Here is a 134,924-nt window from a genome sequence, read left to right on the forward strand (position 1 = left end):
GCTGTCATATTATCAGCCGAAAGCCAAATCTCTTCAGTGTGATGCGTTTTCACCTGTATAAAATTAGACCATTCCTAGTGAAGCTCGGGCCATGAATTTCTAATGGGTTAAAGCTCAGGTTGAGAATAGAAAATGAATCGGAGAGACGTACGTTTGAATCTGTCTACTTGGACTGGATTTTAAGGGATGTCTCATGATTCGAGTCTCTCTTTCAATGTATTTTTAGAATGGTAAAATCACACTTCTTAATAAACCACACGATTTGAGGTTCATTTATATCAAATGTCTTTATAAAAGCATTTCATTGGTAACTCGCTTAACATCAAACTGTCAGTTTCTTTCTGCATTGTTCTATAATATTTATAATTGTTCATTTGTAGTTTCTTCTAAGGTGCCTATGTAGACATCAAAGAGCAAGACGTCTTCCCACTCTGAAGTAGGTCACTTATCTGAATTGTCACGGTCCTGCATTCTTGGTTCTGTATTTCTAGTCATGTGGCAGGATCGGGACGGAGCCCTTAGGTTCTATGTGAGAAAGCCATGAGTTGTTTACGTTCTTACTTCTCATGTGCTTTCTCGTGTCTCGTCATTGGCCCTGCCCCTCTCGTTTCATGTATTGCTTCCCTGCCGTGTCTAATGTTTCCCACCTGCCCTGTGTCATTATCCCTCGTTTGTCTCTCCTATTAATGCCCTCATGTTTCATTGTCTTGTTGCTCGGTCATTGCGTTTGGTGTGTTTGTAATGTTCCCGTCCCGTGCCTTGTCAATGGACTGTGAGTTTTATGTTATACCCTGCCATGTTTTATTGTAAGACGTTTGGTTGTGTTTTTAGTTTAGTTTTGCTGTTCTTGTTTTTTCGTTTTGCCCCCACGTGGGAAGTATTTTGGTTTCTGTTTTTTAGTATTAGTCCTGTCTTCGTTACCCCCTCGTGGGTGTTTTGTTTTTGTCAATTGTTTAAATAAAATCTCTGTTAACCGCTTCAACCCTGCCTGCCTGCTATTGGGTTCTCTCCCTTGTCAAACCCTGACACTGAATAGCTTCCCATCACTTTCCCGTGCTGAGCATTAGTTGTGTTTGGCTGGTGGGTATTTTACAGATTTTGTGTCATGCCACATGATTCGTAATCATCGGGAAATGATACATGTTTGATTTATTTGTCATGAATTGATCAATGGTGAAAAATGGCTGCGTATAGAAGAACAGAATCGGATCCGAATGGATTGTGGAGAAACAGCAGCAGGTTCATCCTCCAGATCATTATTTGCTATTATTGCTTTAATCGTTCTAACATAAAGCACCATTAAAGTGCAATTTCCTTTCAACCGGAGATAAAGCAAAGTCATATTTCAGGTGTTTGTAATTAACCACAGCATTTTTTATGGAAATGTTGCTTTAGTTTGTGTTCTTCAGTTTATAGGTTTCTGCTGTGCACGTCCTCCGGAGATCTGCTGAAGGTCTTCTGTACTTCTACAGAAATATATCCTTAAATTACAACAAGCACATTCCCTCTTTAAAAGATACTGCAGACCCAATAAACGTTTATGAAGCTGTAATTGTGAATCCATTTGGAAACATTAAATCATTTCTATAGACAAAGAGAGCTTCAAATGTCGAAGCGATGAAATGAAATGAAAGTGCGTGTGTGTGTGTGTTTCAGTGTGAGAGCGAGGAGAGACAAACAAACACTGTGTTGTTGAACACGTTGAAGTTCAAAGGCTTCGTTCATTTGTATGGTGATGTTGACAGCAGAGAGCAACACAGAGCCGTCTGTCCTCCCTCGTGCACATTCATCTGCCTTTAAAACCTCGGCAAACCTTTCGTCATAAGTCATAAATCAAAAATGCAAAATCTGAGTTCAGTGTTTATTGTACAGTGTGTCTCAAATTGTACATGCAGACACACTTTTTATTAAAAATTCTTGTTTAAATACATTGGTTTTTATTGTGCTAACCAAGCATAAGCACTATAGCGACAACATGGATGCATAATGACTTCATTGATTAAAATTATTAAAACGGTTTTGAATTAAGTGATTAAAACCATTGTACAAGCATTTATCATTCAAAACATTATAGTTAAGCCCATTAACTCAGTCTTTTCTATGATATGTGTGAATAGGCCAAAATTACATAGTGATCAAGTTTAGTCATAAACTGACTATGAGGACATTGCATCTCACTAAAGATGAATCTAAATCATCCAAACCATGGTTTGCTTTAAATGATGTCAACAGGTTTGTGTTTGGGGTTTGGTTTAGAGGCTTAAGAGGCTGTTTTAATGCCATGCATTTGATAACTTTCCTGTTTATATACAAATTTTTATTATTTTATTATTAATTTTGATATGTTTTTACCATTATTAACCATGAGCTGCTTACCAATAAAACCAGTACAAAATGTCATAGTGTACATTGGACCCTATTCCAGTGAGATTTAACAGTGGGTCCCATCCACCAATACCAGTAAAGACCCAAAGAGACCATTATAATTTCCATTAAACCAGTACAATTCTCATTTATAACCGTCAAATCCATTAGAATTTCTGTTATGCTTCTATAGGATTTCTCAGCATGGCCGTGTGTGTGTGGGAGAGAGAGAGAGAGAGAGAGAGAGAGAGAGAGAGAGAGAGGGGGGCGCGTGTTTATGTGTGTATAACTCTTCATACAGATGAGGGGTGGGAGTCACGCTCTCTTTGACGTAGTCTCACACCTGCTCGGTTTCCATAGCGCGCGTTATTGCGCAACACGTTGGTTGATTCGCTCCGTTCGGCCTTGACGCGAACGCACTCGACTCGGTTCGGTTCAATTCGGCTCCGACAAAAGCACCGAAGTCTTCGCTTCTTCCTCCCACACTCGGGAGAGATCACGGACGGACAGGTGCATGCGCATTCCTCGTTCCCGGGCAGTTCGGGATGCTGCTGGTGCTGATGCTGCTGGCGGACGCGCATCACCAGTATCACTGAAAGCGCAACGGACTTCTCGAGCAGAAGCGGCTCCGAACCTCTAGAACACACATCGAATGAACTGCCAGCTTCACGGAGCATCTGATCCCAGATTAGGCGATGACATCTGTTAAAAGACCGTTTTCGTGGGAACCGCGATTAACATGCAGTGAAGCTCATGCGTGATTTGCCATCGGTAATGTGTCCGAATCCGAGCAGCCAGTGAATGGACACAGCTGTCCATCCGGAGCTCTTCATTTTCCGCTCCGTCATCGCCGATCTTTGTAAGGATGCAGTTTTGATACTTAAACTGATGTCTCTTTTTTCTTTAAATTGTGTTATCTATAAGTCTAAAATGTGGTGATGCACATCTTTTTTTCCACATCTTCCCCACCCTGGAAAGAACTCGGACTCTTTAATCTGGATATGTTGAAAGGCAAGTAAGGATGGATGGGATTATTAATATTCTGGGGGTCCTGACGCTCGTTTTCGAGGGCATCTGGTGCCAGGGAGTGTATGGTAAGTGACTGTTTGATAACTCCCATGCATTTATATGCCAGGCGACATTCCATGTGTGGATGTGAACAGGTGCCATTTCACAAACCATTTCAACTGCATGATGTGCCTCAATCTCCCCAAGACACAAAACCGACAAGGGTTTGTGTTCAGTAACAGTAACATTATCATTGCAAACGTATTCATTTTAGCACAGAACACACACCTGTTGGGTTTTGCAATTCTGATTTTTTGATTATAATTTGATTGAATAAATAGAAACTGGGAATCATTTTCAATTCGAGAAATGCTGTCTCGTTTTGCACTTACAGTTTGGGTTAAGGTTAGTCTGTAGTCATCTCATACAAACCATTCTTAACAGCATGAAACAGTTCAGCCCAAGACTGCTTCAAGGTTCAAAGCTAAAGATGTCAGAATGATTATAAATATCACTGCGAACGCTTCAATGACATTTTCATCCAGGCTAAACTCATTTTCACATTGCTGTCTTCTCGTTTGCGTTTGCGAATGTTAATAGCACATCATCTGAAATCTTTGTTTGTAGATAGTGGCACTTTCTCGACTCACCCTCCACCCACCCTTATTTTCTATAATATATTCAACTAGTGGCATTCAGTAATGCAGCGTGTGTTATCCAGATCTCTGCATACCGTGACTCATAATGTGCAAATGTCATTAGAGAAAACATCTGAGCTTTGTTTACGCCGGGCTGCTGTTGCTCGGGGGCGATATATCTGACTGGTGGGTCACGCTTTCAGAGGGTGGGCGTAATATCAGCCTTGCGTTTTTGGAGTCGGTTCACATAGAGAGGAGACGCGGGAGGACGTGCATGTGTCTAATGAGATCATTGAACCTCAGCTAAGCTGGATCCATGTCAGAATCAATGAGTTCAGTCCCGTCGGTGGAATGAGATGATTTTTTGAGATGTCTCATTGAAATGCTATTAATCTACAGTCTGGTTTCTCATAAGTAATCATTATAGAGATGACACTGTCTCTGTACATACTTAGCAGGGATGCATCTGATAAGTTTACTCGACAGAAATCCATCATTTAGAACAGACTGCAAGGCAGACAGACATCGAGCAGACGTCATACAGAGTATGATGATCACACGTAAATAATAAACAATATCAATTACTATAATTGTGTTTTTATATATACTGTACACATGCATATACACAATTATAGTACTTGATATACAGTCGCGGAAAAAATTAGGAGACCATTTCAAAATTATTTTCAGTTTGTACTATTAATAGGTATGCATTTAGGCAAAATGATGATTTTTGTTTCATTCGCTGAGCTACTAACAATATTTCAAATAAAAATATGGTTTCTGTTTGTATTTATTTGCAACAGGTGAAAATAGCAGAAAAGATGCTCTGTATTTTTTCAGACCTCAAATACGGCAAAGAAAACAAGTTCATATTAAGAGTTTATTTCCAAAAAGAGATAACTCAGTTTTAAAAAAATTTCAAAAATCATGTTTTTTTATTGTGCATTCCAATTAATATCAATCAAACTGCAGTTAGTTTGTTTGATTAAAGCCAGAATAACAAAAAAATACAGCTAACTAACACAATAAAACACAATAAAAACATTATAACATAATAAAAATATGATTTAAAAAAATCACTTTTAAGCAATACAACAGTCATATTTTCACATATATTTAGAAAAGTTCAAAAGAAAAATGTATGTGATAACCTGGAGTTTATTTCGGGTTTTGTGTGTCTTGTCATGCTGTCAGTCTTTCACATTGCTGTTGGGTGACTTTATGTCGCTCCTGAGTTTTGATTTTGTTGAAATTCTACAGACACTGGACTGGAATGACATGAAATGAAAATTCAGAATGATTCGGAATAATCTCTTAAATTTGTCTGCGGCTGTTTAAGTAATTGACAGCATTTGTAGAGCATTGCATTAGTAACATAAAAGGTTATGAGTTTGATTCCCGGGGAACACACACACTGATAAAAAAGTTCAGCTAGTGCATCTGCCAATTTTGCATAAATGTAAAAATATAAATGAATCCTTTTACCACAAGGAAACATTTAACAGCTACAGGAAAATCACATTATGATGTTCCCCGAACTGAAGTAATGAAATGTAATTAAGTAAATTGACGTTCCACTAAACTAAAGTCATTCAAAGATCTTACCTGAAGGTACTCCAGCACTGAGAGATTACATCTGAGATGCAAGTTTTACAATTTCACCTTCTTCCAAACAACTAGAATTCAATTTTTGCTGCTGCCCGCAAAATGTTATCATTCTGACCAGGAATCCTGATAATATTGATAACCGTGACGATTTTATTCACTATGATCGTGATTTGAAATTTTCACACCGTTACATCTCTAATTCAGAGATGTGTTTGTGTAGGGTGGTTTTACGTGTAGGGTTCATGGTAATGCAAAGTGTTCGATCACCAGTCATTTAAGTCTCGAATCCCAGTCTGATGAAGAACTGACGTCAGGATACATTCAGTACCGTATTTCTGCTGTAGTAACCTTTCTTACATTTACAGTTCTTCCCCTTTAGCACTAATGACTTGCATATCGTCGCTGCCCTTCTGAAACGTCATACTGGATGTCCAAATTCGCTGTTTTTCATGAAATGGAAAAAACACAGTACTTTTTAAATGATTAGCGACTGTGATGTCAAAGTTAAATAGGACTTTTTAATACTTTATATTGGCTGGATATTTGCTAATCCCAGTGACAAACACAAAAGGTGACCAATAATATTGATTTACAATATTAGGTGTGCAATATTTTATCAGAGTGTGTTCCAATGAGATCAAGCCCATGACCTTGTGATCTGGGAACACTTAAATTGTGATGTGTGTTCATGTGATCAGAATGAAACTGGTTTGTTCTTCTTTGATTCTCTCTTCTTCACATACTGACAAAGACAGGGAGCTTTTGTAGCACTAATGAAAGAAAGTGATGAGTAACACGTGTACGTGAGGTGTGTAATTGGTGTTTTATCAGTGTATTTTCTAGCGTTCTTGTGCCTCCACGGAGAACGATGGGAAAGAGTTCGGTCACATGACGCCATCCGCTCAAAAATCAAATCAAAGATCTTAAATAGCATTAGTTCTTCTCCATCAACAAATCACTCAGTGTGTTCAAATTAAAATGTACAGCGGTGCCAATTAAAACTTAATTATGACCGATACCAATTACCTTCTGCAATGATTCTTTATTTGTCGCTCCCTCAGCTTTGAGAGTTTCTCAATGGATGGATGGCGGTCACGTCTATTCGTCGTTTCAACATTCAGCCATCATCAAAGAATAGCAACTAAATCAATAACAGTCATTGTATGTAAAGAATATGAAATCTTCTTGGGTTGTTTGGGTTTATTTTTGTTTCTCATTGAGGTGAAGGGATGAAGGTTTGCGACAAGTGACGCGCTCCTTGCATAACATCGTTGCATGCTTAAAAAGTGTCGAGATAAAAACAAGACGCTGGTTCTTCATTTCATCTCTTCCTCTGGCCGCTGGTGAAGTCGGGGCAGCTCGCTTCTCTTTTCACATCAGTCTTCAGTCGTAGCCCTTCTAAGCTATGCAAATGCATTCCACCAGTGCAACTAAAGCGCTCTGTGTTGCTCCTCTGAGCTCCTCCTGAGCTCTTTATCAATTCCCTTGGATCAGGACCCGCACATTTCCAACTGTAATGAAAACGGTGAAACTGTGACGCTGGGCCGCTGGCTCGAACCATTTTCACACTTGCTGGATTTATGCTGCTCTCAATCTGGCAAAACTGGGATTCATTTTGTTTGCTAAATTAAACGATTTGATGGAACTGATACACACGTGTTGGCTAACATGGTGCTTTTCCAATGGTTTTGTTTCAGGTCCTAGAACATCAAGTGGCGATCAAACACAGTGCCAATATAGTTTATTAAAAGTAAACAGACGTTTGTTTCATTCAAACGTTGAAAGGTTTTAAAATAACGAGCAGCATAAACCCAACGGTATGAAAAATATGAGCATTATGAAAATTTGCCTCTCAGCAGCCATTAATTCACCATATTGTTTTGTCCTCCGAGTTTGTATTTAATATAGTGTTGTTGTGTTTTCTTTCATCTGGCGTACTTTTGTTCGGTGTTTCTGATGATGTTGGCATCTGTATATAATGGCCGCTTACCAAGTCGAGACAAAATCCCCAAAATAAGTATTTTCGTTAAAACCTAGTTTTCAAAAGAGTCTAATAATGATTAATAAGTTTAGCTGTCAAGTACAATTTCAATGAAAATGTCAGCTTGACCTTAGTAAAAGTTTAAAAGTGGTTGAGTTGATGTAACTTAAAAATAAGTTGTTTTTACAAATTGATGTATGTAAAGACATTGGCAAAATTTAAAATAGTAAGTTAAAAAGACTTTTTGATTGAACTTAAAAATGTAAGGCATGCAGCAAAGAAATTTTATATTGTACAGTATGTAAAGTTCGCTGCAATTTTATGTTTCAAAGAGATGGCGATAAAGTGGCAAACATACAATTAATATCCATATGTGACCCTGCACCACAAAACCAGTCATAAGTGGCACAGGTGCATTATATGGGTCAAAATGAGTGATTTTTATTTTATGCCAAAAATCATTAGGATATTAACTATTATATTAACTATTAATGATCATGTTCCATGAAGATATTCTGTAAATGTCCTACCGTTAATATATCAAAACTTTATTTTCGTGAGTGGATGCAGCAAAATCGCGAACAAAAATGGCTCGAAAAACGCTTACGAACTTCACTCGCTGCTGCCGCTCTTTGAGAATTACCCACTTAAGTTTGGTATCTACTGTATGTTAACTTAGAATTTCAGCTTTTGGGTTCATCTACTCTCCACAGCGTCATTACAGCGGTAAGCCCATTTGATTATTTTCTTCTTGTTTCTTCTTAGCAGTGGCCTGCTTCAGCGCCTTTGATGGACAACCTTAAAGACGATTTCCTCAATATTTTGCACCCTCAGATTCCAGATTTCCAAATTGTTGCATCTCAACCAAATATTCTCCTATCCTAACAAACCATCAATGGCTTATTTATTCAGCTTTCATATGATGTATAAATCTTAATAAAAAAAAAGTCCCTTATGACTGGTTTTGTTGGTCCAGGGTCACATTATGTTTGCACATTGCGTGTTATATTGATGATAGCATTATTTGAGTTTAATGGAAATTGATTTATTAACCTTACCTCTGAGTCACAATGTAACATTACTTAATTACATATTGTTTTTGTTTGGTATGTTAGTTTAGTTGACTGTATATTAGTAACTTAGTCAAAATGTTGTATCGTTATCAGTTGTTTTTTGGTCACATACACAGTAGAGAGTATCATCACAGTGTCAAGCATTATATTAACAATCAGCCATGCGTGTTCTTTCTTTACATATCTATATTATCCAAATACATAGTCTGTCATTGCTCAACCTCCAGCGTGCCCCCGCGAGCGAGCGACTGAACGTTTGCTATCAGACTCATTGGCAGTCTCATGATAATCTTTCTGTGTGTATCTTTAGCCACACGCATGCATTTCAAGTGTCGCTCCTGTGTGAAGTGATGTCTGTTGTCATGGTGACAGCATCCGCCGAACACTTCTCGCATCCCGACTGCTCTCGTGCGCCAGAGAGTCAATCTTTGAAACAAATGTGAAGTGATTGCGACCTGCAGACGCGTGCCACCGCCGCATGCGACATAACGTGTATCGCAAATGAGAGAAAAATCACTTCCGTCATTTTATCTCGCAGCCAGTTCATTGTGGCTATTTATCTGTGTTGTGTGTGAGGTGACGGGTTGGGAAGAGGGTGACTGTAAACATGTTGACTTGGAAGCCATCAGTAGTTGTAACGCGTCAGTGCGTGGGCAGAAATATGCAGTTGTGCATGCATGCGCGCGCATGTGTGTGTCATCACTTGAGACTTCTGCTATTTACTGACTCAGTATTGTATCAGCGGTAAATGGATATTCATCGTGATATTCAAACCATGTGTGAGCTGTGTTATTGTTTTGTGTGATGGTGTGAGTGTTGTTCAGAGACACGGTGAGATTCACTGCGCTTGTGCAGTCGAAACAGTGAATACAGAGCAAAAGGTAGACTATATTTCCCCTCCGGAGATTGAGTTTGTCTGTGAATAAAGTGGTGGCAGCGCTAAAGTTGTGCCTGTCAGCGAGAAGATCATAGCGGCAGCAGTTTGCCCTCAGCCAAAACCTTCTCCATTTACAGGCGGCCGATGTCTGACGAACCAGCTCTCTCTCTCCTCACAGCGTGCCTGTAAAGAGCTGCACGTCAGCAGTTGTCAGAAGCTCCACTGTACTCCACCATCACACACACCGGACCTGACAACTCATGGGGAAACGTCGCTGAGATGTGCTTTTGTTGCTGTTCCGGCTGATTTTTCGCTTCTCACACACGTGAACGTTGCAGTCAGTTTGTTCTTGTTGCACATCAATACCTGATGGACAGACTTGATCTCACATTTCAAGATCTTCTGCCAGGCAGGAACTTGTGTTGGTGACGTGAGGTACGCACGTTCTTTTTTTGGTACATATTTAGTCTTTTATATTTAGTCTTGTGTAACAGGTGTTTTATTATTATTTTTGAATAAAAATATACTACAACACAGAATAGATCTCGTCTAAAAACATTAACAATGCATTTCTTGCAGTGTAACGGTGTGGTCAACTGAAAAAGTTGAATTGAAGAATGAAATTGTTGTGTATGCTGTTGTGTGTTTTGAATCATTACTTCAGCACAATGGACATTCTGTATTTTTCTCTCTATTTATACTTGTCTCTCTCTTTCTCATGCAAATTCCTTTGGTTTGTTAAGCAGGGCCGTCAAGTTAATTGGTTTTGTGGCACTGAACAGAATCTCTTCCCGGCTGCAGTGGGCCACTTTTAACATCTCTGTTAAACTGTCATGTATTGAATACAGCTAGCGCCGGTGTGTTTACAAATGTCACATCTGAGATATACTTTTCATTCTGCCTGAAAGAACTCACAAATTTAATATTGATGGTCTACAGGACATACATGGGGTGTTTTTTTTTCAAAATAAGCAACTTTTTACACTCAGTGGTGTTTAGCTGCAGAGCAACCTTCGTATTGCTGATGCGTCAAATTCATCAGATGAAGGAAACTATTTGTAATAAACATTATCACACAACTGTCCCACAAATGCATGCACCGCTCTATTGAACTGTAACTGCACATACCGCATGCACTGCTCTGTTTACGCTTCATATAATGCTCTGTTGTAACTGCATGCAGTGCTGTGTTGTAAGTGCATGTTTTAACTTTATGCAATGCTCTTTTTTAATGTCATGCACTGCTCTGTAGTAAAAGCTTTTACCACATGCACTGCTCTATTATAACTCAACGTACCACACACTGCCTTGTTTTAACTTCATGCACTGCTCTGTTTTAACTTTGTGTACCGCATGAATTGCTCCATTGTAACTGCACGCACCGCATGCATTGCTCGGTTTTAACTTCATGCGTTGGTCTGTTGTAACTGCATGTACCGCGTGCACTCTGTTTTAACTTCATGTACTGCATGAATTGCTCCATTGTAACTGCACGCACCGCATGCATTGCTCAGTTTTAACTTCATGAACTCTTCTGTTGTAACTGCATGTGCTGCTCTATTGCAACTGCACGAACCGCATGCGCTGCTCGGTTTTAACTTCATGCATTGGTCTGTTGTAACTGCATGTACCGCATGCACTGCTCTGTTTTAACTTCATGCACTGCTCTGTATTAACTTCATGTACCGCATGAATTGCTCCATTGTAACTGCACACAGCGCATGCACGGCTCCGTTTTAACTTCATGCACTGTTCTGTTGTAAATGCACGGGTTGCTATATAGTATGGATTTCTGTTGTAACTGCTTCATGCACTGCTTTTTCTGACTTCATGCACAGGCTGCTCTGTTTGCGCTGCTGTTTTATAATTCCATGCACTGCTGTATTGTAACTGCATGCACTGCGGTCTGTTGTTGATGTAGTTAATTGTACTTCTGATTCTAAACCTAATAAGCAGGCACTTAAGCAGCTAGCTTTGCGTGTGCAAATGTGACCACACTGCATTATGGTTTGTAATCCTCTGAAGCGCTTATTCTTTAAAATGACTGATATTAATTATGAATGGACAACGATGAGAAAATGTTTCATTCTGTGCAGATGACGCATTGAATGTGTGTGTGTTATTTTGAGGAGGGTTGCTGTGATCAGAACATGGAGTGATTACTCTTTCCCTGAAATAGCTCGATGAGCCTCAGGAGAGACTCCCCCCCACACGTGTTCGCTCTTCTCACAGGCTGTGACGACTCACGTCACTTTTTCTGCGAAGTAAAGAAAGATAGAAGCAGCCACAGGCTGTGTGTGTGTTGCAGCTGATGCATGGCCTTCTAACACACAAACAACTGTAGAGGCTGTGTGTGTTCATCTGAAGTCGTGATGCCTGGGAGTGTGTGCAGCTCGCAGGTTTAAATTACATTGTCATATTTTGGTCTCTGTGATTTTCCATATTACTGTACTAGTTCCCATCATACGCTGGGGTATGTGGGTGTTTGTGTCCAGCATTTTAATAGTTTTTTTCAGTTTCTTCATAAATACTGTCCTCATACAAACTTTCTTTCCTGTATAAGTTGCAACTAGTCACATTTTGTGAGAATCTACATATATGGATATGCTAAAAGGCAGTATTTTGCTCCTATTCTCAAGATGTTAGTTGACATAATTTATTATTAAAAACATCCTGCGTGTCCCTTCAATTATGCATCAACCCCACTAGCATCAGAGGTTCCTTTTTTTTAAGTTTTTAACTATTCCATAAATCAAATCCTCATAAACAGGACAAGCTGAATGTTCTTCATCATATGTTTTATATTTGTAAACACTGATCATTAAAAGTTTGATATTTAAGAAACATGATCATTGCTCATTGCATTTTCCTTCCAAGACGCATTTAGTAATATCAAAATAATATTTAAAAATGCTAAAGGCTAAATTTTTAAAAACCTGACAATTATTAATTTATTTACTTTGAGATGGTACAGTGCCATCACTTTAACATATTATTAAACATGTTTTTCATATTTTATGTTTCATGAAGTCAGGGGCACAATTCCAGAGGGGGATAGAGGGGACATGTCCCCCTCACTTTAGAAACGTCCCTCATCAATTTAATGCTTAATCTGTGCAAAAAGCCAGCAGAAGCTCTTATACTAGCACTCCCACCAGTATCTGATTTGAATAGTGAAAGAACAAGAACAACATTGACCTAAAATGAGATTTCAGTGGGGTAAAGCGTGTTGTTTCGACACGGTAGACCGGTGTTCGATTCCCCCGAGGTTCGCTCTTTTACATCTTTCCATCACATATCAGATCGTAAAAGTCATTTGTTTTAAATAAAATTTAAAAAATGTTTGAAAATTGGCTAACAAGTGTTTAATCATAAAGTTTAGGTCAGTGAATGAATAGTCAGTCAATTGGCAGACCCGAGCCGCGAGACATGAATCTTTCAAAACATCTGACTATTTCTCTAGTTTAAATTGAGCAGCTCTTCTACATAACCGAGCTGAACACATCACGCGCATCTCAGGGACATTTATGTTGATGATCGTTTGCGCTATATCCTCTAATATCTTTATCTAGCGCCAAACGCGCTGCATTTGAACCCTTTCCGCTCCGCCAGCACTGCTTCTGCCGCCAAAGGCGCGTCGCATAAAGACCTTCAAAAACCAAGAACAGGTAATTAAAGGGACACTTTTATTTTAACGCTGCAGTAAACGAAAATTCACCAGTAATAAAGTATTTTTATCGGTCAGTAAGTTCACTGTTTGCTATAGGCAATTCCAGGTTTGTGACCGATTATAAACCATAGCGTATCTACATTTAGCATTAATGATATTAATAGCATTAATAATCAGCATGTTAAAGCGGTACTTCAACCCTGAATCAAAATTTCCCCGAAATTTTACACGTGGAATTATAACTCCGTGGAATTTAAACGTAGAATTATAACGTGGAATTATAACTCCGACTGCATTATTCTTCGGTTGACACACACTTTTACCTGTTCTCCATCTGAACCCTTCACTCCAGCTGTCGGGCTGCGTTGTGTTTGTGTTACTCTCGCATTAGCCCTGCATGCAGTCGAAGTGAAAGAAGGTGTTAAAGAAAGCTGTAACGCTAGCAAGGTCAGGTTCTTTTCTCCTGTCACAAATATTTGCTTGTACGAGTGAAGCGCTCTGGTTTACGCCGCACGGCCGCGCGCCTCCTGCAGCTAGACGCCCAAAAGCAGACATGCACGAGTCAAACAGCCGGCTCAGTGTTTTATTGCGGTAAGCTGTGAATCACAGCTACACGAAAGCCACTTATCACTGTGTGATATGACGGCATATAATCTCTCGAGGTGGAACATGCGTTGGTGTAACGATTGTCTGAAGTTCTGGCCGATCTACGGCTGGACCTTCCAGAATGGCAGAGACGGCCGTAAAGCTGTTTTATAGTTGGAGCTTTTATAGTATTTTCTGCTCTCTAAAGACCCGTTTCTGTTCTGAGAGCCAAGAGCTGTAAAGTTCCTCCGTGCGGTGAAACGCATTTATTTGCGATCGTCAGACGTGCTGCAGGTCATTTCAGTCACGCTTATAAGACGTTTCTGTTTCAAGCACATAGACATATACAGTATTATTTATACTGTAATACAAAAAATAAGAATGTGCCTAAATAAACATTCAAACAATATATTCTCAGAGGAATTCGTAACTATTTTTAGAGGTGACTCATTCATATGAATTTGTATGCATGAATGAAGTTCCACCCCCAAACTGTACTGTCACTGGTGCGAACATCGAAATGAAATGATCTAGACATCTCCCATCTCTCTTATACATCTCCACTATAGCTGTAAGGTGAAATTCCCAAGCAAATAATCAATAGCGTGTTCTTCGTATCCAGAAGCATTTGCTGTGTGTGAGTCTGTATTTAGTGTTTGCAGTCAGAGCGGAGGAGAAGAAAGATTAAAAGACGTCTCTGTGAAGGTGCTCTGTCGTCTTCGTTGGACTGAGGCCATTATTAATATGCAGCGACACTTGCATACAACCGCAATGATCCGGGATGTCTCGTCATGGACCATAAAATTCCCCAAGGTGCCTTTAGCCCGTCTCATATTGAGAACTTCCTGTACCTGCATTATAAATCATAGCGTTTCCATTATGGAAAAGTCTACAAATTGCATTTGTACATTGAATTGAGGAAAGCTTCCGGCGCGGTCTCTCTGTGTGTGCGTGTGTGTCCCGTTTAAAGGTTACAAGAGAACATGGCCTGATTTCTGTGAATAGATATGTGAGGTGTGATTCCTCGGTGGACAGAGTACTAATAGATTTACAGTGTCATGTACAGTACTCATAATAACTGTTGGAAGAGTTCATGTAAACATTGATGCTGTGTAATATATATTTTCTGTGTCAGTCTTTATTGTTTGTCCTTACCATACAGCTTAGTAATTCATTTTAATTTAATTCATTTTCATTCATAATTTCATTTCATGATTATGACATTTGGCTGACGATTAATTGTCTATTAAATAACTGCGATTATGGCGATTAATTGTCTGTTTTAAGTCTTTGACAATATAACTATTAATGACAATTAATTTATTAAATGAAGAAAATAAATACTTTAGAAATGTGAAAAATGTGTAAACAACTTAGATTATTCACTATAGAGTGATCTTAACAGAGAAGACTGTCTTGAGCACTAAAACTAGATATGAGGGTCTTACTGTGTAGATGCAGCAAGTCTGGAAACAAAACAATTCAACACAACACATACAAAGCTAATTCAACTTAAATGATGGAGAAATGTCATTTGAATGTCACAGTGCGTGCAGATCAAGGACGGTGATGTTAAATGCAGAAGATACTGCAGATCACCCTTGTTTTCTAAGGATTCACAAAAATTGCGTTGACGTCAAATAATTGCGATGAGACAATTCAATTTTTGTGAAAGCCCTATTTGTGACTCAGTGTGTGCTTGTGTTACAAAAGCGTATTGCTTAAACTTTAAGGGTCACTCATTCATTATTCATATTATTCACATATCAAGTAAACTTATCTATCAAATGTAACTTTAGGAATTCGTGACAAATAAAATAAATAAATTAAGACGTTTCCATCTTTTCTGCTATTCTGTTATTGTCCCACGGTTTGTTTTCTGCATTTTTCGGCCCACGTTATTCATTTCAAAAACTAATTTTTGTTTTTTAATGAAGGAAACAAATATGTTTGCTCAATTTAGTTTTTGCATCTGAAACTAATTTCAGACATTTAGGCAAAACAATTTTAAATTAAATTTACATAATTATATATTATAGTATGATTATAGTTTTATTTGTTTATTTATTTAGTTATTTTCTTGTTATCTGCAGTGCTTCATGCATGAGCATTTGGAGTACAGCTGTAATGTGGTCTTTTTTCAAATGTTAAACATTTTTCATATTAATATCCGGCGAGAACTTTAATCCACTGGCAGACGTTTCCCTGGAAAGTATAAATATTATAACCTCCTTTTTATAATATATATATATATATATATATATATATATATATGTTGCCTGTGGTGCAGAATCTACACTCTTTAACTTTTCTTATCAAGTTTTTAACTTTAAATCTTTCACTATACAGTACATTTTTTTTCTTACGTAATGCTGTGATTGATCACGAAGCTGCTTGATTTGGTTTCTGACTTTCTGAGGAATGTGTTTAAAGTCCCTGTTCAGAATATGAATGAGAATATTTGGTTAAAATCATGAATGAGTGACAACGGAGGTTAAGCGTGTCCCTGCACGGCCGTGGCTGTTTAGTCATCGAAATGCGTCGTCATCCCGGATTGATTTTCACATTTTCAAGGCTACGTGTTTTATCACTAAGAGTTGTTTGTGTTCTCAGGGCCAAGGTGTTTAATGCAGTGCGGATGAGATCCCGTGCGAGGTTGAACATTTGTGTTTGAGGTCACGCTGCCTCTGTTTACCTCATTAACTGGTGTAATGAGTGCAGCTGGAGCTCTCAGACCCGACATTGGACTTTACTCTTTAAAGCACATCATTAGGAAAATGAACCATGGTTTTATTATAGTAAAGTGTGGGAACCAAGTTTTGGGGCGTGTTGAATATTTTAAATACAAATACCGTGGTTAAACTATGGCTATTGTTGGGAGACAATCGTCGCTGTGGTTACTATAGTTAAACCGTGGTCAATTTTTCGTAAGGGTGGACGTAGCTGAAACACACATCATGGCGCTGGAGATGAAACGGTTAAACTCCTCATGATTCCCATCGGTGCTGCTCCATCTTTCCAGATGACACAGTTCCAGCAATGATGCAGATGGTTGAGGTGTAAACCGATGTGGCTCTACATCTTTAGCAGGTCAGCATCACAGACGTCGTGCATCACGTAAAATCACAGAAAATCAAGCGTCACCTGATCTGCTGACTGTGGTTAAACGCAGTTGCTTTAACTGGGACTTAAACCTCAAATCTCCATAATGGACTGATTCATACGCGGCCGGCGCTCGTGAAATCCCAGATGCGGTTTAATTTTATACTTCCGGCATCCCAGGACCAAATAACCTTGACAGCAAACCCCCTGTGATGTCATTAGACGATTTTTCTGCTGCCGTTTGCGAGCGAGTTCATTTCTCTGTGGTGCGATGGGTTTATATGATTAAATTACGGCTGTCATCTTTGATCTGGGATTCGCTGGTGTCGTTCGGAGAGCTTCGGAGGGCCAGCGGCTGTACTGTAGCTCCTCCCAGCCGTCCTTGTGTGAGAAAGAGCTCATTGATAAACATGGCATCGCTCGTGTGGCGTCTGTAAACAAAGAGCCTCTCTGAATCCCTCCCGATCTGTCCATCTATTCCGCGCGTGTGCTTTGGTTTTGCTGCCTTTTGGTTGCTAAATGCAGCGCGGACGTGCCTTTTTATGTCAAACTATTGTTGCTTTAAATAGACAGTTCCCAATTTTTTTTAAATCTGTCATCATTTGTTCATCCTTATGATGTTTAAAACCTGTATAACAGTCTTTCTTCAGTTAAACACAAGAGAAGATATTTTGAGAAACGTCTCAGTGGTTTTGTGTCCATACAATGGAAGTCAATGGGTTTGTTTGGTTATCAACATTCTTCAAAATATCTTCTTTTGTGTTCTGCAGAGGAAAGAAAGTCACACAGGTATAGAATGAAACGAGAGTGGTTGAATGTAATTTTTTAGTGATCTAGAAGAGAGAAAATGACATTTTTGCTAATTTTGCAGCTATTAGCCGCTAGTAAGGTCTACTACACTACTTTTGACTATATATATACATTTATTTTTAGAATGTAGTTCAAAGTATAGAATTACTGGGCTGTATGGTAAGGACACACAATAAGTACTGACACAGAAAAGGTTATATTTACCTTATATTTGGGGGATTTTGTGAGTGAGTTAGTAAGGTAGTAAGGTGGCCTAACCTGTCAGCAATGTGCTCATGTGGTAATTTCTGTTTCCATAGAAACTCAGTATAATATCTTAGTTTTGTTATTTGTGCACAGGTTTTTAAGATTATGACAGTCAAGTGACTCTAAACTAGGGTTGCAGAGCGTACTAGTGCTACGGTAGCATCACAACTAAAGCTTCAAAATGCCTGCGATGCCGCTCTAAACGGTAGTATTGTACCGTAAGTAATGTTGCATACTGTATGTGCTAACATTTGAACACTTACCTTTTTGTGGTGTTTCTCTCCTAAATTAATCTGTTTTGAATGACGAGATATTGATTCAGCGAGTCATTTATCAAGTTTTCGTTCTTGAATAAATCAGTCGTTTTGAACGCATTGGTTGAATGATTCACTGACTCAGTAAAAAATTGCCGCCACCTACTGGTCGTTTTATTTTCGCCTTTAAAGTAAGCTTAACATTTCCCTTTGTAAACATTGCTGTATAAATGAAATTTTTCGCATATTTGAATTAGTTTCCACGTAAAAAAGTTCTAGTGTACAACAATATTTACTACAGTAAACGTGACTAAAATTCCTAGACACTAGTGTTTTTGAGTCTTACCATAGTAAATATTACTATAATACTACGATTTTTCCAATTACCATAGTTAATACTACAAATTATTGTAATGTACAGTATAATATAATAAATACTAAATGTTTCATATCGATGTGTGTATTAATAAAATGTGGTTTATTTTGTAGATTTCGATTATGAACGTGCCGCAGCATCGTGATACTACTTGGTATCGTGATACTTCAGCTGGTATTGTATCCCAAGATATGTTTATGGTACCGTGACAACCCTACTCTAAACCTTCGACTAGTAGTGTATTAGAATACACTTAAATGTGTTCTTAAAACAAATATGAAGATGCTCTAACGTAAAAGTGTCAAAGCTGGAAAAAAGGTGCCACAAAGTTCTTCACATTGATGCCATATAAGAACAATTTTTGGTTCCCTAAAGAACCATATACTCTGAGGTTCTTATAAGAACAATTTTTTTCATGCTTTTCTATAGTCTAAAGAACACTTTTTTACAACAAAGGACCTATTGTGAAGCAGAAAGATTCTTAATTGAACCATTTAGTCAAAAATAGTTCTTGTATGGCATCATGAAGCACCTTTATTTTTAAGAGCGTATTATGGTTACTTTACTCTATATTCTGTTGTGATGTTGACACTGAACAACAGCCGTACGACACAAATACAGTACAGTACAGTCTGTTTGGAGGATTTTTTATTGTATTGTATGTCGTTTAATGTGAGGTACACGTTTCCACATAATTCATGTTAATCAACAACAGCACAATTTAAACCTGAGCTCACAATTGCTTTAGATTTTACATTTTCCCTCTACTGCTCTAAGTCTTTCCTTCATCGGTTTTGAATTTTTCCAACGGTTTGTGTAGCGTAAGTTAAACAACGAGACAGCAGTCAGGTGCTTGTGCTGAGCTGTTGGGCGGAAGATTTATGTGCCAATTCAGCATCGCCTCATTTTTGCCTCCTGCATTGTTAAGACGCTCACAGAAAGCGTGTAAGGAGCCTGTAATTACAGCGCCCGCCAAGTGTTTGGCCCTCATTTAACCTTCATCCCGGATGCAACATTCCCTGCGTTCGCCATCACAAAGTGTTACGGTAATTCCTGGCTCGCGTGCATAATTGTTGCTGAACATGTCAAGTCTATAGACGGCGCGACTGTCCCCACAGACAACAAGCACATTGTTAATTGTTCCTGGGAGAGTGTTGGGATTTGTTAGCAGGCGTTTCGTTGGTGTCAGTGCCTATGAATCTCACAATTAAAGCCTCTATTAGGCGGATTGAAGTGTCCTGAAGGTACAGCGGTTTGTTCTTCAGCATCCTGCTCTTATGAGCAGATTCAATTCAATTTTATTTTACTTTTCACAATGTGCATTGTTGCAGCTTTACATGAGAAAAAAACAGAAAAACACAGCAAAGGTATAAACACAGCACATGGTGTTTATAGAACAAGCCAGATCATTCTAATAAATAATATCTAATAAAAGCAGACTCCCGGTGAGCAAGCCAACACGGACCTGTGGCGAGGTGCCCAAACTCCAATGAGAAATAAATGGAGAAAAAAACCTCGGGAGAAACCAGACTCAGCCGGGAGGGCCAGATCTCCTCTGACGCGTCACAACTGCACTCAGTGACTTTGATTAAATGTTAATGAGTAGATGTTTATAAAAAATCTAATTTGGTCTTATTTTGTGATCAATATCAGACAACAGAGGAATGTTATAAGCAGAGAAAATATCATGTCATGGCATAATGTCACTGAGTGCAGCTATAACTTCAAACTGCGGTCATGTGATTTAAGTTTAGCATCAAAACTAAGTATTGTAAATTTAGCATTAATGTGACATGTAGACGGTGTTTGCTCTTGGGTGGTGATGGAATTACCTGAGCTGGAGCTGAGATGGTCAGTCAGTCCGCAGGCTCTCGCAGGAGGATGGCACGGGGTATTCAACTGGAGCTGTCGTAATCTCTAGTTAGGGATGGGCATATGACGTTCATCGCATGGGTATCCCGAGGTGGGGAGGAAGGCAAAAAGAGACTAATTGGCATGCTGTTCATTAATTGTTTTATTTATTTTGCATATTTTGCATTAAGTGAATGCTTGGCTGAAGAGATGTGTCTTTAATCTAGATTTAAATTGGGAGAGTGTGTCTGACCCTGGAATAGTATCGGGAAGGCTACTCCAGAGTTTAGGTGCTACGTATGAGAAAGCTCCGCCCCCTTTGGTGGATTGAGTTATTCTAGGTGTTATCAGAAGTCTGGAGTTTTGAGATCTTAGAGAGCGTGATGGGTTGTAGTGTGGTAGAAGCTCTGTTATGTAGGTAGGGGCTAAACCATTTAAGGCTTTATAAGTGATTAAAAGAACTTTAAAGTCAATACCATACTTAATGGGTAACCAGTGAAGGGATGATAACATTGGGGTTATGTGATGGTATTTTCTGGACCTGGTTAGAACTCTCATGTTGAATATTTACGATTCTTGATTGGGGCGGCTCCGATGTTCTTCCGATCAGGTTCATTCACTCTTAACACACATCACACCACAGGAAGGTCTGGGCCCGTATTCATGAAAAATCTTAGCGCAAAGAGTTGCTCCTATTGACAAAATTCCTAGAAATGTGGGCGTTTCCCCTTAAAATGACAGAAAAGATCCTAGTAAAGAAAAAAGTCATTCATAAAGCATCTAAACCCGTAAAAGAGCTCTTAAGGTCCCACATTTTAAGAGTAGCGAGGAGGACTTTTAAGAGACTTAAGAGTTTCTTTAGCAGCAGAGAAAATGGACGAAACACGAAAAAGTGAGAAGAAATGTGTTGCCATGCATGAAATTCCCATTTTACTTTAAAGGTTTATCAGATTTTTTAAATTGTTTTTGTGTGTGTTCAATTTTGATTTTCTTGTATAGCTGTTTTGACGCAATGCAAATTGTAAACGCGCTATAACATTAAATGACATTGAATTGAATGACAGTGAGTTAATAAGACACAACACATTAGATGTTTGTGACCGATCCTATTAGAGACACGCTAACATCTCCAAGATAGCGCAGAAATGCCACAGCGGCAGAAATAGAAGAAATCACCACATCAACATATTTAGCAGCTGGAGAAAAGCAGCTCTGCAGCAGAGATGATCTGGTTCCGTCACAACCAGTGATCACACAAACAATTACAGCTCTTATTGTGTCACTGCTCATTTTCTATCAAATATGTTGACATTAACAGCATGGTAAATAAAATATAAAGAATATGTGTGTGTGCGTGTGTGTGAGTACGGTAAAACAGAACAAAATTACATGTGCAATTTCAAACTAATGACCCTATACTTAAAAACACTCTTATTTCCTTCTTGGCCAACCAACCAATCACAGTCTTCAAAAGCCATAGCAACGGGGTCAGCCCCGCCTCCTCACTAAGATAAACTTTTTTGTCTTTTCCTTGCTCAGAGTTGCTCTCAGATTGATCCTGAATCACTTTTAAGTGAAGACTCCTACGTAGAAGTTTTTAAGCTAAATTAAGAGCTTTCTTAGAGGATTCTTAGAAGCTTTAAGAATACGGGCCCTGATAAGACAATCTTTAAAGCCGTTTAAGTTCATCGGGACTGTCGGAAGGAGAGAAATCGGCCCGTATCTTGTTGTGAGTCCCTGGCATTACATGCTTTGGCGTGATAGCGGGTTGAACAAAAATATGTTGTAAGAATGCTAAGATTCCCATTATTTTATTTTTTTTTATTTCTGAATGTTTTTAAATGTTCCAATAACAAAAATGCTTTTATACCATAATGACATCTTTTTGTATAACTTTTAGTGAACATTTTTTCAAAGTTCTGAGAGTGTTGGCATTTTTTTGCATTAATGGTTGCACACATTCTCACTCCCGACTCGTCACATATTTACGCTCGGTCAGCGCCCTTCGGCGTCACTTTTGAACGCGCAGGGTACCCCTTTGGCGTCGTTTGATTATTGGTTGATTATTTTTATCTACAGAATAAACATTTTTTTAAAATTAAGTGCAAATATACTCGCTGACATTTGAATCGCCATATTTTGCAAACATTATGTTTTTTCATAAGGATATATCCCCTGCAAAGCCACCTCCCTCTAAAGTTTAAGAAACATCGTTTAAAAAGCGAATGGTGGACTCTCTTGGACCGCTCCGATGCGCTAGTTTTTTACACTTCTGTTCTATCTAAAAAATAAATGACCCGTGAATCCATATCCGTTCTGTCATATTGAAGAGGATGAAAAGGCCTTTTGAAAGATTACCGGCTACTTTCTTTCATTCTTGTTCCCGAGCTGTGGAGGAACTTCTCCAGGGTCAGATAAGCTACAGCAGAAGGACGTTAGCGGTTTTATCACGCTGACAAGTATCTATAGATGCTGTTGACTTTAAATTAAAGAGGAACGCTTTGCAATCAATCATACGTGTGCAGGCCGGACCGGAGAGCGAGGCTGTGATGCATTGACCTGCTCCTCCAGCTCAACTAAACCAGTCAGAGCTGAATTAAACTCGAGACAAGAAAAACGTTCAGTGGGATCAGGAGATAGTCGGTCATAATATCCTCAGACACTCCGGATGGTTCTCAGTTGACCCCCTCTATAGGTGCAGTCCTGTAGTATAACCAGTGTTGGGTGTAACTAGTTACTAAGTAATTAGTTACTGTAATCTAATTACTTTCCCATTAAAAATAAAGTAAGGGATTACTCTTATTTTTTGTAATTTAATTACAGTTACTTCTGCATGTAATTGAACTAAATACGGCGTAATATATTCAATAATGGAAATGACATCAAAATTCAAAGTCTAACTTTAAAATGTATGTTTTAATGTATCCTTCTCACATTTGTATCCTTCGGTCAGTTAATGAGAATAATTTATGTAGTTATTTATCATTTATTATTTATTTAAATGAATTAAATAATCAGTTTCATGTCTATCCTTGAATCAATTCTTATCAAGGTTGATGTAGGATATAGAAAGTAATTAGTAATAAGTAATTAAATACTTTTTGGAGAAAGTAATTTGTACAGTAATCTAATTACACTATTGAATCTGTAATTAGTAAATAGTAATCCATTACTTTTTCAGAGTAACTTTCCCAACACTGATTATAACTTCACAAAAATTCACTTTCACTCATCTCCTTATTTTCATATTGATAATAAATATGAGTTGATTTTCTTTAAAGCGGAGGCAGTGTTTTCATAAACATGTTTGTAAAATCCAGGCTGAAGTCTCATAAAGTCATGCACATGCCCCACTCTTCTGAACAATGATAACCACAAAACTGAAAAAAATGTCGAACTCTTCTAAATATCCGAGATAAGTGAACATTAAACACTAACAAGTCTTTAACTTTGCTGAAAAACACAAAGTAATCATATTTTAAAACGTACTCTCCTAATGCAGTCTGACGCAAAGCATGCTGGGAAATCCTTCTCGACCAATTGTGTTCTAATGCGTTTTATTGTCTTTTGTCACGTCGCATCGCGCCGCGTCCGGTGTAGACACGGTGTAAGTAGAACTTTTTAAAAATAAAATTAAGTTTACATTACTTAATCTGTTTGATTATTTTGAGCATTTGGGTTTACGGTGTTAATTAAACTTTATTAAGTGTTCTGATGAGAAGCACGTAAGGAGGGGATCAGGTCGGGCTGACATGACTCAGATCCAGTAGAAAAATCTGTAAAAAGTGCCACCACGTTTGACTTTGTGTTTTCTTTAAGCAGTGAAGGTCAAGTCGCCCCATTTATATTGAAATGACTGTGTCTGTTGTAGGTCACGAGGGTCTCAGCATGAATCACAAGCATGCAGTACATTACTTTACGAACAGAACATTCACAGTACAAACCACATCAATTTCTGCCGTTCTGTCCTTTTCGTTGTGTCGTGTTCGTCTCGGTCCCTCTCTCCTCCTGTTGTCAACCTCTCAATTTCACGCTCTCGTGAGCTTCTGATTGTTGGAAATCAACACACTTCACGTGGGGTCACTTATGAAGAAAGATCCATTTCAATCACATGTGCGTCAGCTGATTTGATTTCACGAGATTCTACATTCTATAAAGTGCTTCATGAAAATACTTTTTGGATATTTTTTTTATCCGAGATCTTCCACACATACAAGTGTTTGACAGAGAGAAATTGTATTTGTAATCATTTAGCCGGGAATACAGTTTTATTTATTGACTGAAAACAGAAATGTTTTACTTATAAAATGACTTCACTTGGCAGAATTTCACCACATGAATTTTACATGTGATCCTATGAGATTCACATGAAAATACTTCGAAAACCCGCCTGTTTTTGCACATGTGAAATTCATGTCTTTTCTGGAGAAGGAGAGTCATAAATAAATCATTTCTGAAACATGTATTTTCTGAATATGATTTATACATTTTTGTTTTAGCACATATTCTCAGAATCAATTATTTACATATAAAACTATCATGTTTTCTTCGGCTGTATAAAACTGTTCTGTATGAATTATACCCTTAACTGGGCGATGGGTAGCTGTTTTCAGTAAATAAATGTCTGTGATCGATATTTCTGCGGTGATAATGTGTCCTGTTATAAACAAATAAAGAAACGAGGAACGTTTAGATAAAAATAGCATCATTTCTCCTCACTGATAATGTCCTGAAGCGTTTACACAGCAGCCGCCTTGAATACGAGAGGAATTAAAATATTTCATTAGTATATTAAAGCATCACTATTACTGTCGTTTATTTTTGTGCTTAGAACAAACGCCTTTTTGTTGCTTTTCTAACTGACACTTTACTATAATGCGTTGTTAAAATGAAAATAAACGATAATCTACATTACAAGTAAGGTTCAAAAACGACTACTGGATCGATCTGTTTTACTATAGTATACAGTTATGCATTACCATGGCATATAGTTTACTATAGTAAATACTAAAGTAAACTACATTCTTTTTTTCTTCCGTGTTTGGCATGGCGGATGGCCGTTAAAAACAAAACTGTAACGTAAATGACGGCGGTGCCCAAACTCTTCCAGGAGATGTTTCATTTGCCGCCTGTGACCTCCACAGCTGTGTAATAGTCATTATAGCGCTCTAATGTGCTTTCCGACATCTTCCACGATTGTCCCTGAGCAATTACGCCGAGTTTGTGAGCATGTAATTATTTCTCAATAGATGTAATTATATCATCCCACCTTTGCCGCGCTCACTGAGTGTTTCTCTTGGATTTCATCTTCGTAGCGGTCGGTGTTGTTTACTAAATAGAATAGTCACGTGAGTTTTTGCCGCGTGTAAATTCCAGCGTTAATCTTTCTCCAAAGTGGCGTGTCAGCACGCTACAGTAGCTTTTAATCGCTGCTTCCTGTGGACTGTTTCTTTTCATCAACATCACAATTTGTTGTAATTGAACTCTTGTCAGTGGCAGACCCACCCAACAATCCCCCCCCCGCCCTTGAGTAATCGTGACTTTTAGTAGTTTAATTGAGGAAGGATCGAGAGGGTTATTTATTTGCTGTGCTCCGGCTGCCAGCGAGGGTTACTGCAACACACCAACGATGAAACAAAACAACTCGAAGAGTGTCTCGGTGCGGTAATTCAATGTACATTTGTTTTGTTTTTAACACATTGTTTTAAACGTACGGAAATTGTTTATTAGAAGTCATTGCCTTACAGAAAAGCCACACGAATGTAATAAAATGCTCCAAAAACATATGAAAAGTCGGCACACCAAAGCACCAAAAATATATACATGTATATAAAAAAAATGTAATCGACTTTCACAAGATGTGTAACATTTCGAGCGCACAGGCTAATGAAGATCGGTTTGCTTCCCATCTCAACATTTTCTATGTTTTGCACCTGATTATTCTTCATTGACATCATCATCATCATCCTCCCGATTGCATCTTTCTCTGTTTCTCTTTTGTTCGTCTCGTTTTTCAATCCGACCTCGTCTGTCTCTCCTCCGCGCTCTCCGGCTCTCATCAGACGCCCACGGAGGGAAAGAAGCGTTCCTCGCTCTTCAAATGAGCACCTAGTTATCGGTTTGCCTCGTCGTTCCTGTTTGTTTCTGATGTTTGACTAATGGCTTCTATCGCTCAGCACTGAAGTGATTTCTCACAGGTGACACATTCACAGAGCCTGCAGTTTGATTTACGGCCATTTAAGATTCATTTCATTGGCGCGGGCACGTTTGACACGGCACAGTTCTTCTTCCCCAACGCATTTATCAACACGCACAGACTGCAGAGACTAAACAGATTATTCCAAGACGGATTCTACTGTGGCACAGTGATAATATAGAGCTTCAAAATGAATGTGGATGACACAGCTCAGAATTTGACGAGACATGATTGAGTTCGTATTGAGAGCTTTCTCTATTGCAGTTGAAGTGGTGTGTGTGTGTGTGTGTGTGTGTGTGGATTCAGCAAAACAACAGGGGCTGTTTACCTAAACAACACCGATGGCACGTCTGACGTGACAGATAAGAGACGCGTTGGCAAAGTGGAGGTGATAACTTTAAGAGCTTTGATGGTTGTTTTGTAGAAAGCCAACCAGAGCTGAATGAAGACGGTGGCGCCGGTCTCTCCGCTGAGAGCCGGTTGTAATGTTGAGGTCCAGACATCTCTCTCATGACAAACGGCAGCTGTTGCGCAGAGCTCTGAGCCCTGAAGAACTAATGCGTTTGCTCAGTGCTCACCACATATCCTCCAAACAGGCCACAGTGGGCACCATCCTGCCAAAAGACAAAGATGCTTCATTTTCACCGGCTGTGAAAGTGTCGACTGATGGCAACGCTTCAATCACACCGTAAACCCTTGTGCGTTTGTTTGGACCTCCCTGTGATGTCTCAAACATCATGGATGGTTCTGATCACCGTGTTTGATTTCTTCTGATTTTAATAAGCTGCAGATCAAAACATGCGAAGCGACAAGAGATCAGCAACAGGTGTGATACAGCTGTTTAAAGTCAATGTAGAAATCCTTTTTTCTTCATACACAATCTTTCATCAAAATACAATAACTTCATCTGATGGGATCTTAAAGGGACAGTTCACACAAAATAAAACCTCCCTTACATCCTCATGTTGTTTCAAACCTGTAAGAGTTTCTTTCTTTTGCTGAACACAAGAGAAGATATTTTAAAGTGACTGAATCCCTATTGACTTCCATGGACACAAAACCGCTGAAACGTTTCTCAAAATATCTTCTTGGGTGTACTCCGGAGAAGAAAGAATTCACAGACAGGTTTAAAACGACGATGAGACTAAAGAAATGATAACAGAACGTTTCTTTTTTGCGTTAGCTATTGCTTTAAAAAACGAAAGACAGCGGTTTAAAAAAGTAGACAGAATTCTCTGGAAATTCACATCAGAAGTGATTTCCCACAATCCACCGCATACACTCAGATCTGACTTCACCAACCCATCCCTTCCTAATAGATGAAATAAAAGCTACATCAGAAGTAATATGGATGTGACGTTGAGGTTCAAAGAGCATCCTAAATTACAAAACAGAGAATATAAGGAATACAGAACATCACTGACCCATACCAGCACATCTCCTGCGAGGCTGAATATTTAAAGAGCCTAAAGGCCATAACTGAATGATATCTGTGTTCAGGGATGGTAATATTCCAACTGAAGGCCTCGGGCCTTGAAAGGACATCCATCACGTTGAGTTACTCCATCTGCACGTAGAATGTAAAATGTGTTTCAGGTGGATTAGCTGAGCATACGTTTGCAACGTATTTCTTCCATATCATCCACTGTCTGTGTGATGTATAGCTCTGACTGAAGAAAAACACAAAGGCCAGAAATCCATAGTTTAATCGTAATTGATTACGGTTGGCATTGGGTTGATAAAAAAACATATATATATATACATACATGAAAAAATGGATAGTTTCAATCGAAAGATTGAAGTCATTCGCATTGAAGTCAGATAGTGATTGATGTCGATGTGTTCTGCATTAACATATAACAGTAACAGATGCAAATGGGTTACACTGTAATCCGGTTTAAAGAAATAAATTAATTTGAAAATACAAAGAATTCAATTACCGTTGACCTTTTGCGAGTGGCTGAAGATGTGCTCTATGTGTTATTCCATCTGTTTTCCTGCTTAAATGCCAAGCACACGCAAACAAATGAAAAGCTTTTTAAATATTAAAGTCCATAATACAAGTTACGTTTTAACCCTGTTTGGATGAGAATGTTTGTCATTTTAATACCCGTTTTTCTGGCTCGGGAGTAAATTACAGTACCTACTGCTTTTCTGATGACTCTGTCATCTTTTGAGAAATATAATCCTCATATTGTGTACACAGTGCATCTCCTTGTTTAGTTTCACATTTGCGGAATACTGATTTTCTCATTGCTAATGAATCTTTTTTCTGATGCAACTTCATCACCAATCTGACAAATCCCTTACAGAAAAGCCACATGAATTGTATGGTCCTTGTGTGTTCACATGTCACATTTATTCTATAAGAAATTTCAAGGTAAATAAAACAAAAAATATTTCATATTATAATATGAATACTTCATATATCAAATATAATACTTCTTTTTTTTGGCTGGGTTGAAAATGGATGGGTCTAGGGCTGCACAATTATTGTATTTTAATCGTGATAACGATTTGTGCTTTCCTCTACCTTTTCACAACAAAGTGAGACTAATTGAAAAAAGAATAGCTTCATAATTACAAACAACTCCAACTTAAACACATTATGAAAAAATATTAGGGCTGTCAAACGATTAATCGCGATTAATCGCATCCAGAATAAAAGTTTGTGTTTACATAATACGTGTCCGTGTATGGTGCATATTAATTTTGTATTTATAAATACAAAAACACACATAAATGTATATATATTTAATACAATTTTGAGATGTATTATTTATATTTACCAATAACGTGAATTACATATAAACGTTTACTAATTTTGATATTTTATATATTTCTTAGTACACAGACATATATTATGTAAACACAAACTTTTATTCTGGATGCGATTAATCGCGATTAATCGTTAGACAGCCCTAAAAAATAAATAATTTTATGTGCTTGTCACAAACGTTCAAAGCCAATTTCACAACAGATTTCTGTCAGTTATGTCACATGAGGTATCGGTCTTTGGTATCGGTGCATTTTTACGAGTACGAGTACATGAGCTTAGTATCGGGCCCGATCGGTATCGGTGCATCCCTAATATTAATGTTTTAAAAGCAAGCACAAAACTCCCGATAAGGTCAGAAAATCATCGCCAAGCTTGCATCTTTTAAACTGCCACTTTACAGAAAATAAAAAATACAACATTTTGTTCACTGCACTTCTACTATTTTAATAGTTTTTTGGAGGGTGACCAATAGCAATGATTTATAAAAATAAAAAAAACAAGAAATCAAAAATGGAGTAGCAAGGTTTCATTCCGAAGGTCACAAAATGTTCAATTTTCGGTGGAGTGTTTAGATAATTGACTGTGTGAATCGTGTTTATTAATCGTGATTAAAATTTTGAGCAAAATAATCATGATTATCATTTTCCCCATGATCGTGCTGCCCTAGATGGGTCAAATACGGACAAATCCAAATTAACCTTGAAAATTGTAGGTTAATTTAACCCAACTCAGATGTCATTCGTGTCCTAAACAATATTTGAGGAGCACTTATAGGTCTCTGATTTCATGTCAAATGAATCACATGAGAGTTAAGCTTTTGTCAATATGAGTTTCCAAACTGTCATTAAACACAAAGAGCAAACGAAGATTTAATGGCTTTTTCAATGTGACTCAAATACAAGAAATTTAAACATAATGGGACAATAAAGTTGGTCCAGATTGAACGTGTACTTTACCAAAAGACAGACAGCACGGATGGTGAAAATTGAATTTCACGAAAAGCAGGATCAGATCATTAAAATGTAAATTTAAGGCATTCATTTTAGTTGAAGAAATACAGATGAACCACAATACTCATCCATTCGAGTGCAATTTTCTCTTATGCAAACAGAAAGACCTACAACACTTCCTCTTAAGTTCCTCTCACCTTCTAAAGAAATGCTCCTGACAGAACTATTATAGAGGGAATTTCAAGAACTGGTTATGTAAACATGCTGCATTATTAAACATTACATTTGCGAGCTGAATTATAATTACACGCATTTGTAACAATTATGAAAAAATGTTTCGGTCAGGAGTACATACAGTATTGTATCTAGCCTTGAAAATATACATTGCTTACTTTTCCAGAGAGACAAAAAGTAGAGTACTGAGACCTGCTCTGACCGGAATGATTTACGGAAAAATCCATCATTTTCCTGTAATCTCCTTTGTAGCCTGCATGTCAAATTACTCATTATCAGTCCTTCTGTATTCAAACACATGCCTCCATCAAGAAGAGCACTCATACGCCCATATTTCACGTCTATAATGTGACAATATTTAACAAGAAGAAAGTAGGATCGAACTGTGTTATCACGCAGTAGATAAAGAGGTTATTGCATTTTGACATTTTTGTCTATGGAAAAACACATGCACTGTGCGATAAATGCAGGAATGTGTCTTAATAAGGTCAATAGGGTGAACTGTGTGCTGCTCTCGACATGACTGAGCCGATACGATCAGCACCGACTTGCACTAATGCATCTTTGAGCGATTTCAGCTCAGGGACTTTTATCACGATTACATTTTAAAACCTTGTGTTTGGTAAAATATTTAAATCTTCTCGCCATCCAAAAACCATTTTAACTGTGATATTATTCAAAGGAAATTTGAATCACTGTAAAATCTTAGGGTTTTCATACATTTTTGAAGCACCCTTTATTATTTTATAGAGACATACTGTATATAGGGGTTTTCGAAGTATTATGATTTCGCAAAGTGTTTAATGTGACATATTGTACTCTAACATTCAGAACTATTTTTCCAATGATATCGTTTAAAACGGTGCAATCGCAGATCTTTCCAATGGGATTCTGTGCGTTCACATTATGTTTTGATGATGCTAGAACGAATGGTAATTATCGCAGCGTTGGCAAACACAGAATATTTTTGGCGACCAACATGTCATTGTTTTGTTGTAATGGCTGTAATTGTGGCCCATCATTCTGGAACATGACTTGCGTCCAGTCGGTTGCTATGATACCGTTTCCTCTTGAGCCCAGCATCAAATAATGAGTTTCTCTTCACTGTCTGTATAAACACTAAGAATAACACTAAGCTCTCGGGGCACCTGATTGCCACCACAGTTTTGCCTGGAAATGAATATATGGATAAATAATCCTCCCTTTTGGGCTTGAAATGTAAATGAGCGAAGTGAAGCAGGAGCAAACATCAAACACCAATTAGCCTGTGAATGGCATGAAAAGAACCAGCACCTTTCTGCTCCAATGACTTTACACTTTAAATGAGACGGATCAAATGCCACATTACACTCTCAAAAACACGAGTGTCTTCTGGTTTATCATGCTTATCTGCAAAGTCATTATACATATCAAAGATAGACAACACATATATACTGTATGTATGTGTAATAAATACCTGTATGTGACAGACAGATGTCTAGAGAGCAGATTATAAATGTGGCATGTTCTGTAAGGTTGTGATCACGGAGTCTGTTTAACATTAGAATGTAATCGTCTCCACAATTATTAAATAGGACAAATAAGAGAAATCAATGCTTAAGACAATGTACATTTTTACTATTAAGATTGTAACTCGAGATTAAACATTTTCTACTCTGTGCACATTTTAAACCATTGAAAATTCTTGAGAAATGTCAACTTTATTGAGGCTTTTTATTCATTTGAAAACCACAGCTCCCTGTTCACTTGTATGCATTTATATAGTAGCCATGCCCGGTTTAATACATTTACATTTATTCATTTGGCAGACTCTTTTATCCAGATAATATGGCGGAATCGTTGACCCATCGCAGAACTGTGCCAAAGCGCTTAATGCCGGAGTGGCAGTGTTCAGCTTGAATGCTTTGAAAATACCAGAATCTGAAATAAGAAAGAGCATCTTTTACATACTGGCAAATGTTTACATTTATTTATTGTTTATATTCTTAACGCCATTCCAGCATCTAAGGCTATATTCATGGCGAGAACTAGTTTCTGAAAGGAGGTTTAGTGAAAACTCGGAGTATATTAACCCTGAATTGAGGGAAACTCTGGGTTTTCCGTTTCAGAATGCGAGGTATGTCAAACTCGACAAAGCAGGGTAACTCAAGCCCGTTTCTAAAGGAGAGGTAACTTATACTCAGTAACCATAGTAACTTACTCTGTGAACCTAACCTGGTCATCCCTACATCAATAGCATCAGCCATCGTGGCCGTGCATTACATCAGAGCATATTCTTTCCCTTACATTTTCTCATGCCTGTATCGCGCTGTGATTGGCTGGTTGTACTATCAATACGATAATATCCGCCTCTCCGGCGTGTCATAGGTCAAGTACACCTGTCGGAATGAGTGACGCAATGATGGGGTCATTGCCATATTCTGTTTGGTCTTGCTCACTGATCTATTTAAATGGCTGGATGGCGCCTAGAGCGCTAAACCAACAGCCGATGCCATCACTCCGCCATCTTGGTATGACCAACTGAAAGAGAGCGCAACTGTAAACTATGTTTACTAACAACAAAGTACTAACAAGTAAAACATACATGAATTATGCTTATTTGTTTACTGTGGTTTCATAGTTATTTTAAGGCAGTGAAAAACTTTGTTTTTCATGTTATTTGATTTTAATTAAAAAAGGAGGTTAGAAATATTTTGCGTCTTTTACCTGGAAACTGGAAACACCAAATAGAAAGAAATACACATCCACATGAAACATATAATAAACTGTAGTCATTATACTAGATTATTAGCTTATGCATTTACTATATTCCTACAGAATCATAAAGTATGCTATGGTAAATATACTACTATGGTATAGCACTATAGCATTTTTTACATTTGTGCTCATATTGTGATATAAAATCATTTATCCAGTATTCAGCCATATAGTAGCATGACTGTAGACTAACTTCTTTAAAATAGGAGTATCTTGTATAGGTTGGCCAGCTATATTTTAAGGCAGCTCTTCTGCTGCAAGGTCTTTATTTTGGTGCAGTTTTGTGGAGTTAATGGACTGTGGAGCAGTGAGATGAGACTGATGACCTTACAGCGGTGCTCCTCAACTCCTGTGTGGAGGTGACGTCTGTCTCCATCTGTCTCAACTTCAAATTCTGATGAGCACATACGGCACCTGCTCCGTGATCACGACCCGTGTTCTTCTTCTGCAGCTGGGGTCACGTGTAGTGTTCAGAACCGACAGTTGCTTTGAGTAAAAGTGTCTGCCAAATGCAAAAATGCAAATGAATGTCTGGATTTCTCCACGATGTTTATGTGTAGTTGGGACTAAAACAAAACAAAAAACCATCCATGCATTTGGCAGATGTTTTTATCCAAAGCGATGTAGAGTGCATTCAAGATGTACATCATTATGCGTGCTCCATAGGAATTGAACTCATGATCTCTGTGCCGATAATGCAATTCTCTACCCGTTGAACTACAGAAACATATTGGAAAATTTGATGTAATCATTAAAAAAATTGCAATTGTGCGGCGGATACGTGCTGTTAAGTTCAGTACGATGTCGGGTCATTTCAATATTTTATTTTTAATATCACACTGTGAGTCTGATGGTGGAGAATACATCTCTTTGTTCCCCATGTGGTTCACAGCACGACATTCAAGAGACTGTGCTGCCCATGAGGATTTGACATTTGGGGAGCAACATAGTTTTCTTCAGAACAAATTATCATACTGTAGGTGTGTGTGTGTGTTTTTCAGAAAATTGGGCCATTGAGTTAAGCAGAAATGAAGCAAAGCCGTGAGTCAAAGACTATGTATGTGCTCTCTTTCCGTTTACAGAAACTGGAAATATGTTTGTCAAGCTCATAAATGATCGTGTGATCATTATGAAAGGCACTTTGCTATGTTTTGCATACAGATGAGACGTTCCTCTTACGTTAAATGACAGAGTTCGTATTTACATTTAGGTGTTTCGCAGACACATTTAGATATAGAAAGTCATTAGTAATAAGTAATTAAATACTTTTCGGAGAGAGTAATTTGTACAGTAATCTAATTACTCTACTGAATATGTAATTAGTAACTACCAATTCATTACTTTTTCAGAGTAACTTACCCTACACCGATTACATCTAAGGAGAAGAAATGCCATGTCTCTCATAGGATGACGTTTACATGGAATGAATCTGGAGGTTGCTTTGGAGACAAGACCTTACTTTTGTCCTTTGCTCTTTCCTCACAGCGCCCCCTACTGTGCGTATTGTGCACTCAGGTCACGCCTGTAACGTTGAAGAAGAACGCTTCTCGGAGAGAGTCTACACCATCCGTGAGGGCGAGACCCTTGAACTCACCTGCCTGGTCACCGGACATCCACGGCCACAGGTGAGTGCTGCAATCCTGAACTGACCAATCACAGCCCTTGTGTATGATACGAGCACTCATTCAACAGCCTCCGTGCATCTGTGATGATTTCATCGCTCTTCCATTTTCCTACGCAATTATATTCTGTATTGTTCTTTATAAATATATGTTTTTAGTAAACGAATGGCAACATTTGCAAGTCTCGTATGAAATTCATAGCAAATTAAACGGCTCATTTAGCTGTATCTTGACCTCTTGAGGTTAGAAATGAACCTAGAAATGAATGAATTTCGCTGACCATGTGTTGAAATAAGAAAACACACATTTTGTACCCTGTTGGTGGAAGGCACCACATGATGTGTTCAGGGCTTCAGATTGTTGGCTGACCATCATGGATCACCGCAGCCAAACTTTAAACGTGAATAAGATCCTATCACAATACCTCAATTCGTAATCCACCTCCCCTACTAAATCTCTTCAGTTAGGACATTAGGGAAAATGATGGTGTCAAACTTATTTATTAATGTCTTAATTTAGTCCGCCGCGTTTATAGCGTTCAGTCTGTCCCACTTTCCCCAGGAGACGCCCGCGGAGCCACCGAAGAGAAATGATTCTGTGCCGTAATCCATTTTTGTGCGGTGGGTTTGCTCCTCACATATTTCCCAGCTGGATATGACCGCACAGCCGACCGGATAAACAGCACTAAACCCAGAATAAATCCATTCGCAGGGGCCTAAATCAAGCGGAAGACTTTTTTGGGGGGCTCGGTTGACGAATATGTTCCTCAGACACTGGAGACCTGGTGCTTTTGTTTTCAGGCATTCAAGATGCAACCGTTTTCCCCTAAATGTTTCTTTTAATGCTGTTTTTTTTTGACACACCAAAATCTCACAGAAACTTGTCCGCCTTCCTGAGAGTTGCTTTCATGTAAGTTTCAGATGGTAAAGCTTTCAGCAAAGTGAACGTTCTGAGAGACCTGCATTGTTTTTTTAATAGACCGTTTTATGTCTTTAATTTGAATCGCTCGTGACATCAGTGAGGACAGACTCTTTATTCCCATAAAAAAATAAGTATACTCTTAAAAATAAAGGTGCTAGAAAGCCTTCTTGATTCACAGAAGAACCACTTATGGTTACCCAAATCATCTTGTATTCAAAGGTTTTAAAAGAACCATTTTTTTTAACCTTTTTAAAAAGTTAAATGTTTTCCCAAATTCTGATTTTTTCCGTTTTATTTTCTCTGGATTCTGTGTTTCCGTCTTTTACTAAACAATAGTAATATACTGTATTTGCCCACATGAAAAAATACTTCACTATACTATAGTATTCACTTAGAAACTATATTAAAAACCTACAGTAACTACTTCGAACCATACAAGAAAAAAATTGGTTAAAATAGGGCATAATGTACAACTATGTTAATAAACCAGTATCTTACCAGTACATTTTCTCTTTTTTTAGGTCTACTTAAATTTATGTACTATTTTTTAATAAGTATGAATTTTTTATGAACATTTATTTCAGTTTACGAAAGAAAATAATATACTCAGTGGTCGAATAATAAAAGAATTCAAGGGGGAGGGTGTGGTTAAATATGTGTGTGTTATAAATTGTTCAAGTTAACCAGACTTTTATTTTAACGGGTCGCCGCAAAGGCCGGGTGCTTGACAGTAGCTTTTCTCAAATGAAACCGTCGAATACAAAATGCAGTTCATGTGTTTGCGTTCTCATATAATCAGATGTGGATGCTGTATCACGCGTGTAGTACACGCAACCCGCCACTCTATCGCTCACAGACACGCAAAACATGCAATTTCATATTTAAACCGCATCTGAATATTTTTTTATAGAAAATATTATTTATAGCACAATTTGAATTTCGTTAGCTGTTCCGCGATACTTTCTGGTTAAGAAATAATACATTTGCCAGATTCCGTGCCATTCTGCGCTGCCTGGATTCGACGATTCAGACCGCGCTTTCCACATTGCGGAAAACATAGGGCCCTATTTATAGTCTGTAGAACCTTTTTCGCTGCAAATAACTTTTTGTAAAACAGAAAGATGGATGTTCAAGGTTCTCTTTATGGAACCTTAAAACCAAACAGAAAACCTTTTAGGAAGAGATTAATTTGATCTTAATAAATATTAATAAAGTGCGTTTTGCAATACATAATTCCAATATATGAAAACAGCCAAGGATGAATCTGTTAAAAATTCTCGCTCTAACATTTATTTACATGAAACTTTTTTAAAGCTGTAAAAGCCAAAGAAATCAGATCCAGCCTTGACCGTGATCTTATTTTGCACCGAGCTCATTCTGCAGGATGGGATAAATGAAATGAGATTTGATGGTGTCTTGGGGATTGACTCCATTTAGTCTAATTAATATTTAATTCCCCTTTCATCAATATACATCCCATTCATTTGTACACTCCTGCCTGCTATGTTCACGCACAGCAGTTATTGATTCCTATATTTCAATTGAAAAGGTGAAGCCCCCTGAATTAGCGAGACGCTCTGGCTGCGATTTATCTTGCATGCGCGACACGCCGCTTAATTAAAATTTTAAAACGAGAGATGAAAGTTTCCTCGTAACTCCTTTGAAATCAAGTCATTAAGATACCGGCTCAGGTCCAGCCACAGGGAAGCTTCTGGCCTGTCACTCCGGATATAGGAAAAGAAGATTCTCCTAGACCAAAGTACGTTTATTAATGGCTGGAATACACTACAAGACTTTTAAAATCTGAACAGATTTTTTTTAAACTAGACATCATACACTTGCAGACTTTTTGAAAGTTTCAGATAGAAAAACACTAACTGATCAAATCTGCAGACTGGCACAGACTTTCTGCAACAAGCCCAGACTGAAAATCTGGGCAAAATCTGAGCAAAAGTCTTGTAGTGTGTTTTAGCCTTAAGTCGAGACATTAATGAGATGTTAAGACACGTAGTGTGTATTAACAGCGAGTCGTGTCGAGACTGGAGTCGGAGCACTTCATCTAGTTTGATGTAAAGTTTTTCCTGGCAGTGTGGTAGAAAATTAAGCTTTTGATGTTTCATCAATTTTAAACCACAGTATAGTAATATATTATGCATTAGGGCTGTCACGGTGTATTGTTTTCATACATCTTTACAGCGAGATAAATTTACTTAAGATGCGGGTCGAATATATCTTGAATGAAGTAAATAAACTGTGTGCGGTCCGTCTGAGAAGAAGGTTTGATTTACGGCTTCATTTCACAACACCATGAAGCTCAAATTACTTTAAGGAAATCTGGTATTAATAACCTCCGTTCCATGTTGGTATTAGAGTTTATAATCGTTCATTTTACCCTCATCATTGTGTGATTATGCCGTCAGCCCGAGCGATCATCCCCGCGGTCAGAAGATTTACACAGAACTCTCTGTGTTTAATGATATCAGAGGCACTTCTGGCTCCGAGGCCATTTGTGTCCTCAATGGGGCCACGGTTGCCAGTTTCAACAATGCTTAATTCCTTCAGTGTCTTTCGGTATGCACGTGGTTTATTTTACCCAGAATCCCACAGGGCACTGCCTTCAAATGGAGCTCGTGGACCTTGTCCGATCGGCTCAGGCCTGTACGAGTAAAAAATTATTTCATAGTTTTATATTTGTATGATGTCTGATCGAGTGTTTCTTGTGAGTGCCGCTGTAGAAGTGTGATGTGAACATCACGGGTTTGGACCGAAGTTCTTTCCATCTGGAAGGACCCACTGTATCCACACAGTGTTTCAATTATCGGGCCGGGTTGAGTTCAAGTGCTGGGGGTCAGCGGGTGAGAATTAGTGTGAGCCGAGCTGCTGACACTGACCCCTGAAGGCTGGAGATGGAGATTTCCGCTGGGATCGTTCTCAATCATTAGACTTTAACAGATGTGATAGAGGAGTGAAATGTTGACTCTGACTCAAACTAAAGCTTTTTTCCCCATTAGTATTTTTTAAATCAAAATATTTATAGTGCTTTTCACAATTTTGTAGGGATGTAACAATATTATCGATTTCATGTTATCGCAATAGCAAAATTATCTCAATATTATCGTGGTCACATGACTGTATGAAATACAATTATTTTATTTTATAAAAGGGATTTTTAGGTCATTTGACCCATTTCATACAATAACTCGTACCTTTAAGCAACAGTTAGGATTAGAGGATAAAGAAAGAGGATGCTTATGGCACGTTTCCAAGTCATCATTTGGCATTTTAAATATAGCAATAAATACTGTACTGTGGACTTTATACCGAGGTATTATCGTACAGTGAGATTTTGATATTGTTACATCGCAAAGCAGATGACAACACAGTGGAGACATTAGAAAAAACATTTTCTCTATTTCTATAAAGACATAACATGTTTATTAGATGACCTGTCATAACAAAGAGTAAACGCTGGTATTTTAGGAATCTGCAGAACACTTGTTTAAAACTGAAACCTTTATTGTCAAACTGAAACAACTAAATAGTAGAGATGAACTGACATATCAGCCAACAATCGGAATCGGTTGATAGTTAGCTAGCCGATAGTTAAAAATCAGCCAATGATCAGGGCCGATTTATCCTGTCAATCAAAAGAGGAAAAATGCAATGAATTTGTGCTGTGTATATAAAAATGTTAAGAGACATCACCAGTTTGTTCATGTTCAATATTAATTGTCATTATATGAATTAATAACATTCAGAAAGTTAAGAAATATTCATTTAATCTTCAGAATTGGTATCGGTAGAAATCACTCTAAATAGTCGGCTATTGGTATTGGTGGAGAAATTTAGTATCGGTGCATCTCTACTAAATAGTTTTTATGTACATTTTTATACCCAAGTTTGAGCCAGCACATTTAACTAAGTTCATCAAAAACGACATTCAAACAATATTAAAGTCTTCAATTAAAGACTGCAGTAAATAACTGTAATTTAGCATCTGCTAACCATTATTGAAACCAAAAACAATACAAATAAGTATATAGAAATAAATATTTAATGTGTACATTTACAGTAATGTATTATAGCATGTGTACCACTTGGAGACTCTACAGGCCAGATTTACTAACAGCTTGCGGCAGCACAAATGCCTCTTTAGGTGAAAAAACGGTATTTACTTAAAACACACAGTAAAAATTAGCGCTGAAAAGGTGTGGACACAGCTGTTTTTGCGACTGACGTTATTGCATATGCATTTGTTGGAGTTTCCTCTTCAGTAGCAAACTTTATGGGGAGGAGAGCATTTCAATGAATCACACAACGTGATTTACTAAGGTTTGCACTCGTCATTGTACTGGTATTTGTGGCTTTATTTAACGTCCAATAAAAGCGTGTCTTAAACCCTGCGCTCATTTGCGCTGCTCTTGGTAGATTGCGTTGATTGCGTTGGTCATTATAGGAATGAGATATTGCGCCTGTTTTTTTATGTTTAATGTGCGCCATGTTAGTAAATCACCTGCAGAATTTTTTTTTTTAATTGCACTATTGCGCTATTTTGCGCTGTTAAGTAAATCTAGGCCCCAAGTCTTATTGCGTCTCATCACATATTGTGATTTCACATCTCCGACCTTTATTTATATGCACACTCCTGTGTCATCACTTAAAATGTCAGTAATTGTTGTGTTTTATATTCCTCAGGTGTTAGTTGGAGGCTCTGTCAGAGAACGCAGGGTTTTGGCCGCAATTCAGACTAGCAATTAGGAGGTAAAGTGTAAAGTTCGGAGAGGAGAGGAGTAATTTCAGCAGGTCAAGAGAGCGAGTCGCTCGCCATGCGTGTGTTAGCATGTTTTGTCAGAATCACGATAGCTGTGCTCGCCGTGTGAATTAGAGGCCAGGGACCGTATTTATCAAGCTTCTGCGAATAACTCGTAAGACTAAATCTTTTCTTGCATGTGAAATCACACGTACCATTGAGATACAATACAGCATAACTAGAATGCGCAAAAATATTGCAAATCTAATGCAATAGAGAATAACAAGACGACAATCCATAGCAATACAGCGTAACGAGAACGCACAACACTACTGATGATCCATAGAGCTTGAATAACTCGAATACGTGTAGCATTAATGAAATGTACGGACTGCGTGCCTTTTATCTTGTGCAAAAAGAAGCTTATTAAATGTAAATTAGATTAGACGTTTGCGTAGACGTTGTTTCATTAATAAATGCCTATCATCAATTCATACTTTAAAAAAAGTGGTGGGGACACGATCAACTTCCTGTCCCTCCAGCAGTGTTAATTTCGTTAACGAAAACTATGACGAAAAGTATTCGTTAACGACATGTTTTCACTGACGAAAACGAGACGATAACTAAATAAAAATGAATGCATTATAACGAAAACTGTAATAAAAATATACTGACATTTTCGTCGAAAATATTCTTGTCCCACCTGGCGGACATCAGTTTGCGCGCATGTGCTGCTTATCTCATATAAACGGCAGAAGTCTCTGGGAGAAGGGGAAGCACACACATGTATTCTGTGTCTCCACGCGGGTTACAAAGCGTCTTATTTTCTTCACGATCGCCGGTAAAACGCCGCAAACTTGAAGCGCGACTGCAGGCGAGTCACCCCGAAACACATTACGAAGGCAAGCTCAAAGGTTTTATATGCCAATGTTAACTTAACACGAGCTGCTGCATAACGTGAAATGCAACATAGAGTCAGCCAAAAGAAACCAGCGCTGTCCTCTACTGATTATAGAAGTGATGAAGTGAGTCAAACTGTACATTCCAACCAAATATGTAACATGTTTGCATGACTAAAGAAATGTAATACAATTTATATAATATGTCTTTTTGAAAGCTATTCTCATTCATTGCTGTCTCAAGCAAAGACAGTGCGCTCTTTCTTCAAAGAGGCATGCCATGAGCCAATAGCCTTTGAGTGTGAGCCCTGTCAGAGCGTTTCATTGGTTGAATGAACTGAATGAATACGCCCTACTTAACGAGTCAATTGAGTCAAATGGAATTGAACGAACTGGAACATGTCGTTCATGGTCTAATACTCTGCGTTCCAACAATGCATATCTAGTTACTGGAATTTTCTGAAAAATAAAGGTAATGACCTGGTTTAATTTCATTCTAAGGTGAAGTAAATTATGTCAAAACAGTTGAATCTTTGTATGGAACATTTAATTACACCAAGTAAATGATTTAAACCATTTAGATTTTAGTAGACTAAATATAATGTATATTTATTCGACTAAAATGTTTTTCATATTTCGTCGACTAAAACTAGACTAAAACTAAAATGATGGGGTTGACTAAAATGTGACTAAAACTAAATTGCATTTTCGTCAAAAGACTATGACTAAAACTAAATCAAAATTTGCTGTCAAAATTAACACTGCCCTCCAGCAATTACGCCTATGCAAGCGAGTACCGAATTTATGCGCGTATACCCTAGTAAAAAAACAATTCATTTAAAATGCATTTATTTCATAGCTTAAATGTATTAACAGATTTACTGACACGACTTACTGATATAAAATTATAATTAAACTTTATTTGGAGTACTATTTATACACAATGCACATTTCTTCATATTAAGTCTGTGTTTAAATTAAAATGTCACTTTTGATAAGGATTTTATGATATTTTAATAAAAATCAATCTTTCAATGCAAGTGTCATGGTTCTGCCCCATCTTGTCTTGCTTTTCTTGTTCTAGTGGCAGAACCATGACAGAACCTCTTGTTTCATGTGGAGAGGGACATTTTGGCACTGATTGCCTTCCATACTCTCCAAGTCTGTCATTGTTCCTGCCCTCTTGTTTCCTCGTTAGTGATAATTATTAGTTCATGCCCCGCACCTGTCCCCTCTTGATTTGATCCCTTATTTAATGCCCCTTTGTTCTCTGTGCTGTGCTGGTTCATTGTTATCTGTCACTTGTTTCATGTGGGTGAGTTCTTGTCTTGTTAGTGTAGTTTAGTTTTAGGTAATATATGGTAAATGTTATTTTTAGTCTAGTTTAGTGTAGTTAGTCTTTGTTCCTGTGATACCTTTGTTCTCTTGTTTTACTCCCTCCTGGGTTTTGTTTTGTCTTTTTGTTATTTATTATTAAAGTCCATGTTAACCCCTTACCTGCTGTCTGCGTTTGGGTCCTCTGTTCTTTGTCATTTTGTCTCACCCCACTCGTGACAGCAAGATATTTAAAGTGTACCCGAAGCATACTTGCAATAGTTCCACTTTAGCACAATCAAATACACTTAAATGTATCTTTAGTTGAACTTCAGCACTATTTCTGCACAATTAAAGTATATTAAGTACAAAATTAGTTGTTCCAATTTAGCAGACGAAGTATACCACAAATACATTTGCAGTGAACTTACATTAAGTACATAAGATGTAAATGGATTTGCAGTATACTTAGCATGAAATAAATGTATTTCAAATAAATATACTAAAATGTATTTTTCACTAGGGTAATGTGGAATCTACGATTCCAATGGTCAATCCCTCTGTCCAGCACATGTCTATGTCTCCTCAGCGCCATCACAAGCCCCTAGTGGCAAACCCTCCAGCTGTCTTAAATAATTGGGAGAGTAAGAGTGATTGTTAGCTTTAAGAAATGTGATAACTTGCTTTTAAGTTTGGAAGTAATAGTAAATGTCATGAATTCTCCGCACTTTGTATACAGATTTATATATACTATAGTATGCTACAATTTACTTAAAATGTCGTTCTCAACGCTTCGTTATGCTCTTTCGGCATGATTTACGTTTCCATGGTAACGACTTCTCCGCTTAGTGAATCTCTCTTCAGGATGATGGGTAGTGGGGCGCAGGGCATTCTGGGAATTTTTTGGAAATGATTTTCCACGGTGTGACAGGGCGGCGTGTTTACTAATAAACCAGAGAACGGATCTTCTTCACATCTGGGGAATAATTGCCGTATTGGGCTTCAGTTAAGTGTGTTACGCTTCCCTACCGTTTTCAAGAGCGAAAGAGCCCACGGGCACAAATTAACATGAGATTCCAGTTGGTGTAAATTACAGCGAGTCATTTTCCTCGGCATTGCCATGGTGATGTGTTCAGGCAACTGTAGGAAGTTTCTGATTTATGAATGATTTGAATCGCTGTTCTTCACCTCAGAGAGGAAGAAACTGGGCCAGTGTGAAGGTGTTTATCCGGGTTAAAACTGCTGCTTCTGTGTGCAGTAAACATTTAGACTTTGTTGATGCAGTAAAGCTGCAAGGGTTTCAATGAGAAATGAAGGAAGGGTGAATTCTGCTGAGCGGTACAGGACTGGTGTGTTTTAATGAGGATGGACCGCTTTCTGGAAGTCTCCAAAGCTTGATTTTCAGCCTGATTTATTTTGAGATCGTATTAAACTTGTGCAGTCGATGCTGTCCTCAAGAGTCTTGTGTATATGGTTTGCATTTTTATCATTCCCCTTACAGAAAAGACACATGAATTTCACATGTGATCACATGTATACAACATGTGTTTAACATGTGCAAAAAACACGTGTGATCACATGTGAAATGTGTGTTTTTGGAACATTTTGGTGTTTTTCCAAAAACACACATTTCACATGTGATCACATGTGTTTTTTGCACATGTGAATTTCGTGTGTCTTTTCTGTAAGGTTCGGAAGGACTGTGATTACCTGTGTTATATATGACTTTATACATGATTTTATATACAGAGCACAAATATGGCAGAAATTGTATTGATATTTTTTATATTTTAATACATTTTGTCGTATTTCTGTGTGTTTATTTTTTGAGGATTCTGTGTTTTCTGCAAGGTACACTTGTAAGAGTGTGCATTATCCTAAAGTTTTTCACCAATTTTGTATTCTAATTTATCATTATTTAAAAAGGTTTGAAAAGGTTTAGCTACTAAATAAATTAAGTACAATTTTTTTTCTTTCGGAAAGAACATCATAAAGTCTTCTCTATTTATTTCTTTTGTTTGACAAGCACCTTTATTCTAAAGGTACCCTCTTAAAAACAAAGGTGCTAAAAAGGTTTTGGTTCCACAAAGAACCATTCAGCCAAAGGATCTTTGAAGAACCATCTCTTTCTTTATGTTTTTATGATCTGAAGAACCTTTGTTCACCACGAAGAACCTTTTGTGAAACAGAAAGATTCTTCAGACGTTAAAGGTTCTTCTATGGCATCGAAGATCCTTTTGAAGCACCTTTTTTTAAGAGTGTAAGATGAGAAAACCTCATGTATTACAAATTCAAAATAGTAAATATTTCGTGTAGAAAGTGTTTTGGGTCTTAAAGAAGTCTAGAATCAGGTAAAGCCAACATTTACTTATCTCCTAAAACTGTTGACAGTATATTTGTGATGCCCCTTAATCCGTCCTGATTCGAAAGCCCCTATAAACAAACACTCGGTGCACAGCACAGAGTAATGACTTGGGCGGCCTGACAAAGCCGATCCTCCCTCCCCGTGTTTGGGATGTCCCAGGGCCCCCTGACTGGGACCCTCATCCTCCTCAGATCCTCCCCTCGGTTCTAGTGGAACACGACAGTTAATCCTCGTCTCGAGTGGATATGCAGTAAAACAAAGAGAACACTATTTAGGCAGCATGAGGTAACACGGAGCGTGGCAGTTTAAACCCTCTGCTCCTTTGAACGCAGAACAGTTGCAGCGTGTTTTAGCATGCTGGCTAAATTGACATTGGCGTAGCTGAGACAGAATGGCAGGGGGTTCCCAGAGGACGCGCGTGGCATTTGTTTGACAAATGAGCAGCGCTGCCGTCTTCACTGCTGGAGTGTTTGTGACAGAGTGCCAAACTGCATCTTCTGCATGCGGCATGCAGCAGAAACATGTGACCGGGACCAAAATGTCACGCCGCCACTGAATGTAAATCATGTACTACATATGCACATTACCCTTTTGTAAAATCTTTCTCTCGACCTTTCAGATCTGATCTGATCTGAAGATGCTTAAATGTATGAAATTACCAGACAGAAATATAACTGTGCTAATATAACTTAATAGTTTCTTTCATTACAAAACTAAAATTATTTAATAACATTTTATGGAAATGGATGTGATTGAGTCAATAATGATGAAAAAGCAACCAATAGGAGCTCAGAATTGATGCAAACTTCTTCAGTACTGTTGATTAATCGTCTCAAGCTGCTTGATAAAATGACAAGTGAACATTTCTGTGAATTTTAGACAAAGGGCGAATACTGAAGATAATCAAAAGGTTTATATGTTTTTGGAATGATTTCATCACAACACATTTCCCATACAGTAGTTATATTTGTGTTATTTCATATTTTGTTTACGGTTTTTTGCTTACTGTTACTGTTATTCTAATGCACTACTCATTTAAAGTTTAGGATCATTTACTCATTCTTAATCATATTTTTCCACATTTTAGAATAATAGTAAACCCATTTAAACCATAGAAAAACACAATTGTGACTGCGGAAATTATGTTGTGACTGAATGCATCCAAAAGCTATTCCTAAATACTGTACATGTCAAAATGAACTTGCAGTATTTGAGGTCGGAAAAAATACAGAGCATCTTTTCTGTTATTTTCACTTGTTTCTCCAGTTTTCGTTTTCTGCAAATAAATGCAAATAGAAACAATACTTTTGTTTGAAATTTGGGAAAAATATTGTAAGTAGTTCATAGAAAACAATAATAATTATTTGACCTAAGCACATACCTATAAATAGTAAATTCAGAAAAACTGAAAATGGGTTTTCGGCTGTATTTTAGCATCTTTAAAGTAGTCACACTTTGTCTAGAATTTGCAAAATTGCACACTTGACATTTTATCATCCAGCTTTTTAAGTCTTAGCCTGGAAAGCTTTTCAAACAGTATTGAATGAATTTCCATCTATGCGTTTTATTCATTATTTGGTCCGTGTAGTCCATTACTTTTAAATAAACATGTCGTTTTCTAATGAAAGATATTAATAAGTTGGCACAAATATATTTTGGTTTACAAAAGTAATTTCAATGGTTTTTACGATCATTAGAAACTTTGATGGTTTCTGTGGGTCTCTACTGGCAACGTGTTGGGTTCTATTGGTGGGATGTTATGTGGTAGATGGAAACCATCAAAACACCATTAAATCCAGTGGGACCCAAAACACACTACATAAAGTTACCACGTGTTAAACGTTACCTCATAACTCATGCCATGAATAGATCTATGTTAATATCCACCTGACATTTCACAAAAATTCAAACCAACTTTTTTTGCTTATTTGATCTCAGAACTTCATGAGACTTTAACGTGATAATTCTCATCTTGCTTTTTACGCAGATCCGATGGACCAAGACCGCAGGCAGCGTTTCCGATCGCTTCCAGGACTCCAGCGTATTCAACGAAACTCTTCACATTGCCAAAATCCAGAGACATCAGGGTGGACGATATTACTGCAAGGCCGAGAACGGACTGGGTTCACCGGCCATAAAGTCCATTAGAGTTGATGTCTATTGTAAGTCACTCCCGATACGTTTTTAGTTGGAATTCAATTCCAATTAGTAGTTCTTCACATTATACCTGATAGCTCTTCATATCCGATAAATGAATGCTTTCATTGGCCAGAGGAAAAGGTCATTGCTCAGAGATTGCTCTTCTATTGTTCGTGAGGTTTTCTAGTTATTTAGTCTTGGGTGGATTTGATGAGGAATTTTGATTTCATATTGAGATATCTGAATTTTGTGGCAGATGCGAGCACATTTAGTTCCCTGCTGAGACTGGAGCGGTTGTGAGAACGTCTGAGAAGCTTTTAATGTCTAAGGCTTAGACATGCGTTTATAGACAGAAACAGGCCAGTATCGGTTTGTATATCGGAATGAAAAATACATGAATGCCATTTGAGGAGTTTGTTGGCATCTGTTGTTTTAAAGATCGCCCCGGCCTTGCTGTACCTGCGCTACGTGTTTTTCATTAGCCGTGCGCTGCGGCGTTTCTCTTGAGAAATGTTAAAGCTGTTCCCGCGGGCTGAGCGCGATTGATGGGCTGATGCCAGCGTGGGTATTTTCAGCGCGCCGTAGCCTTGATTGTTACTTAGCATTGACATTGCTGCCGCGCTCTAAACACCTTCAGCATGGCAACGTGAAAAATTGCGTTCGGCGTTTTCGCCTTTGTTGCCGGGGATGGACAGTTCCATTCAACCTTAAGCGAGACGCGGTGAGAAACACGCGTTTAAATCGAGCTGACATCAGGACTTTCATATTTCACTGTATCAGAGCAAATCACAAGCACTTGAGATTTATGTGCATATGAATCTCGTGTAGATTCAATTTAATTTCATGAGATCTCAGAAGACGCACTTTGAAGGTTTGTACTTCAGCCCTATTGCCCGTCTCATTATCTTTTCTGAACAACGGATGCCCGTGTCCCCCTTCAGACCTGCGGGCGGGGTATAGATTGAGTGCATTTGGAGGGGATTTCCCATGATGCTTCGGTCAGTTGGCCTTTAATCTCCATCAGTTCTGCTTTGTACTAGTTGCTTTATGCTCGCTGCAGTTAATGAGAATGAAATATCGCAAGCGCTTTGGTTTACTCTCTGTGGTCCACTCTGCAAGGATTTTTAATCATCGATCTCTATTACTTCATGTTCGTGGACTTGACTCGAGCCGTAAAATAAAAATAAAAATTCTTGCATCATTTGCTTGCCTTCACGTCATTTCAAACCTGTATGACTTTCTTTCTTCTGTAGAACGTTAAATGAGCATTACAGAAGAAGAAGCAAGCTTTTCAATTAGGTGACAGTGCACAGGTTAAGGTAATGCAAAAAGAAATAAGACAGATTATTATTATTAACTACAAGCAAAGGATTGAGGGAAAGACGAGAGATAATAATTTAAGGCAAGCATGGCAGGGAGTGTATACAATGATGGGATATGAGAAGAGGAAATCATCTCTGAATAGTCATCATGGGGACGATGATTTGGCCTTTGCAAATGAACTTAATGAATTTTTTGGAATATTTGAAACATCAGACTTCAAAACTGAGCAGAGGGCAGAAGGCAGTCATATCATCTGAGGAAGTCTGTAGGACCTTTAAAAGGGTTAATATAAGGAAGGCCGCGGGTCCTGATAGAATAATAGGTAGGGTACTTAAGGAATGTGGGGAGGAGCTCAGTATTATTTACAGTAATAAATATTTACTGTTTATGGTGAATATGAGCTGTTACCATCTGGGCGAAGATATAGGGTACCGTTGGTACGGACTGCCCGTGCACAAAGATCTTTTATATTCTCCAGCATAGCTTTGTTAAATAAATCCCTGTGATACCACAGGTGTGTCTGTATTCCTTTCTTTTGCTATTGGAAAATGGGAGGTCTGGTGTTTAATGTTGGGTGTATTTGTTATGCGTTGTTAATGTAATGTCATGTGCTTTGCTTGCAATTGACAATGTTGTTGTTGTTGACGACTGGAGGGTGCCACAGATACAAGGAGATGTTCCGCAAGGACAATAAATAAACAATACAATACAACACTAAAGAAGGTATTTTGAAGATTTTTGACATCGAGCCCCATTGACTTCCATTGTATGAACACAAATCCAATTATCAAAATATCTTCTTTTGTGTTCCACTGAAGAAAGAGTCACATACATGTTTTGAACCACATAAGGATAAATAAACTAAAGAATTTTTATTTTTGGGTGAACTGTCCCTTTAAGAGAGAATAGGACTGGTCTACAGAGCATTGGAATAAAGAGTTTGATCTCAACATCAGATTTGAAATGCATGCGTGTTGTGAGCGGGACCGAGACGCTGTGACCTGCTGTAAAAATTGTGTGAAATCTCTCTCTGTGAACATCTGAGGATGTTCTGAGTCGACAGCATCTGTGCAGACTGTAAATGCGTCTGTTGTGTTAGTCAGAGATCAGACTGAGTCATTCGTCTTGCAGCTTCAGACATCAGACGTCCACGGTTGATTCAGACAGAGAGACGATGCAGTCGAACCCTGCTGTTCTGTCTGACAACCTGTGGGGCTTATAGGGATAGTTCGCCCAAAAATGAAACGATTTCACACTCATGTTATTTTAAACCTGTATGACTTGCGTGATTATAAAATATCAGTTGTGCAGTGGTTGTTTTTTGAGTCGGACTGCAGGTGGATTGTAAATAAGATTTGAAGAATTTGTTTCCGAGTCCCTTCCATTGCCTTTCAGCTTTAGTTTAGCTTCTGTTTTGTCTGTCTGGGATTTCGGCTACAGTAGAGAACCGCAGGTCACCGTTTGATTTCCACCGAGATGAATTGTCGGGCTGATGAAGGCAGGCAGACGCCACTGTCCCGGACTGAAGCTGAGGAAGAGATTCATTGCTCCTCTGGCTTTCCTATTGGCTCTCATTATTTCCTCATCTTCATCTCCGGGAGAGAGAGTAAGATCTGTCTCTGCCGGGTGAAGCATCCATCAGCCCTCGAGCGGCGACCTGACGGGCCGGCCAATCCAAAGAGAGCAGCACCTGTCACCGATGAAGATGAAGGTGCGGGAGTGATGCGAGCGGAGAGGCGGAGTTTACTCTTTGCCCTCCTGCTGTTCTAAGTGGTCGCCAGTAGTGGTGCAACAGATCGCAAAAGTCACGGTTCAGGGGTCTCATTTATAAAACTTTGCGTAGATTTTGGCTTTATATATCCCTGACAGAAGACGTATGTGTGCGTACGTGTATCTCCACCCCGTCACCCAATGCACCTCGCACTCCTCGCTGTTATTAAAACAGTCAAACGCGCAACATGCCACAGGAAAGTGTTTTGAAGCAGTGCAACGTTTTGTTTAACTTTTAGATGTAAGTTTAGTGCTTAACTCCAAGAGTTCAAGGCATATAGAGACAGTTTTTTGCAGTCTTGATGTAAAATTGAATGTAAGAGGCGGTGCGTCTTGAGTCCAGAGCAGAATGAAATGCTCTTCTGCATTGTTGTGTTGTGCAGCTGAACAGATGTGAAGCAGGATCATTTACATTTATGCATTTGGCAGACGTGACTTACATTGCATGATACTATACATTTGTATTTGAGTATGTGCAATCCCTGCGATCGAACCCATGACCTTGGTATTGCTAGCGCCACGCTCTAACCACTGAGCCACAGGAAAGCGCAGGATCAGGCATGTTAGTGCGTCACAGTGCCCTTCTGGAGCCAACACACGCACACACACACACACACACACACACACACACACGCACACACAACCACACACACACACACACACACACACACACACACACACACACACACACACACACACACACACACATGCATTACTATCCCCATGGGGACAGTCCATAGGCGTAATGTTTTTAATCCTGTAAAAATTTTATATTTTATCCCCTAACCCAACCCCTAAAGATCATAGAAAACTTTTTGCATTTTTAGATTTAAAAAAAATATTGTTCTGTACAATTTATAAGCTTTTTTTTTGCCCGTGGGGACCTCAATTTTGAGTCCCCATGAGTTGGTGTGGATTCAGGTTTAGGTCCCCACTAACATATAAAAAGCAAGTCCACACACACACACAGTCCTTTGGCCTCTAGACTTCTTTGGTTTCACTGCTGAGAGTTCATCAGAGACTTTCATTTTTATAAAGGCAAAAACCTTTTTGCCAGGCGTATTGTAAGAATCCCTTTCAAGGGTTTAGTGTGGCATTGTGGGAGTTTTTAAAACTTCAGTGAGGTCTGAATGCATGCTGCGCCTCGTTCACCTACAGTACTTATACTACGCACTAAATATATATTTTTTGTGTTTGTAGCAAACAAAGTATGCAGGTACTGGTACGTTGTTGCACGCTATTGTGATTAAAAAGATACCGTGAGCTTTTTTATTGTGATGTTTATGATGTAGTTTAATTTATTAATTCAGTAAATTATCACCTACTGTATCTGACTTAATTCTTTAGACCTATCTGAATTTAATCTATTAATCACTAAATAGTAGGGATGTAACAATATCAAAATCTCGTTATACGAAAATATCTTGGTGAAACTGTCACGGATCTCAGGTGTGGTGAGACAAGAACAGAGGACCCAGGTGCAGACAGCGGTTAAGGGGTTAACATGATATTTAATAACAAAGACAAAATACAAAACAAAGACCCACGTGGGGGTAAACATAACAAAACAGAGGAACAAGAACAAGACTAACTAAACTGACAAGACTAAACTAATAACACATCGCATAGGAACACTACAAACTAGACTAACTAACATGACAAGAACTCACCCACACGACACAGTGCAATGACCCGACACAAGACAGAGAACACAGGGGCATTAAATAAATGGACAAATCAAAGGGGAACAGGTGTGGGGCATGAACTAATAAACAACCAATAACAAGAGATACAAAAGGGCGGGAACACAGACAAAGACCGGAGAGAGTATCGAAGGCCGACAGGGTCAAAATGACTCTCTTCACACATAACAAGGGATCCTGCCGTGAGATTCTGCCACAAGATCAAGAAAGACATGACAAAATGAGGCAGAATCACGACAGAAACATCCACTGGACGGTATTTATTGCAATATTTTAGATGACAACTGATGACTTTTAAAGTGCCATAAGCATCCTCTTTTAATCATAACTGTTGCTTAGAGGTATGAGTTATAGTATGAGATGGGTCAAATGATCTAAAAATCCCTTTTATAAAATAAAATGATTGCACAAGATAGACCTTGACAAAGGTAACATCTATAATTATTTCTAACATTCTCTATGTAAGGCCCGGAAGACCTGTCGTTTCATCTGACCACGAAAATATTAAGACAATTTTGCTATTGCAATAACAAGATATCAATAATATTGTTACTTCCCTACTAAATAGTCCCTCGCGCAATGGCTTGTGAGTAATATCATTAGTGTGCATGAATCTGCACTTTGACTTGTTTATCTTAAGAATACTTATTTTAAAGTATCACAATTTAGAATATGCTACAGTTGTGTCACAAATGACATACTACACTATGCACTGTGTACTTGACCATCTTGGGTGTATATTTTCAAAGGGTAGTATCGCTTTTAACTAGCCGGAAGTATTTTCCTTATATGGGCAAGTGACATCAAACGTACAACACAATGAAGGTCAATGAAAATCAAATTGGACAGCATGATTCGGGATGCACCTTAGCTGTAATTTTGAATAGTACAGATCGTATGCGAGTTGGGATGCAGGGATATAGCCCATAATAAGATAATAAGCATTATCTGAAAAACCTGTTTTGTAAATCTGTGTTCTATATGTATCATGTTTGTATAACGTATATATAAACATATATACGTACATATAAAATGTCTCTCATGAAATGGATGGAAAATCTTAATAGTCAGCAGCATAATTGAATAATGTACACTTTCTGTGTTGATGTCTGTTTTCAACAGCAGGTTGAAATTGAAATCTGGTACCTGCGTCGAGTTTGGCGACACTTCATCTTGCTCTTGCCAGGGTCACATTTTCAGCAGCCAGTCGTAATGTGCGAGATCATCCATCTAGCGTGAGGAGAAATTATGTTTGCGGCACAGCGGGCCAAAGGTTCTCCTCTCGATTTCTTTTCCCCGTGCGGCGTTCAGCTGTGGCCACCGGCTGCTTTTAGATATAGCCATTCGACAGGATAATGACAAAGATGTTGATCGGCGGGGTAGGTGGGACGTAGGTGGAGATGGTCTGGTCTTTTATTTCATCGAAAAGCTACTTTTTATCAGTTCTGTTTTCTGAATCATGCATCATTTTTTTCAAAATATTAAAAACATGATATTACAGTATATTACCGCAATTCCCAGTGATATGCTTATACTTTATCATTTGAGCTATTGGGCGTGATGTCTCAGGAAATGTCAGTTTGACGTTATGTGGCTTTAATCCATGATCAAATACATACATACATACATTAAATTAGTTTCAGATGGAGATGGCAATAAAAAGGAATTTGAGGAATTGCGGTGACAGATTTGTGTGTTTGTAATCAGAGGCTGCAAGTGAGAAAGTTGTTTTTGTAGCACGTCACACAACCACCGTCAGAGTTGCTGAACTGTTAAGGTCTTTGCACATTCAGTCCGAAATTTTCGTATGCGTTTTTTCGTATTTGGCGCTCGTTTGTACGGTGTCTCTGAATTGTCAAATTGCATGCATACGTGTCTTTTGCAAGCGCATTGTGTGCATTCGCATTTATAATACGTCCGTTTAAGCGGCCAACGCCTCCGTTACGGCCCCATACGTTAGCGGCCCACCGGGAAAACGCCCAGTACGCCAGATGACCAGTCCGCCCCTGGCCTTAAGACTGTTCATTTAGAATGGCAGCACTCCCTTCCAAACTTTACAGAGGTCTGTCTTTGTTCTCACAACTGTTGTGGCGATTTAACTCGTAAAACTGTGCGACCAGCGTCTCAGTGCGCGTTGAGAAAAGTTCTTCCTGAGCATTGAATAAACAATCCAATAAAAAATTAAATAGCGATGTGAGCTGGGTGGGTTTTCTGTCCTGTGTGTCTCTCCATGAGATCTCATCAGAACAGTGAGGGCTCAGACTGAGAGTTTAATGAAACGCACCATGATCTCCCGCTGTAATCTATACTGGTCCTAATGGAAAAACAGCCGTCAGACCCTTCAGTCTGTCAGTTGTGGGTGTTACAGGGCCAGAATTAAATGCACCCCGACTGGGCGGCACTAATCAGCATCCTGACTGGGTTACACGTGACCCGGGTGACATTTGCGTGGTCGTTTTCTGCTTTAAAATAGGCACGTTGTTTGGTAAAGATCAGCCGTGTTCTTGCATTAGGGAAACATGATGAATAGAGTCGAATTACAATCGAGCAGATGTGAAGCAAATGAGACTCTTAACGCACAGTATATTTCAAAAGTTCATGTTTAGTTTAAGCATGTCGCTAGGAATATTCTTACTGTTTGCTAGGGTGTTTGGGTGGTGTTTAGCTTGTTTTTCATCATGTGTCCTTATTCAATATTAAAATAAATTGCTGTAATAAACATGCACTGTATTGTTATTGTGAACACATCAAAATCCTGTAGCTCAGTGGTTAAAGCATGGCGCTAGCAGTGCCAAGGTCATGGGTTCGAACCCAGGGATTGCACATACTTAGAAAACAAATGTATAGTATAATGCAATGTAAGTCGCTTTGGATAAAAGCATCTGCCAAATGCATAAATGTAAATGTAAAATACCGCAAATGATAAGAAGTACCTTATTATCTGAATTGTTTAGATTGTGTCAGGTGTTATGCAAAATAGAAAACGAATTAAGAATTTAATGTCAAGAAATGTATTCTAAAACAGATATTAAATATTTTGCATTTTAATCTTTCATGTCTGTGAACAAAATGTGTTATTTTTAGATATTGGTTGAAAATGTTCTGATTCTTTATTTTGGTTTGTTCTTTTACATTTGAATTGGTTTGTGCACTTCATTTTTTATTTATAATTCATTTACATTTAAAGGAGTCAAACTTGTTATTTAAGGCAAAAATGAAAATAAACTGTAATTTATTCACTTTTCATTTTGTTCAAAACCTGTCTGTGACTCTTTCTTCAGTGGAACAAAAGAAGGTATTTTGAGAAATGTCTCGATGGTTTTTTGTTCATACAGTGGAAATCAATGGCATTCGGTGTTCTTTCATTAACAACGTTCTTCAAAATATCTTCTTCTGTGTTCTGCAAAAGAAAGTCATACAGGTTTGGAATGACATGAGGATGAGTAAATGGGTGAACTATCCCTTTAAGAGGACATCGCTGAAGTTTTTATGATCTGTTACTGTAATAAACTTTAATGAAACGTCCAAGCAATTGTCACGATATATAAATTTAATACCGTCGCATGTCCACGGCGGTCTCTGTTTTGTGTCCTGGCACACAGCGTTAATTTGAATGGCTTCGAAATGCAACAGCACAAAAAGTAAACTCAAAAGCCAAAGCGGTGAAGTCTAAACGACACACTTCTCGATACCCAAACCGACCGTGACAGAGATGAAGCAAGCAAAGACCGCAGATGAGGTTTGAAAGCTCACCGTGTCACCGTAATGCACTAGTGTATTTATTTAAAGCAGCGTGCTCTGCCAAACCAGCCCGACTCAACGCAGCGTTTTGTGCGTCCAACGTCTTGGTAAAGGTAATTGCTCCTACCTGCGTGGCTATAATGGATCCTGGATGAAGTATTGACCGCCTCTAGATTTTGATTAAGGACCTGCGGGGCAGAACACGTCTTAATGAAAGTGAGGAATCAGTATTCAACGTGGCCCCTCGCACTCTCTGATTAACTTTGGATCTCAGTCGGTTCCAGGGCGGTGGAAGAGACGCTAAATTGAAGCAGCTTTGCCGATAAACATTTTCATCGTGTTTTACTTTTCCTCTTGAAATCTTAATGGTGTAAGTAGAGGATTTTATTGGCATCATTATGGGCTTTAAAGAGCGTTAGAGTTCATGATGAATTCATCGCATGTCACTCTGCGGGCCAATGGATCAATCTTTAAGTTATTATTAGTGGGAAGTAAATATTAGCACGCGGGATGACATCGAATTTATGACGAGATCCATTTGGAAAGGTTTAAGAAAAGGACACCCTGGTAATCCGGGTAAATCTGTCCAATTCACATGACATGAACCCTGAGAAAGAAAACTCACAAAATGAGATGTCTTCATGTTTTCTTTCAGACTGCAATGAGATTGACGGCGACTCTAAACTCTCCCTCATCAGAGTCAATGTTGATACGATATAACATAACTTTCCACAGAAATGAAAGACAACCTTCCATGGGTATTCACAAACACAGTCAATCTCGCCAAGGGGAATAAAGGTCGGCTCAATATTATTCCAAAGGCTGATGGGAACAATATGAGTGTTGGTAGAGGACATTGGTGGTCCATTGTGAGGGTCAGCAGGTGTGGTTTTACTGCTTCTTGCGTGAGGGATCGTCCTACCGGGTCATTGATCAAGAACGTCAATATGTCCTCTAGAGGAAAGTTTGTGTGGAATGAATCTGGCAGGACTTGAAATGATTTTTTTTTCTCCGATGATAGCGTTGAGTGATTTAGTCCGTCTCAATGTTTCATTTTCAGTTTCACATATTACATACAGTCGTCTGTGTGACAGCTGAGTTACTCTATATCACACAAGCTGTTCTCTTTTTAAACGTTTTTTCGTCCTTTCCCTAATATGTATTTCTTCTGAAAGCAATGTTCTCTTTTGTATAGGTTTGGACCGAGGTCTTATCATTTCTCCAGACGGTTTGGAAACGGTTTTTATGTTAAAGGAGTCATATGTCACGGCTAAAACGAATATTTTCATTTGTCTTAGATGTAATGCAGTGTGTATACACGATTTAAGGTTCATAAGCGCTGTATTTTCCACATACCGTGGATGTTTGTATTTCCTCTTTGCCCCGCCTCTCTGAAACGCGCAGATTTTTGACAAAGCTCATGGCTCTGAAAAGGTGTGCTATGATTGGCCAGTTAATCAGTGCGTAGTGATTGGTGGAATACTGCAAGCGTGTGAGGGAAATGTAACGCCTCTTACCATATTTGGAACATCAGGTTCCTCTTCAATTGTACTGACAGGTACGCCACCTTGCGTATACATACTTGCGTATACATTTGGGCGGTCTTAGTCAAATCAGACCACCAACTGACGTAGATTTGTGGGGGTGTGGCTACACGAGGCGTTTCAGGCAGGTCTGGGTGAGCATTCGCTTTAGATAGAATGACTCTTTTGTTCAGACACTTTAGTTTTTGCAATTTTACGTGTCTAATACATGCATGGGCAACTTATAACACACCAAAGACACAGAAAAACACCTATTCGCGCCATATGACCCCTTTAACAGTCACAAAGTGAATTGCCGTTTCTTGTGTCTGATCTCAGATCTGGACGATCCGATGGTGACGGTTCATCAGAGCATCGGCGAAGCTAAAGAACAGTTCTACTATGAGAGAACGGTGTTCCTGCGCTGCGTGGCCAACTCCAACCCTCCCGTCCGCTACAGCTGGCACAGAGGACGAGATGTTCTCTCTCAAGGCTCCGATAAGGGCGTGGAGATCTACGAACCCTTTTTTACTCAGGTAAGAATTAAACACGCGCTAAAAAGTGTCTCCAGATGGTAATGCTGTGGTTTGTTTATTTATTATTTGTTAGGATGGTCCTCTCTGTTTGTACTGTTTACACTTAATTGTCCTCTTGTGTGTTTTCTTTTTAATGCGAAGATGCTTTGAAACAATGCAATATTCATTTTCATGAATGGTACCGTGTCATTGTGTTGTAGTTCAGTCATGTATCATATAACAAACATGGTACTTTTATATAAAAAAACACAATAGTACTGAATTGTTACTATATTCATGTATCATATTGTCGCTGCCGTTCCAAACCTCATATAACCAAATTCGCAGTTTTTCAAATGGAAAAAACGAACAGTTCTTTTAAATAATTTAATACTGTGCTGTCAAAGTTGACAAGCACTTTGTAATACTTTTTATTGGTTGGATATTAGCAAAACCTTGTGACAGACATAAAGGGTGACTAATAATAATGATTTATGCAAAAAATAAACATCACATCATGAAATATAGAGATACCAGACGGACAGGAGCGATATCCTCTAAGTTCATGTGTCATTATATTGACTCTTGTTTCTCTTCGCTTGTTCAGCCAAACACTTTATATTTCCAATAATAATATCTAAATAAATACATTGTTTTATAATATCAACAGTGTTGGGTAAGTTACTCTGAAAAGTAATTAATTACTAGTTACTAATTACATATTCAATAGTGTAATTAGATTACTGTACAAATTACTCTCTCCAAAAAGTATTTAGTTACTTATTACTAATTACTTTCTATATCCTACATCAACCTTGATTAGTTAAGTGATTGAAGGATAGACATGAAGCGGCTTATTTAATTCATTCAAATAAGTAATATTAAACTACATAAAGTTCTCTTATTAACTGACCAAAGTGTTACAAATGTGAGAATTATACATTAAAGCACGGATTTTAAAGTTAGACTTTGAATTTTGATGTCAATTCCACTATTGCACACACATATATTACACCGAGTATTTCGTTTAATTACATCAGAAGTAACTAATTAAATTACAGAAAAAATAAGAGTAATGTCTTACTTTACTTTTTCAAGGGAAAAGTAATGAAATTACAGTAACTAATTACTTAGTAACTAGTTACACCCAACACTGAATATCAATACATTCAGGTGTAATAGTGCACTTTTTAAGTAGCTGGAGTGAGTTTAATTTGTCGTGGTAACTAAAGGTTAATGGTGTAGACGATAGCTGAAGTAGTTTATTTTAAGCAAGGAGTGTAACTAGAGCAGACAAATCTCAGTGCTTTTGACATCGCTCTCACTAAAAACTCGCAGGCGTCTTCGAAACTCAGCGTGAGGCTGACGCTTGTAATTAGCACACGTATGATGAATATTCCTCCTGTACTCCCCACGGAGAGCACACACGCACATCGCCAGCGTTCTGAGACTTTTCACGTTCGTCGTGCCACTAAATGTCAACTTACCATTTCACACGCTTCAGGCCAGCGAGGAACGAGAGCAGACGCGCTAACGTCCGCCTCACGTGTCGTCTGTCTGCTCTGCTGTAGTCGTCATGAGAACAGACGACTCGTAATCTCCTTCTCACGCCGTCTGCTTGTCTTCTGTTAATCTCACAGTTTCTCAGCCTGATCTCAGTTTTTCACTTATTGGTGTGCACCGATGTAAAACAAATCAATAGGGATGTAATGATTCACTCAGCTCACGATGCGATTCACGATCTCACGATATGATTCATTTACGATTTATTATTATTATTATTACAAAATTAGTTGAGACAAATTAGAAATGAACAACTGCCCTTTTCTTATTTCTTAAATGCTGCGTATTTCTTTTTTTTTAAACAAAAATATCTTCAAATACAAAAAATACAAATTCAAAATCAAATAAAAAATGAATAATACAAAAGTCTCTTTAAAATAAATAATTATATTGACTCTTGTTTCTCTTCGCTTGATCAGCTAAACACTTTATTTGTATTATATAGTTTTACAATATCAATTCATTCAGTTATAAGTAGCTGAAGTGAGTTGAATTTGACGTAGTAGCTAAAGGTTAATGTTGTAGATTGTAGCTGAAGTAGTTTATTTTAAGCGAGGAGTGTAACTAGAGTAGACAAATCTCAGTGTTTTTCCGAATCAAATCAAAAATGAATAATACAAAAGTCTGTTTCAAATAAACAAACTAAGACTGTGCTTTTCTTGGATTTTTTTACATTTAAGAAATATCAGCATATACACGTTTTCCAAGTTTGCAGTAAACACAGCGGCCCCTGCTGTTCAAAACATGTATTGCGATTCAAATAACGGCTTGAATCGTCACGTATCATAATCGATTTTCGACCGGCTCACGTTGAATGGTCACATCCCTACTAATCAGCAAATTTATCGTTTTCAGCGCACGTGTCTTTTCATATGCCGATCTCGTAATAAGTGCATTTCTGTTGAAATTGGTTTCCCATCAGGGGCTTGACAGCTGAACGCCAGGAGCTGCTTGAACAAACCGATATCAGGCAGATGGAGACGGACGGCTAATAAAATTACATTTGAATGATCATCGGAATATGAATGCGAGGGAAGCTCTTGGTGTCTGATTTGTAATCTGTTGTGATGAGCCGTTACATCACCGTGAGGTCGGCTCAGGGTTTGAAGATTCTGTACCAGCTTTCAAACACAACAGTCTAAAGACCCCCTGCCTCGTTTGGCCTTAATGTGGCGTCAGAATATGATAAGACACAGGCAACGGCGTCCTGAGAGCTGTTATCAGTCCCACAAATTAAAATTCTAAAGGTCGGCTTTGAATGAGGAACGCAACTCAGTCGGTTCGTAGTAAATGGATTTGAATAATAAGATGGAGATTAATGATGAACTCACGCACTGCAGACGCACATGCCCACAAATCCACCTGTTTGTGAGTTTTTATCAGTTGTCTGACTCATACGGTGAAAACATTCCGATCAAATTGATCTCTTCATTATTACAAGCTCAGATTTTTGAAATAATGATGACTTGATCGTGAAAGATTGTCCTGCAAAAAAACGAATTCTTTACCATTAAACCTTTCGAGATGCACCGATACTAAATTTCTCGACCGATTCCCGATTATTCAGAGTGATGTCTGCCAAAATTGATGCTGAAGATTAAATTCATATTTCGTAACTTTCTGGATGCTATACAGAGCACATATTTATTGCATTTTCCTGTCCTCTTTTGATTGAAAAGAGCTTTTAAACAGTCTGTACTGGTAATGTGTTGGGTTCTATTCATAAAAGCATCATTACATCCTACTGGAATAAGACAAAACACATAAAAAAACTTTGTACACTGCAAAAAAGGACTTTCTTACTTAGTATTTTTGTCTTGTTTTCCAGTACAAATGTCCCAAAAAAATCTTGAATCAAGATGCATTTTCTTGATGAGTAAAATGACCTAAGAAAATAAGTCTTGTTTTTTTTTTTTTTTTTTTATTTTTCATTTTTTTTTTTTTTTTAATTATTTATTTTTTGTTATTTTTTTTTTTTTTTTTAAAAACAAGACTTTTTTTCTTAGGTCTTTTTTCTCATCAAGAAAATGCATCTTGATTCAAGATTTTTTTGGGACATTTGTACTGGAAAACAAGACAAAAATACTAAGTAAGAAAGTCCTTTTTTGCAGTGTAATGGTTTTAATTAGAGATGCACCGATATATCAGCCGATAAAAGCAATTGTTCACACTATTGGCTGATTCCGATATATCGGTGCATCTCAAATTAAAACTATTGTTTTGTCTTATTCCAGTAGGATGTAATGGTGCTTTAATGAATAGAACCACATTTCCAGTAATGACCTTATTATAGTTTCCTTTAAAACCAATACAATTCCCATTATAACCAGTAAAACCAATAGAATTTCTAATGATTCTACTTTTTGTCAGCGAGGAGTAGAAATGTTTTGAAAGCTTATTTATCTATGGAAAATCTATTTGTAATTTTCCCTACATACTGTATGAAGAAAATGTGTTCATGGAAATTTGAACTTTATGAAAGACATTAGTGTCAGTTTTAATTTCAATAAGCCTGTAGCTGAATGAGAACGAAATAATGTAATCATTGTTGAAACATTCAAATCATCTCTTTGTGTCGCTCGTGATCATGTGTTTATAACCCGAGCACATTCTCCTTGAGTTTGGGTCAGGTGGGAAATGGGTCATTTGATCACAACGCAGCTGTGAAACTCCGACGCTGGAAATGGCACTTGATTTCTGAAGAGATGAAATCACAGTTTTCCTCTTGAGAAATTGGGTCGCTCTCAATCGCCGCCGCTTTCAAGCGGGTCGACTTGCATTCGTGTTGAACTTTACAACTCTGACACACGAAGCGATGCAAGACGTGATTAAAATGAAAGCATCTTGTGTTCATAAACCCAGTTCCACTGCCCAATGCGTCTTTTTACCAGTAGTGAATCTGAATCTGAATGTTGGCGCACATTTCATGCCGCTCTCTGTCTTTTGCTCTGAGCAGCAGGGGGAGACGAAAATCCTGAAGTTGAAGAACCTGAGACCCAAGGACTACGCCAACTACAGCTGTATCGCCTCCGTCAGGAACGTGTGCGGCATCGCTGACCGCCGAGTCGTCTTCAGACTGACCAATAAAACAGGTTTGATTATTTTTTGGGAACAGGAAACCCAGCGACAGTGACACAAGACAATAACTCAAGCTCTTGTTTTCCGTTCTGCAGCGTCTCCCTCCATCAAGCTGCTGGTGGAGGATCCTATCGTGGTGAACCCTGGACAGACGGTATCTCTGGTGTGTATCACCACGGGTGGAGAACCCACACCAGTCCTGACGTGGACCAGCAGCTCGGGCGCTCTACCCGAGAAGAGTCTGGTGAAGGACGGCACTCTCACCCTGCCGGCCATCTCCTCAGAGGACGCCGGCGTCTACAGCTGTTTGGCCAGCAATAATGTGGGCAACCCGGCCAAAAAATCCACAACCATTATCGTGCGAGGTAAATGCGTGAATACGTTCTGTTGAGTGCACCTTCTGCATTTTTGTATTGTGAATCTTTTCCCAACTTAGGCAGGATAATTTTAACATCCAGGTAGATGCCAACAGGCTTTTTATGCTTATTTTTTATTTTTATGCTTATATAAGATATAGTATAAGGACCTTGAGCTGAGCACTGATCTCGGGTCGCAGTTGCTCTATAGGTCGCAGATCATTATTTGGAATGCATAACAGCGTTCTGTTGTAGTTTACATGTCAGGGACTGCACCGAATCTTCTCGCTGAATGACCTGTGGTGTTGTTTCTCGGCGTGTTAAGATGCAATGATTTGATGATGCATTGTTTGAATTATTTGCACGGTCAGTTAAATAATGTTTACCCATCTGAAGTCATTTCAAGTGTTTTTCAAGTCAAGTTTTATTTCCATGGACCGTTTTATCGGACGCGCGCACGCCTGACCCCCAGTTTACTTCCGGTTTGGGGTCACAAAAGTGCGCATGCGCAGTAACATTTGTTTATGTTGCTAAGATGAAACCGTCTATAGCCCTTTCGCAATTGTGCATTGTTGCATTTAAGATATTGATTGTCATGGAAATGGAAAATTATGCTTGTTTTTTTTTTTATTTGTGTAAATCTCTGGAATCTCCTGAAAATTTATTTGACAAAATGTACTGACAATTTTTTATATTTTCATCACTTTGACAAAACATTATTGTGGCAATATTGTTTTTTTTTTCAAATATTTTCATCACTTATTTAATTTAGTTACATAAAAATATATATTTTTAAACATTATTTTGTCAATATATTCATACGTTTTTAACATTTTTGTCACTTCTTTAATTTAGCTACATATAGATATTTTTTATATATTTTTTTAACATTATTGGGGCACTATTTATACGTTTTTAATATTTTTGGCACTTCTTTAATTTAGATTTTTTTTAGATTTAGATTCAATTTATTGTCATTGCACATGTACAAGGCAACGAAATGTGACCTCTGCATTTAACCCATCCAGAGAGTAGTGAACACACGTACCCCCGGAGCAGTGGGCAGCTATCACTGCAGCGCGTGGGGAGCAAGTAGGGGTAAGGTGCCTTGCTCAAGGGCACCTCAGTTGTTACCCGCCGGCCCTGGGAATCGAACCGGCAACCTTCTGGTCATGAGTCCGACTCTCTAACCATTAGGCCACAACTGCCCCGTAGCTACATATAGATATATTTGTTTTGTTTTTATATATATTTTTTAAAACAGTAAAGATTAAAGTGATAGTTCACCCAAAAATGAAAATTCTGTCATCGTTTACTTGCCTTCATGACTTTATTTTTCCGCAGAACACAAAAGAAGATATTTTGAAGAATGTTGTTAACTTGCCCCCATTAACTTGCATTGGTTTCATGTCCATACAATAGAAGTGAATGGGGGCCAGTGCTGTTCGTTTACCAACTTTCTTCAAAAGATCCTCTTTTGTGTTTTGCGGAAAAAAGAAAGTCATACAGGTTTGAAATGACACGAGGATGAGTAAATGATGACAGAATTTTCATTTTTGGGTGAACGATCACTTTAACTTTGATCAACTTTTTTAGATTTTTTTATATAATATTTTACATTTTTTTAATTATTTTTTTTATTAATATTAGAAATGTTATTACTATTATTACATCTTTAATGAGATTTATTAGGGCTATTAAATTAAACAAAACCCAACCTGATCGTGCTTAATTTTAATGTACGTAATGTCACAATGTAAAAATAGTAATAGTCTGTATCTTAATAGTCATCTTTATATTTTCCTGTGTAGAATATATTATTTTCATTTTTTCTTTGATGATATTATGATATAAAACGAACAGGACACCGTTTCATAAGAGTCATCCAATAGCTCAAGTCGTTAATGCGTATTTATCCTGTTAACATCTGTCAGTTTAGTAAAATGTAGATTTATGTCCCGTCTCCCGCTAAGTAAGCTAAGAATGCCAAGCAGTCAGTGTCATTGTCCCCTAATGAGTGTACGCATGTGTGTGTTTGTCGCACTAGTCCTTGAAAAGCCCTCGTAGCACCGCTCTGCCAGCATGCGCTCCTGCGTTCGGTCAGATCTCGCCTCAGCAGATGGCGGCTTTTCTCCGCACGCTTCCCAATAGCCTGGGATGACTTTCAGTTTGGCCTGCTCCTCCAGTATCCCAGCATGCTCTTGGCACACCAAAAGCCCTCCATCATGATCCTTCCCGTGGATTAAAGGATCCTGTCTCTTCTCCAAATGCAGTTCAATTTTCAACGCTCTTGTTTTTTCAGCGGCGTGCAGAGAGTTTCTTTATGGCTCCTGGAGGTTTCTTTGGAGAGCTTCTATTTTCCACTCAGTGTGTCTCAAACAGACAATTCACCCTGAGTTTCAGGTGTCCATCACACCTTATTAAATGACGTTTGGTTTTTTTTCACAGTACAGCAATGACACGCACAGCTGGAATGGGAGATTTTTCATCCGGCCGGCATTGTTTTTTATACCCATCACGATTTTGCTTTACAGATAATTGCCTTGGTTTCAAGCATGTTTGGATATTTTTCTGAATAGCTAGACATAATATTTTGTTGTGTGGAAATCATGATGTTTTGAGTCTTTGGCTCATTCATTTATATAATATTTTATGTTTTTTTTCTTATTGATGGCTCGTACAATGTATCAGTTGTTAAATTTATTATTTTTTTATTTGTAATTTTTCTGTTGCTGAACTCAGTTTGTTTTGTCTGTAGTGAGGAAATCCTGCATGTATCGAACACCGATTTTGTGTTTTGACACAAAAGAGCAAAAACCTGCTATTTGTTGTGATAAAGTTTAGTGGAATGCTTTTTTTTAGAAACTAAACCCGTGTATTTCTATGCAAACAAGCCTTCTTTCTGTGTACGTAAAGCACGGAAGACAGAGCTGATATGCCTTTACGTTATTACTTTAAGTTATTCTGTTTCTACCCGCAGACCGAAGGAGATACATTGAGTTTTATTTCAAAGAGGCGTTTGTGAGCATTTGCTATTCATCTCGGCAGCTGTAATGGATGATTAACTAATGAAAAAGAGCATGTGCCAGTCGTGGATTGACGTGTGAATCAGGTGTTTCGATGATGCTGTAGAGTCCTGCTGATGTGACTTTCGGCGTCCTTCACAATCAGACCCTTGACCGGTCGAGTTTGTGTTGTGTTGAGTTCATTGAGTGATGAAACGATCAGATTTCGGTTTGGGTAAATAAATGACAGAATGAGCCGTTTGTGATGCTGTCGGTGTAGATACGCTGTAAAAGACGCCATCAGTCACTGAGATCAGATCAGTCACCCTTCAGAAGAGAGCGCTGATGTTATTTATAGGTGAGCTTGTGTCTGAAACACGTCTTCTGCTTTATATGATTTGTGTTCTGCTTGTAAGTCAACATGTAAATGGCTGATTTGTCATGTTTTATGCCTAATCACATGTGTTTAACCAGCAATTCAGAAGGAGTACAAAATGACCAGACTTTTATTTTTGGGTGCACTGTTGGGTACGGTGTGTGTGTGTGTGTGTGTGCGTGCATGTGCGCGTGTGTGTGCGTGTGTGTGTGTGTGAATGCGATCACATATGTCAACAGCGTGCCTGTCCTTCTTAGGCGTTCCTCGTCTCCTTGACTGGTCACGGATGCGGTTAGGTGGAGCGTCACCATCTGTTTGTGAATCATGTGACGCAGCTTACACGCGTGAAGCCGTGAGGTCACGTTAGAGACGCTCTCGTCATATACACACAGCCGTTTAACAACCAGAGGACCAGAGTACAAATAATTGAGAGTAAATATATAATAGATTGTATATCTGTTGTGTGTTTGTATTTTTCAGCTGAGAAATGTTTATGAGACTGTAAAGTTCCTCTGTGTTAATGCACGTCCTGCTCTAATGCAGTTAGAAAGAAATTTAACTCCGAGCATATTTGATATCAGTTATTTGTCCTGACACATGCTGGATCTCGTTATGAATAATAATGTACAGTCATGAATTTATTTCATGGATAGTTTGTCTTAGCTGTATTATGCATCTAGAATGATATCAAGAAAAAAATATGTAATTTTTCTTTGTTTATAGATAGTGTCTGTGCATGCCTCTGTACGTGTGTGATATAAGAATACAGTATAAAAATCATTATGCCTATGGACTGTCCCCACAGAGATATAATAAACCAGACGTGTGTGTGTGTGCGCGTGTCTATTTGAAAAATACATTTTATTTTATACTAAAATGTGACCTAGACATGTTCCTGAAGGCTTTTGTGAGATTTGTGTGAACTTTGACATTGTGTTGCTGTTGATCATTTAGTTTGAGATCAGTTATTACCAGCGTCTTTGACATGCAAGCTCAGTTTGTTTGCATGTAAGTGTATTATTTATTTATTATAAGGAAGTTTTGGTCCTTGATTCTGATTGGCCGAGTCCCATTCTAAGTCAGGGATAATGTACAGTTAGCTGGTTGTTATGCAGAAATAAGCCCCGACAGTGTGATCAGCACTCGAAGCGAAGCGGCTACTTGCAACATGAGAAAAAAACTGGACATGAAATGTGAATTTGATATATTTTATTTGCTCATTTTTACTGAATGCAGACCTTCTGCGAGGAAAAGCCATTTACTTTCGGTTTTAAGTTAAGAAACGACGTTCAAATGTCACGAACGAGCCATTTGGTTTAATCATTTGTAAATATAATGTCATAGACTGTATGTTATTAAAAGGCATATTTATATATAATTTGTAAAAAAAAACCTGTCAACATTTTTTTTTGCTGCATCCAGGTTATCGTGTGCTATTAGTTTTGAGAGGTTGTTATCTGGGAATAACGAACCTGCAAATGTCGCGACTGGCCAATCAGAATCAAGCATTCCAACGAGCCGTGTAATAAGCCGTTATAAAATAAAGCAATAAGCCCCACGAAGCAGTGGGTTACAGTGCATTTTATAACAGCTAAGGGCGTTGTGGCATGACGTGAAGCGGAGTGCCTAAAACCTCGTAGCTGTTATAAAATGCACTGTAACCCACTGCTTCGCGGGGCTTATTGCTTTTATAAAACGGTTATTCCATATGCTTAGCAAGGTTTCATAAAATAAAGTAAATGAAATGATATTTAGGCTATGTGGTGCGGTCAGCCGTTATATATTGGGGTATTTTATAACGGCTTAGAACTCGGCTCAGCCAATCAGAATCAAGGACCAGAACTGACCGTTTTATAATACCTGATTTGTAACTGCTGACCGCAACTAAGTATCAGTGTGCAACTATTGTTGCATCTGTGTTTCTTGGCCTTGCTACGCATAATCGTGTTATAAAAGCAATAAGCCCCACGAAGCACTGGGTTACAAGTGCATTTTATAACAGCTTCACGTCGTGCCTAATAATGCCCCTTAGCTGTTATAAAATGCACTGTAACCCACTACTTCTTTGGGCTTATTGCTTTAATAATAATTTGTTCTGAGTGAAAGTGTGACTTTTAGTCGATTCAGTCGCGTAAAGGGATCAGAGGATTTTGAAGAAGCGTTGGCAGCATCAGTATTGTGTGCGGTTGTTGTTGACTCTGGTGCTGTGTGCCGGCTCTTTTAAAGACAGACGCTGTGTTTGCAGTGGACTTTAACTGCAGATTCCGCAGGTCTTGCGTTGCAGGGGATTTTCCATCTCTTTGCTTAAGCTGCTCGTGTCGTTTTGCTCTGAACTGTATTTTCATTTGGCCGTGTCAGAATCCTCCTCCAACACGACACGAGCTCATGGGATATATAAGGTCTGGACGGGGTGATTGGGGAACATGCAGGCAGAGCAGGGAAATGGAAAAGTTCTGTTTCGGCTCTGTGTTCTCATGGAAGTTTAACAAGGTTTGGATGATGTATGTCGCATTTGGCGACTGCAGCAGACGTCGCCGTTCATGTGCAAGACACTGCAGAAGTGAAGATTCTTTCCTCTAGACTTCTGTAACCGTGAGCTTTACAAACCAGAAACTTCAAAATATCTACATGTGAGCACTTTCAGAGCGGTAGGATTGTGGTGAAAGTAGTTTTCTGGTTTTATTATAAGGGGGTGAGCAGGTGTACTGGACTGAGTCGCAGTATCTGGTCTGCAGGTTCGATGCGGTTGCAGATATTATTTTTAATATTTCATACTTTAGTGTGTTTGAGCTGGATTATTTGTGACTGTGTAAATGTGATGCATAGAGAGACTTAAGGCTCAAAACATTAAGTCAGCGGTTTTACTGCAAATTACATTTGTTTTACCTCCCAAGAGAAACATGATTTTTTTCTTATACTTCATTAGCTTTAGCATTATGGCGTTTTTTTATATAAAAACTGTAAAGACAGCAAGTTCCTGCAGCAATTCAGAGCTAGCAAATCAAACAGAATTGACTAAACGGTTATTTGTGATGTACGATATTACCATCATCAGCACAAAATGCCTGCTGAAAGAAACCATAGAAACCATCAGAGAAATTCTACTGGACTTAATGGTTATAATGGGAAATATAATGGTCTCTGTGGGTCTCTACTGGTGATGTATCGGGTTCTAGTGGTGGGATGTTCTCTGGCCAGTAAAACACTTTTAAATCCTACTGGGAAAAGATCCAAAACACACAACATAAATGAATTGCACTGGTGTTAATGGTAAACCGCTGATGATTCGTAATGGTATTTGCAATTAAATTCAGCAGGAGAGTCTTGATGGTTTTGTCTCTTTCATCACGTGATACTTATTTTCTTGTTTAAGAATAATGGATAAACATGCTGCACATGTATCTCGTGTAAAGGAGTGCAGTCGACTGATAAGCATGTAAATATAAATACAGCGGTACATCAGCGGTTTATCATGTTGTACAGTAGATAACTGCAGGGCGACTGCGTTGACATGACGAAAACATGCATCATGCGTTACGATGCATCGCCAGGTGATGCTGATTTTTGTCAGGATCTTATAAAGCCGATCATCCGTGAATCTCTTTTCATGCTCATTCAATTTCCTGTATTTGAGTCAGACAGGTGCTTTTGTTGATTGTTTTATTCCTCCTTATAATGTCGCAGGGAAAGATAAAGAGTTTCCACGGCTCTGACGGAGATGAAATTCATCTGATACAGAAACAGTTTTGCATGTCAGATGAATGGAGATGATATCTGAAGACTATAGTTGTAATTTCTGCCGCAACGTTGTGAATTAACAATTCATTATTTGTTTCCGGTTAGTAGCATGTGACACTTAAACGTGTCGTATCTTGTAGCGTTGTGTGTGATTCTTTTCTAAAGTCTCACAATTACATTTACGCATTTGGCCAACGCTTTTATCCAAAGCGACTTAGCATTATACTTTACATTTGTTTATAAGTATGTGCAATCCCTGGGATCGAACCCATGACCTGGCATTGCTAGCACCATGCTTTAACCACTGAGCTACAGGAAAGCATAACGTCATAATGTTTTATTTTTTGTCAATTCAATTTACATTTATTTTTAGCATTTTGCATTGTATCCCATTTTTTTAGTAGCAACATAAGAAAAAGAAGTGTAGAAATAAGGAAAATAAATGATATAAGAACATTATAGTTATTAATTACGTGGACTAAGATCATGGTGTTATTACATTTTTTTCCATTCGATTAAAAATATAGCATTTTAGCATTGCAATCAGACTGTATATCTTGAACAAGTTAAACTAGTCTGAATGTGATTTAAAGGAACCCACGTGTCATGTCCGTGTGTTCATTTCTTCTGTCGAAAACAAATTGAGGCTTTTGAGGAAAGCTTTCCAGGGTTCTTCTCAATATAATGGACTTCAACAGGGGGCTGTTGGTTAAGGTCCAAATTTCAGTTTCATCATAGCTTCAAAAGCCTCTACACGACACCAGCCGATGAATAAGGGTGTTGTCTAGCGAAACGATTAGTCATTTTCCAAAAAGCAAAAAAATTACATACTTTTTTAACATAAATACACATAAATAAATTTGGACCTTAACCAACAGCCCCCCGTTTAAGTCCATTAGATGGATAAGAACCCTGGAAAGTCTCAATTTGTTTTTGACAGAAATCATTTGCATGGCATGTGGGTGAGTGAATTATCATGAAATTTTTATTTTAAAGTGAATTATTCCTTCAATGTCGTGTGAAGGCTCAGATTTGTTTGACCTACATTTGTTTGACCTTCGTCTTTTGTCATTTCAGCATTGAAGAAGGGCCGTTTCTGGATCACTCCCGACCCGTACCACAATGACGACAACATCCAGATCGGCCGCGAGGTGAAGATCTCCTGCCAGGTGGAGGCCACGCCCCCCGAGGAGCTCGTGTTCAGCTGGCTGAAGAACGGTCGGGCCCTGCGGAGTTCAGAACGCATGGTCATCACCCAGACCGACCCCGACATCTCCCCTGGAACCACCAACCTGGACATCATCGACCTCAAGTTCACCGACTTCGGCACCTACACCTGTGTCGCGTCGCTGCGGGGCGGCGGGATTCCAGAGATCAGCATCGACGTCAACATCTCATCCACCACTGGTGAGTCTCACACACATATCACACGGATGACGTTTTATTCAGGACACGCGTGTGCTAGTGTAGTGTGTTGACAACACATGACATCATCCGTATGGCATTGAGCAGAGGTTAGCAGGTTTATACATGGAGAAATGAACAGACCTTTTCACAGATCTGTTTGAGAAGACAAGATAGTGTGAGATTAAGACTTTTGGATTTTAAGACTTTTCGACCAGAACATGGAGGCTGAAGGTCAGTCTCACCCTCCAGAAGGTTCTTCTTTGTATTTCAATCATTTATTTTTGAAAATTAGACTTTGATCTGTTGCAATTTGCTGTCATTGCTGTAATCTTAAAGGAATATTTCACTTTATAAATACACTTTACTTGAAGCCTTTATTTATAATGCAGTATAAAGGGTTATTAAAGGGTATGATGCATTATAATTGTTCATAATGTGTGTTGTAATACTTGTAATGTTGTTGTAAAGAATTATAAATGAATTAAAAATGCAAAGTGTAAAAATGAATTGATAAGTGTTATAGTATTAACTGTGTATTGACTGTAGTTACAAGTATTCATAAGACATTACATTGCATTATAAGTGGCACAAGGCATAGATAACGCATTCAAACTACTTTTATAATGCATTATACATACTGTATATGCTTTAAGTAGAGCGTTAACAAAAGTTCTCTCATACCATTCCAGATGTGTATAAAGTTTTTTTAAACATATGAAAACATGAAAAATGAACATTTTTATTTCATACACATGCCTTAAGCCGAAAAGTTTGAAGCTCCAACAAGCACATACATTGATCAATAAAAAAATAAAAGCCTTCTGAAGCTAAATTTGACATTTTTGAAATAAACGATCACTATTTTGAGCTTATTTAGCATAAATGACCCACTGCAGTCATGTGGATTAATATAATGATAAATATATGTGTGGGTTTTTTTTTGGAGCAAAATTATGAGAGAACTTAAAATTTTCAGTTCACTAAACATTAGTGTTGATGATATTTCATTGCGTGATCGCCTATAGCATAAAGCAGCGTTTAAATGGGAGTCAGACACATTTTTTTGGCTTAGTGGACTACTGAGTTCCAGATAATGTCAGGCGACAGGAGTAGTACACTATGAAGGGTACACTAAGACGTGCGTAGTTTAACGCTGACAGATCAGTTCTGAGTCACAGGACGTCTTGTGTCATTTTTCATTACCATTCCACCATCGGATGAGCAGGACCGTACTGGATCCATACACGGGTCGAGGGAGCTCCAGCGGATCAGCCCGTCTTCGCACGCCAGGACGTCCACCCGCTGCTGACCGGTGATTTACTTATCAGAGTCACGCAAGAGTCAGATGTGTTTTTAACATTTGGTTTGAATGTTTTGGGAGTTTTCTGTTGGCGGTCGAGTGCTATGAACTGTCTTTAGTGAAGCAGGTGTGATGAGCTGAAGAGGTCAATGTCTGTAAACCGTGGTGCAGTTTGTCAGGAGGAATATTAGGAATCCTATTTAAGAAATCCTATTTTCCCAGCAAAGTTGCATTGACTTTTGTTTCTGTAAACATTTGATCGCTTGGTTTTTCCTGAAGCGGCCAACGTGTGATCCGAAACAATGAGGTCAGGATCAGATTTGACAGGAACATTCAGCTGGATTTGAAAACGTGTTTACTCTGGCGTTTTAGCACAAGGAAACTGAAGATCATCTTGATTGTTTGCAAGCTTGATCGTTCTGGACTGCGGCTCCGTGCATTAAACACGCAGCCGTTTTATCTGCTTTCCTGCATAATAAAAGATGCGGCGGTGAGGTCTGATAATCCTGCGAGCATCAGTCACACTGCGCAGCGCTTGCCGTCGCATTATCTGCTTAAGTTTCACATCTCAGAATGGTCTGAATAAGATTCAGAGTGCACAGGACTGTAACGTTTGTGCTTTTAACAATTAAGCTCATTTAGGTTTTGTTTTTGTGTGAAAGGGATGATGTGGAACGGCTGTTGAGGGTTGTATGAACAGCAGGTGTAATGGATACGAGTTTTCCACTGGATTCAGACGAAGGTCTGATTTGTACGGTTTTTGATGGTTTTGTGTTTTAAATACACGCTGTATTACAGATTCAAGAATTGTCTGCAGAAGATCCTGCGGGTGTGTTTAACAGTCGGTTTCAGTAAATAAATGAGACATACAAAATTCTGTCATGTGTTCACTCTCGTGTCATTTAAAATGTCTGTGGGGCACAAAAGAAGATATTTTGAAGAATGTCTCAGTGGTTTCACTCCATGGATTCAGTTTGGTTTCCAACGTTCTTCAAAATATCTTCTTTCGTGTTCTGCAGAAGAAAGAAAGACACACAGGTTTGCACTGACATGAGGATGAATAAATGTTAAAAGAATTTTCATTTTAGGATGAACTATCCCTTTAATAGTCATAAAAAGGCTTTTTTTCTTAATGCAAAGTCTGTTTTTGGTTGGGCTGTGTTATGCCATGCACATGTTTTTGTGAGATTCACACATCTCTTTCTTTTTCTCTGGAGTTGGAGAGCAGGTGTCCTGCCGGCAGCGCGCTCCGAGCTCATAATGCACCTGCGAGCCGCTCGCAGGATTAGTTGTTTTGGACCGCATCTAAAGGACCAATTAAAGCTCTTAATAAAAGCATTTAGAGGGGATTATATGCGGCACGTTTGCCAAGAATTCACGCTGTGGAAATGTTTGGACTGAGATTGAGTCCAGCCGTACCCAAACTAGAGTCCAGCGCCGACCGTTTGGACCGCAGGCGATTATGAGCTCTGCACAAACTCAAGCGGAGAGAGATCTTCATACAAACAGCTCTAATGTCTCCGTCATCACTCGCTCATTAGACGCTAGTTTGCGTTCTTCGTTTGAAATTGCGCAGCTGATGATTTATTCATGAAACTAGAGTCGTGGAATGCCGCGGATCCTCCGTTCTCATTCCAAGAGTAAAACAAAATCAATCTTCATTGTGCTGGCTGGATTTAATGAAGCTGTATGTGAGCTGGACACTTCTGTCTGCTGAAAAGCAATTAATCTTTGAATTAGTCGTTACATTTAAATGCGCCGTGATAATGAGAGCGCTTGAGATAGCGTGCCGGTGCGCTTTTCATCACCCTTACGGTCGCTTCGTCCTTCACAGTGACTCCTGCGCTTATCTGAGTTCATCCAAACTACTTCTGTATGCTGAACTGAACTTCATTTATCTTTGAAAAATCGGCCAGAATAGAAAGAAAGTTTAGTGATCGGGTTCTGGTGTTTTTACTGCACAAAACTGAGTTTCTTCCTGCATTTTTTTCTTGTTTTGCCGTACAATTATCTAAAAATCGTGATACATTTATTTGACAGGTAAAGTGGCCTGTTTGAAACGAGCAAAACCATCTGCAAGTAACTAATTAAAGTTTATTTTTCTATTCTATTTCTGTTTGCAGGTTTTTTGCTTGTTTTACACATACACGTACTTAATTCTTACATTTTTAACTTCGTATTTTTGTCTTGTTTTGCAGTGCAAATATAAAAAAATGTTAAATCCAGATACATTTACTTCACAAGGAAAGTGTCCTAAGATATTAAATATTGTTTACTGAAATAAAGCATGAAAATTAAAGGGATAGTTCATCCAAAAATTTAAAATTTGTCATCATTTACTCACGCTCAGGTTGTTTCAAACCTGTATACATTTCTTTCTTCCAATAAACACAGAGAAAGATATTTGGAAGAATGTTTGCAATAATGAGATATTTTGAAGAATTTAGAGTTCTGGGGCACCTTTGACTACTATTTAATTCTTCCTACTATGGTAGTCAATGATGTCCTGGATCTGAAAATGACTAACATTCTTCCAAATATCCTTCTCTGTGTTCATCAGAACAAAGTCATTTATACAGGTATGAAATGACATGTGGGTGAGTAAATGATGACAGAATTTTTATTTTTGGGTGAACTTTCCCTTTAAACTTTAAAGCGGCCGTGCAACGGTGTGTCATGCATTCTGACTTCTTAACAATGTTAAACGTGTGGTCTTCTCATGCTTAACATGGTCAACTTGTCAAAAAACAAGTTGGGCGTATTACGTAGTATTTCTGTGCTCGATACACTCCCCAGCGATCGTACAGGTTTCGGAAAGTTTTTTTCAAACATATAAAACTGTTTCGTAACTATTTTTCTTAGTCCCTTATTGGACAATTCACCCGGAAAAGCACGCGGCACGCCCACGCGGCAGCAAGGAGAGCAGGAGAAGGAGCATGCGCAGACGTCACTTTCACTTGTGTGCAGGAGAGAGAGAGAGAGAGAGAGAGAGAGAGAGAAAGAGAGCAAACGTTCGCGAAGTTCAGGTGTTTGTTTGTTCACTGCATTTGGGTGATGAATGTTATATGAACGGTGGATATAACGCTGGAGTTGGAGTTCTTTTGAAACTGATATATTGAGCCGTCCCAGCGCTAAAAGATGCCGGACATGAACCGCATGCGGTGAGTGAAACTGATGTCTGTGTTTTGTTGGCAATGGGTGCGCACGTGCTTTAGTTCAGCCTACCCCTCCCCCCCCACACGCGCCGTATGCTTTCGGAAATAATCGTACAGCTGTATCTATCTTTTATAATTGTGATCAAACTAAATACTCTTCCAAGATACGAAGTATGCAATACTAATCTATAGGTACTCAAGATTAATATGAGATTGGCAGAAACCAGTGTGTTAGGGCTGCTTTTAAGTTAAGTTTAAAACAAAAAAGGTTTTAAACCTTTACTTAAGTTTTATATTTTCTTTCAGAAAACAAGATTTTAAATCTTAAGATACTTTTACTTATCAAGTAATTGTATCTGGATTTAACAATGTTTAGACATTTGTCCTGGACAAAAAGACAAAAATACTAAGAAATTCATTTATAAATAAAAAATAAAATAAAAGTCTTTGGTTGGTTGTATTGTTGACTTCTCAGGGTTATTATAGTTGGTTACATGGACAGCATGTGTGGTGTGTGTTGCTTGGAAACTGTAAACAGCCTACAGCTGACAATAGTATAAAAAAATATTTAATTTATATTTATAAATGTGGGTTTTTTTCATTATTTTATTTGACAACCTTCATCTTAAAAAACTGTTGAACTGAATTCATGTCAAAGCCTGTGCAATTTTCTCACGTCGTCTGTTTTGTCTGTCATGAGTGTTTCACAGCAGATAAATCACATGACGGGACTTTGATTTTGCATGATTCAGAGAGACAGACTTCATGTCAAGAACACGCCATTTATATTTCACCCCAAAATCAAACATCATTTTTTGCTTGTAAACTTTTATTTATGCACATTTTATATTTTATTTATTTATTAATTTTTATTTTATGTATTTAATGACCTTTTCATTTAAATTTCTTTGATTTTGGGCTGAAATGTTTTCACTCCGCTATTCACAAATATCTAAAACACAGAATGTGAAGAACAAGGCAAACAGTCGCAGAGTGACATTGATGGCCTGGTGTTTCCATGGCGATGCTGATGCGATGTCATTGCTCTCGTCTCACAGGACTGTGGCACGTCTGTGTGTTTGTCCTTTCACACACTCTTCTCTTGAGTTCAGGGTGAATGCAGTGCAAATCTCTTTTATCTCCACAAGCTGACAGCTGAATTCATTTACGATCAAGCGTTCTGAATGCATAGAAATGAAAGCATGACAGGAAGTAAGTAGATTATTTAATGGGAAACCTTCAAACAGTTTGCTTGTACAACATTATTTGTTAGCAGCAGAGACCTTCAAGTTAGAAAAAAGCCAGACGGAAAGTTTGGAGGCCTCGTTCTGATCGAGTTTTATGTCAGGCCTTACAAGGATAGTTCAACCGAAAACGACTATTGTCTCATCATTTAATCAACTCATGAACTTTCTTCTGCACTAAAGAAGATATTTTGAAGAATGTAGGTAAACGAAAAACATTGGACCTCGTTGACTTGCACTGTATGGACACAAAACCACCAAAATGTCTTCTTGTGAAAAAGCCATGTACAGGTTGTGAATGACACGATGATGACCAAATGATGATCATTTTTCATTTTAAGGTGAACTATACCTTTAAGTTTTCTTGTTGCTATTGTGGACACTTGCCAGTCAGTGGATTAGCCGAAAAGTTAGTGGCATAAAATGAAATCATTTCGTTTCAGACACGCATTACCGTCGCGATCGATATTTCTGCCAGAAAGACTCGGGAGGCAAGATGACGTTGCAACGACAGTAGTAGGGTGGAGGGGGGTGAATGTCGGCATCAGTATCTGCGAAGGCACGCGTTGAGTAAGTACGGATCTTATGTACTCCAAGTGTTGGATGATGATCGGCTAGAACTAGAACTTTAGGTAATGAGTGACGTGGCATTAGAGTCTTCCTGGCAGAACTTGCGCTAAAGCTTTCATTCTTGTTCAGAGACGTACACAAGACTTCCACTGTTGACTCTATCAGTGACAGGTTCATGTTCCACCGTTGAGGTTATAGAGCTGAATTTCATTCCAGTACTAGCGGCACCTTTGGTGAAGTGTCGCCCTGAGATGCATTCGCACACTGTTTATGACACAGACAGCTGGTGTCTAATGCGCTGCCGCTTGCTGCAGGTTTCTCCATTACCTTAACAGCTATTCATTAAAGCTTGTTTCTCTTTCTGATCGTTCCATGAGATAACATCTATTATTATTACACACCCTGATATTGAGCAAGTCCACCCGAGCCGTAAAAGTCCACAGTAAAGTCTTATTATAATGCGATATGTGTGCAAGCGTGACGGCTGGTTCTGGGTTATCGTTGATTGAAAAAGGTTTTTTTTAATGTTTAATAGAAAGGAGTGTTTGATGTAGTACTGTAGCTTGGCTTGAATTGTTTCTATCTTGGATTGATTTGCTGTATTCTCATTGATATGTTATTGATTGAAGAGCTGCTGTTTTGCATTCTGTAATGTGGCTTTACGATTTTTTATAGCATTTATTGAGGGCCAGTTTTTTGCGCTATATTTAGAGATGCAATCTGTAACTTTTGCCATCTCTGTTCGGAACATTAAATGACGTCAAAGTGACATTTCCTGCAAAATTGCATTCAGGAAATCATTTGTTTTTAGCTTGTTGTTGTGAATTGGTGTAGTATAAGGAGACAGTTTTGAAAACAGATTTTTATGTTCTTGCTCAATAACTATTTTTTTTGCTTATTTAAAAATTATGGATCGCAGCTTTCGATATTGTAACATGTTTACTGCAGAATCAACAGCAGAACAAATAAGGTTTAATGAGATTTTTTTGTTAAGTGAAATTAATGTTTCGTTAAGTGGAAATTAGATTTAGATGATTCACTCGCTTCAGTGTTTACGTTAGCATCATCATATAGGCCAATTTTTCCTAACAACCGTGATGTCCAGGTCCCTTCGTAATGCACACAACCTCCCGCCGATTCACGCGCGACCCCGTTGACCACCGTCAGCGACCCCGTCTGCGGCCTTTCTAGAGCCCCGTATCAGTCCCTCCTCTGTTTTTCTCTTTCTTAGTTCCTCCGAACCTGAGCGTGCCGCGGGGGAAGTCCCCGCTGGTGGCGCGGGAGGGCGACACTATGGAGTTGGAGTGCCTTGTTTCAGGGAAACCCAAACCCATCATCCTGTGGTCCCGGGCCGATAAGGAGGCGCCCATGCCGGATGGCAGCATGCAGATGGAGAGCTACGACGGCGTGCTGCGGATCGTGAACGTGTCGCGGGAGATGACCGGATCGTACCGCTGTCAGACCAGCCAATACAACGGCTTCAACGTGAAGCCGCGGGAGGCCGTCGTCGAGCTGATAGTGCAGTGTAAGTTCTGTTGCATGCGCTGTGTGATCACCATCTCTGTTCGAAATATAAAATTGCAGGTGCTTTGTTCTTTGTGTACGTCAAATATTCTCAAGAAATGATTTTTGTTTGAAGGCTCTGGATCAGCAGGATTTAAAGATGCCGTCTGTGGTGCGTGTAAACACTTCAGTGTGTTTTTACTCACGTTAAATTTTAAATTGTCTGGCACAAATTTCAAGATGCCGCATGTCATCGCTCCCGTTGTGGTTCCGTCGATTTTCTCTGAATATCAGTAAGTGTTTCGTGAAGCAGACGAGCGAGCATGTTTCAAGAATCTTCTAAAGTAGTGTAGTTTCTGAAAGCCTCTGTAACTCAAGAGCGACGAACCGAGCTCCACTTCAGACGTCATTATTACATCTTGAAGAAGAATCGCTCCCGTTGTTGAAACAGCAGGCCGTCTCCGGTCACGTGGGCTTATCAGAGAGATGCTGAATCTACACTTGTGCAGGTGTCATTTAAAAGCATAAACATTTATCACCTCATTAGCAGAGACGTGAAGGTTTAAAATCCAGCGAAATGTTCAGGATAGAAGCGTGACACGTGTGAGTGTTGTGTTTAAGGAGCGAAATATCACGCTGAGCTCAAGAGTCTCCTGAGAGCCATCGCAGAGACGTTGTGAACACAAACAGAACGGCTTTTTTTCAGCCGTATGAAATGTGCGAATGTTTTGTAGCTGTCTATTATTCTTTTTCCGGTTCTATAAGCCTCACAGGAATTGAGGATTTTCTGCAGCTCTTGCACCCAAATGCACCTGTGTTATTTTCATAAGCTGCCAATGGTGCTATGGTGTTTTGGGTATTTTTGTGCACTTCGTTCTGAGGGACGAAGTAGTTTTCATACGGACGGTTTTATCGGACGCACATTAAATAAAAAACACTAAAAGCTACATTAAATTAAGGTATAGATAAAATCAAAGTGGCTTTTCAAGTCACTTGAATTTAACTGATATTGCCCTGTTGAAAAAAAAGCATATGCTGGTTTTAGGCATGGGCCGAATACCGGTTTCAAGGTATACCGAGGTTTGAACGAGTCAAGGTTTCAAAACCACTAAAATGTTCAGTAACACTTCACGGTAAGGGTACATGAATGATCATGATAATGCAACAGCGTGTTATTTATACGCAATTCATGAGACTGGGTTGTGAATTCAGGCATGGACTTGACACATTAATACCTCATGAATTATCAGGAAGTAACCTGAGTTCAAAGTCTTCCATTCATGACTTCATGAAAGAACAACATCTTAATTAAAACATTAACTAAGATGGGTACATCATCATGAATTATGATTTATTACGTATGATCATGATATTTTCAATAAAGTAACCAAGTCTCCCAATCATTGGCTAAAAGTGTGTCGTTTAAAATCCTGTCGTGACATTTTATTCATTTATTTCAAACATGTATTTATTTTCTCCTAATTGTCTGTCATTGCGGTTTAGTCTATATTCACCGACTGTAAGAAAAGTGATTAGTGTAGCCTGCTTCAACTAGCCTTGCACATAAAACAATATAACAAAAACATAGTCGATGACTAATAATAATCATGACCCTAGAGTTTAGAAGAGTTTAGAAGAGTTTGAGAAGATTGCAGCATGATACAGTGACAAAATAAGTTTTTTGCCATAAGTATTATTGGTGGTTTTAACTTGCCCTGATGGTTAAAGGAATATAATTAATTCGTCAAGTAATGTTTAGTCCATGCATGAATGTATGCTTGAATTCATGATCATTCATGTACCCTTACCGTAAAGTGTTACCAAATTTTCTGTGATACCGTTTCTAAGGTATGTGCTGTGTTTACACAAAAATACACAATTAAGTCATGTAATGCAATGTTTGATGTTTAGGCCCTATTATATGGGCTATGGCAAAACTTTTTTTTTTGAAAGAGTATTATATTTTTAAGGCTTTATTTTTTCCATGTCATATATGTTCTATAAATGTTGGTTAAAAATAAAAGGTATTTGTGTCCAGTTGAAAAGTCGTTGTTTGTATACGCAGATATTTGAAAATAACAAATTTTAGTGATGTAATTGCCATACCGTGAAACCGTGTCACTTTTGCTAAAGGTTATCATACCGTGAAAATCTCATACCGGCCCATGCCTAGCTGGTTTGGTGTGTTTTGATGCTGGTTTGTGCTGGTTTAAGCTGGTCAAACCAGCATCAAAACGTACCTGACGTACCTGTTTTTTTCGACAGGGTGAATAATAGAAAATGTAGTTGCGTTTCATCTAAGTTATGAAATGAAGTTTGTTATAAACCTGTAAACCAAAAACCTTTTAATGAGCACGCAATTTTTTTCAGTTTGTATAGTGTTTACTTTATAGTTTATTTACTTTGTTTTAGTCAATCATCACTTATTGGATCTCCTTCGCGCAATGAATTGTGGGTAATATCAACACAATCTCACGGCAAAAAACGTAACTATTTTACGATGTGGCTAATTTTGGCTAAATTGGTATGAATTCATAGGATCTCATGCGTACATTTGTACGATTTTCTTTCACGCCAGTGGCGTTAGGGTTAGAGGCGGGGCTTCCGTATTGCTTTTTTCCCAACAAAGATTCACAACGTATGAATTCATATGAATAAGCCACCTCTTAAAATATTTAGGAATTCCTGTGAGATCAGGTTGGTAATATCAGCTGTCGGTGTGCACTTTAGTAGTAATTTAAGGATACTCATTTCAACGAGACAAATTCTTGTGTTGCGTTACAAAAAGTGCGAATATGTTCAGCAGAATGATTCTTAGCTTCAGTCGCAGTTCTATTGACTCTCTTCTGGACTTGTGTCGTGAATTATACTGTTGTGATTTGTTGGCATATGGATGATCGTCCTCCGGTCTTCTTGGGCGTCATTCTGCATATGCGGTGCCAAGCCCAGCGGGCGGCAGACGGTCTTCACTTTTTAACAGCGACTCAAAGTGGCATTAGAGACTCGATGAAGAAACTGAGATCTTGCTGCACTTCTGATGTCTCCGTTTTCTTATTGCATCAAAATAACATTTGTAGTTTGTTTATTTTATTTGTGTTTTTGAAATTTGCTGCTCCGCACGTCTTGTTTTGTGTACGTACCTATTTGTAGATGCCGAGCCCCGCATTTCGATCTCATTCTTGTCTCTCTGAGTCAAGCTGGAGGGTTTGATATATCAACATTTGTGGTTTGTTTGCATTTCTTTCTCGCACAGATTCGCCCGCTGTGGAGCCGGTTTGGCAGGAGGTCCGGCAGGGTTTGGGACGTCCGGTGGCGATGACCTGTCGCGTGTTGCGGGCGCATCCGTCACGCGTGTTGCGTTACGAGTGGAGGCTTGGCTCTCGACTGCTGCACGCCGGACATTTTGACTCGCGAGACGAGACCGAATACACCATACGCAGCCTCGCTCGAGAGGGCTACGGCGAGTACACCTGTGATGTCATCAACGAGGCGGGGCCAGGTCGCTGTACCTTCCTGGTTACTGGTAAGACTTCTGTTCAAACCGAATAGATTGATTGGATTGTTTTTTTCACTGACCTCGTTCAATGTATTCTGGGTGTTTGGGTGAAGAGCACATGTGGTGCTGCCGCTTGAGGTGTCTGGGTCAAATGAGCTGTCTTTTGTTGTTTTCTATGGAACAGCTTTTGCTTCAAGAGCGTACTTAAGATGCTGTCTATGTAGCCACAATAATGTTGTAGGGCCATAACAGAACCGAGTGAGTTATGATGAAGATTCTTGATTCATTACTCAAAACAGTCTGTTGACAATCTGTTGATTTCACTTGAAAAAAAAATGTTTGCATTTTAATGTGTCTTTTTTGTGAGAAGTTTGGTAACAGAACAGATGCTGTGCTGAATATTTCACACTTTTGCTTAAAATAGTCCTTCTTTTCAGCTCGTTTCAGTTATTGAGTACATCTGCTGTATGTTGTTATCTTGATCAAGTCATTGAAAGAGTACACAGAAGATAATTTGAGAAATGTCTCAGTGGCTGTGTGTTCATACAATGGAAGTCGATGGGGTTCAGTGTTGTTTGGTTTTAACTGTTCTTCAAAATATCATCTATGTTCTTCAGAGAAAAGAAACTCATACAGGTTTGAAATGCCATGAGGGTGATTCAATGATGAAAGAATAAGAATTTTTGAATGAACTGTCCCTTTAAGAAATCTTTGTACTGTGGTTTGTTAATCTTGCAATGCTGTGATATTTCACCTCACCGTACTGGGTGGATGGTCTCTCTTCAAGAATCAATATTTGTAGTTTCACTTCTGTTTTAACTTTTATCACATGAATATTTCTGAGAAACGGTAGACTGAACGTCACTCAAATGTTTGTGAAGGTGAAACATCAATACATCAAGATCAATACACACACTTGGTTATTTCTGCAAAGTCCAAACGCGGGAGAAACTGAGAATATAACAACGCTGTGGATCAGTGCAAACATTTGAGTTCACAGGTTTCAGTTATACATAATCACAGTTTTATTAGATCATGAGGTACAGTAAATATTTACAGCCACGGAAAGAGATCCGTTTCTTGGTTTCCAAATGTAGGCCTACTATTTATGGGTTTGTGTTAAAATGGTCGTTTTTGTTTCATTCTGTAAACTACTAACTATAGTTCTCCCAAATGTCAAATAAAAATATTGTTTCTATTTGCAGAAAAGGAAAACTGGAGAAACATGTCAGAATAACAGAAAAGATGCTCTGTATTTTTTTCAGACCTCAAATAGTGCAAAGAAACAAAGTGCACTTTTAAACAAAACAACCGTCATTTTTCTACATGTATTTAGTTCACAAATATTTTTTTATGTGATTACCTGGATTTTTATCACAGTTTTCATGTGTCTTGTCATGCTGTCAGTCTTTCACGTTGCTGTTGGATGACCTGGGGTTTGATTTTCTTGAAATTCAAAGGACACCGGACTGAAATGAGCACAATACATCTAGAAATGATGATGAACATTTGGAATGGTTTACAAATCTGTGGCGTGAGGGCGAGTAAATAATGAATAGAGTTTTTGATTTGGATTGAATTGTTCCTGTAGACTCTTGGCAGGTCGTCTGATGTGTGAATATCATGACAGAATCATATGATGGGATGAAAATCTTGGCTCTGTCCTCAGGGTTTGTGGTCTTCTGAATGGGACGGTGGGCCGGTTGACCTTTGTCCTTTTTTTCTAGTGGATTGTTATAGAGCAGGTCGGGTGGAACTGAGCTCTTTGGCCTCCAGCTATGTGCTTTGTGGCGGTCAGTCTGATGGTTAATGTGCCAGTCGTTCACAACTCATCTCTTTCCCAAGCGCCACCATTTCTGCCATCTGGTCATATAGGATCCTGCCAGAGTCATGAGGTCTCTGTTCTCCAGAGAGAATCAGATGTTCAGTGTCTGATAACCCTTGAAATCTGGCTCGCGTTTCTCCCAAAATCTGCTGTTCTCTGTAGGGATAATGGATCTGGGATTGTACTCGCAAGGAATGAAGTAAAGAGCTCATTTCTCTTTTCAACTTACATGCAGATGTCTGTGGATCCATAAGATTTGTTTTGCATCTTCAGTACAACATGCTGGTGAAGTTAAAAGACGTAGTTTGATGTAGGGGTGAATGTTTTGACCAATATTCTCTTTTTATACCATTCATCTTTTTATTTGACAGCAAACTGAAAAGACAAAAGGAGTCAGGAATGAACCATGAGCCCTAAACGTTATTGTGCAATATCGTCGCCTTTGAATTATAATCTGACATTTTTGTCAAAATTAAGTTATTTACATATTCTGTGATCATTTATTTATATTATGTGATTTTTTTTTCCCGTTCCATTTTGGTACTTTTTAGAAAAAAAGTCAAAGTCAAATAGAATGCAAAAGCTTGTTATCTCAAAACTGCCCAGAATGCAGATGGGTGCTTATCATTTCACGGCAACGATACAGCTATTCGCACCGATGTGACCAAAACATTTTATTACGGGAGCAGTTTAAATCAATATAGTTAGTTTTGCTTGAAATTTAATGAAAACGCTTTCCACCAGCAATTTCTGAAGTTTACAGCCAGCGCTAACATTTTTAATCATTTTCACAAACCAGATTATTTTGTTGTATGAATATGTGACCGTGGACAACAAAGCCAGTCGTATGGGTCAGTTTTTCAAAAGTAAGATTTATACGTCATCTGAAAGCTGAATAAATAAGCTTTCCATTGATGTATGATTTGTTAGGATCAGACAATATTTGGCCAAGATACAACTATTTAAATCACGACCTGCCAAGAGTCTACAGGAACAATTCACCGTAAATCAAAAACTCTATTCATTATTTACTCGCCCTCACGCCACAGATTTGTAAACCATTCCAAAGGTTCATGTAATCATCATTTCTAGATGTATTGTGCTCATTCCAGTACAGGGTCTGTTGAATTTCAACAAAATCAAACCTCAGGTCATATATAAAACTCAAAATACTGAGAAAATCGCCTTTAAAGTTGCCCAAATGAAATCCTTAGCATAGCATATTACTCGCAAAAATAAAGTTTTGATATATTTACGGTAGGAAATGTACAAAATATATTTTCTTAATACATGATCTTTACTTAATATCCTAATGATTTTTGGCATAAAAGAAAAATCTATCAATTTGACCCACACAATGTTTTTTTTGTCTATTGCCCAAAAATATTTCATAAGAATTTATTTGCTTTAAAAAAAACTTTTTATTCCAGCTTTACTCTAACTTGAATACACTGTATTATGTAATCATGCCTATTGGCTATTTTTTCATAATTTACTGACTTTAAGAGAATGTTCACCCAAACAATTTTCTTTCGCTCTTATTTTATCATTTACTCTCATGCTATCCCAGATGTACTAAACTTACTTTCTTCACAAACAAGGTTGAACTCATACTGGTCATTTGGATTAGTTTTATAACTTTGTAAAATAAATAAAACTTTAATAAAGTGAATCATTTTTAACTGGCCCTTTTTTAATAAAACTTTTATTTCAAACATTGTGTTTTGATGAAGAATTGAAGTCATACGTTTGGGACTGCATGATGGCGAGTAAATTACTGAATGAAAGAAATTTTGACGTTTTAAAACTCACCGACCGGTAGGGATGTAACGATTCACTCAGCTCACGATGCTTCACGTTTCTTTGTATAATAAAATAATGTTTTATTTCAAATAACAAAACTAAACTGCAATTTTATAACAAATTAATAATAGAAAAAGTCTCTTTAATATAAACAAACTAATACTGTCTGAGCTTTTCTTGGATTTTTTTGCATTTAAGAAATATCAGCATGTCCACGTTTAGATTTGCAGTGAAAATAGCGGCCCCTGCTGTTCAAAAAATGTATTGCGATTCAGTTCACACCTCAACCGATTTGAATCGTCACACATTATAACCGATTTTCAACCGGCTCACGGTGAATCGTTACATCCCTACCGACCGGCGAACTTGATTGACAGTATTGGGTGAACTATCCCTTTAAAGAAATTGACAGATGTTTCAATTGGATTTTTCTCAAACAGCGTACCTTCAGGTCATTTGGGCATCAAACCATCACAGGAGACATCAGATCATGACGCCAGACTGGGTGGGCATCTGCTGGTTCTGCTTTCATGAGAAGCCTGTCCAACACAGAAACCAGTTACACCAGTCAAACTCTAGCAAAAAATCATCAGGACCGTGTCAGAATTTGACCTCGACAAAATCCATCTGCTGCTTTGTTAATGAATCATTCTTGTGCAATATTTAAAAGAGCGTGTGAACAGAAAGCCAGAAATGCTTTTGTCTGCTTCGCTTTGTTAGCTTTTGTTTTATTGGAGTGAGTTTAATTTAACGCTAGAGTAGTTTCCATTTTAAGGTGAATTGCTGATAATGAGAGACATGCGCTGCTGAATGTTCATAGCCAGATTATACAACAATAAGTCAATAGAGCTCTCAGAACGACGTGATGCTGGCATGCTCTGTGCTGGAAGAAAGCATCCTTCTGTCCAAAACACGCTTCGTCGCTTACATACGAATGTCCTTGTTTTCGTCTTTACTCGTTCTGTCCGTGTTTTATCAAGATGCACGTCCAGAGTTCAGACAGAATTCAGCTCAGACGGTGAAAGTAGATTTTAATGCAAGTTTTTCTGTGATAAAAGCGTGTGACAAATGCATTAAAATAAATCTAGATGGATGGAATAGATTGATTAATAATCTGATTTCTTGCAGCATTTTAGGTTTAAATCGCCCTTGAAAAGCGATGATGTACTGCACACGACTCCAGAGCTGAAGAAGTTCTCGTTCGTTCATTTCTACGTTGACCTCACGCTGTTCAACAAGGTTTACAGTTGCAATTTTCTCTCTAAGCTTTACTCAGAATTGCGCATTGAGCCAGTAAATCTGCTGGAACAATAACATGTTATTTTCTGCGGCGTGCTCGAGGAGGTCGAGCAGTTTAGAAGCTTGTGCCGTGTTCGCCAAGACGAAATCTTTCGCTCGAGTTTTTTTTTTCAAAGACACAGACTTTCCTCTACATCTCCCATGAGCAATATCACGTTTATATTATTCGATATTAAAGAGACAGTACGTTCAAAAATGAAAACTCTTTTCTCGTTTACTCAACATCATGTCATTCCAAACCTGTATGACTTTCTTTGTTCTGCAGAACACAAAGGAAGATATTTTGAAGAATGTCGATAGCTGAACAACAATGATCCCCATTTGGCTTCCATTATCTGAACACAAAACCACTCTAAATGTCTCAAAATATCTTCTTTTGAACGACTTGTCGGTGAATAATTGATGCTAGATAACATCTTTAAGAAAACATTATTTAAGGAAACATCCTTAATCGTGTATTTAACGTCCAGCTCTTAATTTTACCCATGATCCATCAGTATCACTGAGGGCTTTATCTTCAGTGTTTTTGTTGTCCCTCATATATCTGCTGGCGAATTGGCTCATGATGCGCACAAACAGACCCCCGGTGGGATAAAGATGGCCCGGTTCTCAGCCCGCGAGGTTAAATCTGTACATCATTAAACGTGGCCGGCCCACCGCAGTGGGGTAATAAGTCACAAGTAACACGCACACAGCAGCGGCAGGTTTATGAGGTGTCTGACTGAGATCACTAACTTCTCATTCCCCAGCGTCAATACGGCTACATCTCTGTCTCATCACAGCCGACACACACACACTTTACCACCAGCGCAGAGAGAGAACGAGTTACACACACAAAAAGAACTAAGTTTCATGTTTTCTGTTGTTTCTACTCCCAGAATGAAACTGTTTTGAAAGTGTTTGTCGCCTGTGAAGCTGTTAAGAATCACTCTTATACTCCTTATGAAAATTAACAATGTTTTACCTTAAATAAAACCAAAAACACTATACGTACTTGTTAGACCATGGAAACCACAAATATACCATTGCGTTGATACAGTTGCCACGCTTTTACCATGGTTTTTAGTAAAATCATGGTACTGACAACTGTATACACCCAGAAAAACATGCGCTGCGTCCGAAAGTGTATACTATGCCAGTATACAGGTACTGATTTAAATGAAGTACTTACCTATCGACCGTTAAAACGGCACGTTCCTTACAGTATGTGTGTGGGACAAGTATGAATAGATTTCCGACGTACTGCATCCGCCATGTTTTCTTGTCATGTGACCCAAATGCTCTTTGACCTATGACGTATTAACATCAACCTGTAACCTAGGCGTCGCTACAAACATCATTTATTCCCGAGATATTCATTAATCTGTACTCACATTTAAAAACGGACACCCGCTTTGAAGTTTTCCGCTATTTTAATTTGATTACATTTTGAAATTTGACCGTTGCTCAGCTCCCGTTGCATCATGGGATAGAGAAGTGTCCATCTGATGCACACACACAAATCTCGGCGGAAGCAGTAGACCACCCGGGTGTTTCTCGCCTACTTTTTGTGCATAGTGAGGTTTCAGACATGCTACTCATGACTCGTACTCATTTTCGCCTACTGTATAGTATGGAAGTAGGCGATTTCGGATGCACGGATGGTTATTTTTTTAAAGGAACTGTTTTGTCTTGTTTTGTTTTGTTTATGTCCCAAATCGTAGTAAGTTGAAAAGAGTATTCCAAAGATTCCCGGATGGTCTACTACTTACGTTAGAAATTCGAAGTGCAGAACGATGCACACTCGTACGGCTAATATTACCCACAACTCACCACGAGTAGGCGGTGTTTAGTGACGCTCCACTGCATTAATAAATTATATAACTGATGTGTCACTAAATTAACAAATGTAAGTATACAGTAAACATTACAAACGAAATAATGAATGAATAAATACCTTGGAATCACATCGCGTCACTCAAGCGAAAATAACGAACATTTTAGAGCGTGGAACGCGATTGTTCGCGTTCGGTGTTGAACCATCATAATTATCTGATTTCTTGCAGCCTTTTGAAAAACAAATCGTTTTAAGTTTAAATACCCCTGCTAAAGCGATAAATTGCTGCACATATATACTCCAGAGCTGAATATTGTTAACGCATTGTTCAAACACAACTAAATTAAACTAGTCACAATGTATAAAGTGAGTTTTTTCCTTTATGCTGATAGATATATTGTTGTTATTTTGTGAGTTTGTAAAACACTGAATGAATGTTGTACAGATGATCATCTGATGTTTTCAATCTTTTTGCAGGAAAAGCGTACGCTCCTGAGTTTTACTATGACACATACAGTCCGCTGTGGCAGAACAGACCGCGCGTTTACGGCTACAAGCTGCAGTGGACACAGATGAATCCTAACACTGTGGACCGGATCATGGCATATCGCCTGGGAATACGACAGGTAAAACTTTACTTCATAGAAATAATGTCGTTTTTTGTACGTTTATTTCATTTATGATTCGAAAGTGCTGTTGAATTATTGTAAAAGATGTGCGTTTCTCGATCTCTTAATCCAGCAATTCTGACGGAAATACAGAGGATTAAGACAAAATTGACACACCTTATGATAAATGACAGATCTCAGGAATTCTGATGCATCCGTTGTAAAGAGACGTTAATGTTTTCATGCAGTTTATCATTTATCTAAGAGTTACAGAAATTTTGTGTGCTGGCTCTTTGTGTAGAAATTACAATCATGAAATAATGATCAGATATGTGTTCGCCAGCGTTTAATCTAATCACGTTATAAAGTCCCTGTGAACCGGAAGTTGCGATCATTTTTCCTTCCGTATTTTTAAGGAATTTCGAATGAGAAAAATAGTGGGTGTGGCTTTTGGTTTTCTCTGCGATTTTATTGGATGTATAAAACAGCCATTGCATTTTGCAATTGAACTGGCAGCAGACTGACAGTTGAAGGGGAGGAGTTAACGGACGCTCCGCCCAAGCCGTCTAACATACATAATTTAGGATGGATAGTCACTGCAGGACAGAAGTGCAATTTCAGATTTTACCTGAAGATTATGAGGGCACGCGAATTTTAAAAAGAGAATGACCCACATTGATCAACTATTTACATCAAACGCTGCAATATTTCATGAAAAAAGGCATTGTCATTTTTGATTTCACTGGGACTTTAAGATTATAACAACATGTTTAATGTGTTTTTTTGTAATGTGCTTAAAGCTCGTTTTCTTCATTTTTAAGTTTTTTTCCTGCATTGATTTGGAGTGTCGGTGTTGTCGTCAAGCTGCAGGTAAATGATGTGCGAAGTGAACTGATTTGGCTGAACGTGTTTGAACAAGGTCAGGAAAGAGAATAAATAAATAAACGGACGCCCGGATGGGATTGTGCCACAACACGTCGAGCAGAAGTCAGAGATGAGAGGTTATTTTTAGCCCAGTGCCGTGGACTCCTCGCCGTTCCCCAGAATCATTATCATTTCCCCACAGCTCTGCCTTTGAATTAACACTGAAGTCTCTGCGTTTCGCGGCAGCGTGAGGGAGGATTTTCTCTGGCTCTTTTGAGAGGCAGCTCGAAAAGAAAATCTCAAAAACCTCGAGTGAAACTTAAGAATCGCCATCACACAGGTTACAGTCCTCGTAGATGATTCACTTGCATCTACTGAATACATTTTCACAAAGATCCAAGAGAGATTTATAAGATTGAGATCGGTGTTTCTTATATTATAGCACTGCGTGTAGGTGCTTGACATTCTTCTGTGTGATGAGTGATTTACTCTCTATACTTCACACTGAAGTGTTCATGATCAACAGAAAAAGACGATATTACACAGCTGCTGTAATGTTTGCGGTCTGATGAGATCAGATTCTGCCGGTGTCGACACATACTGTACAGCTGTCAGGTTGTCATCACACAAGATAATAAATTATATCGTTTGTATCGTCGTCATTTAAAAAGCAGTAAATGTGTCTTATGTGAAACTGTAAAACTGCTTTGTTATTAGATTATTTGAGTCTCGAAATTGTCCTATGGTGTGACTGTCAAGCATGCTTCAGTAAATATCAACTTTTGTAAATTAAAAAGCATAAAATGTTAACAAATAGGCATAATTTGTGATAAGTGTCTGTTTAAGTAAATGGCTCTTTATCTTTTTTTTCATCCATATATTTCTCAAAGTGTAGGAACTTGATACATTTTGTCACTGAAAACCACTGAAATGTTTACCACAGAATTATTCAAATATGTAAAGTTTTTGGGCGGAGAAGCGCCGCAGTCAAAGAGGCCATCGTCCTCAGGTACGAAAAGAGGCACATCCATCAGTTTGATGAAATTCGACCATCAGTAGTAATAGTTCATAGTTTACGTATAACAACAAGTAAAGTGATGAGTAAATAACTATAAAGTAATATTATGTTAGACTGTGCTCTTTTGTGTTGTCATTATGCGTGTTTGGGTAGAATAGGTGCATGTGCGCATTTGCACGCAACGTTTGTATACTTTAACCACCTCCGAGGAAAGTGGGGGTCTGTTATTTATTTTGGGGGTCGCGGCATGAAAAGTTTGCGAACTCCTGCCATAGGACCAGTGTTGGGTAAGTTACTCTGAAAAAGTAATTAATTACTAGTTGATAATTACATATTCAATAATGTAATTAGATTACTGTACAAATTACTCTCTCCAAAAAGTATTTAGTTACTTATTACTAATTACTTTCTATATCCTACATCAACCTTGATTAGTTAAGTGATTCAAGGATAGGCATGACAGGGCTCTTTTAATTCATTAAAATAAATAATATTAAACTACATAAAGTACTCTTATTAACTGACCAAAGTATTACAAATGTGAGAATTATACATTAAAGCACGGATTTTAAAGTTAGACTTTGAATTTTGATGTCAATTCCACTATTGCACACACATATTACACAAAGTATTTAGATTAATTACATCAGAAGTAACTGTAATTAAATTACAGAAAAATAAGAGTAATCCCTTACTTTACTTTTTCAAGGGGAAAGTAATTAAATTACAGTAACTAATTACTTAGTAACTAGTTACACCCAACACTGCATAGGACACATTTATAGCACAGTTCAGTAAAAACTTTAAATACATACATTAAATCATATATAAATTCTGATACAGTATATATCTATAGAGTACTGTGCAAAGACACATTGAGCCAGTTATTTATTTCTTAAGCTGTAGTGCATCAATAGGAATCAGTTCACATTTCCAGACATTTCTTTTGCTGTTATTTGTAATAATCCAGTGACGTTTTTTATGAACAGTGAGTCTGACAACAGCCAGTATGATCCACACGGAGATCTGACCACCATTGAATCTGTTTATTATTACATGAAGAAAGATCAAAAACTCAGACTACAATCCAGAAGAACTGTGGCAATGTCTCCAATACGCTTGTTTATTCAATAACTCATGTCTGTATTGTATAATCCAGTGCATTAAATACACAGATAGTTTAGACTCTAAAATTCTACGTGAATTGGAAGTTGTTGTTGCTGGGACATCATTTATGCATTTGACATTTGTGACCCTGGACCACAAAACAAGTCATGAGGGTCAGCTTTCTGAAATTGAGATTTATACATTATCTGAAAGCTGAATAAATGTATGGCTTGTTAGGACAGGACAATATTTGGCGGAGATAAAACTACTTGAATGGAGTCCAGTTACCAACCTTTAACGCTCTCTTTTGGCGTACCGCTGTAATGATGTTGTGGATAGTGGATGAATTCAAAAGCAGAAATTCTAAGTTTACACAGATGCCAAACTTGAGCGGGTAATTCTCAAAGAGCGGCAGCAGCGAGTGAAGTTTGTAGGCGGGTTTCCGGTCATTTTTGTTAGCGATTTTGCTGCAACCACTCACAAAAATAAAGTTTTGATATATTAACATGATCTTTCCTTAATATCCTAATGACTTTGGTATAAAAGAAAAATCTGTCATTTTGACCCATACAAATGAACCCGTGCTACTTATGATGACTGGTTTTGTGCTCCAGGGTCACGATTGTTCATTTGCATTCCCGTTTTTCCTCAATATGTTGATGTATGTTCCCTGGGAAGCCAACCCATGAGTTATACGATGCTAACTCAGGAACACATTAGTTATCTGTATTCTTGTTATTTCCTCGTTCTCTTCTCTAAGCCACCATCTCCTGCTTGCTCAATTGATCTGTGAGTACGCTATGGATCAGGTTATATGGTCCACGATCAATACTGTACCCAACAGACTGATCCCACACATCCGCTACTGAAGAACCAGTAGTTTTCTCTTCTCTTTTGATCAGATCTTGAGATATCTGCTTGCTATGGAGATGACAGGTAGAGTCTTTCGTTTTAAGGAAGGTAAAGTGCAGATGTGATGAAGTTTAAAAGCAAGCCGAGACGGATGAAATAATTCCAGCCAAACATTGTATGCACGTGAAACGCTTTTAAGGGAACAGACTAAATGCGGATTTTTACTTCTGCGTCGGACCTGACGTGCACCTTTCCAAAAATGTATCAAGGCGACGCAGACCGCAAGCGCTGTGATTGGTCTGCTTTAGGTAAAAAACTCTGTGATAGCGTCGGGTTTACTCCGAACGAAATATCTCAATAAATGACGTGTTCTTCTGTATGTAACAACTCAAGCTGCAAAAGTGACTGTTCACTTGACGCTATCACTGCTGAATGCTTCAGACAGCTTACACAACGAACCGCTTCTTCTTCGGCTCTTGATTACACAACACACCTGTGGACGCTGACGCCTAGTGGCCATTGCCGGCGCGTTGCCTGTGGCGTAGAGGTCCGACGCAGAAGTAAAAACCCGCCTTAAGAGGTGTTAAAACGGCAGCCTAAAATGAAAGGACCATAAAATTGGTGTTTTAAGAAAGAAAGCCAAGTTTGTCATTTAACAGAAGCATCTGCCCACGACAACTAATGATGCCCGTGACTCTTCAGCACAATCTGAGCGACTTTATTCTGATCAGGTAAGCAGGATTTGGCATCTTGGTTGGTGACACAGACAGCGTTCGCTGAATAATGTCAACCGTTACCAATAACAAAACAGCACTTTCCAAGTTAGCGGAGTCGAGGGTGTTGACGGACAGGAATGAATGAGATCAGATTTGAGAACGTGATCAAATCAGCTCCTGTGCTTTTCTTCCACACTTCGTTGTTTGTGTAAAGCATCCCTCTGTTGATAGTGAATCTCCTCCCGTCTGCATGCTTAACATCACGCCGTCTTTGCGTTCTGACAGGAAACCAAAGGCGTTTATTTTTACTGAAGACCAGAAGGTCCGCGCCATCGACTTTCTTGTCTGTGCCGTCAACCCTGACTGCGGTAAAAATGTCAGGGCGCGCAAGGTCGCTGTCCTGGCACTGATTTGGCCACTTTGTCTCATTAAATTGGCCGACAGACACCTTTGAATCCACGGCGACAGGTGCGCGGGGTCCTGACAGCTGGTGTGACGCTCATTTCTCTCCTTCAGACAGGACAGCAGAGGTGGTGGGAACAGGAGATTCCGGTGGATGGAAACATGCAGAGGGGAGAACTGATCACTCACAATCTGACGGAGCTCATCCGACCCGAGGCGTACCTGGTTCGACTGACGCCCATCACACGGTTCGGAGAGGGAGACTCTGCCATCAGGGTTGTTACCTATAGCGGTAAGTGCGACACTTTTGTCATTTTGCACACACAATATGTGTGTACGCGTGTGTGGTTAGGGTAAACCCTACATTGTTGGGACCGACAAAGATTTTGAGACATTTGGGAAGACAGCTTATAATTCATATGAACTATTTGTTATAATAAAAAATGCAGAAAGTTTTCTGAAAGGTTTGGGGGTTAGCAGATTATACGGTATAAAGTCCCCATAAGACATGGAAACAGTGTGTGCGTGTGTGTGTATGGTAAGGGTGAACCAAAAAACGACCCAACAAGGTCAAAATTACCTGATTTGAGGAGACATTTTGTAATGAACCAATTTGCCCCACCATGACATTTTTTTGAAATTCTATTTATTTCTATTTTATTTACTTTATTGGTTATGTTTTATACTATATTTTATACTATGCCGGTAGCGTCAGTTTAGACACGTTATAAGATATTTGAAGTAATATTTGTGTGATGCTGAAATGAAATGAAATGGAATGGAATGGAAAGAAATGGAAAGAAATGAAATGAGATGAGATGATGAGATAATAAAATAAAATAATATAAAATAAAAGTAATAAAGTAAAGTACATAAATGTCAATATGTCTATAAAATGTTTGACTTGGGTAAATTATTTAAATATTATTTATATATTTAGTACCTTACTTCAGAACTGTTATTTGCATTAATACCCATGAAATTCATTTCATCATAGCTGGATTCTTTAGATAATTTTTAATTAATTCCATTAAATCAGTTAGGTTTCATCGTGTTATGGACACTATTAGTGATCTAGATGAAGTTTTCACTTTCTGGGTTACTCCTGCTGCGTAACTCACATCACTTCAACCGAATAGATCTATAATAATGAAACAAACACTGAATCCCGCTTAATATTACATCGTCTATCATAGACTATTTTTTTGTTACCTTATGATACTTCAGTGTTGAGATCCATTAGTTCAGGATTTGTGAGTTCTTCTGTTTGTTTGGATTATTAGTTGAATTGTTTCTACAATCATTAATAATTCAGCCGTTCTGTTGCTCACAAAGAATAAAGAGATTTTATGATGCAATGCCCAAGTTCATTTCAGCAAACGCTGTGAATGATGATGTAATATTTCACATGTAAATGATGTAGACAGTCATTTATACACAGAAGTCTCAAAGTAACAGAACTGACAGTCATTTGCAGGAGTCTGGTTTTTCTTTGTCTTTGAGGGTGGACAGCGTTTGAGGCGTTGTGAGTGGTTATTCAACAAAGTCAAATAAAGTTGTGTGACCTAAGACGGGATCGAGATTTGAATGATTTGGAGCAAAAAAATGTTTAAAAAAAATGCTTTTAATATCACAGTACAGGATATTCAGTGAAGAAAATGTTTTCTGTTTGCATTACATAAGAAGCTTGTTCATTTATTTCTGAAATATATTGAAATGGGCAGGATGTTGTTTAATTGAGTCTACGCGACCCGTAATTTTATTTTACAGCATTTAAAGAGTTTGTGCCGGTCGCATTAATGAAATTCTGCTTTACCAAAGATGTTTATCTGATATACTGTCGTATGTAGACTTCTGATCGGGCTCATGTTTTACAATGAAGATTTTCAGTCACCCGTTCAATTTTTCCCTCTCATCTGCTATCAAAGCATCTGCACAAATCCAACTCGAAAACAGAGACGAGCAAACCTTTCTCAGTTTCTCTCTTTGATTTGTGAGTTTCAGAATTAGGGAAATGATTTTAGAAGTCAACACATCATTTGGCATTTGTCTGAAAGGCTCAAATACTTGCTCTCTGTGAAGTGACTCATGCCGTTTATGGTTTTGTGTCACCAAACACTAAAGCTTTCTCATAAATGTACACAGCATGAGCCTTTTAAATCGGTCGACTAAATCCACCTTCACGATAAATTTGTTCTTTATCTGAAAGCTTTTAGCTGTCGATGTGAGGTAATCTGATTGTAATCTGCCCTTTGCCGCGATGAAATCAGGTTTTCCATCAGACGGTGATATTGTGATACGGTGATACCACAATATTCATCCGCCAATAATGAAACTAAACAGAGAGCTTTAAGGGTCAGTTGTAAAGAGTTTCAGCTAAACATCTATCGCACAATAATATAAATGTTTCAAAAAAGCATCCAAACATGAAAATTCTTTCATTGCGTTGACTAACATGAACTAACAATGAACAATGTAGTATTTTAACATTTATTTATCTTTGTTTTGTTTTGTTAATGCCAATACAATTGTTCTTGTAAGTACATTTAACATTAACTAATGTTAGGTTACAACTTTTGATTTTAAGTGTATTACTAAATAAACATGGACCAAGATTAATAAATGCTGTAAAAGTATTATTTTCTAGTATTGTATTGTTAGTTCATGTTAGCTGATGCATTAACTGATGTTTAGAAATACAACAAACATTTGTACAGCGTTACTGGAAAACCGTATAGAAAAACATATTTAAAACATAAAAATAATAAGTAAATGGTATTATTGTAGATTTTCGAAGATTGGCGTTGGCATTGTGAAAAAAACGAATTTAAATTCATAGCACTTTTATGAAAGTACAGAGACTGTCCTAATACAGTATATGGTGACGTATGCTTAAACAAGCATGTAGAAATGGCTAAAAAAGCTTGTTTCTGATCCAGTGTTGTTGGACACATTTGCTTCGAGCTGATTGGAGATTAGTGGAGTAAATGGAGTGTGTTAAAATCAATTCTTTCAGAACACACAGCGTTACGTGAATCACTCGGCAGTAACTCAGTTTGGTGGTTAAGCGGATGCGCAGCATCTATTCAGCGTGACAGAAATCAATGATTGAAATGCTCATGCGCCTTCCCGGCAGTTGAGAGTGTTTTTTTTCCACGTGAGAAAAAGATGAATGGCGCTGTTACTTTCCCTTGACCTTCACCGTGTTGTCTATGGAGGGAGTGTTCTTGTTTTCTCGCTTGCGACAGTATGTTGAGCAGTGAACCTGTGATGGAATGAGAAGAGTTATGTACAGTTTGACATTTTACATTTGGATACAAAATTGGCTTTTTAAATAAATGTTAGACATGTGAGTTTCCGATCTCTGATGAAACACAGTTGTTTTATTCGTTCGCTGCTCCATTTCTAAAGCACAACTTGAACAGCAGCAGAAATGAGACGGAAACGGCAGCGTCTCACAACATTTGATGCTGTGCTCTTGTTTACGATCAGCCGGATCATCTTCTTACATCAGTTCCTAAAACACGTTAATTTGAAAAGCAACATTTCTTGAAATTACATCACATCCTCGTGTTGACGGTATGACTTCGTGTTCCACTTAAAGATGGCGGTCAGTTCTGTTTCGGAATATAATCGCGACGGTTAATTTGAGTTTCGGGGATTTGGTTTGGCATGACGCGCTGGGATTTGTGGAGACTAAAAGCGTTTTGGATCGTGTTCCTTTGGTCGTTTGTGTTTTGACGTTTTCTTCTGATCACAGTTAAAGATGTCAGACTGAATAAATCTGATCTATTGATCTTAAACGGATCTGATGATGGAAAACATGATCTTCTTTTGATGTACAGTATAAACCTGACTTCATTGAGAACAAGACTATAAAAGTTACTATAAAGATATACAGCAGAAGCGTAAATGCAGCTTTTTTCTGTCTTTACACACAGTGTTGCTCAAAATAGCCAATCACAATTTATGTCTAGAAGTTTAAAGGTACAGTAACAAAAACAGTTCAATTTTATCTAAATGGGTTTGAACTTATGATTGTTTACTAACAAATAAAAATGTAAATTTGACCTGTTTCCGTGTTTAATAAACGTTTTTATCTTTTCTCATTACAGCTCCCATCAACCCACATCTGAGTAAGTATTTATTTACCTCTACTCTACACACTCTCTCTCTCTCTCATTAGTTTGTTTGGTTAATTGTTGGTTGGTGTATTTTCTTCATCTTCTCAAATAGACATATAAAACATCATAGGGCTCACTGTTCTTTATGGTTATCGTGGCCAAAAGAATTCACGATGGCGGTATTAACACGATTTCTATTTTCAAAGTCATCTTTAATTTAGCTTTTATTGGCCAACAAATTACAAGTAGCATTGATTCTCAAACTGGGGGTCGCTGCCTCCAAGATGAATCCAGAGGGGGCCACAGATTTTGTGGCATTTTATGAAATGTAGAAATTGATCATACATTTTAGGCAATAAAACATATAAGACCACCAAGCAAAGAATTGATGTTCTAGCATTGTATAACTGAATATGTTTAGCGTTTAAGATTATAAGTTTTTATTTGGGGGGGGCCGCAAAGCGATGCACTTTACACAAAGAGGGCCTTACGATGAAAAAAATGGAGAACCACTGGATTAGAGAGCTTGTAACCATTGTGTAAACATTCAACATTGAAGTAGAATTGAAAGCTATCAATTTGACATTTATTAGGCTTTTAAAAAAACATCCTGTGGTTTGGTATGACAGTATATTGTTTGATATCGCGAGATGTTGTGGCAGCGCAGATGCCTCTTCTGTCCTTCCTCTCTTTCCCATCATTACTGATGAGCTCCCGAGCTCTCGCGGTTGAAGTGGCATTAGCTGGGCCGCCGGGGTAAAACCTCCATTTAAATTCTCATGCGTGCAGCGAGTTCAGGAGTCGAGAGGCAGCGGCCCTCTGACGCCCATAAATCCCACTTACTCCAAACACTTGAGAGGCTCGTGATGCGAAGGTCACGGCGCTCGGCTTCTTCAGATTTTAATAAAATCAATGAATATTTATCAACAAACAACACCTGCTGAATGTTAATGGCTTTACACCGTATCAGTCATCAGACGAGGGTTCAAAAATCTGACACGAGATTTTGTTTGTCATTGGTTTGTGTTGAAGAAATCATGAATATTCTGTCGTTATTTGCTCGTGTTGTTTCGAATCTGATTGACTTTTGTCACTGTTTTACATAATTAGAAACGCCCTGACATTTAATTTTTTTTTGTCCTTTTTAAGCTTGAAAGCATTCGTCAGCTTTCGGTTTTGTTGTATGGAGACTCTAACATCTTTGTGTCACAAGAGCAAATGATGACAGAAATCCTTTTTGGGTTTCTTTAATTCCTTTAATTATCGTCTCTCTTGTGTCTCTCAGGGGAGTTTCATTGTAGTTTTGAAGAGGATCTCATCTGCATGTTCACCCAGGACAAGAACGACGACTTTGATTGGACGAGACACAGCGCAGCCACCCGTGACACTAAATACACTCCGAACACGGGGCCCGGCGGAGACCGCAGCGGATCTAAGCAGGGTAGGTGTCTGGTACCCGTCAGCCCGACGACCCCACCCCATTATAAAATCATCATTTTGTCATAAGAGGTTTATCTCCGCACTGTTCCCGGATGGAAAGTTCTGGAATATTGCCACCGAGCAACTTCTAATCCTCATGTTGATTTCCAAGCGTATCTTAAATTGCATTCACATCCGCCCGGGTTCCAATTACCGCTCTGAGCAATTTCACTCGGATGAAGTTTGGCAAATGAGCTTGTCTGTTCCCAAATTGAGACTATACCCCCCCGGCAGGCGATGGTGCGTGTAAAGAACCAGGATGTGCCGCACGGCCTCCGTTTCATTGACACGTGCACAAAGAAGCTTTGATAGCGAGGAGAAACTCCGGAGGGATGGAAGGCCGGTTATCTTGTCCTCTGTGGGAGAGCCGCTCGTGTAAATAATACATTGGCTTTAATCATCTTAATGCCGTCTGACCGTCGGCCGTTTCATTACCGTCAAGAGTCCTACAGAGAGTTTAATTATCCGTGATCAAATTCAAGAGGAGGAATTCTGTTGGATTTTCACAGGCAACCGTTCAATGAGCTCACGCTCCTGTGCCGAGGTTTGCTTTCTTGCAGGAGAGAATTCATGCGGTGCACCCCAAAAATCAAGAGGAAAAAATGAAGCCTTTATTTTAAGATCTTTCCGAAGGTTTTGCATTGATGGGTGCTTTTAGGAAAAGTAAAATGTAGCAACTTTCCTTTTCTAATGACATCACTCTCCGTATCTTGGAAAAAGTTTTTTAACGTTCTGTTATGACACATGAAACTAATTTTCTGTTTCATTCTGTAATGTGCCACTTTTGGCACTATTGATGCGCTGCCGGATGTAGGATATCACTTTGCTGGTTTTTAAATTATTACCCTGGCGTGTATTACGTTTTAGTCTCCTTCACAGGTTTCTACATGTACATCGAGACATCCAGACCCCGTAAAGAGGGCGACACGGCACGTCTCTTGAGCCCAGCGTTCAACGTCGCCCCCAAAAACCCTCACGGCATCACCAACCCACCGGTGTACTGCTTCACTTTCTACTATCACATGTATGGCAAACACATCGGTGAGACTTCACTTCAGCACTTTTCCATCCAGATACCAGTTTTTCTTTTTGGTCAAGTGCCTAAAAATGGCCATTAAAATGATAGAAAGCCACATAGTAGAAAGTCTTGTACACAATACATGTTTTTTAATATTTCATTGTATTATTTCCTGCCATCCTACTAAAGCAAAAGATATCAATATAAAAGATCAAAAACATTTACTGTGAAGCAGTTCATGTGTCTATGAAAAGAAGTTAAAAAATTATTGATGTTTGTTCTTTGGCAAACATCAGCTTTATTGTTTTATTTGGGATGTACTGCATATTTTGAGGCAGACTTTTAGTTTTTAGCTTTTATTTTTCTATTTTTTTGGTAAACGTTTTAGCAATTTTGTTATATGCCCTTCTCATATTATTATTTCTTTGTTTATTTTTTATGTTGCTATATGAGAATAATTTGTTTTTAATTTTGTTTATTATTACAATTTCAGTGCCTTATTCAGGTAACATTTACATTTTTCGTTTAGTTTTTCCAATCATTTTTTTGTTGGCAAAAATTTTACTCCGTTTTAATAAACAGAAGTGTTTTCAAAGTTTTAATTTTAGTAAACAAATAACCTTGTTTTGAGTATTTTTTGTTTGTTTGTTTTTCACATTACACCCAACTAGACAGGGCTGCCAACTGTCACGCATTCGCCGTGAGACTCAATTGACAATTGACTCTTTTCTCACGCTCTCACGCCACACATCCATTTTCTCACACCATTTTATTCTGTGGTGTGTATAAACATTTGTGAAATAAATGCTTAAAAGCCTATCTGTATTTTGGTTTTGCAAACTTTTTTCCTTAACAGTCTAGCAGTGAACCTCAATGTCAAAATAAGGTCGGTGGCCATTGGCCAATCAAATGTAAGAAGGCGGGACTTACTGTTTACAGAGCCGTTGTGGTGACCAATCAAATCAAAGAAGATACTTAGTAACTAAACATTCAATATTTAAAAAAAATGTAACAATAGAAATGTTGAGTGAAGTATCCACTGATGCAAACTACAAACCGCTGTTTTATATGTAAAATATGTCATTTATGTGCTTCATGTAGTTATTCGCGATTATCATTGTGACGAGACAAGAGATAGTAATGGAGGCGTTTTCAGCGTTTTATTAGGGATACGATTAGGAATAAATGTGTACATATTAAACTGTGTGGCTTTAAAAGTCTGTTTATAGGTTGTGGTACGATTATAAAAATGCAAATGCATTATTTATCAATAAATTCTAATAAACAAACACGTTTTCTTTATTTGTTAGTTTCTTTATTCCTTTGACAAGATCTCCCACGACAAGTGTCTACAGCCTTTGTAAGATAAATCCATAGCTGCGTCTCAATTCGAAGGCTGCGTTTGTTGGGCACGTACGTCATTATTTCAAGTTTTATTTCAGAAAGGCAACCGTTACATTTCAAGGTAAGAATGAAATTACACAGATTATGTTTTAAGAGAGACAAATGTTAATTTTATAATGTTATTTTAACTGAAATGAGACAACCTCGATGACGTATGTGGTAGACAAATGTGACCTGGAGACGCAGCTCTTGTCAAAGTGTAACGGGACAGTTCAACTAAAATGAATGAAAGTAATGAAATTATGTTTTCAACTCTTTTGACAATCAGAATACTTCTAAGGCAAGGTTTTTAGTTTTGTTTCGCCACAAAATGACTTTCCTGGTGTTACACAGACTTGGTTACGTTGACTTTTTTATCAGACACGTTTATCCAAAGCAACTTACACAAGCTAGGAGAGCAACGGACTGATTCAGCTTGTAAAAGTTTGACAAAGTCGTAACAGTAGTTTAGAGAATTGCACGCTTTAAATAAATGAATTAATACAGTGTGCATGAAATATGTTGTGGAACAGATGGGTTTTAAGCTGTTTCTTGAGCATTATGATAGAAATAGCAGATCGAGTTAATGTTTGCTAATAGGTTCACAGCCCAAAAATGAAAATGCTGTCATCATTTACTCACTCTCAAGTTGTTCCAAATCTGTATAAATTTCTTTGTTCTGATATTTGGAACGATGCTTGCAACCAAACAGTTCTTGGACATCGTTGACTACCATAGTAGGAAAAATTGATTTGTTCTGTTGAACACAAATGAAGATATTTTGAAGAATGTACTAAAGCAAACACTTCATCAGAACAAAGAAATGTATACAGATTTGGAACAACCCGAGGGTGAGTAAATGATGGCAACATTTTCATTTTTGGGTGAACCGTCCCTTTAAATTCGCTCTTGGAGGAGAGTGTTTGTGTTGGATTTCACTGAGGTTAACTGGTAAATGAATGGATTGAGTGTGTTTGTCTCACAGGTACACTGAATGCTTTTGTGAAGCAGAAAGGTCAGTCGAGCTCAGACGCGGGGCCAGTGTGGTCCCTCAGCGGGAATCAGGGAGAGCGCTGGAGACAAGCCAAAATTACTATACATCCAGTTTCCACTTTCCAGGTGTGTCACTTATGCTTCTCTGTGTTTATACAGTTTGTAATCGTGTGTTTTATTCATATTCTTATGTATAGAATAAAGCAGCTTCTAAATGCTCATTGGTAAGTAACTGTGGTCCATTTTTTAGAAACACCTGTTCACCTTACTGTGCCATATGTCCCACTTTGTCCACCATATGCCCCACACTGTCCCAACATGTATTTCATATTAAAAGTGTCATAACTGTGTGTTTTTTAGCAGATTGCCTTCCATTTGTATTATCATAGTTTTACTGCAAATACTATGGTTCGTTTGCAGTTACTTGTGATTTTTTCTTTAACTGGTAACTTATCTAATTTACGCAAAAATCGAATATTCTGTCATTTATTTACGTTCATGTATTTGACTCTTTCTTCAGTGGAACACAAAAGAAGATATTTCGAGAAATGTCTCTGTGATTTTGTGTCTAAACAATGCAAGTCAATGGGGTTCAGTGTTGTTTGGTTACCAACATTGTTCAAAATATCTTTTTTTGTGTTCTGCAGAAGAAGGAAAGTCAGACAGGTTTGACTTTTCATTGTTTCCTGAACTATCCCTTTAATGCATTTACATTATGTTTGTGTTCTTAAAGGAACAGCTTCCTAAAAAAAGCAAACCCGTTCATATCATATCTGTTAAATATTCAACAATCATTTTTAACATTGCATAAATAAGTGAAGATGTGCATGTGACTTTTGTGATGATATGGACTGTTTTTTTGTCTGTTTGGACTCAGATCATTTTCGAGGGAATTCGTGGTCCAGGGATCGAGGGCGACATTGCCATGGATGACGTCTCTCTCGTGGAGGGGGAGTGTCCCGACCCTCCGTCCAATCGTATGTATTAAACATGTGTCTCCGTGGTAACCGGCCCATAATTGTGTGCGCACCAGCAAGCGCAATTTTGTCCAGGAAAGCTCAGTAATTACACCGACAAACAGCCCGAAAACAGAAATGAAGGCGGGTAATTGGCTGGAATTGACGGGGGGGTGATGGTGACAGAGAAACACGCTTTTTAAAAAATATTTTTTCAGTGTGTGTGTTCAGTGTGAAATCTTTTTCATTCCGAATTAAAATTACCATTGAAATCATGACATGAAGTCATTTTTAATGATTATCATCTTTAAGCAGAAATACTGCAGGGTTTTTCCATCATGTTTATGTGTTAGCCATGTTGAGTATTGATCTCTTTCCTGAGGTTTCCCAGAGACTCACTGACTTCACAAATATAGAGACGTGTGCATCCGAAAATATGACAAACTATAACACAAATACTATCCTCTAGCTGAGTTGAATCTTACATCTCTCTCTTTTTTTAACAGCTATCAGAGGAAGAGCTCCACACAGAGTCTTCAGTATATGGCCATTGTGCGTCACACTATTTTTTACCCTGTTCTTTCGTCAGAGGTGACGTTCCACATGGGAAAGACTGGAGACGTGTCCCTTAAAATTTGATCACCAAAGATTCATGCATTCAGACTGCCGAGAGCTGCAGCGCCGGATCGACGTGGAATAAATTCATGACACGAGAACAAGCCAACACGGAAAAGTAATAAAGATTTGCCAAGGTTTCTCTGATGAAACGGCAGCGAGTGTTTGAGCACTGACCCGAGAACAGTCTGAAAAGCACAATGACGACTTCAACATGCGACTGTAAAGATTTCCTTGAGAAGAAGCGAGTTTCTTCCATCCTGTCTGTTACCGGATCTTTTGTTTGGATTCAGTTTTCTTTTTCGGGCGACAAAAGGATGTCACACTCTGCTCCTTCTCGTATACTTTTACACCGACGTCTGATTTGGTTTTATTTTTTGCTTCAAAACGCAAATAAAACGCTGATGAAACTTTGCTTTTTACCCCGACACGAGTAGCAGCCTGCATTCACCACACTGTGCGCACGTTCCCCAGCAGCAGACCGCGACTGCGTCAATGTTCACCTTCCGTCCCAGAGTTTCTGCCATTATAAAAAAGTGCCTTCAGGTTATAAACCCATCTGTGAACCTGACCATCAAACATCCATGTTTCTAACATCATCTATGGGCTATTTTATACGCGTTTGTATTGCCCCTCAAGTGCTGGGACACGGAAGACGCAACCGTGATGGTCGCGTGCGAACAGGCGGCTCGTATCGACGATGTTGGGACCTGCGTGATGCCGGCTGGATTCTGCCGTGGGAGTCAATGGCCGCCGAGCGTCACCGAGCCTGCAATCCATCTCGACGCTTCTGTAAAGAAAATCAAGTGATAATCAATAAGGGAAAGCAAATAGGTTTTGAAAGTAAGAGATGAGATCGACCCGGAACTGCAGTTCATGAAGTCACCTGTCATTTATATACGATACCGAACGATGCAGAGAGAGAGAAAAAAACAAATATTCATAATTATAAGACTATTTTATTACTCTATCCAGAATGTGTTTCAGCTTTTACACACAAACTGTGGTGTCGTCTACCTGAGCGCTCGACCAGACGGTTTTTAATAGCGGTGTTGTAAAAAAACAAACGGAAAGAAAAGAAAAGATTTACGTACGTTGTGTTATGAAAATGTTTTGACAAGCTGTGTCGCGTTATTTCTTATTTACGTTGAAATGTTCGACCGATCTCTCTCGTCGTTTCCCTTGCATTGCTGAAATATCAAAAACAGACAGAAATACGCTGCGGCGGTTTGTAATTGAACACCTTGTGTATGTGAAGCGGCTCTGTTCATTGACATTTATACGACATGTGTTCTGTATGATTCAAGGAAGCACAAAAAGGATTCGATGCAGATTTTCTTTTACAAAGCATGTCTGTGACCATTCCTCTGTGAAGCCGGGTAAATGAAATTCATCTTCGGAATAGAAAGTGTGTGTATGAAACACTGTGTCTACACCTGCATGACATCATCACGAGGTTGTGCACGCTGGACTTATCACGGGTGTGTAGCATCTCAGCATCTGCTAACGTGAACCAATCAGCTGAGGTCACACTTCAAACAAACACGAGTTTGATTTTATTCATATTATAGCTGCAATCTGTAATAAACAAAAATATGTTCAATGTACAATAAAAAAATCAGTGTTGAAAACTGTCCTCTTACTTTACACCGATTCACAACGGCTTATGTTATAAATGTAGTTTTCTTGTAGGAGTAACCTGCAGTTTTGTTTTAGTGATGATGATAGAGAGGCAAAAGTTACAAATTGCAGCTTTAAATTGACATTTCTGTATAAATTGTGTCATTTATTACAACGATGAGACATTGTTTATCTATAGAAAGAATATAATGTATAGCACACAAAACACACAAAATTAATTTCTTTGTGTTTTTGTCTTGTTTTCCAGTAAATGTCTGAAAATTCTCATACGTTTACTTGAGAAGCAAAATGACCTAACTCTTGGTTTCTGAAAAATAATTTTGTTTATATTAAGTGTAGTTTTAACAAAAAGTTATGAAAATTATGCTTAAAACATGCGCAAATATTTGTTTAGACACAAAATCACAGAGACATTTCTCAAAGTATCTTCTTTTGTGTTCCACTGAAGAAAGAGTCAAATACAGTTTTAAATGACATGAACGTAAATAAATGACAGAATATTAGATTTTTGGGTAAATTAGATAAGTAACTGCAAATGAACCATAGTATTTGCAGTAAAACTATGATAATACAAATGGAAAGCAATCTGCTAAATTAAAATTAAATGTGAAATTAAGACTAACTTCAAGTTTATTTCTCTTAGCCTGTTGGCAAATATTTGTGCACGTTTTTTTAGCATAAACTCACTTAATTTTTATGTCTTTTTTCAGAGAACTACTCTTAAGTATAAAGTATGTATTACCTATATCTAAATGTATCTTGATTTCAGAATATTTAGAAATATGTACTGCTGAACAAGACAAAAACTAAAATGGTAAAAAATGCTGTATACTTGATAGGTAGAGGTAGACGTAAAACTTAATTCCAGGTTATTTTTTCTAAATAATTTATCTTGATTCAAGAATTTTTGGATATTTGTACTGGAAAACAGGCCAAAAATACGAAGTAGGAAATTCATTTCTGCAGCCTATGAAATAATTTCATACTGTCTGGGAAATAACAGTGAGCAGATTATCTGCAGAAACAGAACGTCTGTATACTGAGATCATAACACAACAGATATGTCTTCAGCGTGCACAACACTGTTCATTATATAGAGAGTCATCTAGTTTTATGTTGTTGCTAATGAAGACGGGGTCTGAAGCCTCTGAATGACCCTCTTTTTACCAAATTGCAACTAAACGTGTTTCAGTGGTGGTTTCATAAACATGTATTATTCTCTCATCGGTGACCGAACGCGAGAGGTTAAGAACCGCCGGTCATGAAGTGTCTGATAATAATGTACAATTTCCTTCCAGGTGGCCAAAAAAACAACTTTCAATTTGTGACCTCTCAGTGAAGCAGCGGGAGGTTAAAGCTACAGGACGCTGAATGATGCAGCATGCAGACAATTTCCCACTGATGATCATTATAGTATGGCTTTCACTGGAACAGGTCACGTATATGTGTGCAGGTATATGCAGTGTACTATAGGTCAGCACACGGTGATGGAAAAACATGTGAAATCAGAGTAGAATGATTGACGCTCATATTTCTCACAGATGTTCTCTACTGCCATGTGACAATGAAAAATACGCTTCTCTTACAATAATCCACATTGTATCCTGACAAACCCTACAAATCATCATGACTAAAGTGCTAACCTATATTTTAGCGCTTGTTCTGTTGCGTGTTGACATTCATTATTTTAACACTTTTTACTCCCATGTACAATCAATTTTGTCATTCAGGGCTGGGCAATATATCATAATGTCAATATATCCATAGCTTCTAAAAAATGGTTGGGTCAAAATTCAGCCAGAAACTGTTAATATTTGACCCAACAACGGATTAAAACAACCTGCCGTTTTGGGTTGAAACAAACCTATCGTTTGGCTTTATCCCTTTTTGTCCCTTTTTCAATATTATGATGAGGATTATGGTTGTTGTATTTGGCCATGATGTTAATCTGATGTCAGTTTGAGTTTCACATTTCTAATGTCCCTCGTCTTTAACTTAAAGGAAAAGTTCAACTCAGAATCAAAATTGTGTTATTTTTTACTCACCCACATGACGTTCAACATGTTTTAAGACCTCCCGGCGTCTTCAGAGCACAAATAAAGATATTTTAAGGACATCCGAGAGATTTCCAGGCCTCATACAGTAGACATCATGGTTATAGTTGTTGTCAAGGTTCAGAAAAGTACTAAAGACATTGTTAAATTGGTCCATCCGCTCATAGTGGCTCAACTGAATGTTTTTGAAGCATCAAGAATACTTTATGTGCAAAAAACAAACCAAAATAACGACTTTGTGTGGCAAACGCCACATGGCGCATGACAGTTGTTTTTCGCACATAAAGCATTCTCGTCGATTCAAAAAAATTCAGTTGAGCCACTATGAGCGGATGGACCAATTTAACGATGTCTTTAGTACTTTTCTTGAAAATCTCATACTAATCTTAAGTACCTATACAGTGGTATTGCATAGTATAATTGCATGTAATAGTATTGCTACTGGAGGCAGGCAGGGGGTCGGAACTACAGCACGAGCACACAATACATTATTGCATTAATCCCTTTGTGTTTTTTACATTATGCACATACACGCCAATTGCCAACAAAACACAGACATGTGACTTAGTTTGACTTACCGCATGCGGTTCATGTCCGCCCTCTTTTAGCACTGGGACCGCGCCATCTATCAGTTTCAAATGATCTCCAAATCCAGCGTTATATCCAGCGTTTATATAACATCCATCATTGAAATGCCGTTAACAAACAAACACACACCTCTTACTATCGCAAGAGTAACAAGCTGCAGCTGCAGGCCCACAGCGCAGCCAATCTTGACGCAGCGCAGCCAATCTTGATAAGCGGGTCTAATTATCGCTCGTTGGTTGGCGCGTGGGCGGGCTCTTTCTTTCGCCTTGCTGTGGGCGTGCTTTTCCGGAAGAATTGCCCAACTAAAGGAATAGGATCCTTGTAACGAAACAGCGATCCAGACTTAAAAAAAACTTTCCGAAACAAGTTGGAGTCCTGGGGGAGTGTATCAAGCAAAGAAATACTACGTCATACATCCAAGTCGTTTTTAACAAGTTGACCATGTTAAGCATGAGCATGAGAATATATTTAAAATATACAGTATATATGTGCTTAATATTGCTATTTATCAGAGGTGTTGGTATATTGTTAAGAAACCTTTTTCATTTGGCTTCCTTGCAGTCACTGTGTTTAGTAATAGTGTGGCTATCATAGCTTGTTTATTTTTTAAGTAGATTTCTAGTGTTTTTATATGATTTATTTTCATTGCAAAGATTCAGACATTTAACAAATGGTCAATGGCTGACAAATATTAGGAATTTTTTGTCATATTGCCCAGCCCTGATGTGCTTAAAAAATGCTGAGAAAGTCTGTTGAACTGATGTTAAACGTAGTGTTGTGTGGCACCCACTTTTTTTTGTGGTGGACATTCACATTAAATTTAAGCCACACGCTGATGTGATTCAGAAATCAGTCACATCACAGCGTAAACACAAATCTCTGAACTTCTGCCGTCACCGGTCTCTGAGAAATTTTACTGTGACTCGGATCAGAAAAGAAAAGAAATCAACCATCTGCTCAACCCAGAATCTCACAAATACAGCTGTGGAAAAGATTAATTTGAAATTTATTTTTTGTTTTTTCTGAATTGACTATTTATAGGTATGCGTTTAGATAAAATGATCATTTTTGTTTGAACAATTTATCTCCCAAATTTCAAATAAAAATATTTGCATTTCTTTGCAGAAAATGAAAACTGGAGAAACAGGTGAAAATAACAGAAGAGCTGCTCTGTATTTTTTTAAGACCTCAAACACTGTAAAAAAAAAGATTGGTTCAACTTAAAAAAATGAAAAGTAAAAAAAATAACCTGGTTGCCTTAAAATGTTGAGTTAAGTCAACTTAAAAATATTAATCAACTCAACGAGTTCAGTCAAGTCAACTAGATATTTGTTGAGTTACTAATATTTTTAAGTTGAATTAACTAAAAATTTTAAGGCAAGCAGGTTGTTTTTTTTACAGTGAAATATGTTCAGATTCACTTTTAAGCAATACAACATTCATATTTCTACATGAAAAGATCAAAAAATATTTATTTGATTTTGATGCAATTCAACAGACACTGGACTGGACTGACCACACATCTAGAAATGATGATTAAATTAACATTTGGAATGGTCTCTTAATTTTTTCCGCGGCTGTATATTTTTGTCAGCACATTATCATCTTCAGAGACACAGATGTCTGAGTGTTTTAATGCGGCACACTTAAGAAACTTGAAGGAAGTTCAGAGGCTGAAATGTAACCACATAAACACAGAGAAGGATTCAAACAAACTCGAGCAGAATGTAATTCATAATGCAACACAAGTGTATGTTATATTCTCAGAGTGGCATTAGAGACTTTACAGCTGAACATTAGTGAAATTTCTGCAGTTTTCTCTTTCAGTTCATGATGGGGAATGCTGATGTTTGCAGTGTTTGTGTTCTGGCCTTTTGACATTGATTAAATCACTGTTTTTGTGTGTTTTTGCTTTGCATTATGCAGTAGAGGATGTTCTAAACTCTGCATTGTGTCGCAGCACATTTTCAATAAGCTCAACTTTGTCACATCTGCAGTGGTCAACCTCTCAAAACACTCTCATGAAAATTAATTTCACAGAATCGCTGTGTGTTCTATCTATTCAGCAAAACCGCATGGATGTGCATGTCAGGAGACAGTTCTGTATCGTCATTCTACTCTGATTTGAGCTCAGTATCCAATAATGTTTCTTATGACTGTATTTCTTTGGATTTATCCTCCATTTTGTGTCATTCTTGCAACTAATGATGAAAAATAAAGAAAGCTATTTTACATTTGTGTGACTTCATAATCTTTCTGTGTTACTGGATGAATTATGTACAGCGGCCCAAGAACGTGTTTGGATGCTTAAGTCACACAAAAATCAAAGTGCAGTCGGTTTTGATCAGCTGATGTCAAGGTACTGCTGTGATACCGGTCACAGAAAAACTTTGACACTAAATCCTGCTGATGTTTTTAATGTCGTTATAGTGAAACGCAGAGACGAGAAGGAAGATTGTGATTTATACACAGAGGCGGCAGAGATGTTTGTGATGATGTTTTGTGTCCTGCATACGGATACGGTGAGATTTCATTGTTTTATGAGATGCACGCTCTTGATTTCTGACTCTTGCTGCCTGCAGGCCAGTCCAGCCGTGCGTGTGTAAGAGAGAGAAAGAGAGATTCAAAGGAAATGTTTAGACACACTTTCACAACATGATCTAATATTTTCCTGTCTGTGTGTCTGTCTGTCTCATGAACTCTTGTCTGGTGTTTGGATCTGTGGGACCTGTTTTCAATGTTTACTTAAAAAGATTATCATATTTTTTAAAAATCCAATCTCTGACCTTTCAACACAGTCTCACGGGAATTGTCACGAATTGTAATCTATTAATTCATGTTTACTGACACGAATTTCCCCCTTTTTTTGTGTCAGTCAGCACGACTTTCCATCGAATGTATTTTAATACGAGGTATCTTTCATATGTATAAATACTAGGGCTGTCAAAAGATTAATCGCGATTAATCGCATCCAGAATAAAAGTTTGTGTTTACATAACATATGTCTATGTGCTGTGCTTAGTAATTTTGTATTTATAAATACAAACACATACACAAGTATACATATTTAGGAAATATTTACATGTATTTATTTATATTTACCAATAATTGAAATTATATATAAATGTTTATTAATATTTAGATTTTTCTTAAATATATGCATGGATGTGTATGTGTTAATAAATACAAAATTACTATGCACAGTAAACAGATAAATATTATGTAAACACAAACTTTTATTCTGGATGCGATTAATCGCGATTAATCTTTTGACAGCCCTAAATACATATATCAACACGCAATTTGATAGAACTTTATACCCATCTTGCAAGGTGGCTCATTCGTGTGAATTCCTATCTCCTACGATCTCATTGGTATGTTTTGTTTTGGTATGATTTGACTTTACCCTGTGACGTTAGGTTTAGGGGCGGGGTCAGGGGAACTATTTATCATTGTTTTGCCACCTATAGTGAAACTTGCGTTTTTTTAGCAAAAATAGCCTTTGCGGCTGTGAATTTAGGGTGAAGTGTGTTAAGTGACAATGAGGATATTCGTGTCCAAGAACACAAATTAATAGATTCCAAATTTCGTGTCTATGCCACGAACTGCCGTGAGACTGGACGTTTTTCATATTCAACATAAGCCAAACAACAATTTTGACTTCATGTGATTTCATAAATGCGACACGGGTAAATGACAAATATTAATCATATTCTGTTTATTATGTTTGTGGGATAAAGTAAACATCTGTTAAGTATTTTTGCAAGTGTAATGGCTGTACTGGTTTTAAAACAGAATGAGTAACAAAAAGATAAAAGTCATACTCTGTAATGTCTCTCATGTTTGTGATGTAACCTTGAAATGTTTTGTTGCTCCTCTCTCTCACATAAGCTCAGTTTAACTCTCGAGGACTTCCGTCACCTTTAGACTCAATCTAAATATCTCTTATCTGTACTGAATTCAACCTCAGACGTCCATTAACGTGTCCGCGTGTGTCCTCCGCTCTATAGTCTCATTGAACTTTATCACATTTCTCTCTCTCTCTTTCTCTGCTCTGTGTTGAGCAAATGTCACAGATTTGTTCATACACTCACTTCCAGTCCATTATAATAACATGAGGATTGATGGCTCTCATTGTTTTGATTTTATTTCGAAGGTCTTGCATAGGTTTTGTTTCATAAATGGGATTAAATCCGCAGAGCTGAAATGACTCGTTTAGATGTATTTTAAACCCTTTCACTGGAGCGGCACTGCATCTCTGTGTCCTTGAGCAATTGATTCAACTGACTTGTTTTAATTGATAGAAGCCTCATCTGTTAAATAACAAAAATGTTGTCATTAATATAGTATTTACTGCTAGAATGATCAAATTTGTCTTAGTGGTTTCTCATGCTGATCCTTAGGTGAAGTAAAAACAAGAGGTGGTTGAGAGTTAACTCTTTGTCAACGTATAAAATGATTGTTATGAACAGGACAAATTTGTTAAGAAATGTTGAGTTTATATGCTTATTTCAACCCATCGTTGGGTTAAAAAATGGAAAAATTGAACAGTTTTGGGTTAAATATAAACATTCTCTGGGTTAAATCAACCCAACGGTTGGGTTTGTTCATTTTGACCCAACAATGGGTTGAAATAACCCAACGTATTTTATAGATGAGTGTATTGAGATCTCTCACTTCTGTTTCTGCGGAATTTGGTTTCTTGAATAATCCGTGTGCGATGTGAGATGTTGTTGAGAACTGAATGATTTATTTCTGTCAAGGGAAACATGCAGGACAATTTAACAAGTCTTCTAGTCATTTCATTGCAGTCTTGAAGGAACGATTGAGATGTGAATGAGATCTTATTCAGATTCCTGAATATATGGTACATCCACTTCCACGGTGATCTGAATTTTGTTCTTCAGTTAAAACCAGCACATCAAGTCATCACCCTGTTAAAGCAAACAACACAAATTGTAATGGTGTCCATTACAAAAAAAAACATTAGGAACCATTACAAAATTCCGTTTATGTAATCTGTTATTGGTTTTATTCCAGTCAGATTTAATAGTGCGCACATCCCACTGGCAGAACACAACACGTCACCAAAACTATTACAATTTGTATTATGTCCAATATGCTCAATAAAAATGTTTTTAAAAAGAAGTTCAGCCAATCAGCGCTTGCTTACGTCACGGGTCATTCCTATCCTGCTGGTTTAGACTTCCGGCCTGTGGTGCGAACACAACAAAAAGTGGGTACTTCCGGCAAATCACAAAATCGTTCCTGCGGTCCGAAAGCCCCTAAAGAGAGACTCTCTGTGACAGTCTGTGATGTGATGATCACCGCTCCCTTCTTGTTTATTTTGAGCTTCATTTACATTATAATTGATGTGTAATTTTATCATTGTTTATAGTTACATTCCTTGTTCATATTCCCTGGTTAAAATGTTTCCAGTTGGATGATGGTGGACATGAAATGTTATGTTATAGATTATAAATGAAACTTCCTCTATCGCATCCAAACAGCCGACTCTCATTAGTCCATGCGTTTTCTACAGGGCGATGGCCATTATCTTTTTTCTTTTGCATTGCACTTACAGCGAGCTGAAGTTTAGTCATGTGCAAACTGTGTGATGAAGTCAGACGGCACAGACGTGAGGTTCTGCTGTCCTGCGTCTTGTTCCCTGCGACTGATTCTCATAACAGGTTCTCCAGTCACGCGTTACTGTGTGTGTCTCATTTCACTGCATCACGGCATCTGAGTGATCTCATCTGGTGTGGACGTGATCTTTGCATGTACTTCTAGTGACTATAACACATGCATGTAGCTGAAATTGACTTGAAGCTCTTAAATGAGTTCTTGAATGATGTTAAATTGATACTTCTACACAACTGAGAACGCCATTAAATGGTTTAATGAGCTTTTGAGTTTTTCTTCTGGCTTGACTCATAGACCGCTCATGTGTTGTGTTTGGCCCTGGAATTGCTGCTTGCGGCTGTATTTCATCGTAGGCCTACATCCGGTTCATTCCAGTGACCCCAGAGAAAGTTCTGAAAAACATCTTTACTTGTTTGTTTACATCTGTGCAGCGAAATAATTGTGATGCACGAGGTCAATGGATTAGCTCACATTTGACCCAATAGCTTGTAGCAAATAGTTTCTTTTGAAGCTTTCTTTACCGTATCGACGTGCTTGAACAGTGAAGCGTGAATTTTTAATTGCGTGTGTGGATGACCTGGAGCTTCACGCTGCGTGACGCTGAAAATATGGATCGGGTTGTACAGGAGAGGCATGTAGACAATCGATATGAAAAGTGTATAATTATGGTGTCAAGACTTGAAGGCGTCTGTTACACTAACACTGGAGAGAAAGAGAACGGAGAGGGAGGCGCTTCATGACTGCCCTTCAGAAAAACAAGCACAGATGAGGTTTTATGTTTTGCTTAGAAATGATAAATTAACTATTAAGATGTGTTCGCATTGCAATCGTATTTTAACTAAAATTCTCATTATAGTGAAGTGGGGAAAAAACATTACTGCTATCTACATGCATAATAATATTCATTTTAAAATGCCATTAGGCATTAGATGAATGGGCTGACATTCTTTTTTTGAACGAGATTTCCGAATATTTTTATTCGTAATTTCTCGTTTGCACTAACTGTGAAATACTTCAAAGATATTTCAAAGGCTGGTAACGTGCTCATCCGGTAACCTTGAGAGATGTTCAGAGGAATCATGACACAGCAGGTCGTGGCAGTCGGACAGCCGTACACAGAGTTATTCTGAGCCCTTCCCATGTGCAGCCGCCCAATTACGTTTCACACTTGTCTGGTACTCGTGTTGTTCGGCCAGAGTGGAGAGAGAGAGAGACTGTGGACTTGCTGTCAGGAAACTATATACTATATGCTGCCTCCCTTATATATAAATATCGGTGTGTGTGTGCGTGCGTGCGTGTTCGTTACATGACCTCTTGAAATTGCATGTCTCTTTTGATAACATCTGCTCTACTGTAAACAACATAACAAGAAATATTAATACATTATACAATAAACTGTTGCTGTTTACAATCTACGGCACTGAAAAAATAACTAGTGCACAAACTTGCCACACCATTTTTTAAGTACATTTTTTTTAAATGCGTGCAAAACACCTGACACAAAAATGAAGTAGGGTGCATTAATGTTTTTATTATAAATTCTGGTCATGATAAATAATTCCTGTACATTTTATAATATCGTGTTTTTTTGCAACATAACTTAACATATTGTGTTACAGTACAGTACGATTTCTGCAAATTCGGCAATAATGTCGTAAATTATACATGCACCATGAGCACAGTACATTTTTGTAGATAAAAAGTTCTTTTGTAATTTTTTTAGTATTTTGTTATTTTTATGTAAGTTTTGATTAATGTTCTTGCAATTTTGTTACAATCTATCATTCATTCAGATATATAGGTGGCTGTGTTTTGCTAGATTCAGTTTGTTATCCGTGTTACATGCACACAGAAACTGCACACATACTGTACATTATGCACACGAGACTTTGGCGCAGCTCCACAGTTGACCAAAAAAACTGCTCTCGTCTCAAAGACAGAATTGACATTTTTAAAGTGACCTGTTGCTCTGTTTAAGAACAGAGATTTTATTGCGAGATTCAGGTGCTCTCTGCTTGACAACACGTGTCCAACCTGCGGCTGTAATTTAAGTTTGTGGTTTCGGGTCACGAGGACTCCAGCAGCAGATCTTCTGTTGTTATCTGCTTTTCCACATCGCTTATAAATGCCTGCTGAAGTGCTTTCGCATTGGCAGAGCTCCTAATGTGCCGTTTATCACAGTGGGACGCACAGTCTTTCTAAGAGGCTTGTGGATTACTCTGAAACACCTCACGCTTTCACCGTTCACAATGATGTGTTGATGTTAATGGGAAATACAGGAGGACTGGAGCAGGAGTCCAGTGGTGATCCAGAGAAAGACGACGAAGACAGCTCCATTCGTGGAGAACTGCTCTTCTTCCTTTTTTCTTTTATATGTTGACGTATCGTGCAGATATGTGTTCAATTAGAGCAATGCAAACGTTGCGAGATTCTCAGGGAACGCACATGCAGATGAAAATATATATCCTGAAGTCGCTTTGGATCAAAGCATCTGTCAAATGTTGGATTTTTGCTCATATCATGACTCATTTAAAGCGCTGTTTTATTATTGATCATCAGGGTTTTGTAGTTACTTCGGCGAAACCATCGATGAGAACTTCTCAGCAGCACATCACATTTGATTGAGAAAACCAAATCTAGGCATATTCCTTCAGCAAAACTCTCAGAAGAAGATTGCATCAATGTCGCATTTTGTTCTGCACTCGAGCTTAATTGAATCTAAGTGAAAAATAACTGGCCGTGATGCTTGTGCAGCAAAATCACTTGTATCGATCATCATTAACTCTGTTTAATGTCTTGCTGAATTCAGTGGCCAGAATGAAATTACGGCAGCGACTCGTTCATATTTCAGTGTCTCCCGCCGGCCGTGGCTTTGTGTTCCTGCTTGAATGGATCCGTCCCACACACATCTCTCCATTGATCACGCGTTCAACGGCTGCAAAGTTTTCTGCCCCGGAGGAGCTTTCTGGAAGCGCAGACGACGTAAACGACAAATTTTCACGGATTTATAGTCATTGAGGCTTTCGCGTGGACACACGCAGACGGAAGCTTTATGAAAGCCATAGATCTTTCTGATAATAACACGAGACGGGGATATTGTGTTAGATGATGATAAGACAATGACCAGAGACAGATAAAGTCAACTGTTGGTTGGTAAACTGTTAATAGTCGACGTCAGCAGACGCTCACATTCTGAACACAGATGTTATCTTGTATGGGCCGGGCACGAGCGGTGATGTGTTTTCAGTGGCAGTTTTATTGATCTAATGATGACTCTTTGCTAAACCTCCAGAGCGGTCATGTAGAGCCCAAGGCCCCATGTTCACAGAAACAAACAGAAAAGTATGGAGGTGGATCTGGATTTGGGTCAATTAGAGCAGTGGTTCTCAAACTTTTTCGTTGTAAGGCCCCCTTTGTGTTAAGTGTATCGCTTTGCGGCCCCCCATATAAAGACGTATAATCTTAAACTTAGAATTTTAATTAAACCAAAAACATTCAGTTATAGAATGCTGGAACATCAATTCGTTTGGTTGGTGGTGTCATTTTTCTGATGTTTGATTGCATAAAATCTATGATAAATTTCTATATTTCATAAAATGCCACAAAATCTGTGGCCCCCTGGATCCATCTTGGGGCCCCCCAGGGGGCCACGGCCCCCAGTTTGGGAACCACTGAATTAGATGACAGATGTTTGAGTTTAGATTTAGATCTTCAATAATATTGACTTTTGATGGCAAATCTGAGCTCAGTTTGAGATCTCTTATTCCATTGCTTTCACTCATGGACTCTTATACGTGCGTGTAAAGGTCCCCCGGTGTGTTGAGATTGAGAATGTACATGCACACATGCATTCTGTTGCATAAATCGACATGTTAAAGCATGAAGCATAAAGCATAAAGATTTTCTCTCTAGGACGAAATCTGTGTTTAGCCGACCTGGGACCGAGTCGATTCTCCTGTATGTCTTTATCACGCTCTCTTCCTCGTTTGGGTGTCTTATCGAGCGGATCGTCCAAAGGGAGATAAAACACTCTGAAGTCAGAAAACAGTTCCAGTCGATGATAGATGCAGATTACTTACTGTTAATCATTTGTTTATGGTTCCCAGAATGCTTTGCATGAGGCTGATATTTTTCTGTAAAAATAAAGACTTCTCAATGTTTAATGTTCATTTATCTTTAAACAAATGTTTATGTTTTAGATGTTTAAGGACTGGGCAATGATTTAGAAGAGTTTATTTCTCTGAATGGTAGGCTAACTGAGAGGCCATCGACACGGAGACGCGATTAGCTGTATATGTAAAGATTAGAGCTGTGTCTGAATTCTCCCCCTATCTCCTATAGTGCAAGTGTCCGCCATTTTGTAGTGTTCTCCGAATTCTGAGTTCCCTGCATTCCTTCACTACTCTTTACCCACAATGCATTCTGATTTTGAGTGTACATCCGATGTACATTCGTTCACTCATTATTTCCCATGATACAGCGCCAATCAACCGTCTGATTAGAATCAGCTGGAGAGTGACCGGTGCTGGAATAAAGACTCGTTTAACATCACTGGTACAACAAGTTTCTCAGTACAGGTAGTTTTGCCTGATCACTTTTCTAACTTTAATATATAGTGCACCTGTGAATGACTGAACGTTTAGGTTTAGATGTTATTTTATGTCTTTTTGTGTGTGTAGAGATGAGTCACGTGTGTGTTCAGAACCGAGAGTCTGATCCAGATGGCGATGTGAGTCCGTCCCCTGCGAGACCAGCGCTGGCACGTCCGTCCAGATGTGTCCTTTATTCTTTATTTACACCTGAACTCATCCATCAGCACATCTGTGTCATGGGACACGCCCCACTGAGTCTCGTCCGGGTGAAAGTCGACGGATCTGTTAACCGCAGATGGTTTCTATCCAAGGTCAGTCTCTAATATACCCAAAGAACCTTTACGTTTCTTTTCCTTCTAAACTTCATGTGATGATGTAGATGTGGATCTTTCTATATACTGTAGTTGCAGTTTTGGTAATACAAGTGTTATAGAATTATAAGATCAGTTGAGTAAAATTATTGCATCTGAATCATGAATGACTTTGCTAGAGAGAAATAAAGCAATTCTATTATTTTGATCTATAGTACTTTAGCTATAAAGTTGCTTGATAACATTCATCTTAATGTCTTTTGTTCGGCTGGCGTGTGACAATTTAATTTAATTTATTTGACATCAATTATAGACATTGAAAAATGCTTTTACAGTAAATCAATAGTTTTTGTATTAGTTGCACTAATAATCATACGTTTTTCTGGCCGTCTGCATATGTACGTACTCTTGCATTTAATGCGGAAGTGCATCTCGCTGTCATTTATATGCATGTAAAATGATTTATGTTTGCTGGTAGTCGCAGAACAACACACACACGCGCTGAACAAGCAACACATTCATCTCACTTTCTCCAGCGCTTGTGTGTATTATTCCATTATCTTCTCATGGTTTTTTTTATAGCTCCTGTGATAGTCATAACGCTTGATTTATGCTCTCGTCTTCCGGGGTTTTCCGCACCTGTTTACTGAGGTCATTCTCCAGACAGTCTGAGCATTGGCTTGTTTTCTGAGCCAGAACATCCTCGACCTTTGAACCCGGGCAAAACACAGCACTCCAGTCCTGATGGGATGAGAAACACGTCCAAAAACAAGCATGAGAGCCAAACAGATTAGAGCCAACAACCGGATCACAAAAATCCTTTCATATTCTCCCAAGAGAAATATAGATTCTGACGATAATGTTCATTAAGCTTTGAAACCAGGCCTGATGTGAGGTTAAATGATGAGATCTCTGTGATTTTACATTTAATTCTATACAGTCTTGTTTAATTGCTGAATTCTCCCATGAATGCTGAGGAAAGATCCACCAATCAGAGAATGTGATGTTGCTATGGAAACAGGAATCTTGGCCAATGACCAATGAAGCAAACTTCAACACGCCTTTATTTAAATATATCTGAATATGCAAAATAAATGTTTGGTTTAATTTGTTTCTATCGCACTTTTCGTAATTTTGCATTGTTTTGCATTTCCATTCCGTATAATCAGACTATGTGTGTCAAATTATTTGAAAGATATTTTGTGTTAAATTGACTCTATTCATTTCGTGATACAGTACATTGTAATATTGTGATTTATTGAAATCATAACTTTGTGTTTCCACAGCATTATAACAGCTTATAGTTATTAGTTTATGTTGTGAGTCGATTACATCAGCCTCATTGCATCATGCGGCTTGATTTTATGTTGTCTTGCAGAATCTTTGAGCAATTTTAAAAATCATTTGAGCTTTAAATGAAAGTTATATTGTTGTGATTCATCTTAGAGCGGGTTGCTTTAGTTCATGGGTGAGAACTCTTTTTAAGAATGACTTTAAACCTCTTTAGACAAAATGACTGAGAAAACCGAAGCCGTAGAACGAGCAGGAATGGTGATGATAGAAGCGAGAGCGTGACGGATTGTTAATAGAGCTGGTGTCAGAGACCCGGGAGGTAATGAGGACAATGTTTAAAAGAGCCGGCGCTCAGGGGTCACGTGTGAGGTCACAGCAGCACAATTACTGCACTCTCCAAAGGTCAGAGGTCACGGCTGCAAAGTTCAACTTTATACTACATTATTCATTCATGTGTGTGAGCAATAACAATGACTTAAACATGAACCACCTTTTAATATCGAGACTGAGCATTACTAACAGATTATAGAAGAACTTCAGCTTAAAGAAAAATCACATCTCAGTTATTTCTCCTAGACATCAGTGAGATTAAATCCAGAGCAAATGGAAACTTTTGTTAAAGTCTCATTTGCGTCTCGGATATTTCTCTTGAGAAAAAGAGTCGGAAATGTAACAGATGTCTTCATTAGAGGTTCAGAAGAGATCTCAACAGTCTCAAACTGAGCTGAGGTTCGTCCATTTCATGGGCATTCATGATCAAATGTTCATCATTTGTCAATGATCATCACAGGATATTTTCCAACGAGAAAATCCCTCTTTTAAATGTTTGGTACCTCAGTGGTTTATTTTGCTTCTCAGTAGGAGTTTCCAAAGGTTTAATTTTGACTGTGGGAACATGAAAAGAGCACATCCGGCGTACAGGAGTCTTCCGGCGAAGCCCCGTGGACATCACTGGCTTCTAGTTTACATCTGATGAGGACTGACAACGCCTGAGGATTGTATTTTCAGCACACATCACTGATGCTTGGCAGATCTGTCAACATACAGACAAACAAAATAGCCACTCAAAAAACGAAGGCAATGTTTGCCCTTCCTGGAGGTCACTTGAAGACGATCACACAGAGGTTTTACATGGATTGTACAGATGTGTCTGACAGGGTCTTATTCAGAGAAGTGTGAATAAATCCTAATGAATAATGAATTCTCACGAATTCAGTTCAGATTTATTTCTATTGTGCTTTTCACTATTGTGCATTGCTGCAGATAATAGAAGTCACAGAAATATATACAATACATGATATATGATTGTATTGTAGTTTTTAATAAGATGTACTGTACATTGAGAGAAACACTGTAACTGATAATAGTTGTCTGGAGGTTTGTAAACAGACCATTATATTCGAGTGTGCGTATCCAATTTTTCATAGATGTATATTAGCAACACTGTAAAAAACAACGTAAAAAATTTACATTTACTGGGGTGATAGAAATATACTGTAAAATAACAGTTTTTCCGTAAAATTACTTGTTTTCCAGTTTTTCTTGTAAATTATCAGTCTTTTTCTGTAGTTTGACTACAGCTAGTTTGACAACTAGTTTTGGATTGAAAAAATATGTATAAAATCTGTAAAAAAAAAAAATGTGTAAAATTACGAGGTTTTTTATCGTGAATACTGTTTAATAAAATTAAAACTACTTAACAACCATGTGGAAGTGATATTTTTAATAAAAATATACAAAATTCTTGAACCGATAAACTTCTTCATTTTACAAAGAATGTCATTTGTGAATGTTGGGTACTCGTTTTACAAACGATTTTTGATTGATTTCAGATATTTTTCATTTTGCTGTCAAGTTATTTGGCTTGTGTTATTGCCCTTATTAAAATTTACCATGTTTTTACTACGGTAACCATAGTTTAAATGTGGTATTTACAGTATATTTACCTTTCTTACTACAGTAACCACAGTTTAACCATGACTTTTCATATGGATACACTAATAGTAATCTGTCTGCCAAAACACACCCATTTGGATGGATGGATAGTCTCCTGCTATCAGGCAAAAGGTGAAAGACTGCTGTTTAGTTTAAACTTTAAAGAGTCAGCAGCTTACAACATCATTATTATTGACACATTAACTGAAGTGTTGAGTTCTTCAGAAGAAACTTGCACATCTTGGTATTTCTCATAATGAGCTCTGCTTGACTCCAAACTGGATGAGAATGAAGTGTTGTGAACTTGGTAAAGATAATCCAACAGTGATGAGCAGCGGTTCTTCTCGAGTCCAACTGAAATGTCTTCATCCAGTGAGTCATTTCATTGCTTTATCACTGCCGCTTTCTGCTCGATTTCATTGCTTAGATGTGCTTTAGAAAGTGAAGCAGCGGTTTCTTTGAGCCAAACCATCACGCTTCAATGCAAAGCTCATCAGAGCTGAAGCATCTGTGTACAAGCAACACAAACACAGTTAGAAATGCTTCATTCCACACTCAAATGAGATACGCTTTATAAACATGCAGAAACGTCAGTCGCTCGAGCAATGTGAGATTTGGTTGATCTGGACATTTGACCGGTGAGATTTGTGTGTTGTAGAGAGCCAGAAGATTCAGACTTAATGTCTTCTTGTGTTTCATCTGGTCGGTTTTTTCAATGTTCTTAAGTAGTTTAACTTGTTGCCGTGATGTGGCTTTCTATGTTTATTAAACGTTGAATTGAGTATTTGAATGAGTGTTGACGCCCAAGCTCTGTTAGTTCTCTGTCTCGCTATAGACAGCTTTCTTCTAAAGCAGATAAGAGACGGACTTTGAAAAGGATGTGAAATTAGTGTCCAGATGGTCTTGTCTTCATTTAATGCCAAACCAGCATCCAGCTGAACAGAAGTGTTGGGAAATAGAATCTGTTTCTTCGGCCTTGAGCGTCTCTTCAGTTTTCATGCCTCATATTTAAAAGGCCTTACCGTCACCTCCAATCTCTTTCGAAATGCCAAATATTCATAAACAGAAATATGATATTGCTTAAAGTCGGCTTGAATGGCGGTTTGTGATTGTGATGTGCATCTGAGTGAAACAGCTTCTGTAATGATAATGAATGATGTCGTTTGAAGGGGGAGGAGAGGTTAACCTTTGATAAAATCATTTTTACGTTTTCAAAAGACAAAAGTACAGAAAAACACAACGAAAGTAGACAGGACAACATTAACACACATAACTGAAGCTCTGAAATTCCATTTGGTGTGAACAATTGTTGTCCATCTCCGCTGGGGAAATGAGCTTCAAATTGCTTCAAACGACGATTTGACGGCCGATGTGCAAAAATGAGAAATAGATGAGTCTGAATGCAAAGCAAACCTAATTATGAAGGCATCGCGTCTCCTGAGCGAGAAAAGAGAAAGTTAATCTTCACACAAAACAACCGGACGATTGAAGATTCAGGGAGGCATGAACCAGCATTGATGGGTGATGTTCAATTGAACCCATCATGAGATTAAATCCAAGCGTAAGGGGTGAGAAAACAGGGGCGGTGTTTGGCACGTGTGATGCGAAACACAGCTAACTGAAGTCAGACCTGGACCGATGGAGATCTCCAAAGCCATGATCTCAGATTTCCATGTTAAAAGGATGAGTTAGAGTGAACCGTGGGACATGGGAATGAAGAGAAACAGAGAGGAATCACAATATGCAATATACAGTAAATGAATCATTTGAGTTGGATCATTTAAATGATTCATTGGAACTGATTCACATTAGCGGTCTAAATGATTTGTCTGAAACTCTTCACACCTTTAGAAATGTTTTTATAAACATACACATCCTAATGAACATATACCTATTATTAATTTTACATTCAAAATATTAAGTTATTAATATAATTCAAAATATTAATATTGCCTATTATAAATACACTGAAATGGCCGAGGCGCTGAAATTGTTAATAAAAAACAAACTAACACTAAACGAAACTAATCATAAATTAGTTTCAAACATTAGTGCGGTGTTAAAAAATTAAAACAGAAAGTTTTTCTGGACAGCATTGCAAACTTTTTCCAAAGGGGTCCATATGGCAATACTATAAATAAATAAACAATACAATTATAAAAAAATAAACATGACAAAAAATTATGACAAAAGCACATAACAAAATTGCTAAAACCTTCAAACTAAAAATAAAGTTAAATGTCATCTTCTGTTCTATAGTTCAGGTCTAGTTTATTGTCTTGTCTTTTATGCTTAAAAATGCTATTGAAACTGTTATAAAGTAATGAGATTTTTGTAATGTACACTCTGTATATATGCTGCATGGATGTGGAGGGTGAAATATGAACTCATTCATTTATGGAGGCAGTGTAACAATTACAATTCGTTTTACAATAATTAAATGCCATTAACTGCAGTGTAGCTCATATTCCTCCCAGGCTTTTATCAATGTCTTTACTGGCCATAATTGAAACAGTCCGGCGTCTTAATAGGTCACGCAATTAAAATTATATTCATAGCGTGATGTAGCAATTACGTAAGCATATTAAAACCTGCCATAGTGATTTATAAATGCTCACACTTAGTGACTGATCTCAAGTCGTGTTTTTCACAGCATGTTGTGTTTTAGGAAATATTGGACACGTTTTGTTCATTTTATTCTTCACTTTTGTAAAAGCTTATAAAAGTAGATAAATAAGCCATTTGTTTGTTCCATTACTTGTTTGCTGTGCTTGAAGTGGGGAAAAAAGGTTCTGGTATTTTGATATATAATTTTGATAATATTTTGATTAAGGTGTTTACATGAGTTGCTTTAAGAATATACCTTTCATGTTCCCGTTTTACATGTTACTCTACATCGTTGGATTAATGACATACGTCATTACGTCCCTAAGCGACGCCGTTCGACGTTCCCTCCATAATTTCATGCATCAACAAACGGTTCGTCTTCGCCATGGTACCACGTACAGTTTTTGGTGTTTCATTTATTTTCTAGAATTGTTGGCATCTTTCTTGTTTCCCGTTCGGACCAAAAATGTGCTTTCTTGCTTGAAGCCATGTTGTTTGCCGTAAAACGAAACGGCTGTCCACTGCCGTGCGTGTGTGTAACCTGTCGCAAAGTGCCGCCAAAGTTCCTATACGCGCCGGTAATAGTGCGATTAAGATGTGTATTGTACATGTCTATACCGCACTTCAATAATGCCACTAAAATAGGACTACTCCACCCGTCTTAATTCCATTTGTGTTTACTACCATTATGAGTTTAGACGGATTAAGCTAATCAAAAAGTTCTGTTTACATGGTCCATTCTTAATCAGAGTATTGTCTTAATCCTGTTAATATCGGAATATTGTTGTCCATGTAAACGTGGTCACTGTCATTAGCGCCCGCCTGCAGACTGTCTTCTTCTTGATTTGCTGAACGTTCTGTCTTCTTTAGTTTTATTGGATGAAATGCTGCTTGGTTTCTGTAATTTGATTGGCTGGAATTCTGAAAATCCCTTGTTGATTGGTCAGTCTGTTGATATCGGGTAGCTCCGCGCCAAAGACCCTAGATGGAAAGACTGCAATCTTTAGCCGAAAAAGCGTAAAGGCTAATGCTAACGCCGCCATCGTGGCTCTAGCAAATCACCCATACAATGACGCTTTGACTGGAAGTGGCGCGTACCGTTTGTATATAAACTGAAATTAACTAAAAACTAACCTTGTCTAAACTAGTAATAGATTAAACCTATATAGTAATATGATTCGCAATATTGAAAATAAATAAAAGATAAAATAAAATACAATTTTAAAAGTCAACAAAAAGTAACATAAAAACTAATGGAACAAACATCAAAAACTTCACTAATTTATTGTTTTCATCATAATGAATTGTGAAAACTCATGACTATTAAACGCTGAAATAGCCTAATTGTGTATTTCCACTACAGCGGAGCGTGCCGCTGGCAACGCTGAAACGCATTTGCTTTGAGGCGTGTCATTAATTTTACGCCAACACGCCTCCGAAATGAATCCACCATTTGCAAGCAGTCGGAAACATACGTCATAATCTTGGCTTGCCTGCGTCAAGCGCAGCTCTCATACAAATGAATTGAAAATGCTCGCTCTGCTCCGCTCCGCGCCAGTGGAAACGCACCATAAACGTTAAGTGTTATAAAAACCGAAAAAGAAAAAAACAGAAGCTCCCTCCCCAGTGCCTTCCCCATAGCAGCACCCTTGACATGAGGCATACTTTAAATCATCCACATGTATAGTTATCTGAATAACATCACACCAGGTTTAATGTCACAGACATCTAACGGAAATTCTAGCGCCCCCTTGAGGTGTGTTGCTTCCACGGTACAAAACATGTTTATTGTGTGTAATGAGGCCACACGCTTGCAATGTGTTAGTCAAACGTTTACTTCTTAGCGTGTTTGTAATCTCTGCGGAGAAGATGCCGGTTTCATCCACCGAGAGTCTCTTACAGCCTCGGGGCAGCGTGAACTTGGACCTAATCCCACATCTGAGAGCCGACTCCGTCCTCCACACAGCCGGCAGGAGGAAAACATCATCAGAATGAAAAAAATCATTTAACCAGATCAGCGATGAGCGCTACACGCTGTTTGACGCCCGCGGGTGATGAAACTACCACATCACTTCCACCAGGACCTTCAGAAACTCTCCTCTCTGTCCTGGATGGACATGTCCCTGTGGAGAAGGTCTAATAGATGCATATTGTTCATACATGAGAGTTCTCATTGTTTAGCGTGAGGTTACAGATGCATATGACCGATGACGTGCCAAGAATCAAGAATCTGATGGATCTACATTTCCTTGATGCACGATGGAAAGCTGTTGGTTTGATTCACGGTTTATTTGATAAGGCTTACGGCTTGAGCGTGCGTGAGTGCTGATGTTGTGGAAATGACAAACGGCGGGTAAAGACACTTATCAGCGTGGAGATTAAAGGTAGAGTTCACCCACAACCATCATTTCCTCTCCCTCGTGCCACTTTAAATCTCTGTGATTTACTTTCTTCTGCAGGAGCTCAAAGCGGCACGATCTGTTTGTGTTAAACAGAAGAATCTCACACAGCTTCACAACGGCCAAGAGGAAAATGTCATTGCTCAGAGGTTGCTCTACAAGAGCTCAGGAGATGCTCTGTTGATTTCAACGTCATCTCATATTTCTCCTAAAATTGGAGAGAAAAAGAGACGATTGTTGAAACACTTGAAGAGTGATGAAGGTGTAAAATGAATGTAGATTGTAGAAGTAAAATAATCTGGATTTGAGTCAATTTGATGAGAAATGTTTGAACTTCAATAATATTGACTTTTGATTGCAGACAAATCTGAGCTCAGTTTGGGACATTGTTGAGATCTCTTCTGAAACTCTAATGACAGAGACATTTGTCAGATTTTTGGTTCTTTTTTACAGGAGAAATGTTGTGTTGGAAGTGTTATCGAGCTCCTAATGGTTGCATCGGCGTTGAAAGTTCAGACAAACCCAGACACACTGTTCTAATTTCTGGAATAGATTTTTGAGAGTAAAATGAAGCGGCTCCCGCAGGGAAACACACAGCGTTTGTGTGGGAGACAGCAGTGCTCGCTGACATCTAATGTTGCGTTTCACTTCTATTATTGCACGCAAATGAAAGTGATATTTCTTACTTGGAGAAGCTTGTGGTTTTTGTTTTCGCTTCCGCACTGCGTTACACAGAAACACGGTGACTTTTTTGCCATTTTCATGTGATTAAAATGATAGTTTATACAAGTATTTGGACATTTACTAAATGTCACTTATGTCGCTCACATAAAAAGCGAGAAAGCAAGTGTCATTTTTGAAAGCAAAAGCAGCACATTAAACACATTATTCCAGCTAGACATTTAACAGTAAGTGAGGTGAAAGGTAAAATAATAGATTGTGACTTTTGTGGCTGTCACTTGTTTGTATGTCTGCAGTTAATGTGATGATCTACACTTGTGGTTGAAGAACACCTTAGTCTTTAAAACGTTTATGACGATGTCAAGTCCCTTTTATTTATATAGTGCTTTATACAATACAGATAAAGTACATATCCCTTCCAAAAATGTATTCTTCAATTTATTTTATTAAGTCTACTTCAGTAAAGTTCAAGTACATTTTAAGTATACTTTAGGCCTAAGTATAATATCCATGAACTATAGTTTTATAGATTTATATTTCAATATTACTTTCATTCGTTTTAAGTTTATAAACTTATACTTTTAAGAAACAGTAATAAACTTTGAGTGTAGTATTATGTACTAGTATTATGTTTAACATTTTTGTTTGTACTGCAACCTAAAACATGAATTTATAAGTTATTCTGATAGTTTACTAGTTCAATACTTCACTGTAAAAATTTCAACTTTAAAAATGTTCTCCCTATTAAGATAAACAAGTAACTTGAACATAGAATGTTTAGTTAAATTATCAAATTATTCAAAATTATTGTTTTGAATATACTACACAAAATATGTTTCTAACAAAGATTATTTTGTTGACTGGATTTAGATTCTCAAGTTTTTGCCCAAAATGCGTCAGAAAGTTTGCCCAACTTACAAAACAGTATTTTTTTTGTAATAGTATTCTGAACAAACAATAATGCAAGAGTTTGAAAGTTCCCAACATGCATTGTAGCATGTTCAATTCTGTTTCTTACTTGTTTTTCTTTTAAAGATTAGTGTTTTAGTTCTGGCTGGCTTAATTTATGCTTTAATTTAAGTTTAGAGTTGTTTTAATGAATGATGGTTTTTGATCGTTACAATGGTTGAGGTTTGTGTGTTTAATGTTGAGGTGTAAGTGCATGACATAATGGCATAACCATAAGTGTTACACAGTTCATTGATAAATCTATATTCTCTATGTATGTTCAGCCAACAAAAAATATTTTGTTCTGTTGTTCAATACGTATACTTGACTATGTTGTGACAACTAATGACTTTTTTTTAGTTGGGTGGACTTCAGTCTGTTTGTTGAGTTAACTCAAAAACGTGCTTGTGGTAGGTTGCTTTATTATTTTAAGTGGACTCAACTATTTTTTACAGGGTTGTAGCACATTTTTTAGTTCATGAAAGTCGACTAAGTTGTCAAAACCTGTAATATTTAATCTAAGTTAAGCATATAAACGTAGTTTATAGGAACTCAAAGCTAACTCATATACGTTGAACATGTTCTGGTGGACATTATCAGAATTCCTCAACTGTGAAACGAAGTCAAATAAAAGATGCTCATGATTATATATCATTTTCTGTATCTACATCGATTACATAAAGCAACACAGTAACGGAACAGAAAAAAAGGAACTCGAGAGTCATGCGAAGCTTCACGCCTCCAGTGTCGCGAGGTGATTATATATTGCGCGTGACAGGCGAACATTAACATTATTTTCTCCATGACGACGGTTATTATGTCTGTCTGGACCCTCATTAACTCTTCCAGTTGAGACCGTGATAACCTTGTGTGTGAGACTTCCGAGCAGATAATGATGATCCCCACTCGAGCGTGTCAGCGTCATAGCGCACAGAGATGTTTCGAGAACTTTTCCACCCCGTTCAGCACATTTTACGAGAGCGGCGTCTGGCCTCGCCGGATAAAGATCAACCGGAGAGTTCGGGATGGCGAAGGACAATTGGCTCGTCTGTGAAACTTTAATAAGGGCCATGAATGAATCAATAAACGGGCAGAGTAGATGAAGTGGACTAAGTGTTGATTAAGGGACACTGTGGCATGCGCTACTGAATAAATCATTTCCCATGATGCTCTGGGGCCGGTCTGCCGACTGATGGGTTGCCACCATCAGACCTCTCTGCGACTGCGGTTCCTCCTCAGAGGGAGCGAGAGTTCGTGCCCGTGAGCGCGGAGTGAATGTTAACGGTGAGAAACTTCATTAGCATATTTCACACCCACGCAGCCTCTTAATTTCTTTGGGGAGAATCTCTGGATGCTGCATGTAAATGCTGCGCAATTAAGTACCATAGTTCCCTAAACTTTCCTTACCGCGTTTCCCACGGGACTCTATTGTCGGAAATCCGCAGCTAATGAAAATTCATCTCCAGCAGCCGTGTTGCGATGTTGAGTTCGTTCACGAGAAGCTTTGTCGTAGCGTTTTTTTTTCACACTAGAACGTTTCATCGGACGTGCGCGCCGGGACTGCTCTGTGTTGATAACATAACTATTACATTTAATTTATGTTAACATTCATTTTTATTATATTTTATTGTATAATAATTGTATTAAATAAATAATTTGTTTAATTTTGTTGTATGTTCATTTTATGAAATAAACATTTTTTTTTCATTCAGCCTGTCCTCCAAGTAACGACTCAGTAGGTCGTTTGTGCACCTACAGTAGCTTATTACAACAACAGTTCACGTTTTAAATGTACGCGCCCTCTAGCGGTTGTTATGATAAAGACCCATTTATTTTTGCATTTGTAAAAGTATTAATGGTTTAACAACTGTTTATGGATTCAAGGATATTTTAAGCACCTAACCCCAATCCCACCCCTTATCCTAAACCTAACCACTTAAACCATTAAATACAACACACCGGTAAAAGTACATTCACATGTATTTATTCCAAATTAAAATGAACAAAACAGTATAAACGTATTACAAACAAGTCGCTTTGCAAACCCTGAACTGAAGCCATACGATAACTAAACGAAGAACTCCGGGAACGGACATCAACATCTTTAAACAAACCGGAACATTAGAATGACGTAGTCGGTAACGCGAGCCAATAGCACACTCAACGCTGACGCAATGACGCTGTCTGTCACGAGACAGATGAAAGCCAATGATATTTCACTATTAAGGCTGGCGTAACTTGGCGCCAGATTTGAAAATCGCCGAATATGTGTGTATTTGTTTGTAAATACAGTTATATCAGGACATTTTGGAATGAAAATCAAACCACAACACATGCTATTATTGCAAAATAATACCCCAAAATATAGATTTTATAATGACGGTATAGGCGATAGTTTTGCGTACAGCCAGGAGAGGCGCTAATTTGGTAAACGCTCATGTTTGTCGTATTTGCGGAAGGGACAAATGACATACGTATGTCGCAGGGTTGGAGGATATGTTGGTTAATTTGTTAATAAATGTGCAGACAAATGGCTGATATGAGGCGCCGCTTAAGCAGCTCTCATAGTGAAGGGGGCGGGACTCTTCCTATTCTAAAGCGGATTTGATTGGACGAGATCTTTGACGAGAGGCTAAAGTGTAGCGTGATGTCATGGAATTTCTAGATTTTTTTGAGCGCACGTCCCAGACTGTCAGTTTTGAAGGCTTATATCATCTAAATGGGATTTTTGTCACCTGCATATTAGTTTATTGACGTCCTTAAGGCTAACTTATTTTTAATAAAAGGAAAAAAACGTTCATATCGAGTTCACTGGGGCTTTAAGTATATTTTGATCAAAACATTGCGGTGACGTGTTTTCACCAAATATACTTTTCTGTCAGTATAACTCAAGTACAGCCTACTGAAGTGTCATTTTTATATAAGATATTGTTGCTGTCCTTCTGAAACCTTGTATGTCCTCAAAGTTGACAAGCACTTTTTAATTATTTTTATTGGTTAGATATTTGCAGAACCCAGTGACAAACATAAAGGGTCACTAATAATAATGATTTATGTCAAAAAATTAAAATCGCGAAATATGGAGATACAAGGTTTTAGAAGGACAGCAGCAATCTTTAAGTCTAATCATGTCTTTAATTTCTGAGCGTGCATAAAATGTCTTCTGAGATGTACATAAAAAGTATAGGCCCTACTTTACTTTATACTCAAAGCACACTTAAATAAACTTCTTTTTTGTATTCTGTGGGTCTGCAAGACCAAAACTGTTATATTTTGCTTTACTCTGAATTTCATTATAAACGCAGTTTGAGAACTTTAAACACTAAATCAGAGCTCAGTGTTTAGCTGACAAGTTAAAAAAGAGCTGCAGAGAAGAACGGCCAAGATGACTTTAGTTTTCAGTTTTGACTGGACTGCGAACGTGAACAAAAGTCACTATTGCTTTCTGTTACTTCTGTAAAAATGGGAGAAAAATAGTTTATAGAGTGTGTAAAAGGTGAAACAGATAAGGTTCATTGAAAGAGGCTGGCTGGAACAGAGCGTAATCTTCATTTTAACCTCAGCCAGGATCACAGGCCGCGGTTCCAGCGTGCTGAAGCATTTCTGCATTGCGACGGCGTGTTGCGAATACAGATGAACGTCCGGCTCTCTTATCTAACCCTGTTAGCTAATCTCACTGTGTTGAATATAACGCCGCTATAGACTCTTGTTCTCTTTCTCTGGCTTGGTCTCAAAACCTGGTGAGTTGTTATATACTCCCTAAATGGGCAGCTGCCTTGTAAAGGGAAATTACACTTTATAATCTACGTCTACGATCCCAAAAATGAAGTTTACCAAATATTGGAGTCGTCGTTTGTACAACTTTGATGACTTTTCATGTGCGCAGCTCAACACTGTTTGCTCTCATCTTTCATCGTCGGCTCTCAGCATCTCCACAGAAGAAAGTCACGCATGTTTGGAACAACCGCGAGGATGAGAAAATGACACAATGCTCACTTTTAGTTTAACCGATTGTTATTTTCCTCTAAGATACAGAACAAACGGTGGTATTTTTTATTCCGACTTCACCAGACAAACTCTCTGCTGTGGGACACGTAGCCCGAAGGCGAGTCGCAGAGGTCGCGTCGTCTCTCTCCGGAGCCTCGGGGGTTCACGGGAAGTCAACACACAGACACTTAATGAAATTCTTCTCTCCTCGCTTCCCCGTTTATTTCCTGTCCTTGGCTTTCACTTGATGGATTATGCCATCAGTAAGAAATAATTAACAGCGCTCCAGAGGCCTGTCTGACTGAATACTGCTGCTGGGTGAGGTTAAAGGTCAACTCCTCTTAGCAACATTGCTCTCCTCCAGTTTCTCACATGTAATAGAACAACAGTAAACGCTATTAGTCAAGTGATGATGATGCTGTGGCTCTTCTCCATCAGTGCCTCAGGATGAGATAGTCATCACAAAAGAAAGAAAAATAACAAATGAGAGCTTTAATATCTCGACTATTTCTCCGAGACATCAATGACATTCTATGGAGAGTAATGAAAACTTATTCTGAAGTCTCTTCTGCGTCTCGGTTTATCAACGATGTCTCAAACTGAGCTCAGATTTGTCAAGTTTTCAATCA

The 134,924-nt window shown here is 38.2% G+C and overlaps 1 protein-coding gene and 1 long non-coding RNA gene across 5 annotated transcripts; one reads left to right on the top strand and one right to left on the bottom strand.

The window, feature by feature from the left end:
- Nucleotides 1-2,641: 2,641 nt before the first annotated feature.
- On the top strand, nucleotides 2,642-112,120 carry LOC130565717 (MAM domain-containing glycosylphosphatidylinositol anchor protein 2-like). Of its 4 annotated transcripts, XR_008964405.1 has the most exons (19): nucleotides 2,642-3,223; nucleotides 3,343-3,458; nucleotides 34,848-34,987; nucleotides 47,221-47,395; nucleotides 57,772-57,968; nucleotides 62,467-62,602; nucleotides 62,684-62,953; nucleotides 71,141-71,470; nucleotides 78,944-79,264; nucleotides 82,496-82,765; nucleotides 89,959-90,107; nucleotides 95,163-95,340; nucleotides 99,164-99,184; nucleotides 100,458-100,613; nucleotides 101,531-101,692; nucleotides 104,038-104,171; nucleotides 104,923-105,022; nucleotides 105,508-106,995; nucleotides 108,556-112,120. XR_008964405.1 is itself a non-coding variant. In XM_057352739.1 (18 exons), exons 2-18 carry the CDS (start codon nucleotides 3,386-3,388, stop codon nucleotides 105,594-105,596), a joined length of 2,901 nt encoding a protein of 966 aa, XP_057208722.1. In that variant the 5' UTR covers nucleotides 2,642-3,223; nucleotides 3,343-3,385; the 3' UTR covers nucleotides 105,597-112,120. The 4 variants fall into 4 exon arrangements, 3 of the variants coding, with proteins under 3 accessions (XP_057208722.1, XP_057208724.1, XP_057208723.1); XM_057352739.1 differs by having other exon boundaries at nucleotides 105,508-112,120; XM_057352740.1 differs by having other exon boundaries at nucleotides 2,643-3,223; nucleotides 78,971-79,264; nucleotides 105,508-112,120.
- Nucleotides 76,310-88,938, bottom strand: LOC130565718 (uncharacterized). The gene is made up of 3 exons (XR_008964406.1): nucleotides 88,837-88,938; nucleotides 86,812-86,905; nucleotides 76,310-77,105 (listed from the first exon to the last, which is right to left on the bottom strand). It is a non-coding gene; the product is annotated as an uncharacterized LOC130565718 (long non-coding RNA).
- Nucleotides 112,121-134,924: the final 22,804 nt, after the last annotated feature.

The sequence above is a fragment of the Triplophysa rosa genome, linkage group LG15 (genome assembly GCF_024868665.1).
Source record: "Triplophysa rosa linkage group LG15, Trosa_1v2, whole genome shotgun sequence".
Taxonomy (NCBI): Eukaryota; Metazoa; Chordata; class Actinopteri; order Cypriniformes; family Nemacheilidae; genus Triplophysa; species Triplophysa rosa.

Bases quoted from the DNA above. Each gene is read 5' to 3' on its own strand.
- LOC130565717 (XM_057352739.1), top strand. From the start codon at position 3,386: ATGGATGGGATTATTAATATTCTGGGGGTCCTGACGCTCGTTTTCGAG. The intron at 34,988-47,220 runs GTGAGTGCTGCA...CTTTTTACGCAG, and splicing joins CCGGACATCCACGGCCACAG to ATCCGATGGACCAAGACCGC. The intron at 104,172-104,922 runs GTGTGTCACTTA...GTTTGGACTCAG, and splicing joins ATCCAGTTTCCACTTTCCAG to ATCATTTTCGAGGGAATTCG.